General features: G+C 36.3%; 4 protein-coding genes across 15 annotated transcripts; 1 reads left to right on the top strand and 3 right to left on the bottom strand.

Moving 5' to 3' along the window:
- Positions 1 to 693: 693 nt before the first annotated feature.
- Positions 694 to 39,269, top strand: KLRK1 (killer cell lectin like receptor K1). Of its 8 annotated transcripts, XM_069585693.1 has the most exons (15): positions 694 to 909; positions 2,560 to 2,670; positions 3,178 to 3,276; positions 22,466 to 22,568; positions 22,816 to 23,014; positions 27,017 to 27,174; positions 28,353 to 28,396; positions 29,361 to 29,467; positions 31,517 to 31,665; positions 31,801 to 31,908; positions 35,351 to 35,443; positions 35,638 to 35,673; positions 36,270 to 36,421; positions 36,720 to 36,823; positions 38,351 to 39,269. In XM_069585693.1, exons 10-15 carry the CDS (start codon positions 31,803 to 31,805, stop codon positions 38,466 to 38,468), a joined length of 609 nt encoding a protein of 202 aa, XP_069441794.1. In that variant the 5' UTR covers positions 694 to 909; positions 2,560 to 2,670; positions 3,178 to 3,276; positions 22,466 to 22,568; positions 22,816 to 23,014; positions 27,017 to 27,174; positions 28,353 to 28,396; positions 29,361 to 29,467; positions 31,517 to 31,665; positions 31,801 to 31,802; the 3' UTR covers positions 38,469 to 39,269. The 8 variants fall into 8 exon arrangements, with proteins under 8 accessions (XP_069441794.1, XP_069441796.1, XP_069441792.1 ...); XM_069585695.1 differs by lacking the exons at positions 694 to 909; positions 2,560 to 2,670; positions 3,178 to 3,276; ... (1 more) ...; positions 22,816 to 23,014; positions 27,017 to 27,174 and having other exon boundaries at positions 28,166 to 28,396; positions 35,351 to 35,412; XM_069585691.1 differs by lacking the exons at positions 694 to 909; positions 2,560 to 2,670; positions 3,178 to 3,276; ... (2 more) ...; positions 27,017 to 27,174; positions 29,361 to 29,467 and having other exon boundaries at positions 28,178 to 28,396.
- Positions 37,329 to 65,035, bottom strand: LOC138437801 (natural killer cells antigen CD94-like). 2 transcript variants are annotated; one of them, XM_069585687.1, is made up of 7 exons: positions 64,761 to 64,945; positions 62,910 to 63,005; positions 60,250 to 60,348; positions 59,691 to 59,762; positions 58,943 to 59,094; positions 57,917 to 58,044; positions 37,329 to 37,559 (listed from the first exon to the last, which is right to left on the bottom strand). In XM_069585687.1, the coding sequence occupies exons 2-7, from the start codon at positions 63,001 to 63,003 to the stop codon at positions 37,535 to 37,537; spliced, it is 570 nt and encodes a 189-aa protein (XP_069441788.1). In that variant the 5' UTR covers positions 63,004 to 63,005; positions 64,761 to 64,945; the 3' UTR covers positions 37,329 to 37,534. The 2 variants fall into 2 exon arrangements, with proteins under 2 accessions (XP_069441788.1, XP_069441787.1); XM_069585686.1 differs by lacking the exon at positions 37,329 to 37,559 and adding an exon at positions 49,047 to 49,358 and having other exon boundaries at positions 64,761 to 65,035.
- Positions 65,036 to 81,216: 16,181 nt separating this feature from the next.
- LOC138437805 (natural killer cells antigen CD94-like) lies at positions 81,217 to 91,622 on the bottom strand. The gene is made up of 6 exons (XM_069585700.1): positions 91,329 to 91,622; positions 90,355 to 90,447; positions 90,159 to 90,209; positions 87,095 to 87,246; positions 86,241 to 86,344; positions 81,217 to 85,456 (listed from the first exon to the last, which is right to left on the bottom strand). Exons 1-6 carry the CDS (start codon positions 91,333 to 91,335, stop codon positions 85,339 to 85,341), a joined length of 525 nt encoding a protein of 174 aa, XP_069441801.1. The 5' UTR covers positions 91,336 to 91,622; the 3' UTR covers positions 81,217 to 85,338.
- Positions 91,623 to 102,071: 10,449 nt separating this feature from the next.
- On the bottom strand, positions 102,072 to 109,991 carry LOC138437806 (natural killer cells antigen CD94-like). Of its 4 annotated transcripts, XM_069585702.1 has the most exons (7): positions 109,892 to 109,938; positions 109,743 to 109,790; positions 108,272 to 108,364; positions 107,881 to 107,931; positions 104,915 to 105,066; positions 102,775 to 102,878; positions 102,074 to 102,673 (listed from the first exon to the last, which is right to left on the bottom strand). In XM_069585702.1, exons 2-7 carry the CDS (start codon positions 109,747 to 109,749, stop codon positions 102,526 to 102,528), a joined length of 555 nt encoding a protein of 184 aa, XP_069441803.1. In that variant the 5' UTR covers positions 109,750 to 109,790; positions 109,892 to 109,938; the 3' UTR covers positions 102,074 to 102,525. The 4 variants fall into 4 exon arrangements, with proteins under 4 accessions (XP_069441802.1, XP_069441803.1, XP_069441804.1 ...); XM_069585701.1 differs by having other exon boundaries at positions 102,072 to 102,673; positions 109,743 to 109,991; XM_069585703.1 differs by having other exon boundaries at positions 104,936 to 105,066; positions 109,743 to 109,967.
- Between the last annotated feature and the right edge of the window lie 30,556 nt (positions 109,992 to 140,547).

The raw sequence follows: 140,547 nt of genomic DNA on the forward strand, positions 1-140,547 counted from the left end.
GATGGCATCACTGATTCAATGGGCATGAGTGTTGAATTATTGAACACAACTTGGCTACTGAAAAACTATAATCCTTAAATAATTATTGTTAATGGATTATGATTTTTTCATTATAGCATAAAAGACATAATATAAGGAAAAGAAATATGTAATGCCAAGTAGTAAATCTTCTGAATTAGTGACTTGTATGTACTATGTCGCTTCAATCATGTTTAACTCTTTGCAACATCATGGACTGTAGCCCACCAGGTTCCTCTCTCCATAGGGATTCTAGTGGAGTGAATTGCCATGCTCTCCTCCAGGGGATCTTCTCAACCCAGGGACTGAATCCACATCTTTTGTCTCCTGCCTTGACAGGAGGTTTCTTTACCACTAGCTTCACCTGGGAAGCCCTAGTGACAAACATTGCTAACAGAATTATGATTTTTTTCCACAACAGGAATGAAATCATGAGTATAAGGAAATGAAAAATGTAATGTCAAGATTTTGCAACTTTATGTAAAAGTAAAACTTAAACATTGAAGGTACCCTTAACTAGGCCTTAGTTTGTAGTCTGTGTGACTGAGACAAAAGCAAGTTAACAGTATTGTTGTCATCTTTTCTTCCCCAATATCTTTTAGAAAGTAAAAAAAACTTCTCAGAGGCACTTGCCAAAGGGCAAACTAAATGACACACTACATACCCAAAGTCTCCTATATTCTGGAGGTATGCCATGAGATAAACCATCTTCAAAATACTCAGGTGTAAGAATTTCCTGTTTAAACTTTGTGACATGTTGATGAGAAATCTACCTTTTCTACACTTGCTTCACCATGGGCCTTCACAGGGTAGTCTGTGAAGACCACAGATACTGTTTATTACAGAAACTTGGTCACCCACAAGAGGAGGCAGGATTCTGGCCTGCAGAAGGTATGTGTCTCCCTCTTCGTCCTAACTCCTCATCTCATTTGGTAGGAGATTACACATGCCCAGATGTGATTCAATTTATGGACAATTGATATATAGCCAAATTAAGGGTATATTGGTAGCTTTATTTGAATAATTCTGAGAATTATGTAAGCATAAACTATGAAATATTATGGAGGATTTCTAAAAAATTCAAATTCTTGCCTATTATTCAAGTTCATATACACATTTGTAAATGAGCTTGTAAATCAATGTGATTTTAAGTGAAATCTCACAAGTATCATGACAAGGAACTGCTGTATTTTGTCATCAATAGAGATATATTTATATATGTCATTAAACATTTCACTCAGCTTTTAAAAATAGATTCTCAAAGGAGATTCATGGAACTGTGAAGGGCCAGTGTAATTTTTCATAGATTTATATTCAATAAAAGCAGTTTAGTTTTAATAAAAATAAGACTAATGTAGTTCAGTAAAGTGCTAATTTAAATGTAATTCTAAACAATCATATGCTTTTTAAAAATGTGAACAAAACATTGAATAAAAAAGATAAATGGTGTAGATACAGAGATCCTGTCTAATAAATTGTTACATTTTTAACTGTATGTATGTAATTATAGCTATTATATTAAAATAATTTAATGTCAAGTGTTTTATATGATTTATATAATGCATATTTCATTCTCAGATTAATAAGCTAGTTTGCCAGATACTAAATAATTTTTAAAGGTCACAAATTGTAAACTTCAAAGCCAGAATTATTCTTAGATCTCACTAACTACAGGCTCCAGTGACAGAATTAATATGCGTTATCTGACATTTAATTGTTGATTCAACTAAAGCTACCCTCATTGATTTGACACCAATAGGATCTTTCTGGAAGTTTGTATCAGAATTGCTCTTCCACAATTGATTGACACTTTTATTTATCATTTTATGGTTTCATATCTCAGCCATTATCAATTGCTAATTACTTTTGTAAAGTATTTTTTAAAATCTTTTTAATATTGTTTTCTTTTATTGTTTGTTAAGTTTTGGATAGTTTAATGTGTTTCATGTAACATTTTTAACATGCAAAATATTTCTGTAAATTTCTAATGATTTCAAATAACTTGCAGTCAGAATAAAATTTAAAAAGTATTTGATAGTGCTTCATTTTCTTTTAATAAATGATATCACTAATTAAAGTAGTTTAGTGCAGGAAATATTACATATGCCTATACTATTATTCTCTCTTCTTTAGAAGCCTCAATCCTTAAACATTAATGGGCTTTAAAATTATCATAAAGTTGTTACATTGGTGCATCTGTTTTTTCCAGTATGGCATTTTAATTTCAACACAGTTGCTGTAACAGCTTTTGAATGTTTCTATGCAAATAGACTGTAAATTGATAAGGATGTTATTCTTTATGAACTTTATTTTTCACCAATTTATTAATTTCATTGCTCCAATGATAAATAACTATTTCAAACTCAGAATATTATTTTTAAAACTTAGTCTATCTTGAACCACTTACTAAAACTTTACAGAAAAAAGAACCAAACATGCACCTTGCTTAGCTGCAAGATGAGTGCTGTCACTCATCTCACACACCACCCACTCCAGGCTTCTTGTGATTTTATACACCATTTATTAACTAGCTAGGTACAGTTTTCATAGAGCGCCATCCTGGACATTACACAGCTGCGGAGATGAACAATCAAAGGGAAAACTACCCAGAACCAAGTCTGGCTAAGGACGCCAGGAAACAGCAAATGAGAGGTAAGAGCACGCAAAGTTCCCTCTTAGTCACTGAGCAGGAGAAAACCTACAGGGAATTAAAATTTCAAAATGCTTCTCACTATCCTCAATGGAATGACAGGAGCTACCAGTGCAAGCGTGAGAATTTAATAGCTCACATCCTTTTTATTTATGAGGATCAGAGCTTGAATTTGAAATATAGTACTCTAGTATGAGCTTCCTGGTGACTTCATGATAAAGAATCCACCTGGAAATGCAGGAGACATGGGTTGGATCCCTGGCAAATCCCATGGACAGAGGAGCCTATCTATTTCAGCATTGTTGTAATTTGTAGTCTTTGATACACAACTTGTAAAGTGTTACATTTGCTGAAGATGTATATATTCTGAGAGGAGGATTATAATGTTTCATATGGATTTGGGGTCCAAGTTGATGTCTATGAATTCTCACGGATGTGGGATCTTTTGTTCTTCTAAAACAACTGTCTCCATTGCTCCTTTCTTAGTGTTTCCTTTTCTCTCCCTGCAGATTTACCGTCACCTTGAGAGAAGTTCGTTGCCATGATCCTGAGAATCATCTGTTTTGTCTTGATGTATACTCTAGTGATAGTGATAACTTTTATTCCACGTAAGTATATTTTTAAAAATGTGATTGAACTTTTCACTTTAATGATCATCAGTGCCTTCTCAAAAATCATATGATGAAATAAAACTCTTATTTTAATATGTGCATTCAGCCTAAATGTGGAATAGCTATTCTCAAATTGTCCAAAGTATAAATAAGAGGATGATTCTAGGGAATATTTTATATACATATATGTGTATGTATATAATTGTACATAGGTGTGCATGTATATATATATATGTATTTTCTGATTTCATAATTCAAACACAGGCTTTAGGAAGCTGAAAGACCTTATTGAGAAATACAAATTAGTTCTTGAGATTGCTTAAACCAAATACTGTAATAGGTGGAGAAGTCTATTCCTTTAGGCTTTTGTTAATATTCCCCCCTCCCAATTTTCATTACTTTATTAATTTTTCTTGGTAAAAGCAATTTTACTCCAGGTAATTCTAATTCTAAAAAATGCCACATTTAAACTAAGAAACTAAAATTATTATGGTTTATTTAGATCAATGTTAATTTTTTTAAAGATCATTTCATTTTTTCTAGGTACTAAAATACCAGAGCAGAACAATTCCTGTATGATAACAAAGCTCTGAAAAGTTACATAATAATTTTCAAAGTTCTGATATTAAATACACTTAGTTTTGTCTCTGTCTTAGGTTAGACAGAGATAATAATTGTCTTTGACAAGAAAGCGTAAATTATAAAATCAAATGAACATTCATAAATGATCATAGAAGAGTGTTCCTTCTTAGACAACAATACATAGAAATATTCAGTTACAATCACCATACCTACTGCTGCCAATTGGCTTAAACTTCCTCCTGTGATAATGCAATACAAATAATTTTACATTCTACAAAAGGAGTGTCATTGATTATCAGGTTGTGTAGAGAGTACATATTTTGTTTGTCTGTTTGCTTCCTGTGGGGACATTGAAGAATGAGAGGTTGACCTTTCTCTGTGAGTGTGTATATGAGTATGTCCCAGCCTGTGAGAATGCATAACTATGTTATGTACATATATTTTATACTTAGCAAATATGTAAATGAATCTTAATTTCTTTAAGATTAATTTTTTTGGATAATAATTCATAATCTTTCTTCAGAATGTCATTCTGGTCATTGTCCAAAAGACTGGTTACATATTCCAACAGCTGCTATTATATTACTTTTGGGAAAAAGAAAGATGGAATAGGAGTTTGATAGCCTGTACTTCTAGGAACTCTATTCTGCTTTATATAGATAACGAAGAGGAAATGGTGAGATATTAAATGTTTCCAACACTTTGCTAAAGGCTTGATTCAGTATTATATTTGTTAGAATTCACTTTATGTTTTTGTACATATTTGTAGTATGTTTAAGGCTTGTTATTTCATTAAACAATGGAATACAACTTAATGATATTTTATTTATATTTTTATCTTATTAATGCTTGCTTTACAATTTCCAGTTCCTGCTTTTTTTTGAAAACCATGGCTCTACAAATGCTAAATTCTAAAATAAATTGTGCTATTTAATTTTACCATATATGAAGGAAAGTATACATTTCATAATTTTGCATATTGATAAAAAATAGAACCGTGTAATTGCACATCAGACCATGGATTAGAAATTTTCAACTCCCAGCTACCCTGAAAAGTGAAAGTGCTAGTCAATCAGTCATGTGGGACTCTTTGCGATCCAATGGACCGTAGACCACCAGGTTCCCCTGTCGATGGAATTTCCCAGGCAAGGATACTGGAATGAGTAGCCACTGCCTTCTCCAGGGGATCTCCCTGACCTGAGGGTAGCACCCTGTCACCTGCACTGTAGGCAGATTCTTTACCAGCTGAGTCTCCAGAGAAGCCCAGCGGCCCCATTCTCTGTAATTTCTCATCACATCTATGTCCTCCTTATTTACCCACCGTCATGACTTTTGATATTACAGAATCTCTTTGCATGTTTTTGCACTTCATATACATGGAATCATACAGTATGCATTTTTCTTTCTGTCTCCGCTCACTCCCATATGCTATTTTAAAAATCATCCCAATTCTTGCATTTACCTGGAGTTTGTTAATTTCTACTGCTCATTATGTAAAATCCATTCCATGCAATGTCTCTGACTGGAGATGGAGTCTTATGCCTTCAGCGATAAAGAGGCTTCCTGGGTTCAGTACTTTAAGTCATGGAATCACCTTTCCTGATCCCATCCTTAACCCTACGACCTAATTCTAGTGACTCGGCGGAGAAAGGACAAGCACTTCCTTTGACTGCTCCTTGTTAGCAGATGTTCTGATGGATCACCTTGTAAGGCTCACTGGGTGCTGCTCACAGGATTCCCCTCAACACACAGGAGGAATGGCTTATCCGTGCCACCTCCTACAGGTGTTAGGTGTTGGGAAGCAGCAGACCCCCATCACTTTCTTCTGTTGGGGAAGGGATACAAAATGCCCCTAATTTTCCCATCACCTCAGGGTCTCAAACTGTTTCACTTTTCTCTTCCTACCCTTCAGCATTCTCCTTTCTTGTGTCTTTCATTAGTTCCCTTGTTTACAGTTGAACTTAGCAGGGAGGAACAGAGAGAAATGAGTCTCTGATCCCTTGTCTGGTTCACTGGATTTCACCAATACAGAAACAGATTGCCTTGGAGTTTATCTAGTCAAAGAATGGAGTGGGACCTGAAAAACAAACCTTTGTCTTTCATGTCATTTATTTTCTCAATTTCACTCCCTTAATTTCTTTCTAAAACGGAAATTCTGAGAAACATAGTAGTGAAATCCAGTGATATAATCACAGTATCTGGAAAAAAGAATGTCACAGAATCTAAAAATATTTAAAACCTTGCTATATTCAATTTGACAATATGGGTAACAATTAAACTACATGAATCACTTTTCCTTATTAACATAAGAAAAGCAATGAAACTGCTAAACATAAATGTTTGAGTCTATTTTAAATCAAAAGTACAGACAATGGTTAATGCTTTGTCAAATATTAACTTTCAACTTTGTACTTTTAGTGTTAGATTACACTAAACTCTCATCTTGTTTAGAAAACTAAGGATCCTTGATTTCTTTCATCAGTGTTTTATAGTATTCTATATATAGATCTTTTGTTTCTTTAGGTAGACTTAATCTAAGTATTTTATTTTTTTCATGACAATGGTGAATGAAATTGCTTCCTTAATTTCTCTTTCTGTTTTCTCATTGTTGGTGTATAAGGATGCAAGGGATTTCTGTGTATTAACTCTATATCCTCCAACTTTACTATATTCATTGATTAGCTCTAGTAATTTTCTGGTGGTGTCTTTATGGTTTTCTTTGGAGAGGATCATGTCATCTGCAAACAGTGAGAGTTTTACTTCTTTTCCAAGCTGGAATCCTTTTATTTCATTTTCTTCTCTGATTGCTGTGGCTAAAACTTTCAAAACTATGTTGAATAGTAGTGGACACCCTTGTCTTGTTCCTGACTTTAGGGGAAATGTTTTCAAGTTTTCACCATTGAGGATAATGTTTGCTGTGGGTTTATCATATATGGCTTTTACTATATTGAGGTATGTTCCGTCTATGCCTGCTTTCTGGAGGGGTTTTTTTTTTAATCATAAATTGATGTTGAATTTTGTCAAAGGCTTTCTCTGCATCTATTGACATAATCATATGGTTTTTATCTTTCAATTTGTTAATGTGGTATATCACATTGATTGAATTGTGAGTATTGAGAATCCTTGCATTCCTGGGATAAAGCCCACTTGGTCATGACGTATGATCTTTTTAATATATTGTTGGATTTTGTTTGTTCGAATTTTGTTGAGGATTTTTGCATCTATGTTCATCAGTGGTATTGACCTGTAGTTTTCTTTTCTGTGGCATCTTTGTCTGGTTTTGGTATTAGTGTGATGGTGGCCTCATCGAATGAGTTTAGAAGTTTACCTTCTGCAATTTTCTGGAAGACTCTGAGTAGGATAGGTGTTAGCTCGTCTCTAAATTTTTTGTAGAATTCACCTGTGAAGCCATCTGGTCCTGGGCTTTTGTTTGTTTGAAGATTTTTTATCACAGTTTCAATTTCTGTGCATGTGATAACTCTGTTAAGATTTTCTATTTGTTCCTGGTTCAGTTTTGGAAGCTTATACTTTTCTAAGAATTCGTCCATTTCTTCCAAGTTGTCCATTTTATGTGAAATGAGACAAAGATGACACAAATAGATGGAAAAATATACTAAGTTCATGGATTGGAAGAATATAGCTAATATACTACCAAAAGCAATCTATAGATTCAATGCAATCCCTATCAAGCTACCAACAGTATTTTTCACAGAACTAGAACAAATAATTTCACAATATGTATAGAAATACAAAAAAAATCTCGAATAGTCAAAGCAATTTTGGGAAAGAATTGAACTGGAGGAATCAACTTGCCTGACTTCAGACTATACTACAAAGCTAGAGTCATCAAGACAGTATGGTACTGGCATAAATACAGAAATATAGATCAATGGAACAAAATAGAGAGCCCAGAGATAAATCCACACACCTATGAAAAACTTATCTTTGACAAAGGAGGCAAGAATATACAATGGAGAGAAGACAAACTCTTTAACAAGTGGTTCTGGGGAAAACTAGTCAACCACCTGTAAAAGAGTGAAACTGGAACACTTTCTAACACCATACACAAAAATAAACTCAAAATGAAATTAAAGATCTAAGTGTAAAACCAGAAGCTATAAAACTCCTAGAGGAAAACATAGGTAAAACACTCTGACATAAATCATAGCAGGATCCTCTATGACCCACCTCCCAGAGTAATGCAAATAAAAGCAAAAATAAACAAATGGGACCTAATTAAACTTAAAATCTTTTGCACAATGAAGAAAACTATAAGTAAGGTGAAAAGACAGACTTCAGAATGGGAGAAAATGATAACAAATGAAGCAACTGACAAACAACTAATCTCAAAAATATACAAGCAGCTCATGCAGCTCAATTCCAGAAAAATAAATGACCCAATCAAAAAATGGGCCAAAGAACTATACAGACATTTCTCCAAAGAAGACATACAGATGGTTAACAAACACATGAAAAGATGCTCCACATCACTCGTTATCAGAGAAACGCAAATCAAAACCACAATGAGGTACCATTTCACACCAGTCAGAATGGCTGCTATCAAAAAGTCCTCAAACAATAAATGCTGGAGAGGATGCAGAGAAAAGGGAACCCTCTTACACTGTTGGTGGGAATGCAAACTAGTACAGCCACTGTGGAGAAGAGTGTGGAGATTCCTTTAAAAAATGGAAATAGGGGGCGGTCCTAAGATGGCAGAGGAATAGGATGGGGAGACCGCTTTCTCTCCCATAACTTCATTGAAATATCATTTGAACACTGAGCAAATTCCACAAAACAACTTCTGAAAGCTGGAAGAGGACACCAGGCACCCAGAAAGGCAGCCCATTTTCTTTGAAAGGAGGTAGGACAAAATATAAAAGATAAAAAGAGAGACAAAATACTTAGGGACAGAGACCCATCCTGGGAAGGGAGTCGTGAAAGAGGAGAAGTTTCCAAACAACAGGAAACCTCTCACTGGCGGGTCTATGGGGAATTTTGGAATATCAGAGGGTAACATAATCAGTAGGAAAAAATAAATAAATAAAACCCACAGATTATGGACCTAACCACAACTCCCAGCAGAGAATTAGCCCAGACACTCACATCTGCCACCAGCGAATGGGGACTGAACAGGGAGGCGCAGGCTGCATTGCTTAGGATAAGGACTGGGCCTGAATGCCCTGAGGACAATCTGAGGGAGCTAACATGAGATAGCAACCCAAACTGTGGGATAGCCAGAGACAAAAAAAGAAAAAGAAAGACACACAGAGAAAAAACTTTCCTGCAAAAAGCTCTAACCTAAGGCACTTCCAGGCATGCACACACAGCAAAGGACTGAGTGAATACCAGAGTAGAGCTAGCCAGCTGCTGACCAGCTCATCCCCCATTGGAGGCAGAGAGACAGGCAGGCAACAGCCAGAGCTGAAGGGAGAGGGGCAATCTTGGCCCCAGAGATGGTATCCTCCACCAAACTGTGAGCAGGCCCCCAGTTGCTAACCAAGTCTACCTGGGATCCTGGATGGTTGACATCCACCAGGAGGGTTGCTGCCAGAGATCAGCTCCCAGAAGAGACACATGGCACACCTGAGATGGTGCTCCTGCTGCACACCCAGGAAACCAAGCGGCTGGGACCAGGGAGGTGATAAGATGCACCACCCCACCTGGGGAGAGTGTGCTCACCAAGCACCTGTTTACCTGAGCTGCTCAGACCTGGGAAGGGCAAAAAACGCAGGCCCAACTGAGTCTGTGCCTTTGTGGAGTACCTGAGAACCTGAACCTGAGTGGCTTAGACCTGGGAAGTGCACTCAACCCAGGGTCTGCTTTAGACAGATCCCCTGAAGAGCAACCTGGAGCCTGAGACAGTGTAGACTGGGACATGCTCTGAGTAGGGGCAAACCCAGTGTGGCCTAGACACTGCGAGCACTCCCCACACATGTCAGTGATATTTGTTTGCAGTGTTCCTCCCTCCCCACAGCACAACTGAACAAATGAGCCTAAATAAGTGACCACCTCCTTCCCCTTGTGTCAGGGTGGAAATTAGACACTGAAGAGACTTGCAAACAGAAGAAGCCAAAATAAACAGAGGGAACTTCTTTGGAAGTGATCGGTGCAACAGATTAAAATACTGTTGTTAGCACCAGCTACATTGGAAGGGGCCTGTAGACCTTGAGAAGTATAAGCTGGAACAGGAACTATCTGTAACTGAAGTGACCCCATGCACCCACACTGTCTGCAACAGCTCCAGAGAAATTTCTAGATATAATTTACTATTATTACATTTTTTAAATTTAATTTATTTTTGTTTTAAGTCCTTTATTACACCCTTAATTTTCATTGTTATAACCTACTATTACCTTTAAAAAAAACACACCTATTTTTAAAGCAAATTTCAAATATTTTTTTTAATAATTTTTGTGATTTTCTTTAATGTTGTATTTTGGGAGTATAACCTCTACTATAGATTTTTAATCTTTGCTTTTTGGTATTTGTTATTAATTTTGTACCTTTAAGAATCCAATCTTCAGTACCCATGTTTACTTAGGAGTGTGATTACTGGCTTGATTGCCCTCTCCCCCTTTTGACTCTCCTTTTTCTTCCCCAGATCGTCTCTATCTCCTCCCTCCCCCTTCTCTTCTCTACCAAACTCTGTGAATCTCTTTGAGTACTCCAGGCTGTGGAGAACACTTAGGGAACTGATTACTGGCTAGACCTGTCTCTCTCCTTTTGACTCCCTCTCTTCTCTTCCTGGTCTCCTCTATCTCCTTCCTCCCTCTTCTCTTCTCTACATAACTCTGTGAACCTCTATGAGTGTTCCAAGCTGTGGAAAACACACAGAGAACTGATTATTGGCTATATTGCTCTCTCCCCTTTTGATGCCCTCTTTTTTCCTCCTGGTCACTTCTATCTCCCTACTCCCTCTTCTCTTCTTAATGTAATTCTGAGAACCTCTCTGGATGTCCCTTTCTGTGGAGAATCTTTTCTCCATTAACCTAGATGTTTTATCATTGGTCCAGTATGGATGGAGAAGTCTTGAGGCTACTGTAAACCAGAGGCAGGAGGCTTAAAGCCAAAACTTGAGAACACCAGAAAAGTCCCAACTCCAGGGAACATTAATTAGCAAGAGCTCATCCAAAAGCCTCATTACCTACATTGAAACCAAGCCCTACCCAAGAGCCAACAAGTTCCAGAGCAAGGCACACCATGCTAATTCTCCAGCAATGCAGGAACATAGCCCTGAGCATTAATATACAGGCTTCCCAAAGTCACACAAAACCCATAGGCACCTCAAAACTCACTACTGGACACTTCACTGCACCCCACATAGAAGAGATCCAGCTTCACCCACCAGAACACCAATACAAGCTTCCCTAATCATGAAACCTTGACAAGTCACTTGTCCAACCCCAACCACAGGGAGGAACCCCCACAATAAAGAGGAGCCACAAACTCCCAGCATACAGAAAGGCCACTGCAAACACAGCAATCTAAACAAGATGAAAAGGCAGAGAAATATTCAGCAGGTAAAAGAACACGATAAATGCCCACCAAACCAAAGAGGATGATAGAGGGAGTCTACCTGAAAAAGAATTCAGAATAATGATATGATAGTAAAAATTATCCAAAATCTTGAAAACAAAGTGGAGTTACAGATAAATAGTCTGGAGACAAAGACTGAGAAGATGCAAGAAAGGTTTAACAAGGACCTAGAAGAAATAAAAAAGAGTCAATCAATAATGAATAATGCAATAACTGAGATCAAAAACACTCTGGAGGCAACCAACAGTAGAATAACTGAGGCAAAAGATAAGATGAGTGAGGTGGAAGATAGAATGGTGGAAATAAATGAAGCAGAGAGGACAAAAGAAAAAAGAATTAAAAGAAATGAGGATAACCTCAGAGACCTCCGGGACAATGTCAAACACCCCAATATTTGAATCATAGGAGTCCCAGAAGAAGAAGAAGACAAAAAGAAAGACCATGAGAAAATACTTGAGGAGATAATAGTTGAAAATTCCCTAAAATGAGGAAGGAAATAGCCACCCAAGTCCAAGAAACCCAGAGAGTCCCAAACAGGATAAACACAAGGTGAAACACCCCAAGATACATATTAGTTAAATTAACAAAGATCAAGCACAAAGAACAAATATTAAAAGCAGTAAGGGAAAAACAACAAATAACACACAAGGGGATTCCCATAAAGATAACAGCTGATCTTTCAATAGAAACTCTTCAGGCCAGAAGGGAATGGCAGGACATACTTAAAGTGATTAAAGAGAAAAACCTATAGCCCAGATTACTGTACCTGGCAAGAGTCCCATTCAAATATGGAGAAATGAAAAGCTTTACAGACAAGCAAAAGCTGAGAGGTTTCAGCACTACCAAACCAACTCTTCAACAAATGCTATAGGATCTTCTCTAGACAGGAAACACAGAAAAGGTTTATAAACTCAAATCCAAAACAACAAAGTAAATGGCAATGGGATCATACTTATCAATTATTACCTTAAATTCAAATCAGCTGAATGCCCCAACCAAAAGACAAAGACTGGCTGAATGGATACAAAAACAAGACCTCTATATATGCTGTCTACAAGAGACCCACCTCAAAACAAAGAACACATACAGACTGGGAATGAAGGGCTGGAAAAAGATATTTCACACAGAGACCAAAGGAATGCAGGAGTAGCAATACTCAAATCAGATAAAATAGACTTTAAAATAAAGGTTGTGAAGAGACAAAGAAGGACACTACATAATGATCAAAGGGTAAATCCAAGAAGAAGATATAACAATTGTAAATATATATGCACCCAACAGAGGAGCACCACAATATGTAAGGCAAATGTTAACAAGTATGAAAGGGGAAATTAACAGTAGTACTATAATAGTGGGAAACTTTACCTCACTCACACTTATGGATATTTCAACTAAACAGAAAATTAGCAAGGAAACACAAACTTTAAATGATACAATGGACCAGTTAGACCTAATTGATATCTATAGGACATTTCACCCCCAAACAATGAATTTCACCGCTTTCTCAAGTGCACATGGAACATTCTCCAGGATAGATCACATCCTGGGCCATAAGTCTAGCCTTGGTAAATTCAAAAAAATTAAAATCATTCCAAGCATCTTTTCTGATCACAATGTGGTAAAAAACTATTAAAAATACAAACATCTGGAGGCTAAACAACATGCTTCTAAATAACCAACAAATCACAGAAGAAATAAAAAATGAAATTAAAATATGCATACTAACGAATGAACATGAAAACATAACAACCCAAAACCTATGGGATTCAGTAAAAGCAGTGCTAAGGGGAAGGTTCATAGCAATACAAGCTTACCTCAAGAAACAAGGGAAAAGTCAAATAAATAACCTAACTGTACACCCAAAGAAATTAGAAAAGGAAGAAATGAAGAACCCTACGGTTAGTAGAAGGAAAGATGTCATAAAAATTAGGGCAGAAATAAATGAAAAAGACAAAAGAGATCATACCAAAAATCAACAAAGCTAAAAGCTGGTTCCTTCAGAAGATAAATAAAATAGACAAACCATTAGCTAGACTCATCAAGAAACGAAGGGAGAAGAATCAAATCAACAAAATTAGAAATGAAAACGGAGAAATCACAACAGACAACACAGAAATACAAAGGATCATAAGAGATGACTATCAGCAACTATATGCCAATAAAATGGCTAACTTGGAAGAACTGGGAAAATTCTTAGAAAAGTACAACTTTCCAAAACTGAACCAGGAACAAATAGAAAATCTTAACAGACGCATCACAAGCACAGAAATCAAAATTGTAATCAGAAATCTTCCAGCAAACAAAAGCCCAGGACCAGATGGCTTCACAGCTGAATTCTACAAATATTTAAAGAAGAGTTAACGCCTATCCTACTCAAACTCTTCCAGAAAACTGCAGAGGAAGGTAAGCTTCCAAACTCATTCTATGAGGCCAACATCACCCTAATACCAAACCAGACAAAGATGCCACAAAAAAAGAGAACTACAGGCCAATATCACTGATGAACATAGATGCAAAAATCCTGAACAGAATTCGAGCAAACAAAATCCAACAATATATTAAAAAGATCATACATCATGACCAAGTGGGCTTTATCCCAGGGAATGCAAGGATTCTTTAATATCCACAAATCAATCAATGTGATACACCACATTAATAAATTGAAAGATAAAAACCATACGATTATCTCAATAGATGCAGAGAAAACCTTTGACGAAATTCAACATCAATTTATGATAAAAAAAAAAACCTCCAGAAAGCAGGCATAGAAGGAACATACCTCAACATAATAAAAGCCATATATGATAAACCCACAGCAAACATTATCCTCAATGGTAAAAAAAAAAAAAAAATGAATACATTTCCCCTAAAGTCAGGAACAAGACAAGGGTGTTCATTCTCACCACTACTATTCAATATAGTCTTGGAAGTTTTAGCCACAGCAATCAGAGAAGAAATAAAACAAAAGGATTCCAGATAGGAAAAAAAGAAGTAAAACTCTCACTGTTTGCAGATGACATGATCCTCTACATAGAAAATCCTAAAGATTCCACAGGAAAGTTATTAGACCTAATCAATGAATATAGTAAAGTTGCAGGATATAAAGTTAAAACACAGAAATCCCTTGTATTCCTATACACCAACAATGAAAAAACAGAAAGAGAAATTAAGGAAACAATTCCATTCATCATTGCAATGAAAATAATAAAATATTTAGGAATAAATCTACCTAAAGAAACAAAAGATCTATATATATAGAAAACTATGAAACACTGATGAAATAAGTCAAAGATGACACAAATAGATGGAAAAAATATACTAAGTTCATGGATTGGAAGAATCAATATAGTGAAAATAAGTATACTACCAAAAGCAATCTATAGATTCAATGCAATCCCTATCAAGCTGTCAAAGGTATTTTTCAGAGAACAAAAACAAATAATTTCACAATTTGTATGGAAATACAAAAAACCTTGAATAGCCAAAGCAGTCTTGAGAAAGAAAAGTGGAACTGGAGGAATCAACCTACCTGACTTCAGACTATACTACAAAGCTACAGTCATCAAGACAGTATGGTACTGACACAAAGACAGAAATATAGATTAATGAAACAAAATAGAAAGCCCAGAGATAAATCCACACACATATGGACATCTTATCTTTGACAAAGGAGGCAAGAATATACAATGGAGAAAAGACAATCTCTTTAACAAGTGGTGCTGGGAATACTGATCAGCTACCTGTAAAAGAATAAAAATAGAACACTTTCTAGCACCGTACACAAAAATAAACACAAAATGGATTAAAGATCTAAACGTAAGACCAGCAACTATAAACCTCCTAGAGGAAAACATAGGCAAAACACTCTCTGACATAAATTATAGCAGGATTCTCTATGAACCACCTCCCAGAGTAATGCAATAACAGCAAAAATAAACAAATGGGACCTAATTAAACTTAAAAGCTTTGCACAACAAAGAAAACTATAAGCAAGATGAACAGGCAGCCTTCAGAATGGGAGAAAATAATAGCAAATGAAGCAACTGACAAAGAATTAATCTCAAAAATATACAAGCAACTCCTGCAGCTCAATTCCAGAAAAAATAAACGACTCGATCAAAAAATGGGCCAAAGAACTAAACAGACATTTCTCCAAAGAAGACATACAGATGGCTAACAAACACATGAAAAGATGCTCCACATCACTCATTATCAGAGAAATACAAATCAAAACCACAATGAGGTACTATCTCATGCCAGTCAGAATGGCTGCTATCTAAAAGTCTACAAACAATAAATGCTGGAGATGCTGTGGAGAAAAAGGAACCCTCTTACACTGTTGGTGGGAAGGCAAACTGGTACAGCCACTATGGAGAACAGTGTGGAGATTCCTTAAAAACTGGAAATAGAAGTACCATATGACCCAGCGATCTCACCGCTGGGCACACACACTGAAGAAACCAGAATTGAAAGAGACATGTGTAACCCAATTTCACTGCAACACTGTTTACAATAGCCAGGACGTGGAAACAACCTAGATGTCCATCGGTAGACAAATGGATAAGAAAGCTGTGGCACATATCCACAAATGAATATTACTCAGACTTTAAAAAGAATGCACTTGAATCAATTCTAATGAGATGGATGAAACTGGAGCCTATCATACAGAATGAACTAAGTCAGAAATATAAATACCAATACAGTATACTAACGCATGTATATGGAATTTATAAAGATAGTGATAATGGCCCTATATGTGAGACAGCTAAAGAGACACAGATGTAAAGAACAGTCTTTTGGACTCCATGGGAGAAGGTGAGGGTGGGATGGTTTGAGAGGGTAGCACTAAAACTTGTATATTACCATATGTGAAGCGGATCGCCAGTCCAGGTTCGATGCATGAGACAGGGTGCTCACAGCTGGTGCACTGGGATGACCCTGGGGGATGGGATGGGGAGGGATGTGGGAGAGGGGTTCTGCATGAGTAACACATGTTACCCATTTTTCATTCATGTAGATGTTTGGCACCACTAAAAATTGTAAGTCAGAAAGAAAAACACCAATACAGTCCATTAAAGCATACATATGGACTCCCTGACCTGCCTGTTGAGAAACCTATATGCAGGTCAGGAAGCAACAGTTAGAACCAGACATGGAACAACAGATTGGTTCCAAATAGGAAAAGGAGTATGTCAAGGCTGTATATTGTCACCCTACTTATTTAGTTTATATGCAGAATACATCATGAGAAACACTGGGCTGGAAGAAACACAAGCTGGAATCAAGACTGCCGAGAGAAATATCAATCACCTCAGATATGCAGATGACACCACCGTTATGGCAGAAAGTGGAGAGGAACTAAAAAGCCTCTTGATGAAAGTGAAAGAGGAGAGTGAAAAAGTTGGCTTAAAGCTCAACATTCAGAAAATGAAGATCATGGCATCCGGTCCCATCACTTCATGGGAAACAGATGGGGAAACAGTGAAAACAGTGTCAGACTTTATTTTTGGGGGGCTCCAAAATCATTGCAGATGGTGACTGCAGCCATGAAATTAAAAGATGCTTACTCCTTGGAAGGAAAGTTATGACCAACCTAGATAGCATATTCAAAAGCAGAGACATTAAGAGACCATGCCAACAAAGGTCCGTCTAGTCAAGGCTATGGTTTTTCCAGTGGTCATGTATGGATGTGAGAGTTGGACTGTGAAGAAAGCTGAGCACCAAAGAATTGATGCTTTTGAACTGTGGTGTTGGAGAAGACTCTTGAGAGTCCCTTGGACTGCAAGGAGATCCAACCAGTCCATTCTGAAGGAGATCAGCCCTGGGATTTCTTTGGAAGGAATGATGCTAAAGCTGAAACTCCAGTACTTTGGCCACCTCATGCGAAGAGTTGACTCACTGGAAAAGACTCTGATGCTGGGAGGGATTAGGGGCAGGAGGAGAAGGGGACGACAGAGGATGAGATGGCTGGATGGTATCATGACTCAATGAATGTGAGTCTGAGTGAACTTCGGGAGTTGGTGATGGACAGGGAGGCCTGGCGTGCTGTGATTCATGGGGTCACAAAGAGTCAGACACGACTGAGCGACTGAACTGAACTGAACTGAACTGATGGAATTTAGAAACATGGTAACGATGAAACTATATGTGAGACAGCAAAAGAAACAGATATAAAGAACGGACTTTTGGACTCTGTGGGAGAGGACAGGGTTGGGATGATTTGAGAGAATAACATTGAAACATGTATGTTACCATATGTGAAATAGATCACCAGTTCAAGTTCAATGCATGAAACAGGACACACAAAGCCAGTGCACTAGGACAACCCTGAGTGATGGGATCGGGAGGGAGGAGGAGGGGGGATCAGGATGAGGGACACATGTACACCCACAGCTGATTCATGTCAATGTATGACAAAACCACTACAATATTGTAAAGTAATTCAGTTCAGTTCAGTCACTCATTGATGCCTGACTCTTTGCAACCCCATAAACTACAGCATGCCAGGCCTCCCTGTCCATCACCAATTCCCGGAGTTCACCCAACTCACATCCATCGAGTCAGTGATGCCATCCAGCCATCTCATCCTCTGTTGTCCCCTTCTCCTCCTGCCCCCAATCCCTCCCAGCATCAGAGTCTTTTTCAGTGAGTCAACTATTCGCATGAGGTGGCCAAAGTACTGGAGTTTCAGCTTTAGCATCTTTCCTTCCAAAGAAATCCCAGGGCTGATCTCCTTCAGAATGGACTGGTTGGATCTCCTTGCAGTCCAAGGGACTCTCAAGAGTCTTCTACAACACCACAGTTCAAAAGCATCAATTCTTCAGGGCTCAGCCTTCTTCACAGTCCAACTCTCACATCCATACATGACTAGTGGAAAAACCATAGCCTTGACTAGACGGACCTTTGTTGGCAAAGTAATGTCTCTGCTTTTGAATATGCTATCTAGGTTGGTCATAACTTTTCTTCCAAGGAGTAAGCGTCTTTTAATTTCATGGCTGCAGTCACCATCTGCAGTGATTTTGGAGCCCAAAAAAATAAAGTCTGACATTGTTTCCACTGTTTCCCCGTCTATTTCCCATGAAGTGATGGGACCAGATGCCATGATCTTCGTTTTCTGAATGTTGAGCTTTAAGCCAACTTTTTCACTCTCCTCTTTCACTTTCATCAAGAGGCTTTTTAGTTCCTCTTCACTTTCTGCCATAAGGGTGATGTCATCTGCATATCTGAGGTGATTGATATTTCTCCGGGCAGTCTTGATTCCAGCTTGTGTTTCTTCCAGCCCAGCGTTTCTCATGATGTATTCTGCATATAAGTTAAATAAGCAGGGTGACAATATACAGCCTTGACGTACTCCTTTTCCTATTTGGAACCTGTCTGTTGTTCCATGTCCAGTCCTAACTGTTGCTTCCTGACCTGCATACAGATTTCTCAAGAGGCAGGACAGGTGGTCTGGTATTCCCATCTCTTTCAGAATTTTCCCCAGTTTGTTGTGATCCACACAGTCAAAGGCTTTGGCATAGTCAATAAAGCAGAAATAGATGTTCTTCTGGAACTCTCTTGCTTTTTCAATGATCCAGCAGATGTTGGCGATTTGATCTCTGGTTCCTCTGCCTTTTCTAAAACCATCTTGAACATCAGGAAGTTCACGGTTCACGTATTGCTGAAGCCTAGCTTGGAGAATTTTGAACATAACTTTACTAGCATGTGAGATGAGTGCAATTGTGCAGTAGTTTGAGCATTCTTTGGCATTCCCTTTCATTGGGATTGGAATGAAAACTGACCTTTTCCAGTCCTGTGGCCACTGCTGAATTTTCCAAATTTTCTGGCATATAGAGTGCAGCACATAAGCATATATAATTATTTTTTAAGTGTAATATATTGTTTCTTTGCATTATGCTTTATCTTTTTCTCATCTTCCACAAGAGATATTTTTTACTTTCCTCTACAGGAACTTAATCATTTAATATGCCTTAGAGGTCATAAGAATACACAGAAGAACTGTACAAAAAAGATCTTCTTGACCCAGATAATCACAATGATGTGATCGCTTACCTAGAGCCAGACATCCTGGAATGTGAAGTCAAGTGGGCCTTAGGAAGCATCACTACAAACAAAGCTAGTGGAGGTGATGGAATTCTAGTTGAGCTATTTCAAATCCTAAAATATGATGCTGTGAAAGTGCTGCACTTGGTATGCCAGCAAATTTGGAAAACTCAGCAGTGACCAACAGAACTGGAAAATGTCAGTTTTCATTCCATTCTCAAAAAGGAACAATGCCAAAGAATGTTCATACTACTGCACAATTGCACTCTTTTCACATGCTAGCAAGGTAATGCTTAAAATCCTTCAAGCTAGACTTCAACAGTATGTAAACCGAAAACTTCCAGATGTTCAAACTGGATTTAGAAAAGGCAGAGGAACCAAAGAACAAATTGCCAAAGTCCGCTGGATCATAGTAAAAGCAAAGGAATTCCCCCCAAAAATCTAATTCTGCTTCATTGCCTACACTAAAGCATTTGACTGTGTTGATCACAACAAACTTGGAAAATTCTTCAAGAGATGGAAATACCAGAGCACCTGTCCTTCCTCCTGAGAAACCTGTATGCAGGTCAAGAAGCAACAGTTAGAACTGGACATGGAATGACAAACTGTTTCCTAATTGGAAAAGGAGTATGTCAAAGCTGTATATTGTCACCCTGCTTATTTAACTTGTATGCAGAGTATATCATGTGAAATGCCAGGCTGGATGAAACTCAGGCTGGAATCAATATTGCTGGGAGAAATTTCAGTAACTTGAGATATGAAGATACACCACCCTTATGGCAGAAAGTGAGGAGGAACTAAAGAGATTCTTAATGAAAGTCAAAGAGGAGAGTGGAAAATGCTGGCTTAAAATTCAAGAGTCAAAAAACTAAGATCGTGGCACACACTCCTATCAATTCATGGCAAATAGATGGGAAAAAATGGAAACAATGACAGATTTTATTTTCCTGGGCTCCAAAATCACTGCGATGGTAAGTGCAGTCCTGAAACTAAGACTCTTAGCCCTTGGAAGAAAAGCTATGATGAACCTAGATAGCATATTAAAAAGCAAAGACATCACTTTGCCAAAAAACATCTGTATAGTCAGACTACAGTTTTTCCAATAGTAGTGTACAGATGTGAGAGCTGGACCATAAAGTGGGCTGAGCACTGAGGATTGATGCTTTTGAATTGTGGAGTTGGAGAAGGCTTTTGAGAGTCCCTTGGACAGCAAGGAAATCAAACCTGTCAATCATTAAGGAAACCACCCTGAATATTTATTGGAATGATTGATGCTGAAGCTGAATCAGGATTGATGCTGAATACCCTTTGGAAGCCACCTGATGTGAAAAGCCAACTCACTGGAAAAGACCCTGATGCTGGGAAAGACTGAGGGCAAGATAAGTTTCTCTTATAGGTCATTCCTGAGTATTAAGTAGAGCCACCTGTACTAAACAGTAGTTTTATTATTTATTTTTTATGTTGTAGTGTTATATGTCTATCTCAATCTCCCAATTTAATTCAAAGCGATACGTACACCCCAATGCTCATTGCAACACTATTTATAATACAACAACAACTAGGACATGGAAACAACCTAAATGTCAATTAACAGATGAGTGGACAGGGAAGATGTGGTACATTTATGCAATGGAGTATTACTCTGCCAGAAAAAGAATGAAATAATACCATTTGTTGCAACATGGATGGACCTGGAGATTGTCACACTCAGTAAAGTAAGTGAGAGAAAGACTCACACTCAATTCTTGTCATTCTAGACTGTCCCATGTTCCATCCATCTCCAGATATTCATAACCTCACTTAAACCAACAATACTGGACTACACATAGCTCTCTTTATTCATTTTAATGCCTCTTTCTTCTAAGTCTTCATCATTTCTATCATCAATTCTTGGTGCATCTTAGCCCCATTCAACTTGATATCTAACGTGTGTATGAAAATTGCTCAGCCGTGTCTGACTCTTTGAGACCCCATGGACTATGTAGTCCATGGAATTCTCCAGACCAGAATCCTGGATGGGGTAGCCTTTCCCTTCTCCAGGATATCTTCCCAACCCAGGGATTGAACTCAGGTCTCCTGCATTGCAGGCAGATTCTTTACCAGCTGAGCCAAAAGGGAAGCCAATATGAGACATATTGTTTTAAATACACTCCTTCCAAATCACCTAATCCAGGACATCTCCCTAACACCATTTCCTCACAATTGATACTGGTAATCCATTATGAAATTGTCAGATATAATTCTCTCTTCTATAATACCTAGTAATTGTGTTTACCATTGTAAATTACATGTTAATTTAAAACATATGCTAATGTCTATAAACAGACTGTGAACAGTTAGATAATAGGGACTGTGCTTTATATATTTTTAAACTATATATATATAGTTTATAAACATATATATATATATATATATATATATATTGCCAAACAATATACTTGGCACACAGAAATCCTTAACAAAGACTAGCTCAGACAAAAAATAGGATAGAGTCTTCATTAAAGTACAAGTAGTTTCCTATTTGTGTGTGTGCCTATATATATTCTATTGTGCTTTGATGTTATCAATTCTGTATATAATAATGGAGAAAAAATAAGCCAGTATAAAGAGGCTCCAGGAGGTTGGTTACTACCATAGAAGGAACATTGCAAGGTTTCAGTAGATATTTTCAAACTCTCCAAGAGGATAATGTAAGAATTGTAGAGTTTAAACAATACATTTTTATTCTACTAACAATAAATGAAGAGGCAATAAATAAATTAGAACTTACCGACTGCTATTATTTGCATTTAAAAAGTGATTTGAGAGACTTTGAGTCTACCTACATCTGTAACTAATGACCCATTTTCCTTGGAAAAAGTGCTGCCTTATTCCTAGATCTATTTGTTTGTGTACCTGGGGTAGGTAATATCTACATTTCATGATATTGACAAAATCATAGTATTCTTTGATGTTGAAAGTGCATTTGGATTCAAAATGCAGAAGTTGTAAATGGCTTATTTCTTTTTTTTCCATGACTGTGTAGATTACCACTGTGGCAGAAAACTTAAGATTAAATGCCAAACAAACAAGCAAACAAACAAGGAAAATAACTAGAATGCTAATAGTAATTTGAAGACGTCTAACTTGTAAGTCATGCATATTTTTCCCCTGAGAGTGATTTTGAAAAGAGTTACTATTTACATGGCCATTTATTCACAAATTATAAGTTAATACCACAGCAGGGAAAAGCTCTATGTTTCACTACATCAAATAGATTGATATTAAACAAAGCAAATATGAAGTCTTCTAGCATGGGCTAAGTTAACTCAATGAAAACATTTCTTTGTTGAAGAAATGATCCTTCAGTAGAATTGTTTATTTTTGTAATTACAGAAGGCTTCAGCTAAGACGGGGCTAAGGAATTATTCATCTGTTACTAACTCTGGAAACCGTGCCAACCAATATTATTTGCCAAGATGGTGATCTAGTCTCCTCCTCTTCCTGCTGAAGTATACATTCAAGATTTATGAAATCCCTGCCTTGTGTTGATTCTACTACAATATACTGGTTGACTTTATATGTGCCTCGCCAAGTATGTAACACCTAGCTGTGTTCTGAACTTGTATTAAGTTCTGAATAATTATTTCTTCAAGTATGTTTGCCTATCTTTCACTTTGTCACTGGGCATTTCACTTCTGCTCCAACATGCCCGTGAGTATCCAGACTCAACTCTGTTTCTTCCAGTCAGATTTATTTACTTCATTGCTCTTGTTATGAATTTTAGAATCTTCTTGTCCTGTCTCATCGATTCAAACACATTTATGGAAAAGTCAAGACTACAAAAATTGCTGTTGGTCATGGTCATACAGCTTATGCTTGTATTTCCAGGCAACTGTCCAGCAAACACCCCTGACCACATCCACTTTTAGTATCACAGCTTGAGATGAGTATCCTGCCCCGAGGACAGCTTCCCACCACAAAGTTGCACTGTGGCCTCACCACCTCCGCCCCTTATTGTACACAGGAAGAGCTTAACACAGGCTCAGTCATGTAAGCCAGACTGCACCTTACTGGCCAAGAAGGCCTGTTGATTAACTGCAGTGATTATTCTCACTTAACAAATTTAATTTTGAAGAGCTTCTTGAGGTGGCAGTGGTTATTCTCAGATGACTTGAACCCAGGTTTTTTGCAAAGCATTGTAAATTTCTATCTCCAGTAGTTTTAAAATGTCAGATAGATATGTCCCTATGAAACCTATACATGTATTTTTGTAGTCAAATTACTCCATCTGCATAAGTTCATTTTGTTAGTCCAATAAAATACCATTTATTAGAAAGTATGTCTTCTGAAAGCAATGTCATGTACTTCTGCAATTTCACATGTCACTGAAATATCACTACTGTTCAGCACATCCTCAGTAAATGATCCATGGTGACTGGTACAGGGTTAATATATGCTAAGCATTGAGAGAGATGTTGGAATTTCATTATACATACTATCTCTTTACACAAGTAAGTTTTTAAATGTCTCCCCTGCCTTTTCATTTTTTTAGCTCACATTCCTGACTCAGAACATATCTCTTTAAGAATCCTTAAAGACAGTTGTTGATTGGACTTTCGAGGTGGTCATTTTGCAATATATATGAATATTGAATCATGCATTTGAAACTAATATAATATTATATGCTAACCAAACCTTAATTAATAAATTAATGAAAAATTGTTTGCCCTCTACCTTAAAAAAAAAAAAAAAAGACTCCCTTTCTCACTCTCAGTTTACAGAGGGAGCTTTACTTATGACACTCCTCATGCTTACATTGTCTCCTTCCAGAAACTGTTCTTGTAAGTATGTTTTTGTGAGTTTTCCGCAGGACTCTAAGTTCTTATTTAAAATAAATGAAATGAGTAGACTACTCAGATGTTCTGTTTCTACTTTATTTTTATCTTTTTCTTGGCCTTTTATTTAAAAGACACATCGGTTAAACCTAAAGCTGCTAACATAAAAAATAACCCTTCAAGTAAGTGTGATTTAGATTTCCCCATAAAAAAACCCACATTCATTTCCTTTTATAAACCAAATTTTTTTTAATGCAGTTTTAAGAAAATGTCTGCCTGTATTTCTTATGTCGAAGTCTAGCTTTATTCTGTAGCATTGGCAATGGAAAATGTGGATTAGCTGAAAAGCATATTGGGCAAAGACTATCACAAGATAACTATTTGTTTCCCTCAACTTGTTTTACAGTCACTTGTTTTGTTTATTCTTAAAATTATTTCACACTTTATTTTCCATTTTTCTATCAACTACACTAAAATGTAATATCTATGACAAGGCAGGAAATTTTGCCCTGATTATTTAACATTCTCAAGGTTTAGAAAAGCATCTAGCAAATAGTTGTCACTAAATATATATATATATAGAGAATAAAATTGTTTGTTGTTCAAGTCGAAACATACTACCAACTTTGCTTTCCTTCTTTTCTCAGTATATTATTAAAAATTTTGAGTTTGATAACCTTTCATTTCCTTATAATTTTACAGTGTTTTATTATCTTATTTTATATTTTATCTCAGTGCTTCAAATAAATGAAATAAATGAAATGAAAATAAATAAAATGTATAATGAATCAATCTTATGAATTGATATCAATTTTCATGTATTTACTTATTTTTAGGTTATGATTTAAGTTTCTAATTCTGCATATGATGTATATACAGTAGAGTGTATATACCCGTATTTGGGTTTTTATACTGGTTTAAAAATTCACAGCAGTAATTATTTAATAGTACCTCATTTTCTACTTTATCTACAATGCTACCTAATCTATTTTTTCACTGATACACATGACTTCTTGTTTGTATCTTTTCCCTTTCAGTTGGCCTGATTTATGTTCTCATGTCATTTTGTTGTAAAAAAAACTTTGTTGAACATAGCTTTAGCAAAAGTCATGATATCTAGTAGAAAAAGGCCACTATTTTTTTTTCTTCTTCAATAGTGACAGATTTACTCTTGGATTTTTCTTTAATGAACATAGGATAACAGGGGATATTAATTGGAAGTGAATTTAACCCCTAAAATATTTTAGGATTAATTGGCATATTTATTAGATCCACTGGTCCTATTAAAATTTAACTGTGTTTGAAAATATTTATATACAATTATAGAATAAGTTCTATATAGATCTCGTCCATTTCTGTTAGATTTGCTCATAAGTATATAACAATGTTTCTATTGTGGCTGTTAATTAATTGTTTCTGTTTATTATTGACCTTTAGTATGAGAGAATTTACAAATTAATGTTACATTCAGTTATACTAATATTATTTTTATTAACTAGTCATTAAATTATTTTTATATTCTGTGTTGATAATTATATCATAGGCAAAAAAATTTTTAAGTCCTTATCATTTTAATTTTCTGTGGTGGTCTTAAGTGTGCTGGAGAATCTCTTCAATGATATTGAAAAGAAGTGGTATTATCATCATTTTGTCGTAATGATTTTCTAAAAATCTACTAATACATTGAGGTTAAGAATGATGTTTATCAAATTCAGGGCTGCCGGGGGAAGGGACAGTTAGGGAGTTTGGGGAGATCATTATACACACTACTATATTCAAAATGGATAACCAATAATGACCTATTGTATATTACATGAAACTCTACTCAATGTTTTGTGCCAGCCTGAATAGGAGGGGTGGTGTGGGAGAAAATGGGTGCATGTATATGTATGATTGAGTCTCTGCTGTTCACTTACCACACCATTGTTAATTGGTCGTACTCCAAAACAAAATAAAAGCTTAAACTTTGAGGAAAAAAAAGAATGTTTATATAGATTCTGGTAAAGATTGTTTATCATGAAAAGTTGTTTAATTGTAATAAGCATGCATTCTATCTTGATGCAATCATGTTCTTTTATTTCTGCAATTTATTGTTTGTAGCATTTTATTTAACATTCTTCTGAAAGAGAATTATTACAATCCCGAAATGAATTGAATATGATCATCTATATGCTAAGCAGTTTTATACAGTGTTTGATATGACTTGGGACTGTTTTACAATCTTGTAACAATGTTCATAAATAAGATTAACTTTTCCTTTTTCTAGTAACACATTTTCATCTGATTTGGAAATCAAGGTAATTCTAGTTGTAGTGAAAAAAATAGCAACAACTTCTTTCCCCCCTATAGTTTAGAAAACTTTGTATAATTTATAATGAAAGTCCTTGAAAGTTAATTTCTCTCTCCTATAAAACTATTTAACATTTGTGCTATCCATACAGAAAATTTAAAATCACATATTGATTTCATAAAAATAGCTATAGCTTTATCAAATTTTGCAGAGCTTACTTTTTCCTATGTTAATTTTATCTCACACATTTTGTACGTAGCAAATAGTTACAGTGTCTATGTAACTGCTCTATTAACTAAAAATTATCTCCTGATAATTATTTCTTATTTATTGAATAGACTGTGGATTTATTGGTTGAAGTTCTGTTTTTACAAGCACATGTTCAGTGAGACAGCAGACTGGTTCCAAATTGGGAAATAAGTATGTCAATACTGTACATTGTCACCGTGCTTATTTAATTTATATGCAGAATACATCATGAGAAATACTAGACTGGATGAAGCACAAGCTGGAATCAAGATTGCCAGGAGAAATATCAATAACCTCAGATATGCATAAGACACCATATTTATGGCAGAAAGTGAAGAAGAACCGAAAAAGTTGGCTTAAAACTCAACATTTAGAAAAGTAAGATCATGGCATCCAGTCCTATCACTTCATGGCAGATAGATGGGGAAACAATGAAAACAGTGACAGACTTTACATGTTTGGGCTCCAAAATCACTGCAGATGGTGACTGCAGCAATGAAATTAAAAGACGGGTTGCTCCAGAAGAAAAGCTATGACCAAGCTAGACAGCATATTAAAAAGCAGAGACATTACTTCACCAACAAAGGTCTGTATAGTCGAGGCTATGGTTTTTCCAATAGTCATGTATGGATGTGAGAGTTGGACTATGAAGAAAGCTGAGCACTGAAGAATTAATGCTTTCGAATAAGTCCCTTGGACTGCAAGGAGATCCAATCAGTCCATTCAAAAGGAAATAAGTCCTGAATATCCATTGAAAGGACTGATACTGAAGCTAAAACTCCAACACTTTGGCCACCTGATGTGAAGAACTGACTCATTGGAAAAGAATCTGATGCTGTGAAAGATGGAAGGCCAAAGAATTGGGTGGCAGACAATGAGATGGTCAATAGCGTCATCAACTCAATTGACATGAATTTAAGCAAACTTGGGGGATAGTGGAGGACAGAAGAGAGTGGTGTGCTGCAGTTCATGGGGTTGCAAAGAGTCAGACACAAGTTAGGGACTGAACACCACTAACAACATGTACACACATATGTATATATACACATACGTGTTTAGGTATATATACTTATATATGTATGTATGCATTAATAGTATATATATGAAAGTTATCTCTCTGTGGTTTCAGTTTATACGATACAGCACAATTAAGTCCACTCAAATGAAATGATTAAGAAGTTTTATTTTTTCTCCTTTTTTCTTCCACCCACTATTTGCAACCATATTTTATAACAAATTATTTACTTTTGGAAAAAATTCAGAAAGTGATTCTGTTATCCCATCATTTGTTTCTTAAAACTCTGGCTATTTGTTATCACTGAATTTACAATTTTTAAGTCATAAAATAATGTTAGAACCTAACATTTATTCCATCAAAAAGGGAAATATTCTGTGCAATGAGAGGCGGAAGTACTGTGGTTTGTGCGGTGCTTTTTCAACAGAAAGATGAGATTAGAAAAACACCTATCATATCTTTCTTCAGGGAACAAAATTGACTGGAAATCACTAGTGTCATTTCTAAATGGGGAACTCAGGATATGTCCTTTTTTTTTCAGGAGGCTCTTATCCACAAGAATTAGGATCTTCTTTCTCTGATCAGGTGTGTATCTGTGTGTGTGTCTCTGTGTGTTTCCAACAGCTAGTGCTCAAGATATAAGAACTCTTGAGGTTTTAACCTCAAGAAAGTTTCTAAAAATATTTATGCTGTAAGGTAATTCTAGTTGATCCTTAAGTGTTTGAATTGACTTACTGAAGGCAAGGATACTTATTACTTCTGGGGTATATTCTTTTTCACTTTATTTAACGGTGGACAAGTAGGATATACTTATTGAAGAATCAGAAGTTATGATGTTGTTATAAGATTAAGTCTTCAAATAAAGCTAAAAAAATAAATCTTTACTTTTGGGACTAGAGAACTGAATTTCAATTTAAAATTTCACACACAAGTTTTCTACTCTTGTGCAAGTCACTTACTCTATGTGACTTATAACATTACTTGCAAAAAGGAAACAAATTATTTTCACTGTTTCCAACAATCATGATAAAATATAAAACAACTTTAAAAAAATCTAAGCATTATGCATATTTATTCAACACATTTTGTTTGAGAGCTATGCTAGACAATGTTAAGATATTAATATATAAACAAATGTGAGATTCGTTTTGTTAATAATGATGATGGTGATAACTTGTAAGTGATGGCAATGATATGGACAGAAGCTCAAAAAAAGCATACTAGGAAAAATCATTCAATAAAAGTTTATATATCCTACCCAGATTTACCTTGCAAAGAATGCAGTTATTGCTGTAGCCTAATGTAGGTGAATTAAAAGCAACTATTACAGTTTTTAACAGTTTGAAATGATTTTTTTTATTTTCTATTAAGGGAAAATTTAAAGGCTAATGTTACTTGATTTTATATGAATTCTCACTTCCATTCTTCCCTTTTTTTAAATATCTGCATGCATGAACCTTTTCTATATTCTCACTTTTCTTATGTAAATATATCAACTTACCACAAGGAGAGAAAACTAGAAAAAAAATCCCATTTTTATTTTATTCAGGAACCTTTTCTAAAAAATGAAGACTCTGAATTCATCTTTGATGTAGATAAGCAGTCATAATTATACAGTGAGATTGGTCTGAGATAGGTGGGCTCATCATGGTATAGGTACATACTTTCTGTATAAATGGAGTTTACTCTTTCTGTATAATTTTAAAATAACCAGAATTTGATACAAACATACAAGTCACAGAAAAGCAATTTACTTTGAATCACTTATGTTCATATGATATTTTAAATCAAGGCTTCAAAAACTTGAAAGATTTTTTCCCACTTCATTAAGTAACAAAGTAATGTATCTCAGAATCTGAGGCAGCCTAAAATAATAACAGCTTTAGGATTTGGAGTTAGAATAGAATTTTAATCAAGCTTTTACCAGTCTCTAGTTTTGAGATCTGGGACACTCCACAGCCTCTATGGACTTAAGTTTCCTTTTCTAGTAAATAGAGATTAAAAAAAAAAATGTCATATTTACCTTAGTGGATCTCTATGATAGTCAACTCAAGTGACATAAATTTGAAAATGCTTTTTAAACTAAAAGTATTATAAATTACTTATAAGTGGTAGTATAATATTAAGTAAGCAGTATGACTTTGGCCGCCTCTAAGATTTAATTTCTTCAACCATAAAATACTCTTACTTCATTCACACATTTAATAACAAAGTTTGCTACGTTGTATATTATGTGAAAGTCTTTGTCGTTCATTCGTGTCTGACTCTTTGTGATCCTATGGACTGTAGCCCACCAGAATCCTCTGTCCATGGAGTTCTCCAGGCAGGTTGCCATTTTCTTCTCCAGGGGGTCTTTCTGACCCAGGGATCAAACCCAGGTCTCCCTCATTGCAGGCAGATTCTTTACCATTTGAGAAAATAACGTTTTAGTTTAATTTTAGGTATAAAAGGTAACTCATATTAACATCTCATTTATAAAGAGGCTTTTATATATTCAGTAATGATTACGATTCAAAAAGAAAGAAAAAATGATTTTTCACTTGCTTTGTTCAGAGGCAAGAGTCTTTGCTTATCTTTATCCCCAAATTTTAGAGCCTATTTTATTCTTTGTAAGTCCTTCACTATAAAGAATATTAGATACACTAGTATATACTCTTTACTACCTGATTTACATTATTGACACTAGATGTATATTATTTACTTTCACCTTTTAAATGATCCACACCAGACTGTGTTAATATTTTTTGTCTCCCTTCATCCAAACCCCTCCCCTTTTCTTTCTCTTTCTTTCTTCTTGCAATTTGTGAAGTTATTAACTTAGTAAATGTGGCTCTGTGAATCAAACAAATGTCTGACTCCAGTCTTTTTCATGATACACTGTCTTTATTTTAATGTTATATTTCATTACAACACATTAGTACTTTAATAGTATATAGGATCTTGTTAGAGATATTTTGCCATAGTATAAATATATTTTTGTTTATATCAGTTCAGTTCAGTTCAGCTGCTCAGTTGGGTCCAACTCTTTGCAACCCCATGGACTGCAGCACGCCAGGCCTCCCTGTCTATCACCAACTCCCAGAGTTTACTCAAACTCATGCCCATTGAGTTGGTGATGCCATCCAACCATCTCATCCTCTGTTGTCCCCTTCTCCTCCCAACTTCAATCTTTCCCAGCATCAGGGTCTTTGCAAATGAGTCAGCTATTCGCATCAGGTGGCCAAAGTATTGGAATTTCAGTTTCAGCATCAGTCCTTCCAGTGAATATGCAGGACTGATTTCCTCTAGGATGGACTGGTTGGATCTCCTTGCAGTCCAAGGGACTCTCAAGAGTCCTCTCCAACACCATAGTTCAAACTCCTCTCCAACACCATAGTTCAAAAGCATCAATTCTTTGGCCCTCAGCTTTCCTTATAGTCCAACTCTCACATCCATACATGACTACTGGAAAAACCATAGCTTTGACTAGACAGACCTTTGTAGGTTGGTCATAACTTTTCCTCCAAAGAGTAGACGTCTTTTAATTTCATGGCTGCAGTCACCATCTGCAGTGATTTTGAAGCCCCTAAAATTAAAGTCTGCCACTGTTTTCACTGCTTCTCCATCTATTTGCCATAAAGTGATGGGACCAGATGCCATGTCTTTTGTTTTCTGAATGTTGAGCTTTAAGTCAACTTTTTCACTCTCCTCTTTCACTTTCATCAGGAAGCTCTTTAGATCTTCTTCACTTTCTGCTATGAGTGGTGTTATCTGCATATCTGAAGTTATTGATATTTCTCCAAGCAATCTTGATGCCAGCTTGTGCTTCATTCAGCCCAGCATTTGTTTATATCACAAAGTATAAAAGCCATAAGGTAATACAAAATAAAAGTAATTTGATGTTATGTTTTAAAAAGGATATGAATGGAACTGACAACTTAAATTTTAAACATTTATGAGTTGAGTGGCAGAAAGGCCATGACATACTGGCTTGGACTGTTTTTCTCCAGAGATGAGTGAATCTCATACTTATGCCAGTGAACAAGTAAAGTCTCGTGCTTCTAGACAATGGCAAAAGAGAAAATGTGCATTAACCACAAGCCAACGTGGAGAAAACCGTAAGTCCTATGTTCCATTTGTCTCTCAGTGTACTGAGGTGAACCTTAGAAATTGTGACTAAATTGATGATAAGCATTCAGTTTACTTTACCTTCATGAAGAAAGCAGAAATGAGATTCTCTTTCATATGCTATATGATCTTCCCTGGTAGCTCATATCCTATTGGAATATATAATAAAATTTAGCAGAAACTGTTGTGTTTAGAATCTTTTCATGCCCTAAAAATGATGAAATCATCATGATAATGAAGACAGTAATTTATAAGGGATTGCTGAACAGCTAGACTTGTGTGTGTGTGTTCAGGTACTCTTTGCAACCCCATGGACTGTAGTCTGCCAGGAACCTCTGTCCATGGAATTTTCTAGGGAAGAATACCGGAGTGGGTTGCTCCAGGGATCCAGGGGATCTTCCTAAGCCAGGGATCAAATCTGAGTCTCCTGCATTGGCAGACAGATTCTTTATCACTGAGTCACCTAGGAAGCCATGAAAAACTAGCCTTAAGGAGAAGTAAATAGAAATGGAAAACAGAAGGGAAATATCAAATTTCCTTCAGTTCAGTCCTTAAACACTATGGAGGAGATGGCTTGACCGCTATTCACAGAAATGTTTCTGGGTGGTGAAGAAGGTATGCTCTCTTAACCAATCCGGAATATGGTGAAAAATAAAGCCTGAGATAGCTTACACAAAAGGAAAAACAGCAGGTTACTTTTACCTTTAAATTTTGATTAAATGTTAAAAATAGGTTATCAAATAACATCATTTTACAGTGATTAATTATAGGAATGAAACTGTGCACTATGTAATAATCAAAGTGGAAAGATTGTATGATAGTATACATAATGCTGAAAAGGTTTCAGATAAAAATAGATATGAATTCTTAATTTAAAAACTTAATTTTAGAAACCTCTAAAATATAAGTTCTGTCTTTAATATATTTTTTTTTGAAAGCTACCATTATGCTTATGGCTAAATGGCAGCAGCATTTTCATTGTAGTTAGAAAAAGAGAAGAATTTTCATTATTATTACTGTTGAGTAATATTGATTGTTTTGCCAGTGTTAACATGAATTAACAAGAAAAGGAAGAGGTAAATGATATAAAATTGGAGTTAAAAGGCAAAATTAATATTATTTGAAAAAATATGTGATTTAAAATATTTTTTAAGCCTTCACCTAAAATATTACAAACAATAAGGGTATCTAGTAAGTGGACTTGATTGAAAATAAGACAAAAATCAATTGCCTTACTAACTACAAAAACAAGGAAAATGTGGTGAAAAGCAAATGCCATATACATAAAGCAAAATATCAGAAAAGAATAGCAGCACACTTTTAAATTCAAAACCCTAGAAATAAACTTACTCCTTTAAAATTGTACTGATGAACATAAAATAAGACATGTAATAGAAATAGGAACTATTCAAGGATAAAATATAGTTTAAAATGTAAATTATATCTCCATATTAAAGGAGAAAGGGATGACAGCGGATGAGATGGTTGGATGGCATCACCAACCGGATGTACTTGAGTTTGAGCAAGCTCCGGGTGTTGGTGATGGACAGGGAAGCCTGGCAAGCTGCATGTAGTCCATGAGATCACAGGCACGACTGAGTGAATGAACTGAACGGAATTTATACATTTAGTGTAATGCTATGGAAAAACCATTGTATCATATTTTTAAACTGACAGGTTCTTGGAAAGCTGCTATTAAAATTCTTAAGGCACATACGGGGCTTCCCTAGTGGCTCAGACGATAAAGAATCAGCCTGCTAACGCGGAAGACCTGGGTTCACTCCCTGGGTTGGGAAGATTTCCTGGAGGAGAGCATGTCAACTCGATCTAGTATTCTTGCCTGGAGAGTCCCCATGGTCAGAGGAGCCTGCTGGGCTACAGTCCATGGGGTCGCAGAGTCTGACAGGACTGAGTGACTAAGCACAAGGCACATATGAAATGTAATGATAGGGAAAATCATCCAGAAAATGAAATATAATATTATATTGTGTGCACTAACAAATACTCAAGTATTTTACATATTAGAAAAGTTTACATATGTTTAAATGGAAACATAGACTTAGAAGTATAGGAATAAATGCAGGTACAAATTAGAATATATTATATGCTAAAGGTAGGGTTTCATATCAATGAGAACACATTGATTTATTGAGCAAATAAGTTAGAAACAGTCAGTGTCCACTTGGAAAATAAATTTTTTATAAGTTTAACTCCTACATAACTTTAACACACACACACACACACACACACACACACACACACATACCCCTACCAGATAAACCAAATACAAAAGGAAACCACAAGATATCACAAAGGAACATGGGCATAACATATTTTATAAACTCAGAATAATGAAGGCACTTTTATTCATATCAGAAAAAGCATAAGCCATAAAGAAATGTTTAATTAAGTCAACCATTACCCATTTTGACATCCCAAAAGTATCATATGTAAAGTTAAAACAAATGGTATCTGGGACATGTATTTGCAAAGCATGTGGCATGAAGTGAACTAATAATTTTAACCTGAAAAGAAAGAGACCAGACATAGACATCTCAGAGAATTCTTTAACCTCATGAAAAAATGTTTAATCTTATTCAAAACAGGAAAAGGAAAGTTAGATTTTAAAAATAATATTTTGTATCAGATATATATATATATATATACTTAAAATGTAGAGAAATAGAAATATTTGGTGTGAAGGAAAGTGTGAGGAAACAGGCTTTTGAATTTATTTTTGGTGCTGCATAAATTGGTGTGACTTCTTTGGACTGAAACTTTCAATCATTATTAAAATTGAAAAAGCATGTGCCCTTTGATTAATTTCTCCTAGGCAAGTACTCAAAAAACATGCACAGATATGTGTGAAATGTTACTCATATCGTTATATCTAAAAGCAAAAACTAATAAATCATTTAAGTGTGTACTGGAAAAAAATAAACATCTGCCAATAATTAGATTTTGCCTGTATACTGATGAAACACAATGCAAGAAGCTAATTTTTTAAAAAAAGACAAATTTTTAAGACATAATATGGAGTAATCACCAGGATATTTTTTTAATGTTCCCAGCATATTTTGTGTACTTCCTTGAACATGTGTTTTTAAAAGAAAGTTGAAGGAAACTGTCTGCATTTCTTATTACATCTGTGTGAAAATTTTTAAATTTTTAAAATGATAACTGAGATTTATTCTGATGGAAGAAGGGGATTAGGGAACTTGAAGAAAGGAGTAAGAATGGATATTACATTTTTATACCCTTATTTTTGAATAATTTACAAAATACTTGTTTTACCTTTCCTGAGAAAAATAATCACAGAGAACTGATATCAACCCTCCCCCCTCAATTAAAAACACTTCTAATATTTAAGTTAAACGGAAAGATAACAGAACCTTTTCTCATATTTCTCACTCTTGTTTTTGTCTTTGACAGCATCTCCATTTGTCCTTGCCAGATCCATTGCTATAGCCATGGGGATTCGTTTCATTGGAATGGTAATAATATGCAGTGCCATGATCATAACTTGTAAGTGATAATAGGAAAAATAATTAGCAGCAATATTTATCTAACCATTGTAATGCATTAATTTGACTAGTATTCAGAGGCACAGAAATATAAACTAGTAATATTGAGTATATTTTTTATTGAGCTTATACTTTTGCTTAGACTATCATTACTAACAATATAAACTCTTTCAATAACTATGATTATTTTAATAGCATTATTCAACCAAGAAGCTCCAATTTCTTTGAAAGGTAAGTGAAAATTTTCTGATATTTTGGTGCACAAACTGAATGCATCTATACATGGGTATAGGAACACATCTAATGGCATGAACAAGAAAGTGAATACAAAAATGATTAATTCTTCTCCATAATTCACTGTAGATATATTTATTTATAATGAGGAGGTACTTGTGAAAAGTAAAAGACATCTTTTCAGCATCCCTCCCTGTATAAATCTGTAGAGATATGTCCTTGGACAGGATCATAATGAGTTAATTAACTTGAATTTTAGAGTTGAAATAAAAAAGGTATTTAACCTGTCCAGATAAAATCTGCTCTTATGTTCAGACCGGCTTCTTTACCCAGGTGGCACTAGTGGTAAAGAACCCAACTGCCAATGCAGGAGACATAAGAGAGATGCAGGTTAGATCCCTGGGGTGGGAAGATCCCTGGAGGAGGGCATGGCAACTCACTCCAGTATTCTTGCCTATAGAATCCCATGGAAAGAGAAGCCTGGCAGGCTACAGTCCATGGAGTCACAAAGAGTCAGACACAACTAAAGAAACAGCATGCGCACACACATAATGTTCAGACATGCAGAATTAACAATGTATTCTACTTTCTAGAAAATTACTGTGGTCCATGTCCTAAAAACTGGATATGTTATAGAAATAACTGCTACCAATTTTTTAACGAGAGCAAAAACTGGTACCAGAGCCAAGCTTCTTGTATGTCTCAAAATTCCAGTCTCCTGAAGATATACAACAAAGATGACCAGGTTGAGTATTTGTTTTAATTTCCCTTTCTATATTTAGTCTTAACATATGAACTGACTCACTGGAATATGAACCTGAAACACAAGAGAGGCACTAAGACTCAGATATAACAAACCCAAATCTTTCTGCATTAGAAATAAGAAAGCACAGAAATTTCAGGTATTTTGTATGTGATGTTTAAGTCAGAATTATGCTAGTGGAGAGAATGCATTCCCCCAAGTGTTGGGGGAAATGGTTAAATGACTATGACCTTGCGTTTATGAAATTCTGAACTCTGATTTTATTTGGGGTTTCAAACAGGATTTCTTTAAATTGGTGAAGTCGTATCATTGGATGGGACTAGTACAAGTTTCCACAAATGGTTCCTGGCAGTGGGAAGATGGCTCCATTCTCTTGCCCAACCTGTAAGTTTCCTTACCAATTGGAAGGAAATGTAATATTGTATTTCATGTAATATTGCAACAAGGACTACCTATCTTCTGACTTCATTATATACTTGGAATTTGAAGCCCCCTGTACATCTTAGAATTGATCTGGGATGGCCTCATTTCTGTGTTGCCCAAGGTTTTACTTTTAACAAAAAAAGATTTTACTCTCTGGAAATCATCTCATTTCAATTTTTTTCAGGCTGCAAGTGCAAAATTTCATTTTTGCTAAAAGCAAAACAACTAGCACACCCAAGTTCTGTTTCTGAATATTATTATTTGTTGAGTGTGACTCGGTTTCCAGGAACTATGCAGAAATAACTATAGAGATTAATAAGGCTTAGAGTCTTCAAAAGCTTCACACTTCAGAGATATAGATATAAATGAATGAAGTGTAATCCAGTGTAATCAGTACCCTCGTGAAATGTGATGAGAGTAGGTTGGGAAAGCAAACACAGAAACTGAAGAAGCATATGAAAAAAAGTGAGAAAAATTGAGGCTTTAATGTACATAGATTGAGACCAACTAAGATCAGTTACTAAAAAAAATCTTGATCTTTTTCCCCTACAATGGCTAGTTTTTGCTATATTAACAAAGTTTGTTCTTTTGTCTTTTTAAATACATATACTATCAAACCTTGTACTTTACATTTTCTCAATTTCACACTGATGTAGAATCATTACTCTTTCTTCAACTTTCAATTTCCTGCTGGTTCCTAGTAGAAAACAAACCACCATTTGTTACATTAATTATATAACTACAAAATATTCAAGATCCTAGGACAAAATAGATATATACATATAGCAATCTCTACACGGACTACCAGGCTTCCCAGGTAGCACTACTGGTAAAAAAAATCTGCCTGCCAATACAGGAGACTTAAGAGACTTGGGTTCAGTCCCTGAGTTGGGACGATCCCCAGGAGGAGAACACGGCAACCCACTCCAGTATTCTTGCCTAGAGAATCTCATAGACAGAGGAGCCTGGTGGGCTATAATTCATGGGTTTGTAAAGAGTCAGAGAGGAATGATATGACTTAGCATGCATGCACACACACTTGGATATGTATATTAGAGGATTTCACACTTTATTTTTATATTTTTACTGAGAAAAATTGCATATATCTGAAGATGATTGTTTATTTTTGCACAAAACGAGACATCTGCCAACTTCTAAATTGAATTCTGAATTCATTTCTAAGTATTTGTTTTAATTTTGTTTCTTTCATTTTGACTCACATACGTAGATGAAAAGATTTCAGACTTTTCAAATTGACAAATTTTTAATGTACAAAAAATAGTGACAAAATTTATAATAGAATGCAATTTTTACTGTTATTATCTTAGTTGGCCATATTTTGCATATCTATGAATTAAGAAAGAGCACACATGGCCTAAAATCTTCTAAAATGATATTATTTCAGTGTCTATATTTAAATATTATTTCTTGTTTGTATTTCTACATTAATAAAGCTGTGAATATAATTTGTCCTTGTCTCTAATCTAGACTAACAGTGGTTGAAATGCAGAATGGAACCTGTGCAGTCTATGGCTCAAGTTTTAAAGCTTATACAGAAAATTGCTTAACTCCAAACACATACATCTGCATGCAGAGAACTGTGTAAAAGCTTATAGTTAATAAAATATGAAGTATTCAAAGACTCAAAAGCCATTCGCCATACACTTCTTGAAGAAAACTTCAGAAGAAACTTCTATATAGTTACTGAATTTTTTCATGTATAGCACATAAAAAATTTTTGCAGGGAATAAAAACTAATAGATAAAAACAAAAAGGTACACATATACAATGGAGTAATACTCAGCTATAAAAAAGAACAAAACAATACCATTTGTTGGGCCTAGATGGGCCTAGAGATTGTTATACTGAATGAAGACAGAGAAAGAAAATTATTGTATGAAATAGCTTATTTTGGAATGTAAATAATAAATGACATAAATGAACTTATCTACAAACTAGAAACAGAATTACAGACCTAGAAAATGAATTTATGGTTACCTGGGAGTGGAAGGATACTTAACGGAGCTTGGGATTAACATGTACACACTGCTATATTTAGAATAAATAACCAACAAGAATCTACTGGTTGAAAAAATGGAAAGGGGACAAGAGAATGATATAGATGAGATGTGATTGGCCATGTGTTGATAATTTTTCAAGCTAATTGGTGACTCCATGGGGATTTATTACACTATTTATTCCAGTTTTGTGTATGTTTGAAATTTTCCATAATAAAAAGGGTTTTTGAATTTGTTTTTAAAATTAAAGCTTGATGGAGGGTATATGAGATTTCATTTAATTTTCTATATTTGAAATTTTCAAAGTGAAAGTTGAAAAATCAATAAATACACCCTCAAATCTTCAAAATTCCTCTATGAAGTTAATAAAGCATATGACATGTTTGGCAGAAGTTGAATTATTCCTTGCAATAAGAATATGGCACTAATTGCTACAAAACTTAGAATATAAACAGTTGAATTTGAAGGAGACTTACAAAGCTTCTAGGGAAAAATAACTCTACGCCTGAGTTGAAACCTGTAGAATGGCTATAAGCTGTCTGGGAAAATCATTTAGGGTACCAGAATTCTTGGCAAATGAAATGCTACATGCAAACATGTAGCTGTTAGAAGAGTCTGTGACTAGGGAAAGCTGGTTTGGTGGAAGCAGAATGATAGAGAACACGAGGAACATAAGATGTGGTGGAGAGAGAAGCAGAGTAATAACTAGTAATAACTTTTTATTTTATTCTCTATTCTCAGGGCAATTACTCTTTGTGTGTTTTATGAAGGGCATTAAGAAGTGGGCTGAACAGCATTTTAGGTGGAAATTAATATAAAATACCATGGGGAAAACTATTTATTTTCTACATAGCCAATCAAGGGCTGAGGAATGTCTTAGATCAACTTAAGTTTTCAAATCATTGCCTGAATTTGTATAATAGGCACCACCCAGAATTAAGGAAATGGCAACCCACTCCAGTATTCTTGCCTGGAGAATCCCGTGGGCAAAGGAGCCTGGCTAGCTACAGTCCATGGGGTCGCAAGAGTCAGACACGACTTAGTGACTAAGCCACCACCAACATTCAGGCATGTTTGCATTAAGATTTTATTAAAATTTTAAGTCATAAAAAGCATACAAAAAAGCACATATGTTAGCTTTGGAGAAATTAAGAAATTTAAATTGGGCTACTGAAACTAACAACAAAGAAGTTTTATGATATAGTGTATACAGTTTAGAGAAAGCACTGCTAAACGAACAATGGTAAAAACACTGTGGAAACTTAGAATTTAGTGAAAATGAAAACCCTAAGAGTAAAGCAACCACAGAAACTAGCTTTCATTCTGAGGGTTTTTAATAATCTTGGGGAACCTTAGTTTCTGTTTTAATGGTTGTGAAACAAGCCATAAAGTTCAGGGGCCACCTAACTAAAGGATTAAATACAAGTTTTCTTTCTAAACCTGGGACCTTCAAAGGCTGCAATCTCATATTGTTGCTGTTGTTTAGTCAATAAATCATTTCCAACTCTTTTGCAACCCATGGACTATAGCCTGCCATGCTCCTCTGTCCATGGGATTTCCCAAGTAAGAACACTGGAATGGATTGCCATTTTCTTCTCAGGGAGTCTTTCAGACCCAGGACCAAACCCGCGTTTCTTACGTCTCCTGCACTGGCAGACAGGTTCTTCACCACGAGCCACCAGGGAAGCCCAATCTCATATACTGAATAAGAAATAAAACTTGTATTTCAGGAAATAGTAACAATGACCTTTGCTAGTGAAGCAAATCAGAATATGTCACCCCAAATATGCCTCTTTGATATGAAAACCATTTTGAGCTAAAAATAATTAAGAAGTAACTTGAAATCACTACCTCAAATATATCTGCACCCTATTTTCCTAGCATGGTAATTCAAAAAACCAAGACATGGATACGACCCAAGTGTCTGTCAACCATCAAACAAATGAGGGCATAAAGAAAGTGTGATACATAAACAAGGGAATACTATTCAGGTATAGAGTGGAAGGAAATCTTATCATTTGCAGCATCAGTGGACCTGGAATAAGCCAGACACAGACAAACACTATATGATCTCAGTTCTACGTGGAATCTAAAAAAGCCAAATTCACAGAAACAAAGAGTTGAATCATGGTTGCCAAGGCTTAGGGGGAGGGAAAATGGGAAGATGTTGGTCACAGGTACAAATTTCCAATTATAAGGTGAATATGAATAAAACAGATAACTAATGAGAAGATATTGTATAGCACAGGGAATTCTACTTAATACACTGTGGTGACCTGAAGGGAAGGAAGTCTAAAAGGAAGGGGATTTATGTATATGTGTGGCTGATTCATTTTACTCTCCAGTAGAGACTAACAACATTGTAAAGCAACTATACTCTAATAAAATTAATTTTAAAAAGTAAAATAGAAAATATATAAGATGAATAAGTTCTGGGGATTTGCTATATAAGTTGGTTGCTAAAAGAGTAAATCTGAAATATTTTCACACCATAACAAAAAAAATTGGTGATTATATGGAGTGATACATGTGTTAACTAAGCTTATTGTAGTACCATTTCATAATATATGTGTGTAAAGCATCACATTTTACACCTTTAATGTATACAACATTATGTGTCAATTATATCTCAATAAAACCTGTGAGAGAAAAAAAAAAACTGTTGGTGGTTTCCTTTTATCATCTAAACAAAACAAAAAAACAAATGGAAACAGCAAATACAGAAAACAAAGTCTCTTTACTCTTCTTTTTTCCATGTAAAGTCAGGCTATAAACTCTCATTTGACTGAAAACAGACCCTTTTTGCCCACTGACAGCACCAGACAAATCTTAAATCTTATTTTATTACTTTCCTCCCAGATATTTACCTTCCAACAGTTTGCTGCCCTGGGGAGCTTAAAATTGTTTATCTAATATCTCTCTACAGATTTATTGTCCTTTGTGATGCTACATAACCTGCACTTCTAAATCCTCACTTTGAACAACTCTTCCATTTAGGTTTCCCCCAAGTGATGTGCATTGCACGTGTTAGCAAACTTTGCAAATGATGTGCATTGCATGTGTTAGCAAACTTTTTCTCTTGTTAGTCAGTGTTTGATTCAAGAGACCCACGTGAAAACCTAAGGTGGACAGTGGTCAAGTTTTGTCTTCCCTGCACTAGTCTTGACCTCTGATGAAAAGAGAAAGTAAAAATCTCCATTAAGCATTTGTAATCACAAATCAGCCCTCTTTTTTAGTTTATATCCCAAAGCCTGCCTGACAGCGAAGCCCAAGGGTATTGTATTCAAAAATTTATTTAAAGTGTTCACGGAGAACAATGGTCTGCCTACTAACAATACTAATATCTTCCAAAAGAAAGCAGCTTCAATCCACTTATCAAAAAATTTTGAAAAATTATCCTCCAGATTTCTTGGACAAAGACAAATATTTAAGAGGGGAAGTGGGGAATGATCTAAGAGGGGAAGAGAGAGAACAAATATGATAATATTTTAACATAGAAGTAGTCTGGATAAAGGATATATATGTAAGTGTGTGCATATACTTTTTCAGGTTTTTTTGTGTGTGTCAAAATGCAAAGCTAAAAGAAACAAACAAAAAAACCCTGCAGTCATCCTTGAAGTCCCTCTTTCTCTTTCATACCACATCTAATATATCAGTAAATCTGAACACTGCTCATATATACATCAGCCTTCATTTCTTATCACCTTTATTACTATCAGACCTGCTGCTATTGATGAATTGCCAAAAATTGATTTTCCTTAAAGATTTTTATTTTACCTTAATCTTTGAAAGATATTTTTACTGGATATGAAATATTATTTTGGTAGGGTTTTTTTTTTGTCATTTTCAAAGTGAAATAGCATTAAATTCTGCCTTCCCTTATTTCTGTTAACTGCTTGGATTACTGATGTTCTCTTTCTTTGGCTATTATTGGAATTTTTCTCTTCAACTTTGTTGTCAGCATTTTGACTATAATATGCCTTGTTATGGGCTTCCCTGGTGGCTCAGGGGTAAACAATCAGCCTGCAATGCAGGAGTCCCAAGAAACACAGGTTCCATCCCTGGGCCCAGAAAATCCCCTGGTGGAGGGCGTTGCAACCACTCCCGTATTCTTGCCTGGAGAATCCCATGGACAGGTTGGTGGGCAGCAGTCCATGGTCACAAAGAGTCAGACATGGCTGAAGAACTTGGCACATGTGCCTTGGTACGGTTTTGCTTTTGTTTATACTGACGTTTTGTTTTGTTGGGACGATGAGGGGCGAGGGGGGTGTTACTGGTTCTGTTCTTTTTCTACTCCTCAAGACTCTGGTTCTATATAAATTTGTCTTGTTGAGTGTGTGACCTATTTTGTTCTTCTATAGACCTGTTTTTCTTTTTCTACTTCATGTTGTCTCTGTGCTTGAGTTTGTGTATTTTTATATTGACCAGTCTTTGAGTTCACCAGTACTTTATTTTCCACTTCAAATTGATATTTAATTTATCCCCTGAGTTTGTTTTTTTTAATTTAATTTATTTATTTTGATTGGAGGCTAATTACTTTACAATATTGTGTTGGTTTTGCCATACATCAACATGAATCTGCTAGTGCTGTACATGTGTTCCCAATCCTGAAACCCCTTCCCACCTCTCCCCATACCATCCCTCTGGTTCATCCCAGTGCACCAGCCCCAAGCATCCTGTATCCTGCATCGAACCTGGACTGGTGATTCATTTCTTATATGATATTATAAATGTTTCAATGCCATTCTCCAAAATCATCCCACCCTCTCCCTCTCCCACAGAGTGCAAAAGACTGTTCTAGTCATCTGTGTCTCTTTTGTTCTCTCGCATACAGGGTTATCGTTAATGGCTTTCTAAATTCCATATATATGTGTTAGTATACTGTATTGGTGTTTTTCTTTCTCGCTTACTTCACTCTGTATAATAGGCTCCAGTTTCATCCACCTCATTAGAACTGATTTAAATGTATTCTTTTTAATGGCTGAGTAATACTCCATTGTGTATATCCCCTGAGTTTTTAATTTCAGATATTACAGCTTTAGAATCTCCATTAGGTTGTTTTTGGAGACAAAAAAAAAAATTCTGGTGATGTTCTTAACACATCTTAATTACATCTATTCCTGTCTATTTTTTAAAATAATTTTTAAACACATTTATCATAGTATGGGCTTCCCTTGTGGCTCAGCTGGTAAAGAATCCACTTGCAATGTGGGACCTGGGTTCAATCCCTGGGTTGGGAAGATCCCCTGGAGAAGGGAATGGCTACCCACTCCAGTATTCTGGCCTGGAGAATTCCATGGACTGTACATGACTAAGTGATATGGCTACTGGCTACTATCACAGTATAGAATTATTTAAAGTTCTAGTCTGGTAACACCACTTATGAACTGTTTGTGTATCTGACTTGTGTGTGTGTGTGTGTGTGTGTGTATAGACTGTTCTTGATTATTGCTAATATTTTCCTGCCTTTTTGGAAGTCTTGTGATTTTTTGATTGTATGTCAAATACCATGTATAAAACAACCACATTGGTCCAGATGATGTTAACTTTCACCATAAAGTGATTCATCTTTTAATTTTCTTTAAAGTGGATAGGCTGGGAATGTGTCACTTTAATTAGGGAATTAGAGGGATTAAGTTTGAGTAACACTTTAGTTGTGGGCTTCCCTGGTGGCTCAGGTGGTAAAGAATCTGCCAGCAAAACCTGGTTCAATCCCTGTGTTGGGAAGATGCCTTAATGAAGAGAATGGCAACCCACTCCAGAATTCTTGCCTGGAGAATCCCATGGACAGGGGAACCTGGTGGGCTACAGTCCATTGGGTCCCAAAGAGTCAGATATAACTAAGTGACTAACACTTTCATTTTCACAGTTATTTTATCTCTGTAATCTATGAGAAAGTCAGTTCTCTTATTTTCATTTCAATTACTTACCATCTTACTACACACAGCATCAAATTTTGGTAGATATCTTGAGGGTCTTACCAGTCATGTATGTGAGATCCTACTATTCTTGGACTTCCCTGGTGGTGCAGTGGATAGGAATCCACCTGCCAATTCAGGGGACACGGGTTTGATCCCTGATCCAGGAAGATTCCACATGCCCTGGAGCAGCTGAGCCTGTGCACCACAACTATTGAGCCCACAGTCTAGAGCCTGCAAGCTACAACTACTGAAGCTTATGTGCCTGAAGTCTGTGCTCCACCTCAAGAGAAGCCACCACAGTGAGAAGTTGGTGCACTGCAACTACACAATAGCCCCCACTCTCTGCAACTAGGGAAAGCCCATGTGCATCAGTGAAGACTCAGTACAACCAAAAATAAATAAAATAAATGTTTAAAACTCTGCTATTCTTCAGCTTTGTCATCCCACCTCCACTTTTAAACAGTAAAATCTCCAATTCTTTTTATGTGTGTGTGTTCTGAAGCTATGCCTTCCTTCTACTAAAGGACAAACTTGCTTTTTAACTTGTTTTTTAGCTATTCCCAGACCCATTGTCACAGGTGTGACCTTGGTGCAGGTCTCCAATCTTGGTTCACTACTCCATCCATGGTTTCTATATACTGTTTTTTGTTTGTTTATTGCCGGGGTTCAGCCCCGGTGGATCCAGGGAATTCGAAGGGTGGATGGAGTCGGGGAGGAGAGATTTATTTAATTAGAAATATAAGATTAGATTAGGAAAGAATAGTGTAGTAGGAAAATTAGTGGAGAAAAGAGGCTGAATAACTTGGGTTACGTGGAGAACTAATAAAACCTCAAGACAAGAGGTTTGCACCATCTACGTTAGGCTACTGGCACCCGTTTGAATAGTGGAGGGTGCCCCGCCTTGGGCTCCCTCTCACGTGGGTCTTAGAAGCCAGGGCAAGTAAGTAGACACGCAAGCCTCCATGCCCCAGATGGGAATTCAGCCAGAAAATAGAGTAAAGAAGACACGGGGTAACCAAGCTGCTTTGGTGAGAGAGGCCCAATAACTTTATTTTTTAAAAGGACTTTTATACCTTTCCCACAAACGATGTTGTGTACACTATCTTCTGGCCTTGGAGGCCTGTGAAACATTTTAAGACCCTCTTTTGATAAAGGCTGTTCAACCAGAAAACTTATTTTCCCTTGAAGTGTTTTTTCTTTATATTTCTAATCTATGTCAGCCTCAGAAAGTATCAAACAAAGTTACATTTTCAGGAAGCAAAGGTGCAGTAAGTTACAACAAGAAAGAACCAATTAGCTCAAAAGTCTGATGTGGTTAGTTTCAAGGCTACACTTGTTTTTTCTTACATTCTAACTATGTTAACAAATGTGCTCTCAGGTGCACAGTGGATAAGAGATATGGGAACTTAGCAACAAGCATTGGCTCAACAGTGAAATCTTACACCAGCACTACTCTAATAACTTTTAGAGTAATAACTTTTAAAGGCTTTATGTTTTAGGCTTCCCGTGCCTCTCACAGTTGAGGGGCTGTAAACAATCACATGCGTAGTTGTAAAAGTCCGGGTAAGGCAAGTTAGAGAGCCATCAGAGGGGTTTTTGGATTGAAACACTCTTATTATGCCCAGGAGACTTATTATCTAAAAGCTCTAAATTAACTTTTTCCTAAAAAAAGGTGGTGGGGGGACAGCGCCCTGTTAATGTCAGAAGAGTAGGTGAAAAGCATAATATAGTAAAGCAGGCAGACTCTGATTTTGGGGTTAGATGCTCAGGAAATTCCAGGGGGGGACCCCTGAAGCCTGATCCCCGCCTTTGTGTTTTGTCAGGCTTCCTTCCTCATGACCTTTGCCACGGGTGGGATTCCTCACGCTGACTCCTGGCAGTTTATAACTCTTTCTACTGGTTAGTCTTTGCTTCCTAAACAGTAGGAAAACTTTGGGGGGTTTCTCTTTTTTTTCCCCCTCAGAATCTTTTGACTTTGTTTCAAAGTCTTGTCTCAGTTTTATCTCAGACTTTAACAAATGGCTTGTGGGAAAGATGACAATTTGAGGATCTTCAAATCTCTAATATTGTCATTTTAGTCTATGTAACCACTGAAAGCTTTTCAGGTTCTCTTTCTTTGGTCGTAGGCTGTCTGCTTTGGCCAAGATCTGATCCACACACACAAAAACAGTAGCAACAGTGACAAATTGATAACTAATCCTCCCTATTCTGGAATTTAAACTAATTTAATGTGGGAGATCTGGGTTCCATTCCTCTGTTGAGAAGATGCCCTGGAGGAGGGCATGGCAACCCACTCTAGTATTCTTGCCTGGAGAATCCACATGGACAGAAGAACGTGGGCTACAGTTCATGGTGTTACAAAGAGTGCGACAAACTGAACAACTAAGCACAGTAATCCTTCTGTAGACCTTTAATGCCTTAAAAATGTATTTAAAAAAATTTTTTAAAGTCTTTCTTTTTCTGTTTTGACATTTTTTGTCTACATTATATCTGGAAGCAGAAATGTACATTTTGAGTCTCTGTTATATTACCATATCCTCCTTCATTTCACTGAGGCTTTCCTAGAATAACCATTTTAAAATTATTATTAAAATTGTGCCACTATATTTGTATGAACTAGAATTTTTATTTTGGTATATTTTTTAGAGAAATTGTGCTCCTTAGGTATCTAATAATTTTTGTCTGTGGCCCATGTCATCTGGCAGTTTTAGCAACCTTGTTTGTGATTGTGTATGGATTTGGATTCTCTGCTCTATCTTTTTTAAAAAATCAATTTTTATTGGAGTATAGTTGCTTTACAATGTTGTGTTGGTTTCCTCTGTACAGCAAAGTAATTCAGCTAAACATAAATATATATCCCCTCTTTTTTGGACTTCCTTCCCATTTAGGTAGGCTCTCAAATCTTGGGTGAATTTCAAGATTGAAAATACCCTAAAGAAGTCAAGAATTTCTCGCAGTTTTCAAAGATTTGTGTTTTCTGTTTTTTTTTTTTTCTTCCTCTAGGATTATATCAAACTGTTTTCCCCTTCCATCTCTGGGATTCAGTCACACTGATCTTCATTCCACCTGCAGTTTGGTTGTTTCTTTTTTGTCTCTGAAATACTCTTAACTCCCAGATCCTTTTCCTTTTTTTTTAAATAAAATTATTTATTTCTCAACTCTCCATATCAGGAAGTTCTTCACTAAATTCTCAGTCTAGATCAAATTCTTTGTTATAATCTGATAACTACTTTTTCACTTTTTCACTATTTTTCCCCCTTTCTAAGAACTTATTTTATTTACATTATGCATCTACCAATGTATCTGCCCTCTCATTTAGTTTGAAAGCTCTATGAAAGTAGACATAGTTCTTTGATTTGTACAAATGTGGATCTCCAGTCCTTAAAACTCTGTCCTGACCAGTGACAGGAAAAAAATTCTTGTTTTTGAATAAAATAAATACTATTTATTCCACTCTAGCTGAGACTATCCATTTTCATTCATTGTATTGATAATTTTTGTGGCTAACAAACTTTTAACATCTCCTGGCTCTCTATAACCACTTTTAAACCATTATTTTCTAGCTTATCAAAAATGCAATTTTTCTTTGAGATTCATTTTATGAGACAATTTTATCTTCTTCAGTTCAGTTCAGTCACTCAGTCATGTCCGACTCTTTGAGAACCCATGAACCGCAGCATGCCAGGCCTCCCTGTCCATCACCAACTCCCGGAGTCCACCCAAATCCATGTCCATTGAGTTGGTGATGCCATCCAACCATCTCATCCTCTGTTGTCTCTTTCTCTTCCTACCTTCAATTTTTCCAAGCATCGGGGTCTTCTTACTTAACTATTTCTCTGATAGATGACCATAATAAGGCAAAGAAAGAATTGTGTTTTATATAAAATTAAAAGCATAAGGCTAAAGTGATAAAATTTATTTTGAAAGTACTGGAAGACCTGAATAAAACTTGATTTATTTAGTATCTCTTTCCCAGTAATAGAGGAATTTCCTTCATACTTCTATCTCAATAATGTTCCCTCATATTTTTTATTTTCTCTATACTATCCAATGTTGAGCTTTCCCTGTGGGTCAGTGGTAAAGAATGTGCTTGGAATGCAGGAGACGTGAGTCTGATTTGTGGGTCAGGAGGATCTCTGGAGAAGGAAATGGCAGCCCACTCCAGTATTCTTGCCTGGGAAATCCCATGGACAAAGGAGCCTGGCAGACCACAGTCCATGGGGTCACAAAAGAGTCAAACACAACTTAGAAATTAAAAAGCAATTATCCAATGTTACTAAAATACTGTTTATTGTATCAATCCTGTTGCAAATTATGGATTAAAGTTAAAGAATAACATATAGACGTCAATGGTTAATGACATCTATTTTTAGATAAACACGTTTTTACATAGTTGAGGTCATCTCACTGGAAAATCTCAGGCACTTTATCTAATCTGAATATATTGTCTTCTTACAGATACAATAACCACTACTACGGCAATCTTCAGCAATTATCTGGCCGTATTTTATGTGTGCACATTTATTATTAGCATTCTCATGTCCTGGAAGTTGAAGCCTAGAAAACAAAATACTTTCCATTAAGTTCTGAAATTGCTTTATGTATCAATTGTACTTTTTAAATTCATAATACTTTGACATACTTATAAAAAAGTAGAAATATCATTTTCCCAGTTCTCTAATAATAAAATAATGAATATTTTGTCATCTGAAATTTAATATTAAATCTAGAATTGGGATGTTAATAATGCCTTCAATTCTGACTTTCATCTCTTGACCTCAGATAATTTCAAAGTATCTTCCATCTTCACAGGGGTCTACTATATTTTGTTTATACATTAGTGTTTTGGTAAACATTTTATTATATATAGAGTAAAAAAAAATTGTCATGAATCATTAATGACAATTCATTCTCTCCTGGGAAAATTTACCCCAGAGCAAACATCAGATTCCTCTTTACTAATAAGTCTAGAAAATAGTTTTAAAAGATTAAATATGTGGATATGTCAGTGAGAATCAGAGAAATTTATAAACATTTAAAGAAATAGATCACATAATTCCTGAAAAGGGGTATGCATTTACAGCAATTAGAAATGAATATATAATCACTCAGAATTTTAAGTAAATCCAAAATTTTAATTTAACACAAATTATGTTAGAAAATCATGTCTGTTAAAAATGGATATATTAGAAGAAATCTTGCATATTTTAGTCATAATATTTTATGGTAGAAATAATATTTTAATTTAGATTTTATTTTATTTACTTTTATATTATTAATTTTAGGCAAGCTACATGGCACACAGCTTAGTTCCCCAACCAGGGATCAAACCCATATGCCTTGCAGTGGAAGCACAGAGTCTTAACCACTGAACTACCAGGGAAGTCCTGAAATCACATTTTTAAATTAGATTCACCTATTTAAAATTTTATTTGACATTAATTTACTGTTAAGATCTGGGGTAGGAGAGGAAAGAGGAGGAGGAAGGAGAGATAACTTTATTTTCTTAAAGAACCATACATTTTTCACATGCTTAATTTATCAATTACTGTATTTTCACAACTACGCTATGATGTGGGTTCTATTATTCATCACATCTTATAGAAAATGGAATAGAAACCAAAGCAGAAAGTTTAGATAAAAGACTATGATCCTAATGGCAGAGCCAAGACATCAATCCAAGACACTTAAGAGCTTGCACTATCAATTACTTACTATATTTTAAACTGTGGAGCTTAAAACTGGGGAACAAGAGTATTGGCAGTTCAGTATTTCCCATGGTCTTGCTAAACTGGTTTTTACACAATTGTGTATGTGCACTAGTATATATTTTATATCTCCACTTCCAGATACCCTAATGAATCATGGGAATTGAGGCCCATAAATCCTTTTTTTGAGTGTAGGAAGTAGCTTGAATAAATATTAGTCATTCAGTCATGTCTGACTCTTTGTGACCCCATGGACTGTAGCCTTCCAGGCTACTCTGGCCATGGGATTCTCCAGGCAAGAATACTGGAGTAATTTGCCATTTCCTTCTCCAGGGGATCTTCCAGACCCAGGAATTGAATCCAGGTCTCCTGCATTGCAGGAAGATTCTTTACCATCTGAGCCATGATCCAAGCCAAAGGTTGAATAGAATTCATCAATAAAATTTAAGCCCATCCAGAACTCAAAATGTGTTCTTAATTGGAAATAGCTTTTTTGTAGATGCAATTAAGATTAGTGCCATGAGGTCACAAACATAGAGAACAGACTTATGGACATGGGGAGACAGGGAGAAAGGAGAGAGTAGGATGTATGAAGAGAGTAACATGGAAACTTACATTACCATATTTAAAATAGATAGCCAATGGGAATTTGCTGTATGACTCAGGGAATTTAAACTGGGGTTCTGCAAATATATAGAGGTATGGATGGGGAGGTAGATGGAAAGGAGGTTCAAGAGGGAAGGGACATTTGTATAGCTATGACTGATTCATGTTGATGTTTGGCAGAAACCAAGACAATTCTGTAAAGCAAATCCCCTTCAATTAAAAAATACATGCATTTACATTTATGTCTTTAATCCATTTTGAGTTCATCTTTGTGTATGATGTTAGGAAGTGTTCTAATTTCATTCTTTTACATGTAGCTATTCATGACATTGTACAGGAAACACGAATCAAGAATATCCCAAAGAAAAAGAAATGCAAAAAAGCAAAAAGGCTGTCTGAGGAGACCTTAAAAATAGCTGTGAAAAGAAGGTAAGTGAAAAGCAAAGGGGAAAAGGAAGATATACCCATTTGAATGCCGAGTTCCAAAGAATGGGAAGGAGAGATAAGAAATCCTTCCTCAGCGATCAATGCAAAGAAATAGAAGAAAACAACAGAATGGAAAAGACTAGATATCTCTTCAAGAAAATGAGAGATACCAAGGGAACATTTCATGCAAAGATGGGCTCAATAAAGGATAGAAATGGTAGGGACCTAACAGAAGCAGAAGATATTAAGAAAATGTGGCAAGAATAAACAGAAGAACTATAAAAAAAAAAAAAGACCTTCATGACCCAGATAATCATGATGCTGAGATCACTCACCTAGAGCCCGACATTCTGGAATGTGAAGACAAGTGGGCCTTAGGAAGCATCACTATGGACAAAGCTAGTGGAGGTGATGGAATTCTAGTTGAGCTATTTCAAATCTTGAAAGATGATGCTGTGAAAGTGCTGCACTCACTATGCCAGCAAATATGGAAAACTCAGCAGTAGCCACAGGACTGGAAAAGGTCAGCTTTCATTCCAATCCCAAAGAAAGGCAATGCCAAACAATGCTCAAACTACTGCACAATTGCACTCATTTCACGTGCTACTAAAGTAATGCTCAAAATTTTCCAAGCCAGGCTTCAGCAATACGTTAGCCATGAACTTCCAGATGTTCAAGCTGGTTTTAGAAAAGACAGAAGAACCAGAGATCAAATTGCCAACATCCACTGGATCATGGAAAAAGCAAGGGAGTTCCAGAAAAACAACTATTTCTGCTTTATTGACTATGCCAAAGCCTTTGACTCTGTGGATCACAATAAACTGTGGAAAATTCTGAACGAGATGGGAATGCCAGACCACCTGACCTGCCTCCTGAGAAATTTGTATGCAGGTCAAGAAACAACAGTTAGGACTGGACATGGAATAACAGACTGGTTTCAAATAAGAAAAGGAGTATGTTAAGGCTGTATACTGTCACCCTACTTATTTAACTTATATGCAGAGTACATCATGAGAAACGCTGAGTTGGAGAAAGCACAAGCTGGGATCAAGATTGCCAGGAGAAATATCAATAATATCAGATATGCAGATGACACCACCCTTATGGGAGAAAGTGATGAACTAAAGAGCCTCCTGATGAAAGTGAAAGAGGAGAGGGAAAAAGTTGGCTTAAAGCTCAACAGTCAGAAAACTAACATAATGGCATCCGGTCCCATTGCTTTGTGGCAAATAGATGGGGAAACAGTGGAAACAGTGGCTGACTTTGTATTTCTGGGCTCCAAAATCACTGCAGATAGTGATTGCAGCCATGAAATTAAAAGACACTACTCCTTGGAAGGAAAGCTATGACCATCCTAGACAGCATATTAAAAAGTAGAGACATTACTTTGCCAACCAAGGTCTGTCTAGTCAAGGCTATGGTTTTTCCAGTGGTCATGTTTGCATGTGAGAGTTGGACTATAAAGAAAGCTGAGTGCAGAAGAATTGATGCTTTTGAACTGTGGTGTTAAAGAAGACTCTTGAGAGTCCCTTGAACTGCAAGGAGATCCAACCAGTCCATCCTAAAGGAGATCAGTCCTGGGTGATCATTGGAAGGACTGATGTTGTAGCTGAAACTCCGATACTTTGGCCACCTGATGCGAAGAGCTGATTCATTTGAAAAGACCCTGATGCTGGGAAAGAATGAGGGCAAGAGGAGAAGGGGATGACAGAGGATAAGATTGTTGGATGGCATCACTGACTCAATGGACATGGGTTTGGGTGGACTCCGGGAGTTGATGATGGACAGGAACATTGGCGTGCTGCAGTTCATGGGGATGCAAAAAGCCGGACACAACTGAGTGACTGAACTGAACTGAACATTTAGGTCTTTAATCCATTTTGAGTTTATCTTTATGTATGGTGTTCAGTTCAGTTCAGTTTCTCAGTCGTGTCCGACTCTTTGCGACCCCATGAATTGCAGCATGCCAGGCCTCACTGTCCATCACCAACTCGTGGAGTTCACTCAAACTCACGTCCATCGAGGCGGTGATTCCATCCAGCCATCTCCTCCTCTGTCGTCCCCTTCTCCTCCTGCCCTCAATCCCTCCCAGCATCGGAGTCTTTTCCAATGAGTCAACTCTTCACATGAGGTGGCCAAAGTGTCGGAGTTTCAGCTTTAGCATCATTTCTTCCAAAGAACACTCAGGGCTAATCTCCTTCAGAATGGACTGGTTGGATCTCCTTGCAGTCCAAGGGACTCTCAAGAGTCTTCTCCAACACCGCAGTTCAAAAGCATCAATTCTTCAGCGCTCAGCTTTCTTCACAATCCAATTCTCACATCGCATCCATGACTACTGGAAAAACCATAGCCTTGACTAGACGGACCCTTGTTGGCAAAGTAATGTCTCTGCTTTTCAATATGCTATCTAGGTTGGTCATAGCTTTCCTTACAAGGAGTAAGTGTCTTTTAATTTCATGGGCTGAAGTCACCATCTGCAGTGATTTTGGAGCCCAGAAATAAAAAGTCTGACACTGTTTCCACTGCTTCTCCATCTATTTCCCATGAAGTGATGGGACCAGATGCCATGATCTTCGTTTTCTAAACGTTGAGCTTTAAGCCAACTTTTTCCCTCTCCTCTTTCACTTTCATCAAGAGACTGTTTAGTTCCTCTTCACTTTCTGCCATAAGGGTGGTGTCATCTGCATATCTGAGGTTACTGTGTATGGTGTTAGGAAGTGTTATAATTTCATTCTTTTACATGTAGCTATCCAGTTTTCCCAGCATCACTTATTGAAAAGGTCATCTTTACCCTATTGTATATTCTTGCCTCCGTTGTCAAAAATAAGATACCCATAGGTGCATGGATTTATTCCTGGGCTTTCTGTCTTGTTCTGTTGGCCTATGTTTCTGTTTTTGTGCCAGTATTATACTGTCTTGATGACTGTCACTTTGTAGTATAATCTCAAGTCTGGAAGGTTGATTCCTCCAGCTTCATTCTTCTTTCTCAAGACTACTTTGGCTATTTGGGTTTTTTTGTGTTTCCATATGAATTGTGAAATTTTTTGTTCTAGTTCTCTGAAAAATACCATTGGTAATTTTATAGGGATCACACTGAATCTGTATATTGCATTTGGCAATATAGTCATTTTCACAATATTGATTCTTTCTACCCAGGAACATGGAATATCCCTCCATCTATTTATGTCATCTTTGATTTATTTCATCAGTGCCTTATAATTTTCTGTATACAGTTCTTTTGTCTCCTTCAGTTCAGTTCAGTTCAGTTGCTCAGTCGTGTCTGACTCTTTGTGACCCCATGAACCACAGCATGCCAGGCCTCCCTGTCCATCCTTGGGTAGGTTTATTTCTAGATATTTAATTCTTTTTGTTGCAATTGTGAATGGGATTGATTCCTTAATTTCTGTTTCCGACTTTTATTGTTAGTATATAGGAATGTAAGTGATTTCTGTGTATTGATTTTGTATCCTGTGACTTTTCTAAATTCACTGATTAGCTCTAGTAATTTACTGATAGTATCTTTAGGACTTTCTATGTATAATATCATGTCATCTGCAAACAGTGAGAGCTTTGCTTCTTTTCTGATCTGGATTCTTTTATTTCTTTTTCTTCTCTGATTGCTATAGTTAGGACTTCCAAAACTAAGTTGAATAATAGTGGTGAGAGTGGACACCCTTGTCTTATTCCTGATCTTAGGAGGAATGCTTACAGTTATTCACCATTGAGAGTTATGTTTTCTATGAGCTTATCATATATGGTCTTTACTACATTGAGGTAGGTTCCTTCTACACCCATCTTTTGAAGAGTTTTAATCATAAATGGGTATTAAATTTTGTCAAAGGCTTTTTCTACATCTATTGAGATTATTATATGGTTTTTATTTTTCAATTTGTCAACATGGTGTATCATATTGATTGATTTGTGTATATTGAAGAATCCTTGCATCCCTGAAATAAACCAAACTTGCTCAAGGTGTATGATCTTTTTAATGTGTTGTTGGATTCTGTTTGCTAGAATTTTGTTGATGGTTTTTGCATCTTAAAAATGGGTTAAAGGACTAAATGTAAGACCAGAAACTATAAAACTGTTAGAGGAAAACATAGGCAGAATACTCGATGACATAAATCAAAGTAAAATCCTCTATGACTCACCTTCTAGAATAATGGAAACTAAAACAAAAGTAAGCAAGTGGAACCTGATTAAACTTAAAAGATTTGCACAGCAAAAGGAAATTATAAACAAGGTGAAAAGATAACCCTCAAAATGGGAGAAAATAATAGCACATGGAACAATTGACAAATGATTAATTTCCAAAGTATACAAGCAACACATACAACTCAATACCAGAAAAACAAACAACCCAATCAAAAAGTGGGAAAAAGACCTAAATAGACATTTCTCCAAAGAAGACATAGAGATGGCTAACAAACACATGAAAAGATGCTCAACATCACTTATTATTAGAGAAATGCAAATCAAAACTACAATGAGATATCACCTTACACTGGTCAGAATGGCCATCATCAAAAAGTCTACAAATAATAACTGCTGGAGAGGATGTGAAGAAAAGGAAAGTTCTTGCCCTGTTGGTGGGAGTGTAAATTGATACAGCCATTATGAAAGGAGGTATGGAGTTTCCTTTAAAAACTAGATATAAAACCACCATATGACCCTGCCTTCCCACTCCTAGGCATATACCCTGAAGAAACCAAAATTGAAAAAGACACATGTACCCCAATATTCACTACAGCACTATTTATAATGGCTAGAACATGGAAGCAACCTAGATGTCCATCAACAGATAAATGGATAAAGTAGTGGTACATATACACAATGGAATATTACTCAGCCATAAAGAAATGCATTTGAGTCCATTCTAATGAGGTGGACAAACCTAAAGCCTATTATACAGAGTGTAGTGAGCCAGAAACAGAAAGATAAATATTTCATACTAACACATATATACAGAATCTAGAAAGATAGTACTGAAGAATTTATTTGCAGGGCAGCAATGGAGAAACAGACATAAAGAACAGACTTACAGACATGGGGAGAGTGGAGGAGAGGGTGAGATGTATGGAAAGAGTAACATGGAAACTTACATTACCATATGGAAAATAGATAGCCCATGGGAATTTGCTGAATGTCTTAGGGAACTCAAACAGGGTCTCTGTATCAACCTAGAGGGGTGTGATGGGCAGGGTGATGGGAGGGAGCTTCAAGAGGGAGGGGATATATGTATACCTATGGCTGATTCATGTAGAGGTTTGACAGAAAAATTCTGTAAAGCAATTATCCTTAATTAAAAATAAATAGATTTGTTTTTAAATTTTAATAGATAAATTAAAAATAGAAAAAAATGACTTCTATCATGATGAAACCATATTGGATTTTACCCTAAATCCAATAAGAATATCCTTATGGGAGAGCAACATACACAGAGAGATGCAGAGAAGGAGCAAAGGAAGTTGGAGGTATAGACAGTTTTCTCTTTGTACCCAGGATGTGGAGAGTGGGGAGATTCATCTAGAATACCCAACATATCATAGTCCACAGATACTCAAATCCCAGGCAGTCCTCTGTGTCTACATGGTTGATTGAACTTGAGAATTCAGAACCCACAGATACAGAGGGCTGACTTGTCTTTAAATGATGCCAAGGATTGGCAGAATATCTTGTATTTTCATGAAAATTTACTGTATTTCTTTTATACAGTAACATTTTTATAAACAAGTTCCACAGTATTTACAGAACAAAAAATTGTTTTAATCATCAACAACAGTTAGCTTTCTCTCTGGAAAAGTTTAGCAAGCTCCTTCAGACAAAGGATCTTTCCAGTAAAGAACCAATTCTACCAAGATCTTGATTTCAAACCTCTGTTCCCTCTGCTTGAGAGAATAAATTTCTGTTGTGTTAAGCCACCCAGTTTGTAGTGATTTTTTTATGACAGCAAACTATACAAAGTACACTAGGTGAGTCCTAGAGAATTAGACAGCACATTTTAAGAAAATTTCAATACATGCACATCTTTCAGTCAGACAAACTACACTGAAATTAAAATGACAAATCTGAAGCATACTCACTTTGTCATCTTATGCAAATTTATTTATTCAATTGCCTTTTATTAAACTGCAAAATAATTATACTTCAATAAGCAATTTCAATGAGCTTTGAAAGGAACATATTTAACTTAGTATAGTATTTAGTATGTTACTAAGTATTTTACGCCTTGCTTTCCATCTTTCCTATCTTTTACTTATTGATTTCTTACAGGTGCGTCTGTTATAAATGCTACCCAGATCCACATTAAATATTTCTATATGGAAGAAAATAATATTGTTTGGTACTGAAATTTTAAAACAGCAAGAGACTTACTTGTTCAGGGTAAGTTTTGTATCATCTAGCCAAACCCAGTTCAGTCGTTTATTGTTGTAGTATAAACTAATTGAAAACTTTTCTTTTTGCAAACCACATTGCATTTTTGACAATTTTCTTATAAAATTCTGCAGAGAGAAAGAGGAAAGTAAATAAAAAAGTGGAACTTTTCTTGCAAAAGAGGAATATAATAGTTTAAATATGCATATTTTACTTCTCTTTGGATTCTCTCTTCTTTATATTGAAAGAATCTGGAGGGATTAACCCTAAACTCTTCAGCCATAACCTGGATGCTCAGAGCTAATAACTTAGTCACTGAGTATTTTTTTGGTACATATTTTATTCTAGTCATTTTCTTAAGTCATGAGTTGTAAAAGTAAGCATAAAATCTTAAAACTGTAGTTGCTCAAATTAGGCACTGAAAAAATGAATAATATTCATTGACTTATGTAATAAGCAGTAGTGACACATGGTAGAAGAACAGAAATACAGGATTGAAGGAGAGAAATAATTAACAGGAAATTTAAACAGATTTTAGTGAACTAAGGATGTTTTCCAAGTGGATCGTTTAGTAAGCTAAAATCTTAAAACAAGATGTATTAACTGAGAGATGATAGTTTGGGATAGGAGGTAGAGGAAATAAAATTTGTCACAGGTAAACAGAACAAGGACATAAAAGAGCATAAGGGGACCATGATCAATCTCAATAACTTCAATACAGTTGGAGACCATGGCACACTTTCCTTAGAACAGCGTGATGGAGTGTCCCTAACAACAGAAGAAGATAGAGAAACAGGCAGAAATCAGAGTACAAGTGATCTTGTCTACATTTTACTTAGACTTTACCCCAAGTGCTAGAGGAAAACCACTCAGGTTTTACTGAAGTACACATTCAAAATTACAAATTGCAGAGAGTCTGGTGACTACAGTATGGAAAGTAATTCAGAAGAATACAAAACCTTAGTGATTGTTGTCATCCTAAAATTTTCTGATACCAAAATTTATAAAACAAAATCTTGTCCTTACCATCTCTTCTTCAGAATTCAACTTAAGAAATTCAGAATGTAAATTAGTGCAATAATGGTGACATTCTTTCCAAGGAAAACTGTTTCTTGAAAAATAGTAGCAGTTTTCTCCATACTGATGCCAGTTGCTTGAACAAGTATGGTATTTCCAAACTATTAAAAATTTAAAATATAACTGAATTATTTCCATCAGTGCAAATCACGTCTGTAGGTTGACATAGCAAATCTACCATCTACAAGCAAAAACACTTTTTTATTTTTACATTATAGGTTGTGTGCACTTAAATTTAGTGTTAAATTTATCTTAAGTTAATAACTCAGTTCATTGAAAACATTTAGAGTCATAAGCTGTATATTAGGAAATAATTTTTAATGACAAAATTAGAAATGTGTCAGGAAACCTATCCAGTGTATATGACTATTAAAATTATCAACATAATATTCTTTCTTTGTTTTCACATGAAAATAAAATATGTATATAATTATCTTTAAAAAGCTGTAAGTTTCAAAAATAAGACAATAAGAAATACATAAATGAAATCATATAGATGAGCCCCAAAATGATGATACCTTATGGAAATATTTTATTTAACTTCAGGTTGTCATTTAATAGTGCCATCATCATTTGAGTCTTAATAGATTTGACATATATATATTTACACATATCCAGTTACATGCATTAAACAAAAGTTAATTGTCTCTTATCACTTGCAAATAAAATTATAACTCAGGGACTCAACCAAAATTACCTGTTTTATTTGTTTCCTTGTTGGAGGAGCTATTTCCTGGACATCCTTCTGGTTGAAATGGCTTTTTATTCACTGAAGAGAACTCAGAAAGGTCAGTTTTAAACTCAAAAAGAAAAATGTGACACATTTTTATAGGTAAAACATTGTGCTAAATTCAGAGCTACAAAAAATGATGAATGAAGCATTATTTACTTCAAAGAACTTAAATGTAATAAAGTCATAATCATAAAATCGAATTATAGTACACATACAACAAGTTTACACAGCCATAAATCAAAGAAGAAAGAAATATTGTTCTGATAACAGTGTAAGAAAGCTTTTTCACAGAGAAAAAAAAAATTTAAAGGTATTTCTGGTAAAGGAAACATGAGAACAAATAGTAAGGCAGTATGTAATGTTCTCGATACGCTTAAAAATGGACATTTTTATATGTCTCTAAGAAATTAACTTTTGTGCAGAGAATATTTACTTTGTTAAGAAATAGAGCTGATCAAAATGATGTATTATCTTCAACATATTTCACTATGTGAATAATGAAATATTTCATATTTTGACTCACACTCAGTGACCAAGTATCCAACAGACAGAAGAAGCCCCAGGCAAATGATCCACAGAGACACAGCAACATATTTCCATAAAGAATGTGGAATAGGGTGACCTATATAGAGAGAGATGAATACATCTTGTAACATCAACGTTAAATGTTTATTCAGAGTTCTGCTTCTGTTTTAGGTGCAGTAAACTCTACAGCAATGTAGCTCACATCCTAAAAATAGAGAAAAGGAAGGCAATCTACAAAATCATAACTCATATTGAGGGAATGAGGCAGCTGAACTGATAAAGTGATCAGGTGATCTGAATTCTAAAGAGATAAAGCCCCGATTTTACGGAAAGACAGCACGCAAACTCTACTTCACCTTTGGCAAAGCATAGGAGGAAAAGTGGCAGCCATATGAGAGTGAAGAATTTCAACAAATCTTCAAGGCTAAAAGCAGACTTTAAGGCAGAGGAATCAGAGATCAAACTGTCAATATCTGTTGTATCATAGAAAAAGCAAAGTGTTCCAGAAAAACATCTACTTCTGCTTCATTGACTAAACTAAAGCCTTTGACTGTATGAATCACAACAAACTGTAGAAAATTCTTAAAGAGATAGGAATACCAGATCACCTTACCAGCCTCCTGAGAAACCTATAAAGCTATGACAAACCTAGATAGTGTATTAAAAAGCAGAGGCATTACTTTGCCGACAAAGGTCCATCTAGTCAAAGCTATGGTTTTTCCAGTAGTCGTATGGATATGTGAGTTGGACCACAAAGGCTGAAGGACTATGAACTGATGCTTTCAAATTGTGGTGATGGAGAAAACTTTTGAGAGTCCCTCAGACAGCAAGGCGATCAAACCAATCAGTTCTAAAGGAAATCAATATGCATTGGAAGGACTGATGATGAAGCTGAAGTTTCAATACTTTGGCCACTTGATGCAAAGAGTAGACACATTGGAAAAGACCCTGATGCTGGGAAAGACTAAAGGCAAGAGGAGAGGGGTACAACAGAGGATGAGATGGTTGGATGGCATCACTAACTCAATAGACATGAGTTTGAGCAAGCTCCAGAAGGTAGTGAAGCACAGGGAAGCCTGGCGAGCTGCAGCCCATGAGGTCGTGAAGAATCAGACACAACTTAGCTACTAAAAAACAAGCCCACCCTATACCCTGCATTGGCAGTAGGCAAAAGCCATCTGCTTCTAGAGAAGAGACAGAAAACCAGCTTCTTCCCAAAATCCTGAAATTGTACAAAGCAGAAGACCTTAGCTGGGGCAGAGAGAAGAAACTTCCTCACACATAAAATCCACCAATACAGGATACATGCCACAGAGGAAGGGACAGAAAATCCACCTGTTGTCATCAGAAAAAGAAAAGGTCTGGGTCTTTTCGGCTAAAAATTGATTTCCATCAATTACATACTCTAATCTCCAGAACATTTAACCATCATGTCTCTGTTTATATTTTTATATTGGGTATAAGCATGAAACTTACCTTGTGGAGTTTTTTGGTAATTGATTTCCATCTGTGAAAGAACTATAAAGTTCTTTCACAGTGAAAATCTAAGAAGCTTTGTTAGGTAAAAATAAACTTAAAAAGACATGATAATGACTCTAAGTCATTCTATTTGATCCATGGCAAAATATGAACTGTGGTGAAGTATGTCATTTTATACATACTTATGCACATACATACAATTAATAATATCATTAATAAAGTTTTCCCAAACCAGTAGATTTCCCCATACAAATCTATTAGTAACTGCATTGATAAGAAGTATAGACACTGGTAAGATGAATTGTTCATCAGAATTTTAAAAAGAAAACAATTTCTGAATCTATAAAAGCAGAGTGTATTAGATATTAAGGGGTCTTTAAAAATTTGTTAAGAATATATTAAGCAAAATTTAAAAATACTTCTTTATTAACCTCATGGTGAGTCTGTATATCATAAACCGTATTGTAGTAATTAACAATCTAAAAAAACTGGAAATAATCAATTGAGGTCCTTGTTAAAATAATACATCTTAGCCAAAGTACTGAATATCCATTTTATGTAAGACAAAATAGAACTAGCACACTGATACACAGCTCACTTCTAATCATTCCACATATTGATTTAAAACATATGAAGACTGCAAATTAGCAACAGGAAAAGTACAAATGAAAGCAAATTTTAAATGATAAGAAGATATATCATTGAACTCCATATAATCATATGCACCAGTAAAGTAATAACATTGGCGTTTATGTATCAAGAAGCATGGCACTTGAGAAAGTATACTTTGAACACTCTATGCCAGCAAATACACAAACCAGGAAAACAAGAAAAATAGTCCCTGAATCACAGCAACTGTGTTTGAATAATGAAATTATCTCTTCATTTGCTCACTTCTCTATTTCTCAAATATCCTACTATATAGTGTTGATATCTTAAATGATAGGAAGTGATAAACAACATGTTTCGATCCTCAAACATTTCACTCATTCTAAAAATGCTGATATTATGTTTACAACATAGTTACAGTGATGACTCTCATGGGGAAAAATATAGTCTTCCCTCAAAAGCACTTATTTTCCTTGTTTAGTAAGAGAAAAAAATTTAGCTCATGTGTGTGTGCATGTGAGCCTGATAATGAATAATTCTGTATATTTTTAAGTAGAAAACATGAAAGACCTTTTCTCTTGGTAGTTTCAAGTCTTTGCCTCTTCTGTGGCTGAGATGATGGTTGAAATGGCCAATTGGAGTAAGTTACAACTTCTTCACTCATTACTGAAAGGCAGAGATACAAGAAAATGAACCAAAAATTGCATTTTAAATTCATGTAAATTGTGAAATCCATAAGTAAAATTGGTATTGAATAAAATGATATTGGGAATGAATTTGAATAACTATTGATTGATTAGAATATAATTACAAATATGAAAATATTTTAAGAATGAAGAAATATTAATTTTTAACTGTTACTTAATGAGTTGGTAGGACTTCTCAAGTGGCTCAGTGGTAAAGAATCCACCTGCCAATGCAGGAGAAGCAGGTCTAATCCCTGGGTCAGGAAGATCCTTTGGAGGCTGAAATGGCAACCCACTACAGTATTCTTGCTGGGAAAATCCCCTGGACAGAGGATCCTGGGGAGCTGTAGTCCATGGGGTCACAAAGAGTTGGACACAGCTGAGCGACTTAGCACATATGCAAAGTAGTTGCTATGGTATATTATTTTTGGCCTTTTAAATATTGCCTATTCACAATTGCAAATCTGTTACTATCATTTATTTATAAGTAAAAATGCAAAAGATGATCTGATGCCTTTACTGAATTCTTTCGACTAAAATTTATCCTTATAGCTTGGCACTTCCATTCTTTCACAGTTTCACCTGCTCCTGCTTTCTTTCTAGTCTCATCTTTCAACGCAATATATTTTCATTTTCCCCATAATTCCGCTGACACGTTTGTTCTTTCTCAACATACCACAAGCACGTCTCCAGTTTCAATGTTTTGCTCAAATTCTTCCTTCTCAAGTACATTTTCCTCCTCTATTTGCTCATAATGAATCTGTAGACCAAATTCTACCACCTTTAATAAAATTTCCAGATCCTCCAATAACAATTCATCTTTTTCCATTTTTTCTCATTATTTTTCACTTGTCACCATCCAATTAGTTATCTCCTTTTACCTTATCTTTCATTAATGTCTCCCCAACATATTTTTAATATAAATTTATTTATTTTAATTGGAGGTTTATTACTCTACAATATTGTGTTTGTTTTGCCATACATCAAATTTCTTGACACATCTTATTAACCTTTGTTACTGCTGTAATTGTTTATTAGATTTATATATGAAGTATAAAAAGTAAGTGTGTATTAAACTTTAATTTGAAAAAATTTGAAAAATATTTTTCATGATTAAACATTTTAGAAAATTTCATAGGAATCTTTATGAAAAATTTTTATGCCCTTACTAAAGGATAATATATCCAATTTATGCATAGTTTAATTATGTCTAATTATGCTTTACCCTGGTAGAATTTTATATTTCCTCATTTATTTTCTCTAAACCTCAAATTTATACCAATTAATAATGTCAAGGTATCATAAACTGTGAAATTAAATAGTATCAGTGATAATAATAATGTCATATTAAATAGTATCAGTTAAATTACTAAAATTAGATAATAATTAGAATCACTTCCTTATTCCAATTCATCTGATTTCTCTTATAGCATCACTCTTTTCTTCAATTCTTTCTCCCTTCCTTTCTTCTCTGTTCTGTTTCCCCACTCTGTCACTCACACTTTTATTTCCTTTACTTCCAAATGATATTTATAGAGATATATAAATGTGCATATATATATGATTGAAAATTATATATAATCATATAAAATTATATTATTTTAAAAACATATCTATATATTGATATACAAGTTTGTTTTTGCATCTATAACTTTAGTTTCTTTGATCCAAATTCCCTCAAAATTCCAAAAATACATGTTGAGAAACAATAGAAATCTGGGAAATTAACAAATACCTGATTTTTAGAAGACAGCGTCTGAACTTTTGCAGAGTCTGTGTATATATCCTCGGAAGAAGAAATCTTATCTTTTATCACAGCAGTTTGAATTTAAGAATTTTGATTATCAAGAGCCCAGAAAATAAGCCAAGAAAAGAAATACACAGGCTAATAATGCCTTTGCCTGTTGTATGAGAGACTCTGACAGGTGAGAGCAGAATTCAAGAATAAGAGTGCTCTGGATGTAGCCACACAGGAAACTGTTTTACTGCTGCTCAATTTAGCTCTGTATCATCTCTAGATTGGGCATGTCACAGATCTTACCTTGAATTACACAAGATACCTAACATATTTTCACTAGAGACCAGTTTTACTGAACCCTTGCTTTGTCACAGACATACTTGAATACATCATTTATTGTTTCATTTAAAAGAAAGTAGCTTCAAGTGCTTTTAATTATTTCCAGTGGGCTTTATTACATTTTACATTCATTTTATATTTACATTTTACATGCCATTTTGGAACTATTATTTATAGACACTTGTGATGTCTCTTTATGAACTCTTTCCATTCTAGTTCAGTTCAGTTCAGTCGCTCAGTCCAGTTCAGTCGCTCAGTCGTGTCCGACTCTTTGCGACCCCATGAATCGCAGCACGCCAGGCCTCCCTGTCCATCACCAACTCCCGGAGTTCACTTAGACTCACGTTCATCGAGTCTGTCATGCCATCCAGCCATCTCATCCTCAGTCGTCCCCTTCTTCTCCTGCCCCCAATCCCTCCCAGCGTCAGAGTCTTTTCCAATGAGTCAACTCTTTGCATGAGGTGGCCAAAGTACTGGAGTTTCAGCTTTAGCATCATTCCTTCCAAAGAAATCCCAGGGCTGATCTCCTTCAGAATGGACTGGTTGGATCTCCTTGCAGTCCAAGGGACTCTCAAGCGTCTTCTCCCAACACCACAGTTCAAAAGCATCAGTTCTTCAGCGCTCAGCCTTCTTCACAGTCCAACTCTCATATCCATACATGACCACAGGAAAAACCATAGCCTTGACTAGACGGAGAGTAAGTAATATTTTTCATCACTAGATGGTGCATGCACAATTTTCACAGTTCTCTTCATTTATTTATGGCAGAAGGCAATGGCAACCCACTCCAGTACTCTTGCCTGGAAAATCCCATGGAAGGAAGAACCTGGTAGGCTGCAGTCCATGGGGTTAATTCCCAAATAATTTTAATCAGCTATAGTCACTAAAAAAAAAAAAAAAACTACAAATACTCCATGGGAAATAGATGGAGAAACAGTGGAAACAGTGTCTGACTTTATTTTGGGGGGCTCCAAAATCACTGCTGATGGCGACTTGCAGCCATGAAACTAAAAATCGCTTACTCCTTGGAAGAAAAGTTATGAGCAACCTAGATAGCATATTCAAAAGCGGAGACATTACTTTGCCGACTAAGGTCTGTCTAGTCAAGGCTATGGTTTTTCCAGTAGTCATGTATGGATGTGAGAGTTGGACTGTGAAGAAGGCTGAGCGCTGAAGAACTGATGCTTTTGAACTGTGGTGTTGGGAGAAGACTCTTGAGAGTCCCTTGGACTGCAAGGAGATCCAACCAGTCCATTCTGAAGGAGATCAGCCCTGGGATTTCTTTGGAAGGAATGATGCTAAAGCTGAAACTCCAGTACTTTGGCCACCTCATGCAAAGAGTTGACTCATTGGAAAAGACTCTGATGCTGGGAGGGATTGGGGGCAGGAGGAGAAGGGGACGACCGAGGCTGAGATGGCTGGATGGCATCACTGACTCTATGAACGTGAGTCTGAGTGAACTCCGGGAGTTGGTGATGGACAGGGAGGCCTGACGTGCTGCGATTCATGGGGTCGCAAAGAGTCGGACACGACTGAGCGACTGAACTGAACTGACAAATGCTAATCAATGAATTATTCTCATTTATATAAAATTCATTTTCTCAAAATAATTTTACTCTTGGTGGAATAGAAAACACTTAAAACATTTTGACAATTCTAACATTCAGTTCAGTTCAGTTCAGTCGCATTATTTTAGCTTAAAGTAAAGTAGCTCAGTCATGTCCGACTCTTTGCAACCTCGTGGACCGTAGCCTATCAGGCTCCTCCCTCAGTGGGATTCTCCAGGCAAGAATACTGGACTGGGTTGCCATTTCCTTCTCCAGGGGATCTTCCCAACCTAGGGATCAAACCCAGGTCTCCCGCATTGCAGGCAGACACTTTAACCTCTGAGCCACCAGGTTTTATACTCATTTTTCATTGTTAATATTTTCAAAGATTTTTATGTAGTTAATCTTGGGTCATTCTTCATCACCCTCAGAAAAATGAACATATTTCAAGATACATATATATATATATATTTGGATAAATACATAATATGTGGAAACAGGGGCAATAGCCTCTTTATAACTAAATAATTAATATAGAAAAAAAGAAAAATAAAGTATCAAATAAATCCAAGAAAGCAGGAGAACTTTATCACTAAAAAATGATAAAATAAATTTCAAAGGAAAAAGCATATTTGACCACCTCAACTATTTAAATGTTTATTTAATTTTTAAATTTATTATTGAAAATAAATAGGGAGTGAAATATATACATATATTAAAACCTACAAATAATAAGCATAAATAATTATGTCTTGAGAATCCAATTTTGTAATATGTGAAAAGACAGAGAACATAGAACATTCACAGACTTTTAGTGTCAATCAGAATTACCAATCAATTAAGATAAAAGAAAGAAAGAAAACTCTACTATACTAAGATACAAACCTTCAGTTAATCTCCCTTGAAAACATGGTTTAACTAGAAATAACTTCTGCTATTCAGGCATTAAATGCTATCAGACCAGTATTTGAAAATTGTATTTAAAATTTACTCTCTCTTAGTCAGAATTCCTCCATTGGAAATGAATTCAATGAAAATAAGCCAAAAAAGGGAAACATTTTCTATTGCTCAGAGAATGGGAATTTATAATTCAATGGGGAAATTTAAAATGTCTTTAAGTAGTATAATGGGATAAATTATATTATAAGAAAGTTACCATGCATTTATTAAGAATACAAAAACATACTTCTGTGGCATATTTATTAGTATATAGGTAATAAATAATGTTTGTTCCATTCACGTGTTAAGGGAGGAAAATGGCAGGAAGAGAAACTTTAAAACACTGACACCTCACAATCAATGACAAAGCTGGCAAAATTTTTCCAACTCAATTTCTTTCAGAATTCTGGACTCTAATAAAATACAAGAAGTAGGGAACCATTTCATGAAGAAATAAGTTGCTAAATTTTGGTAAGAAGCATGTGTTTCATTCAAAGTGAGTAGAAACAGGGTGGGTTTTTTTTTTTTTTAATTGAAGCACAGTTGATTTACAATGTGTTAGTTTCAGGCATACAGCATAGTGAGTTGTTTGGGGATTTTTTTGCAGCGTATATTCCCTTATAGATTATTACAAGATATTGGATATAATTCCCTATGCTATACAGTGAATTCTTGTAGTTTACCACTTTTATATAGTTAGCATCTGTTAACTTCATACTCCTAAATTGTCCTTCCTCACTTCCCTTTCCCCTTGGATAACCAAAATTTGTTTTCTACATCTATGAATCTGTTTCTGTTTTGTATATAGATTCATTTGTACTATTTTTTTAGAATACACATGTAAGTAATATCATACAGCATTTGTCTTTCTCTAACTTATTTCACTAAACATAATATTATCTAGATCCACCCACATTGAAACAAATGGTGTTATTTCCTTCTTTTTATGGCTGAGTAATATTCATATATATGCCACATCTTCCTAATCCAGTTGTCTACTGACAGACGCTCAGGTTGGTTCTATGTCTTGGCTACTATAAATAATGGTGCTATGAACATTGGGATGCATGTATTATTTTAAGTTACAGTTTTCATATATATATACCCAGTAGTGGATTTACTAGATTATATGGTAACCTGGAGAAACAACCAGAGCTTGTACATTGCTGTTGTTCAGTAGCTAAGTCATGTCCAACTCTGTGACCCCATGAACTGCAGCACACCAGGCTTCCCTGTCCTTCACTATCTCCCTGAGTTTGCTCAAACTCATGCTCATTGAGTTGATGATGCCATCCAACCAATTCATCCTCTATCATCCTCTTCTCCTCTTGGCCTAAATCTTTCCCAGCATCAGGGTCTTTTCCAGTGAGTCAGCTCTTTGCATCAGGTGGCCAAAGTATTGGAGCTTCAGCTTGAGCATCAGTCCTTCCAATGAATATTCAGGGTTGATTTCTATGAGAATTAACTGTTTTGATCTCCTTGCTGTCCAAGGGACTCTCTCAAGAGTCTTCTCCAACACCACAGTTAGAAAGCAACAAGTTCGTATGTTGATGATAAGAGTCTACCTGCCAAAACAGGGGACACGTGTTCAGTCCCTGGTCCAGAAGATTCCACATACTGCAGTATTACTAAGCTCATGCAACACAACTACAGAGCCTAGGCACTAGAGCCAGCAAGCTGCAACTTCTGAGCCCACATGATGCAGCTACTGAAGCCTGCATGCCCTAGAGTCTGTGCTCCACAACAAGAAAGCCACTGCAATGAGAAGCCCATGTATTGCAACAAAGAGAAAACCTTCATAATTTCCTGCCTGCAGCAACTAGAGAAAGCCCACACAAAGCAGCAAAGATCCAGTGCACAAAAATGAAGAAATAAATATTTTAAAAGAAGCAACTATAGTATAGGAATGATATTATCGACAACAGCAATTTTAATCACTTGACTTTGGTTGATTAGCGTTCAGTTAGCATAGAATTGACCCACTCCAGTGTTCTTGCCTGGAGAATCCCAGGGACGGGGGAGCTCAGTAGGCTGCAGTCCATTGAGTTGCAGAGTCAGACACGACTGAAGCGACTTAGCAGCAGCAGCAGCATAGAATTGAGGTCAGGGATGACAAGAGAGAGAATAAAATTTTGGACAGGAAGATTAATCATTAATTCGGGAAGGGAAGTTGGTTTTAGGAAGACTCAGTTTCACTCAATGACAGCTGAGTGGAGGAAATGTACAGGACAGGGTATGTGTGAAGGCCAGAGAGCTTCTATGCCCTCTCTGGGCAGGTGCACCACCCTCCCAGCATATGGATGTGTTTACCAATCCAGAACTTCTCTAAATCCTTTTGCTTCGGGTTTTTGTGGAGGCATCATCATGTAGGCATGGTTGATTAAATCACTGGCTATTGGCAACTTAGTTCATCATCAGCCCTTCTCCCTTCTCTGTCCTTCTGAGTTGGGACTGAAAGTTCCAACTTTCTAATCCTATGGTTGGCTCCTTGGGCAACCAATCCTGGTTCTTCAAGAGTTAAAGAAGGGTATAACTTTAAAAATGGTTGCAACGGGCTTATTATAAACCACAAAAGATGCTCCTTTCACTCTTCACACAGGAAATTATGAAGGTTTTAAAAAGTCTCAGGTACCAGGGAGAGAGACCAAACATGCATTTCCTATAATGTCACAATATTACAGATAATATATACGAGCAAATTGTTGTATGCTTTTTCAGCTCTACACTTTTTAAAAAATCCTTATCTTCATTCCAAAAGAGTGAGACAGAAAAATTATTGAAAGTATTCTTTTCAGAAAAATGAGGATGGAACTTCCCAAGTTAGCAGACCACATGTTGTGCTGTGCTTAGTCACTCAGTTGTGTCTGACTCTTCGTTACCCCATGGACTGTAGCCCACCTGGCTCCTCTGTCCATAGGATTCTCCAGGCAAGAACACTAGAGTGGATTGTCATGCCCTCCTCCAGGGGTTTTTCCCAACCCAGGGACTGAACCCAGGTCTCCTGCATTGCAAGCAGATTCTTTGCCATCTGAGCCACTAGGGAAGCCCATAACTGCTGGAACTGAACAGAATGTGTGAGTTCTAACTCTTGCTTGGGCATGCTCAGTCTCTTCAGTTGTATCCAACTCTTTGTGACCCTGTGGACTACTGCCCGCAGGCTCCTCTGTCTGTGGGATTCTCCAGGCAAGAATACTGGAGTGGGTAGCCATTCTCTTCTTCAGGGGAATCTTCCCCACTCAGGAACTGAACCCATCTCCTGAGTCTCCTGCATGGCAGGCGAATTCTTTACCCACTGAGCCAACTGAGAAGCCCCATGGAGCACTGAAATAAAGTCAATGTGTGTAATTTAGTGTTAGGGTTTTTTTGTTTTTCTTTTTTTTGTCCATGACACATGACACATGGGATCTTGATCAAACCAGTCAGGGAACTAAGACCCCAAGTTTTCATATTTTTATCTGAAAAAAAAAATAGTGTTTGGGACATAAAATACTCATGTTTTAATGATAATAAGATTAGGAAGCCAGGTCAAAGCATTCAACTTATTTGGTTAGTTTCCTTCCCTAGATAAGCTGCCTGCCAAAGGAAAATGTGTAAAATCAGAATTAAGTACACCTAATTCATCCTTGCTTTCCAGTTTAAGTCTAATGAAATTCTGAGTAGCACAGAGAACACAGCTTTCTGTTAAATGTTATTCTTCATTAGTAAAGAACTAACTTAACTTGCTGAGAGGAGCAACCGCACGTCCAAGGAGCAGTGGCTGTGTGGGCGCAGGAGGGCCGAGAGGAGCTGCTACACATTCAAGGTCAGGAGGGGTGGCAGTGAGGAGATACCCCTCGTCCAAAGTAAGGAGCTGTGGCTGTGCTTTGCTGGAAGGGCCGTGAAGAGATACCCCACATCCACGGTAAGAGAAACCCATGTAAGATGGTAGGTGTTGCGAGAAGGCATCAGAGGGCAGACACATTGAAACCATAATCACAGAAAACTAGTAAATGTAATCACACGGACCACAGTGTTGTCTAAATCAATAAAATTAAGCCATGCCGTGTGGGGCCACCCAAGACGGGCGGGTCATGGTGAAGAGGTCTGACAGAATGTGGTCCACTAAAGAATGGAATGGCAAGCCACTTCAATATTCTTGCCTTGAGAACCCCATGAACAGTATGAAAAGGCAAAATGATAGGATACTGAAAGAGGAACTCCCCAGGTCGGTAGGTGCCCAATATGCTACTGAAGATCAGTGGAGAAATAACTCCAGAAAGAATGAAGGGATGGAGCCAAAGCAAAAACAATACCCAGTTGTGGATGTGACTGGTGATAGAAGCAAGGTCTGATGCTGTAAAGAGCACTATTGCATAGGAACCTGGAATGTTAGGTCCATGAATCAAGGCAAACTGGAAGTGGTCAAACAGGAGATGACAAGAGTGAACGTCGACATTCTAGGAATCAGTGAACTTAAAATGGACTGGAATAGGTGAATTTAACTCAGATGACCATTATATCTACTACTGTGGGCAAGAATTCCTTAGAAGAAATGGAGTAGCCATCGTGGTCAACAAAAGAGTCCAAACTGCAGTACTTGGATGCAATCTCAAAAATGACAGAATGATTTCTGTTCGTTTCCGAGGCAAACCACTCAATATCACAGTTATCCAAGTCTACGCCCCAACCAGTAATGCTGAAGAAGCTGAAGTTGAATGGTTCTATGAAGACCTACAACACCTTTAGAAGTAAAACCCCCAAAAGTTGTCCTTTTCATTAAAGGGGACTGGAATGAAAAAGTAGGAAGTCAAGAAACACCTGGAGTAACCAGCAAATTTGGCCTTGGAATACGGAATAAAGCAGGGCAAAGGCTAATAGAGTTTGCCAAGAAAATGCACTGGTCATAGCAAACACCTTCTTCCAACAACATAAGAGAAGACTCTACACATGGACATCACCAGATGGTCAACACCGAAATCAGATTATATTCTTTGCAGCCAAAGATGGAGAAGCTGCATACAGTCAACAAAAACAAGACTGGGAGCTGACTGTGGCTCAGATCATGAACTCCTTATTGCCAAATTCATACCTAAATTGAAGAAAGTGGGGAAAACCACTAGAGCATTCAGGTATGACCTAAATCAAATCCTTTACTATTATACAGTGGAAGTGAGAAATAGATTTAAAGGACTAGATCTGATAGAGTGCCTGATGAACTATGGATGGAGATTCACAACATTGTACAGGAGACAAGGATCAAGACCATCCCCATGGAAAAGAAATGCAAAAAAGCAAAATGACTGTCTGGGGAGGCCTTACAAATAGCTGTGAAAAGAAGAGAAGCCAAAAGCAAAGGAGAAAAGGAAAGATGCAAGCATTTGAATGCAGAGTTCCAAAGAATAGCAAGAAGAGATAAGAAAGCCTTCCGTAGCAATCAATGCAAAGAAATAGAGGAAAACAACAGAATGGGAAAGACTAGAGATCTCTTCAAGAAAATTAGAGATATCAAGGGAACATTTCATGCAAAGATGGACTCGATAAAGGACAGAAATGTAATGGGCCTAACAGAGGCAGAAGATATTAAGAAGAGGTGGCAAGAATACACAGAAGAACTATACAAAAAAGATCATCATGACCAAGATAATCACGATGGTGTGATTACTCACCTAGAGCCAGACATCTTGGAATGTGAAGTCAAGTGGACCTTAGAAAATATCACTATGAACAAAGCTAGTGGAGGTGATGGAATTCCAGTTGAGCTATTTCAAATCCTGAAAGACGATGCTGTGGAAGTGCTGCACCAATGTACCAGCAAACTTGGACAACTCAGCAGTGGCCACAGGACTGGAAAAGGTCAGTTTTCATTCCAATACCAAAGAAAGGGAATGCCAAAGAATGCTCAAACTACCGCACAATTGCACTCATCTCACATGCTAGTAAAGTAATGTTCAAAATTCTCCAAACCAGGTTTCAGCAGTACATGAATCTTGAAATTCCAGATGTTCAAGCTGGTTTTAGAAAAGGCAGAGGAACCAGAGATCAAATTGCCAACATCTGCTGGATCATGGAAAAAGCAAGAGAGTTCCAGAAAAGCAACTATTTCTGCTTTATTGACTATGCCAAAGCCTTTGACTGTGTGGATCACAATAAACTGTGGAAAATTCTGAAAGAGATGGGAATACCAGACCACCTGACCTGCCTCTTGAGAAACCTATATGCAGGTCAGGAAGCAACAGTTAGAACTGGACATGGAACAATAGACTGGTTCCAAATAGGAAAAGGAGTATGTCAAGGCTATATATTGTCACCCTGCTTATTCAACTTATATGCAGAGTACATCATGAGAAACACTGGGCTGGAAGAAGCACAAGCTGGAATCAAGATTGCTGGGAGAAATATCAATAACCTCAGATATGCAGACGACACCACCCTTATGGCAGAAAGTGAAGAGGAACTAAAAAGCCTCTTGATGAAAGTGAAAGAGGAGAGTGAAAAAGTTGGCGTAAAGCTCAACATTCAGAAAACTAAGATCATGGCATCTGGTCCCATCACTTCATGGCAAATAGATGGGGAAACAGTGGAAACAGTGTCATACTTTATTTTTTGGTGCTCCAAAATCACTGCAGATGGTGATTGCAGCCATGAAATTAAAAGACGCTTACTCCTTGGAAGAAATGTTATGACCAACCTAGATAGCATGTTCAAAAGCAGAAACATTACTTTACCAACAAAGGTCCGTCTAGTCAAGGCTATGGTTTTTCTAGTAGTCATGTGTGGATGTGACAATTGGACTATGAAGAAAGCTGAATGTGAACGTGAAGTCGCTCAGTCGTGTCCAACTCTTTGCGACCCCATGGACTGTAGCCTACCAGGCTCCTCTGTTCATGGGATTTTCCAGGCAATAGTACTGGAGTGGATTGCCATTTCCTTCTCCAAGGGATCTTCCCAACCCAAGGATCGAGCTGAGCGCCAAAGAATTGATGTTTTTGAACTGTGGTGTTGGAGAAGACTCTTGAAAGTCCCTTGGACAGCAACGAGATCTAACCAGTTCATCCAAAAAGCAATCAGTCCTGAATATCCATTGGAAGGACTGATGCTGAAGCTGAAACTCCAATACTTTGGTGACCTGTTGTGAAGAACTGACTCACTGGAAAAGACCCTGATGCTGGGAAGTATTGGGGGCAGGAGAAGAAGGGGATGACAGAGGATGAGATGGCTGGATGGCAACACCGACTTGATGGACATGGGTATGGGTGGACTCTGGGAGTTGGTGATGGACAGGGAGGCCTGGTGTTCTGTGATTCATGGGGTCGCAAAGAGTCGGACATGACTGAGCTACTGAATTGAACTGAACTGATGAGTCAGAATTAATTAAGAAACTACTGTATTCACTGAAGTGTGAAGTGCACAGGGATATGACTAAAAAGTCAGAAATAATCCTTTACACCATATTATAAAGGGTTATTTATTAATTATGATTAATTACCAATAATTTATTAATTACAAGTTTTTCAATAAGTTGAACAATAAGTTATTAATTATATTATAATTAATATTACCAATACCTTATTAATAGCATTTTCACCTTTACTAGGCCAGAAAAGGACCTTGTATATTGACTAAATTTTTTGGCCAAAAGTAAATTGGAAAAAAAATGTATTTGCACCTTAATTAGGTAGTTTAGTTTTGGAATTTCAATAGATGTTCGGGAAGTGTTTTTATTTTCCTCCAAAGGTTGCTAAACTTAAAAAATATTAGCTGAAAATCTGGTTACATGCTATCCTAGCGATAATGTCTTATTTACTTTTCTCTCCTTAATACTCACAAATCACAGTTTATGATAATAATTCAAATTTTGCTGCAAGCACAGCACTGAAATTGTGGAAGTGAGTCATGAAAGAAAGGCTACATGACCACAGAAAAGTGAGGAAAAGTTTCAGGAAGCACTCAAAAAAGAAGGAATTCACATTGGCAATTGGATTTTGAGATGGATCTCACAGGATAAGAAGGAGTTAGAAATACTTCCATTTTGAATTATTTCCTGAGTCATGTAGTTAACAGCAGGAACAAAGGAGCAAAGGAGCAAAGGAAAAGAGGAAACCAGCAAGGGCTCTGCGCAATCCCAGGCAGGTAATCAGAGTTCACTGTGATTTGTTTTTAATCTGTTATGTAATCATATGTACTCAGAGAGGAAACAAGCTTGCGTATCAAGCTCATATTTCCTTTATTCATTAACACAGAGATGTTAAACATTTACTATCATCCTTACATCAGTGAACATTGGAATTGGACCCTCCTACAATGGAGAAAGGAAAAGACTCTTACTGTTGCATTCTCTCATACTCCTGAATGGGGAAATACTGAAATCCTCTATTTTCAGATTAAACCAGCCACTGGGGTTGGTTCACAAATATTTACAAATATTAGAACCTGCAAGATTATGGTGGTTTCTGGAGAGAATTTACCTGAAAACTGTGTTTAGAAAAATGTTGTAAGAAGGCATTAGATATTTATGAGATTAGGTTCAGGTTTCAGGAAGTACATGAAGTGTTTTTTTTTTTGTTGTTGGGTTTTTTTCTGTTGTTTTTTTTTTTTTATTCTTATTTTTACTTTATTTTACTTTACAATACTGTATTGGTTTCGTCATACATTGACATGAATCCACCACAGGTGTACATGCATTCCCAAACATGAACCCCCCTCCCACTTCCCTCCCCATAAAATCTCTCTGGGTCATCCCCGTGCACCAGCCCCCATGCACCATGCTCTATCCTGCATCGGACATAGACTGGTGATTCATTTCTTACATGACAGAAATCCATCTTACATGATAGAAATACATTCTCCCAAATCATCCCACCCTCACCCTCTCCCTCTGAGTCCAAAATCCGCTCTACACATCTGTGTCTCTTTTGCTGTCTTGCATACAGGGTCATCATTTCCATCTTTCTAAATTCCATAAATATGTGTTAGTATATTGTATTGATGTTTTTCTTTCTGGCTTACTTCACTCTATATAATCGGCTCCAGTTTCATCCATCTCATTAGAACTGATTCAAATGTATTCTTTTTAATGGCTGAGTAATACTCCATTGTGTATATGTACCACAGCTTTCTTGAAATGTTTAAAATGTTATGTATGGGTGAAATAAAACATTTATAGTGAAAATACTTCTGAAAAGCTTAGAGTCTCATAAAAACTTCATTAGAAATACTTAATCATTTTAAAACAAGGTTCACACCATAATTCAATACAAGGTGCAACACTTCTAAAGTCTTAGGAATAAGCCTTAATGGAGAAGGTTGAAAAGATGCAGAGGAAGCAATGGAGAGAAGAGTCAAGAAAGCTCATTTCAGTTCAGTTCAGTTGCTCAGTCATGTCTGACCCTTTGTGAACCCATGGGCACGAGCACACTAGGCCTCCCTGTCCATCACCAACTCCTGGAGTTCACTCAAACTCACGTCCATCACGTCGGTGATGCCATCCAACCATCTCATCCTCTGTTGTCCCCTTCTTCTTCTCCTGCCTTCAATCTTTCCCAGCATCAGGGTCTTTTCCAATATGTCAGTTCTTTGCAACAAGTGGCCAAAGTATTGGAGTTTCAGCTTCAGCATCAGTCCTTCCAATGAATATTCAGGACTGATTTTCTTTAGGATGGGCTGGTTTGATCTCCTTGTGATCCAAGGGGTTCTCAAGAGTCTTCTCCACCACCACAATTCAAAAGCATCAATTATTTGGCCATCAGCTTTCTTGATAGTCCAACTCTCACATTCCTACATGACTACTGGAAAAACCATAGCCTTGACTAGACAGACTTTTATTGGCAAAGTAATGTCTCTGTTTTTTAATATGCTATCTAGGTTGGTCATAGCTTTTCTTCCAAGGAGTAAGCATCTTTTAATTTCATGGCTGCAGTCACCATCTGCAGTGATTTTGGAGCCCAAAAAAATGTCTCCCACTGTTTCCATTGTTTCCCCATCTATTTGCCATGAAGTGATAGGTCAACCAGCTGCCATGATCTTAGTTTTCTGAATGCTGAATTTTAAGCCAGCTTTTTCACTCTCCTCTTTGACTTTCATCAAGAGGCTCTTTAGTTCTTCACTTTCTGCCATAAGTGTGGTGTCTTCTGCATATCTGAGGTTATTAATATTTCTCCTGGCAACCTTGATTGTAGCTTGTGCTTCATCCATTCCAGCATTTCTCATGATGTACTCTGCATATAAGTTAAGTAATCAGGGTGACAATATACAGCCATGACATACTTCTTGCCCAATTTTGAACCAGTCTGTTGTTCCATGTCTGGTTCTAACTGTTGCTTCTTGACTCACATACAGATTTCTCAGGAGGCAAGTCAGTGGTCTGGTATTCCCATCTGTTTAACAGTTTTCCATTGTTTATTGTGATCCACAAAGTCAAGGGAGTGAGATCTTAAAAGTGGGAACTAGTGAGGGAGGATTCGAAAGGATCCTTGTAGTAAATATCTGAATGTATCTTCTTAGCCTTTAGGTCATTTATTTGATATGCAGTCATTTGTGCAACAAAACATTGGAAAAGTAAGATGTTCTTTTCAAGCCCCTAACTCCATGATTTTTAAGTGGAGTACTTTATTCTTCAGTGAGATTATTCTTACATTTTCTTCTCTATCTCTGTTAGCACCTCTCTCCCACTTCTGGAAGACAGCAACATGGCAAAGGAGCCTAGAAAATCCAGAGCAAGAAAACAGCTATGTGCATAGTTGCTCATCGCTCAGTCGTGTTCAACTCTTTGCGACCCCACGGACTGTAGCCCACCAGGCGCCTCTGTCCATGGAATGTTTCAGGCAAGAATACTGGAGGGGGTTGCCATTTCCTCCACCAGCGGATCTTAACTGAACATCAGCTTTACTCTCACTTCTGTTTTGTATGCTTACTTTTCAGGTGGCTTTTTTTTTTTTTTTTTAAATTTCTCAGCAAATCTACAGGTAGATAGTCCCACTGTGTACATTAAAAATTGAGGCTCTGATAATAAAATTATCTGCTTGAAACTTCAAATATAGTCAGAATTTGACTAAGAATTCAAATTAAACTTTGTCTAAGCCTCTAGAGACTTTAAACCTCCATTACTTTACCACTGTTACTAACAAAATCCTTTTTGCAAAGTTATCTTTCTCTTAATGTAACTGAAGGTTGTACTCTGAGTAATTTCTAGCTGCACATATATCTAACTTTAACCTTTTACAAATGCCTACCTAGTTTTTCAAACAATAGTATCTATTTAAAAGTCTATGATTTGACAATACCACCTTTATTGTAATCTAAATTTCTATACGTATTGATAAATTGAGACTATTTCTGGCTGTTCTGTTCTATTCCTTTGGTCTGCCTATTTGTGTGCCATTACCAAGTACACTGTTTTACCTGGAGGATTTTGACGTATGTTTTAATAATTAGTAGGTACTTCCTCATAACTATACTTTTACAGTCATATTGACTGTATATACATTTTATGTGCTAAGTTTCCCGTATGAACTTCAGTGTCAACTTATCTTGACCCATCTGTCATTGGATTTTTATTAGTATCACTTCAAATTTATAAATTAACTTAATAAAAGGTCCTAACCGAAACCAGAAGATAGCTTTATATTTTTGAAGCCTATTTTTTTTGTGTTTCAGGAAGTTTTTACACTTTTTTAAAATTAGATTTCCACAAGTAAAATTCTAGCTTTAGAATACACAGACACACATACACACATTGTACCTACATGCACATAAGTGTTTATATGTACCTTATGGAGTTAAGGAAATATCTATGCCTTTTTACTTTTTTCAAGAGTTCTATATATTCAATTTTTGTAAATGTTTCAGGTACATTTGGGAGGAAGGTATATTTTATATTATCAGTGTATAGTGGTCAATATGTGTCCAGAATATCTACCACATTGACTATATCCTTTAGATAATCTGTAATATAGTTTATTTTTTGTCCAAACTTCCTGTTTTATATTCAGAGTGACCTGTTAAGTCACTTTTTGTGAACACATTACTTTGTATTTCTTCTTTCATTTCCTAGAATTTTTATATTATATAGTCATTGTTATTTCCTAGATGAATTCAGAATTATTTAATCTTCATGGTAGCATTTGGCTTTTATCATTATAAAATGTCTTTCTTTGTCATTTAATTCTCATAGGTACATAGTATCAGGATTTCAACCATTGCTTTCTTTTTGCTTCCTTTTACCTTATAAATCTTAATTCATCTCTTTGTTTTTAGCTTTCTGTTGCTTTCCTGAGCATCATCAACTTCTGCTTTATTTGCATCTTTTTTGGTGTGCATTTCTTTTCATGACTATATGAAAATATCTAATTTAATTTGTGGGATATATATAGTCCTCTTTAGCCTTATGGTTGTTTCCTTTTTTAGGTGGATGACTTTTTGTAGGTAAAAATATTATATTCACATTCTTGAATTTTTAAAGTGGTTTATATAGATGAAATCTGTTTTTTCTACTCATATTTATCTAATAGGACTTCCCAAGTGGCAACAGTTGTAAAGAACCTGCCTGCCAATGCAGGAGACTCAAGAGATGCAGGCTGGATCCCTGAATGGGGAAGATCCCTTGGAATAGGGAATTGGCTACCTGCCTCAGTATTCTTGCCTAGAAAATTTCATGGACTGAGGAGTCTGGCGGGCTACTGTTCTTGGGCTTGCAAAGAGTAGGGCAATGCTGAGAGCCTGAGCACAAGTGCATTTATTTAATGGTTAAGGTTCCTAGTTAGAGAGCTCCCTCTTCTGTCGGTTCTGCCCTACTCTTGACAGTTTCCTTCATGGATGGTATATTGCGACAGAAGTAGGGAGGGCAAAGGGATGTCTTTTTTTGTCTTTCATTTCCTCAGTATTCTTAAATCCTCCAAATTAAATCTTTGCTTTTGTACTCACAGCTCTAAGAGATATTACCCTATGTGTATTACCTGTTTCTCAGATAATAGGAAAAAAAATACTTAGGAAAAAAAATGCTTTCCTAAATTTCTCACTTCTTGTCTTCCATTTCAAACCTCTTTCCAGTTTTATAAACTACCAAATCTCAACCTTTGTTAAGTATTTTGGAGCTTATTGTTGCAGGTTTATCTTTATAGGTTCATTGTGTTTATACTTCAGCTATGTTCTCTATTTTCACTTTTTCATAGACAATTTTAAGGACTAATTTCCCTAACCAGCACCATAAGCATCTGGTGGTAGACTGGAGCAAGAACTCTGTCAATATTGTTGTATTTCTACTTACAGATAATTTGTTGGTTGTGGTGCTCTGTCTCTGAAGATGATGAAAGAACATGGATCTTTTATCATTTTCTTTGTTTCCTTTATTGCTTTTACAAATTACGGGGAAGTTTGAGGGATATTTGGAATCAAACAACCATCTTTGCTATATAAAACTGAGGATTTGGTAGTATTTATTAAAGTACCCTTTCTTTCAGATCTTTACTTCAAATCTATTCCACACTCGTAACCTCTAAAAGCCTGTATGGAAGACTCATAAGCTCTCAGTGAATGAGCATTCTAACATGATAACCTGAGGCAGCTATGTTCTCCGTGTATGCATTTGCTTTCTTATAGACTCACTGTGTTATTTTTTAGTGTTTTAACAAACAAAAGGAGCTTATAATGGCTGGAAAAAATGCAAGTCTAACCATTTTATTGTGCTCAATAAAGTAAAAACATACAGAGGAAGATTGTCACATTGGGTTTTACAATGCAGGTTTTAAAATAGGTGGTACAAACTGATATTAATAATATACAACTGACTTTTTTTAAAATTTACTTTATTTTACTTTACAATACTGTATTGGTTTTGCCATACAACTGATTTTATACAGCAAAATTTGTAAGTACATTTACAACTGGTAAGATGCAACCAGGAAAAGTATAAAGTGAAGTGCAGAGTAGCACTTATGTCCACGTAGTCTCCTTTTACACTTTTTTTTAAAATTTAAATTTATTTACTTTAATTGGAGGCTAATTACTTTACAATATTGTATTGGTTTTGCCAAACATCAAAGCCAGAAAGAAAAACACCAATACAGTATACTAACGCATATATATGGAATTTAGAAAGACGGTAACGATAACCCTTTTAAACGTTTTGACGGGGGTTGGTGAACATTTGTCCGACCATTTGTCTTGAAAATAAAGCGCATTTGTAATGCAGACAAACTATTAATTTATGTATTATAAGTGTCTTCTTTTGCACTACAAATCACAGAGTTGAGAAGTTTCAACAGAGACTAACTTACAATGTTGAAAATATTTACATCCATTTCTTTAGGGAAAGTTTCCCAACCCCTTCACTAGGATAAAAATGTTTCAAAAGTTCCAAAAGTATTGAAATTAAAAAGTTGGTTTAAATGTTCCAAAGATTTCCAGGTTTAGATAATTGAAGCAAATTGAAGGCTCCAATGAGAATACTCTTGTAAAGCTTTAAATAAAGGCAGTGAATATAAAACAACAGGAGAAAGATAATTCAAAGAAACATCCAGAAACAAGCTACCCAATGTTCTTATTTGTCTGAAGGTATGATTCATCATCTCTCTGGATGAAACTGCTACTATTTGTGCTGATGGATGTGTGTGGAAACTTGGTTACAGGACAGCACAGGCAGTTTTCTGCTGAGACTGTCCACATGGTGAAGATTAAATATCTAACTCATTAATTCAAGCTTACGTTATCAATTAACAAATTGGTCATACATTCCACTCAGGAATTCTGAGCTTTAAAATTTCATCATTAGTCATGAGTTAATTAGTTACTTGGTTGGATAACTAATTGCTCTTATCATGGCCAACAGCCAAAAAACAATTCTCAAGTCTCTCTGGAGGTAAACAAAGAGTCCAGCTGTAAAATAACTCTATTTTCATTAAGCAGATTTAGATGTCACTTCCACGGCAGCTCAGTGGTAAAGAATCGATCTGCCGATATCTTCTGCTTCTGTTAGGTCCATTCTATTTCTGTCCTTTATTGAGCCCATCTAAACACAAAATGTTCCCTTAGTATCTCTAATTTTCTTGAAGCAATCTCTAATCTTTCCCATTCTATTGTTTTGCTCTATTTCTTTGCACTGATCACTGAAGAAGGTTTTCTTATCTCTCCATTCTTTGAAACTCTCCATTCTTTGAAAACTCTACATTCAAATGGGTATATCTTCCATTTTCTCCTTTGCCTTTAGCTTTTCTTTTTTCCACAGCTCTTTGTAAGGCCTCCTCAGACAGCCATTTTGCTTTTTTGCATTTCTTTTTCTTGTGGATGGTCTTGATCACTGCCTCCTGTACAATATCACGAACCTCCATCCATAGTTCTTCAGGTACTCTGTCTATCAGATCTATTCCCTTAAATCTATTTCTAATTTCTACTGTATAATTGTAAGGGATTTGATTTAGGTCATGCCTGAATGGTCTAGTGGTTTTCCCTACTTTTTTCAGTTTAAGTCTGAATTTTGCAATAAGGAGTTCATTATCTGAATCTCAATTAGCTCCCAGTCTGAAATGATATGGGAGCTGAAAGGATATGGGATATAGGAGCTGATGATATGGATATGATATGGAAGCTGAAGAAAACTTCTGAGCTATCTTTAGAAGGCAACAGGAATTTTCCTTCCTCAGTGAAGACAACTTTGAAATAGATTATTCTCTGAAATTAGATATAATCTGTAACACTTAATACCTTCTGTTTCCTCATTGCTCTTGTGATATTGTAATAAATATTCATGAGTTCTCAGTAAAAAAAAAAAGATTCAACTATGTAAAATTCATAGAGTGATAATGTTAGAGTAGCAAATTCAACCTATGCTTGAATGTGGATACAAGAACACAGTTGATATTCATCCTTGACAAAAATTATGAAAATAGAATTTTCATAATTTTGCTTATTTCCTGCATAGAAAATAAACATAGATCTATGCATAGCCTATGTAGAAATATATTTCCTACATTTTTTTCCTCCTTAGGAAAAACAAACAAACAAAATACTCAGAGGAAATTTTTTTGTGTGTGGGAAGAGGACAGATTGATTGGACAGTTAGAACAGAAAACTGTTTTCTTAATAAGCTTGTCTATACTGCTCTTTATAAATGCAATTTTAAAATTATATTGTTACAAAGATGACACAGACAACAAAGGCAAAACATTTTAAATATGTAGAAGGTGCAATGCATGTCCAAGTTAAATATGTGAAAGATGTTACAGCTATCCTGTATTTTTCATAGTATAACCTAAGTGTATTTTTCCTGTCAATCTTCATACAAGAACAAAGATATCAAGTTATATTACTATTATATTTGTATTTTTGAGAAATAAAACATGAGAGGTTCTTATCTCTTCTTGACTCTTTATATTTTGAAAATCAACCTTGAGCTCTTAATTATAATTAATTAATTGAAATACAAAAGAAGAGAACAAATAGAGATGTCAGTACAAATTTCTTTAGATATATATTCAACAGTTATTTTTTAAAAGAGGGAATGGGTTTTGATATTTCTGAGGTTGGAAAAAATCTATTCAGGTCACAAACATCACAATTCATCATGTGCCCTTCCTTTCACTGACCCACTCAGAAACCCCTCAATAAAAAAAAGCCTGCTCCCTATCCTCCTAAATACTAAATGTCCAGTATTTTATCACATGCCATTTAGGAAAAGATTTTGGGGATTGATTAAAAATTGAAATCCTAAATGCACATGTAAGAGTGGCTTTTTTTTTTTTTTACTGTCAGAGAAGCATAAGGCAAGAAAGATACTTGAAAAAACTAAAAAATAAGACTGTATATTCATGTGATCAGAGCTTGGGTTCCCCTTCCCCTTGGAAAATGTGAAGACAATCTTGTAAGATCACATACTTGGATATAACTTTCCAATTGTTCTGCAGAACTTGGTAGCATCAAGGTAAGACACACAAATGTATTACTTAACCCTTGTGATACATATGAAGAAATTATTATAAGGCACTTTCAGGTCTAAATTAAAACATATAGATGAATAGATATCCACCAAAAACTTAAAACAAACACTAAAATTATTTTTTACTTTCAGAGGAAAAAAGATGAGGATGGGACTTTTCAACTTAGCACACCATACAAAGAACTAATATGATGTTAATATATATTGTTTGGCCTGAATTAAGTTTTATTTAAATTTCAGCAGATAGAATTTCCAAAAAATAGATACATAAATTGTTAAATCCATACCATATACATTGAACATTCATCAAATTATTTATCTTGACTATAACTTCAGGTGTAGGTACGCAAATTTCATCAAATTTAAAACACATGGCAAAATTTTAAATTGTAACTATATATGTTGATGAATTAGACATACTGTCTCAGTTATTCTTATGTTGTATACCTAAAACTAACATAATGTTATATACCAATTGCATAAGTAAGTAAAGTCACTCAGTCATGTCCGACTCTTTGTGAACCCATGGACTGCAGCTCACCAGGCTCCTCAGTCCATGGGATTCTCCAGGCAAGAATACTAGAGTGGGTTGCCGTTTCCTTCTCCAGGGGATCTTCCTGACCCAGGGATGGAATCCGGGGTCTCCCGCATTGGAGGCAGACGCTTTAACCTCTGAGCCACCAGTGATACAAAATTTACATATATATTTTCAAATACATGAAAATTATATGATTGATAAAACATAATTTGGAACATTTTAAAGATCCCAGAGGTAGGTAATACAATTTGTAACCATTCTAAGTAATATTGAATCTCCATTGCACAACACTTCTGCCCCAAGAAACATCTAAAGCTGTTGTTTACAGATATAACGATACTTCTTTTCACAGTGTTCATCCAAAATGGTTCCTATTGGGATATACATCATGCAGTTCTTTGGATTTACAGATTTAGGGAAAGGAAATCTGCAATGAAGAAGAAAATTTTAATAGACAAGAACAAGAAATGAAAACGTTCAAGGATGCTGTTCTTGCTAAATGACAGAATTAGGGAACGTTTAAAAGCATTTGCATGAGATGTTACATCTTGAGTCATTATCTTCTCCATTCAAGTCATTTTTCACAATTTCAGAGTACAATGTTACCAAAACACAGTATGCTCAATAATCAATAGCATTGAGGTTTGGGATTTTTTTGTTTTGTTGTTGTTTTTAATGATTTTGATATGTGTTATTCTTTGTTTCTGTGTTATTTAAAGATGTATTAACTAAGTCTAGTCCAGGAAAAAATCAGATTATAAAATTTCTCAATGCATGATGCTGTTAAATCTCATATTTAAGAATGAAAATGAGATTTGAAGCTTATAAATATAAAGGAAATAAACCCAGAATATTTGAAACATGGGCCAATGCTGAGAATATCAGTCTCCACCAGAATAAGAAAAATAATGGACATACTGTTTTCTCTGGACTGCTTTCATACATGTGACAATCTATACATATGCATACATATCTAAGTGCTTGTACCAAGGCAGGAAACAAAACCATATGTCGAAAGCTCTTGAGCAAACATTTGGATATTGTAGATGCAGTTAAAAATTTTATTATGTTGTATCTATTCTCTTTTTTATAGTTTCATGCCCAAAATAGGATATCTTAGTTATAATGGTCCTGGATATTCAAGTCTCTGATCAGATCCAAGGATAAACTCAAAAAGAACAGGAAAAAAGGTTTTGGTACCAGAAACTTACAGATCTTGGGAGAGAGTAGAATTGTCCTCCCACAACCAGGCATGATGTTCTTCATCGTAAGAAAGCCCAATCCAGTAAGAATTGGTATTGAACTTCATAAAATCCTGCATGGAAACAGAGACCAACATATTAATCTATTTGAATCCACTCTAGGAATCATATATGTTTAAGGGGGCCAGTGTCCAAGCGTCAGTTTTTCAATTATACACACTAAAATCATTTTTAACTTCTAATTTGAGAAAAAGAGTCAGTCACATGCTTATTATTTCTCATTCATTAAGCCCATTCATTTATGGAGGAAAAATAAAAACGACAAAAATCTCACTTCTTGAAAGATGTCATAAAGGGTGTGAGAGTTTTCATGGAACACTTCCTTCAGATGGGATCAATAATCAAATCTGATCCCAAATCAACTGCATCTGGAAGGATAAATCTTTACCACAGTTTCTCCAGGAAGCTACAGAACTTTTTATTAAGAGTTGGATTATTATTTTATAATATTCTACATATTCATTTCACATTATACCCGAGTGATAGCAAATGTTGTATAATTACAAAATCAGTTATAAATTCACTTAAAGAACTAAAAGTTTAAAGTTGTTGGAATAAAAATAATGACTTACTATTTCTTCTTTGACTACTCTCCAAACAGTTTCTTATACTTTATCTGTCAGCACTCCTATAATGTAAACCTTAGAGAAAGTTTGGCTCTATTTTTGAATGGTTTCAAAGCATAGGAAATTAGTTCAAATATAATCATCCATTTACTATCTGATTAAAGACTTGAATCAAACTATAGATAATTTATTTTTCTGGGTCAAATAAAATGTAGAAAATATGAATTAAATACTTACCAGTTCATTTCTGGTTTGTATCTGAAGTAGACTGGAATTATGAGAAACACAAAAATCCCTACTGTCTTTCCATGTTTTTAATTCATTAGAAACAAAATAACAGTTGTGTTGGTAGCCAATCCACTTTTCTTGGCAAGAAAAGCACCCAGATTCTAAGAGAAAAAATAAAATATGACTTGATGACATTGGAGATCCAGTTTCTTTTCAGTGCTACTTTCTCATTCAAAAAGCATTTGTTATTTATTAACTGTGTCTACAAATATTCTTTGAGAATTTACTGCATACACCACACATCAGCAGATATTTATCTGAACAACCCAGACATGACTCTTCTTCTTCATGGAGATTATATTCTAGAGATAGAGAATTGCTTACTTTTTAGTCTTTATGAACTATTTTTCATGCTCATCTGGGTAAGTATACACAAGAAATTCACTGTGTTCAAATACAGTATAGCAGATGTGAGGTGATTAGAAGAACCGTCTTCAAGGCAGTGATCCAAAGTTGATTTCTTCTATGTAATTAATGTCAATGTATGCCAAAACCCATACAATATTGTAAAGTAAAATAAAGTAAAAATAAAAATTAAAAAAATTAAACTAGATGAAAGAAGTATTAAAAGGAAGAAAGAATTATAGCATATTTTCTGAGAGAAAAATTCTGCATATTTTCAAAATGATGATAAATAAAATGATTAGGTAGAAGTCTGACCACCCAATATATTAGTGATTGTGTCTTCAGTATCCTCAGTAATAAAAGTTCTATGACATAGCAAGCACTCAAATCTTTGTCAAATGAATAATTTTGAGGGTGTAGAGTAGAGTGGTGGTTAACAAGGACTGAGATATGGGGAAAATAGGGAGATGTTGGTCAAAATGTACACGGGAATTTCCTTGTCCAGTGGTTAAAACTCAATGCTTTCACTGCTGAGTACCTGGGTCCAATCTGTGATCAGTTCAGTTCAGTTCAGTCTCTCAGTCATGTCCGACTCTTTGCGACCCCATGAACTGCAGCACTCCAGGCCTCCCTGTTCATCACCAGCTCTGGGAGTTCACTCAAACTCACGTCCATCGAGTCAGTGATGCCATCCAGCCATCTCATCCTCTGTCGTCCCCTTTTCCTCCTGCCCCCAATCCCTCCCAGCATCAAAGTCTTTTCCAATGAGTCAACTCTTCGCATGAGGTGGCCAAAGTACTGGAGTTTCAACTTTAGCATCATTCCTTCCAAAGAAATCCCAGGGCTGATCTCCTTCAGAATGGACTGGTTGGATCTCCTTCCAGCCCAAGGGACTCTCAAGAGTCTTCTCCAACACCACAGTTCAAAAACATCAATTCTTCAGTGCTCAGCTTTCTTCACAATCCAACTCTCACATGCATACATGACCACTGGAAAAACCATAGCCTTGACTAGACGGACCTTTGTTGGCAAAGTAATGTCTCTGCTTTTGAATATGCTATCTAGGTTGGTCATAACTTTCCTTCCAAGGAGTAAGCATCTTTTAATTTCATGGCTGCAATCACCATCTGCAGTGATTTTGGAGCCCAAAAAAATAAAGTCTGGCACTCTTTCCACTGTTTCCCCATCTATTTACCAGGAAGTGATGGGACCAAATGCCATAATCTTCGTTTTCTGAATGTTGAGCTTTAAGCCAACTTTTCACTCTCCTCTTTCACTTTCATCAAGAGGCTCTTTAGTTCTTCTTCACTTCTGCCATAAGGGTAGTGTCATTTGCATATCTGAGGTTATTGATATTTTTCCAAGCAATCTTGATTCCAGCTTGTGCTTCTTCCAGCCCAATGTTTCTCATGATGTACTCTCCATATAAGTTAAATAAGCAGGGTGACAATATACAGCCTTGACGTACTGCTTTTCCTATTTGGAACCCGTCTATTGTTCCATGTCCCATTCTAACTGTTGCTTCCTGACCTACATACAAATTTCTCAGGAGGCAGGTCAGGTGGTCTGGTATTCCCATCTCGTTCAGAATTTTCCACAGTTTATTATGATCCACACAGTCAAAGGCTTTGGCATAGTTAATAAACCAGAAATAGATGTTTTTCTGGAACTCTCTTGCTTTTTCCATGATCCAGCAGATGTTGGCAATTTGATCTCTGGTTCCTCTGCTTTTTCTAACACCAGCTTGAACATCAGGAAGTTCATGGTTCATGATAGTGGAACTAAAATCCCAAAAGCTGTGAGGCAAGGCCAAAAACAATTTTTTAAAAAATATAGAAGTTTTCAGTTAGAAGATGAATTCATTCTGGGAATCTACTGTTCACCATTATAACTAGAGCTAACAGTATTTTGGTATAAATACTCGTGAATTGTTACAGGAGTAATTCTTAAATGTTTTTACCACAAACAGGAATGATAGTTTTGTGACATGATGGAGGTACTAGTTAGTGCTACAGTGGTAATAATATTATAATAATAAGTATATCAAATCAACACATTGCAGACATTAAGCTTACACGGTATCATTTGTCAATTGTATCTCAATAAAGCCAGGAAAATGCTCAGGAAAAAGAAAGATATGAATGAAGTGCTATATGAACAAAAAAGATAGTAAAACAACTTGGAGAGTGTTTGAAGGAAAAAACAACAACAACAGCTAGGTCTTTGAGCTGACTTTCATAGGTTAAGTGTTAAGTAGGGTTTAGAACTGCAAAAACCTCCATGCTGCTTTCTGAGCTATAGAAGAAGCAGAGGTAAAGGTAAAGAGACATAAATGTATGGGTTATAAAAAAACACAATGAGGTAATTAGGATTGGCTATAATATTTAATGTTAATATAATGTATTTTTTATTTGCTACTTAAACATGAACACTTACATTGGAAAAATTTTTTCAGGGTAATATTGTCCTTATTATTTAAATATACAAATAATGTTTATTTGATGAAATCTAATAAATTCTTATATGAACAATGAAAGAAGACTATCCTACAGCTAGCAGGCAAGGTTTTTTTACTATAATATTCCATCAAGCTTCTCTGTGAGAAAAACAGGAAACTGCTTATTTTACTCTTTATCAACAAGAAAGATTTCCAAAGTAGGAACCCTACCTTCCTGAAGATCTGTGGAGGGTTCAGGCTGAACACTTTGTTTAGTAAGTGCTGTAAGAAATGATTAGAAATTTACTTTATCAGACAGTTTTATGAAATAAAAAAATACTCCACATTAGAAAAATCACACTTTTATTGTAAGATAGTTTCATCACAATTTTGATCTTTTTATATAGGCTTGACTAGAAAAACTTACAATTTTTTAACAGAACTCCCAAAGCAGCCATCAACGAAAGGCATATTACTCCTAAGACCCCAGAGATCAATCTCCATGCAGTGGTGTGAAAAGCTATAAAGAAAGATGGGATAATGATTTAAAGATCAAATACAGGAGTTCTTAAAGGCAGAAACCAGTGAGAGAATCCAAAAAGTTCTTTGGTTTAATAACCCAATCATTTTGCCAGTAAACTGTTTGAAAATGGAGACAGTCCATTGAAAACTCTACCCAATACCAACATTTCAATATGATGTACTTTGTTCTTCACTGAGATTATCAGTACTTTTTCTTCTTTATCAGTTCTGTCTCAGTACAATGTATTTACCATTTACTTTTTAACTTGAAAAGAAGCTTAGAGATCTGTAGTAAAAAGAGACAAACAGGCACCAGGTTCCATTTTATGGACTCAATTCTTCGCAACCCCACAGACTTTGGCTCACTAGTTTCCTCAGTCCATGGAATTATCCAGGTAAGAATACTGGAGTGGGTGCCATTCCCTTCTCCAGGAGATCTTCCCAACCCAGGGATTGAACATGGGTCTCCCTCATTGTAGGCAGACTCTTTACTGTCTGAGCCACCAGGAAAACCCTGATATATTGATAACAAACTTATTTTGGTAATAACAACATAAGCATCACAAGGTGGAGCACATGACTCCCATTAGGTAGGTAAGAAAACCTAGGATAATTTTCCTGGTAAATTTATACCTCAATCAGAATTTAGAGCTATCCTTTAATCCACTCTTTAAATCTGTTGAGAATACTTCACAAAATCATCTCTAAGTGACAGAGTGAAGAATCAGAAAAATGAAATTTAAAAAGTGCTATTATATGAGAAACCTGAAACTGTACACATTTTTTCTTAAATTTTTTCTTGCCCAAAATTAGCCATATTCATGAGATATATTTTTGGTTATTTTTATTTTTTCACGTTATGACTTGGGCTGCACATACCTGCCATGTGAGATGTTGTCTAATGTCGACGCAGATAAGGCACGGTGGATGCTTGTTCCAGGATAGTGAGGTTAGTCCATGGAGCTAAGCTGGAGGCTACCAAAAACCCAAAAGTTGTGAAGAAATTTTAAAAAAGAAAAGCTGTGAATCAAAATGTGCTTGTATCTTCTGCTGATGAGACAAGGATGTGTAGTATGAACAAGAAGCAGTAAAATCGCTATCTTCTAAAACGCTTCTAGAACCGCAATACAGGAAATTCTCACTGAACCTCATAATGCAGACCATTTGACTCTCACAAAATAAGGTGAGAGGAAAGTTTTATTGTTGTTTTTTTTTTAACGTTCAAACATCAAAGTCATCTAAAAAGTTACTTGGAAAATGGAATATATGGGCAAACCAAAGGAAAATTTACTTAGTACAAAAAAAAATTTTGCACACTATTTTCCATTGTTAATAATGAAAAATGTTTATCATTTACCTTGTGTCAAACATGAAGTACATGGCATATATTAGTTTATTTTTTCCGTGAATGTGACTTAACAACAAAGATAGATAAATATGCTTATTTTACCAATGAGAAAAGTAAGGTAGAGTAAAGCTAGGTCACATGTGTGAAACCCTGGTAGTCTTTCTCTAAAGCACACATGAGATACATTTCAAATTAAGCCTCTCTTTTTCTCTGTCTATATGTTTTGTTAATTTTATTTCTTTTCTTTAGTGCAGAGTGGTTGGAACTTTCCAGCTCTCATGCTGTACTTCTCATTCTTACCTTATTAACCCAAATATGGAAGGCAAAATAAAAATGGTAGAATCAGAGGGACTTCTCCCCTTGTCTCCTTCTTATTCTCTCACCTGCATTTAATTCTCTAACTCGGTGGTAAAAATCCATCAAAGAGTGGTTCAGGCCAACAATGTAAATGTTAAGTCACAAATAACTGAATGCACTCATGCATGTACACACAAAAGATACAGATAGATAGACAGATAGATGGATAGAGTAGAAGATAGATACAGATAGGTAGACACATGTACATGTGTACACATATATGTGTATACTTTATATACATATGTGTGCTCAGGTGCTCATTCATATCTAACCCTGTGTGACTCCATGGACTGTAGCCCGCCAGACTCCTCTGCCCTGAAATTCTCTAGACAAGAATACTAGAGTGGATTGCCACTTCCTCCTCTGGGGGATCTTCCTGACCCAGGGATTGAACTCATGTCTCAAGCATCTGCTACACTGTAGATGGATTCTTTACTGCTGAGCCACCAGGGAAGTCAGGTGATTAAAGAGGACTTTATATGCATATATGTGTAGATTTTATATACATAGAAAATCCTCTAATTTTCTCTGTGCTGTCAGCACTGGTTGATTGATCCCTTTTTGCACAAGGGCAGTTGAATTGTTTTTGTACCAGTTTCCCTACCGTTCATCTCCACCTGAAGCAAATGTTATCATTTCCCCCCTCCCACATCCCTCGGAATATTTGTAAATTATGGTAAATCAGCGAGTGCAAATTTTCCCTCCTAGAACTGCTGAAAGTTTTGTTTCTCTCACTTGATAGTCCAGAAGTGCTGAGGAATTCTCACCGGGATGGCCCTAACCAACGAGGTTCAGTATTTGCTCTAATCCAGAACCTGTGACCTGAATGTGAGGCAGTTTTGAACACTATATTTTTCCCCCCAGTCTCCTCCTCTAGTATCTGGATTAAGAGGGTGAGCTTTATTGTGTTCTACATTCTTTTTCCTGTATTAACACTCCCTCCTTTCTCCACACACATTCCAAATATGCTTTTCACTCAAACCCCTATTGGGAGGGGTCTGATGCAGAAAGAACCCAAACTGAAGCTCCTCTGAAATGTTAGCTTCACTTATGTGTTTGTTTCTCCTTCCAGAAAACGCAGGTCTCTCAGCAAAATCTCCTCTCCCCAAGTAGGAGAGGAGATTCTTCACTGTAGGAACTACAACTTGTCTTCCCTGTAGTTTACTCATGCCCTTGATCAGTGCCCATGTTGACTTCAGTAACTAAAAGACCATTCAAACCTGAACCAAGAGTTGGAGAAAATTAATGAATGTCCACTTAATTATGAAGTCTCTTCCCTGCCTATCAATGTTCCAGAATATAGTAATGTTATATATTTCAAAGGTCCCAAATGAGAAATTTGTTTTCACCTCACCTCTTGGAAAATGGGTGCATTCTCTGAGTGGAAAGAAATTTGCTAGCATCAAGTTGCAAATTATTTTCTTTTCAAGAGAGAGGAAGAATTCCCTGGAAAAAGAAAAAAAGAAAGATTCTGAGCTAATGAAATCTTTGCATTGGCACATTGTATGGTGAAATGGTGAAATCAAATCATATACTCCCCAATTGTGTTATCAGCTTGAAATATACACTTAGAGCAAAATAAGAATATTGATCCAGGTTTCTAAAGATATATATGTAACATTATTATAAAAGTGAGTTTTACAGTGTATGACATGATACTTTGGGAAAGTTTTTACTGGCTTGATCAGGGAAGAAAAGGAGCAGTGAAGATCTTTACTGAAGAAGGATAAACATTAAAACAGCAAAGAAATTTCAAAGGTGTTGAATTAAAGTGACCAGAAGATCAATTAATTTTATTTTGAGAAAAATTGAGAGGCAATCGCTGTGTGAACCATGTCTTCAAAACAGGAGGCTCATATTAGCAAAACACAATAAGATTGGGACATTTAAAAAATAATTTTTCTTAATCTTTATTAAGTAGAGACACAAATTTTTATCAACAACAGTATAAGTTGTTTATATAGTCTTTATTACAAGAAGATAAAATAGAGATGAATACATTTCACTGTCTTCTAGAGGCAGAGAAATGTCCATGATTTATTAAAATATGAGGTTCCACCTGTAATCACATGAGATATGAACTCTTGCTATGAAAACAGTTAAATAAGCTGTTTCTTACAATACAATAGTTTCATTTTTAAAATTTTTCCTTTTCCTTACACTCTAGAGGATGATTAAAAAGAGATGGTATGTGTGTGTTTGTATGCATGCACATACTAGCATATAAACAATGAATATGAATCTAAAATATGTATGGGCACAGAAACACTGCTTGAACTTTCTGGGTAAACTAGGTAGAAATGGATTATTATCCTGTTTTTCTTCTTTTCTTATCTCAAATTTCACACCTTGAGACGTTGCCTTCAGTGCAGTTCTATGAAATATGAATTATCTTGGTCAGATCTTAAGGCAGACTTAACAAAAGAAGCAGAATAGCACCAGAACTACCAGACACTTAACAAACTGTAGGGAAGAGAAGAGCCACCTTCCCACAAGAAGGAGCTAGTTGAGCATCTGAGCCAGGAAAAAGGTATGGAGTTCAGAAAAACTGCAGTTGGAAACAGTCAAACAGTCCCTGTGCCTCCAATTACCAAAAAAAATTGTATATTTACTTTTGCAATTCTGGGCACCTTACATTTCAATAAAGTGATGTCACAATCAGTCATTCAATCTCATGGTCCAAATTTACTTTTTCTTATAATAAGAAAATAATCCCATGACTCCACTTTCTCCTGACCAGAGGAAAAGGAGAATAAGCTAATGATGAAGTGGGGATTGGAGGAAGATAAAAAGAGATTGGAGGGGCAAGACTGAGTACCACTTGTGGGAAAGAGTGTGCTGGGAGTAGAGAGGATGCACTGGTTGTGATACTCATTTGCCACCTGAGTCAGCACTTTTCATCGATTTCTTGAATCATTATAGAAAATGGGGAAACTCCTGACGATGACTCACTCTCTGTATGGGAGGGTATTGTGCATTTCCTCCTCCTAAGCCATATTCTAACTATTCATCTTATTATTATCTGGAGATAATTTGCCTTTGAAACAGATAGGATCCGTCTTATTTAACACCCTTATTTCTTGTAACATCCAATAAGCCTCATAAGCCCTCAACAAAACAACAACAATAATAAAACAGAATGGACTCTCCTAATGGTCAATTAAAAAATATTTCAAACCTTGATTTTGCTAGATTCCAAGGTTCATCCTGGGCTAGAAATGTAAAAAAATATGTCTCCCTACTTTTATACAGAAAGATAATAAAAGTGGAAAAAACAGAATAATAATTAGCTTGCCCCTGGGGCAGGACCTGGGTAATGACAAAGAGGGAAAAGAAGTACTGACTTTCTTAATAAGTTCTTCTGTACTATGCAATTTTAAAGCATGTCCATGCTTTGCTTCTGCAAAATAATACATAAAAGCAAAAAATTTAAGTCTCCAAGAAACGATTCCTAACTTTAGGTTTCAAATGTTTTGAAAGACGGCACTTATTAATATATATCTATCATGTATGCTTAGTTACTCAGTCATGTCTGACTCTTTGCGACCCCATGGACTGAAGCCAGCCAGTCTCCTCCTTCCATGGGGATTCTCCAGGCAAGAATTCTGGAGTGCGATGTCATGCTCTCCTCTAGCGGATCTTCCCAACCCAGGGATCGAACTAAGGTCTCCCTCATTGTAGGCAGATTCTTTACTTTATGAGCCACCTGGGAAGCCTACATCTATTATAGTATGATTTAAGTTTATTTCGTCTAATTCTCACTTTATTCAAGAGTAAAAATGGCTTTGGTGTGACAGTCACATTGTTTAACAAGAAATAAATGAAAAGGTTTCTTTACATTAGCATACTGTATGATGAAATGGTGAAATGAAATCATATACTCTCAACTGTGTTATTAGTGCTTGAAATATACAATTAGATACAACCTAAAAATATCAATAGAAAGGGAAAGACTAGAGATCTCTTCAAGAAAATGAGAGATACCAATGGAACATTTATTGCAAAGATGGGCTCAGTAAAGGACAGAAATGGTATGGACCTAACAGAAGTAGAAGATATTTAAAAGAGGTGGCAGGAATAGGTGGAAGAACTGTGCAAAAAAGATCTTGACGACCCAGATAATAATGGTGGTGTGATCACTCACCTAGAGCCAGATATCCTGGAATGTGAAGACAAGTGGCCCTTGGGAAGCATCACTATGAACAAAGCTAATGGAGGTGATGAAATTCCAGTGGAGCTGTTTCAAATCCTAAAAGATGATGCTCTGAAAGTGATGCACTCAATATGCCAGCAAATTTGGAAAATTCAGCAGTGGCCTCAGGATTGGAAAACGTCAGTTTTCATTCCAATCCCAAAGAAAGGCAATGCCAAAGAATGCTCAAACTACTGCACAACTGCACTTATCTCACACACTAGTAAAGTAATGCTCAAAATTCTCCAAGCCAGGCTTCAGCAGTACATGAACTGTGAACTTCCAGATGTCCAAGCTGGTTTTAGAAAAGGCAGAGGAACCAGAGATCAAATTGCCAACATCTGCTGGATCATTGAAAGAGCAAGAGAGTGTCAGCAAAACATCTATTTCTGCTTTATTGACTATGCCAAAGCCTTTGACTGTGTGGATCACAATAAACTGTGGAAAATTCTGAAAGAGATGGGAATACCAGATTACCTGACCTGCCTCTTGAGAAATCTGTATGCAGGCCAGGAAGCAACATTTAGAATGGGACATGGAACAACACACTGGTTCCAGATAGGAAAAGGAGTACATCAGGGCTGTATATTGTCACCCTGCTTATTTAACATATATGCAGAGTACATCATGAGAAACGCTCGGCTGGAAGAAGCACAAGCTGGAATCAAGATTGCCGGGAGAAATATCAATAACCTCAGATATGCAGGTGACACCACCCTTATGGCAGAAAGTAAAGAATAACTAAAAAGCCTCTTGATGAATGTGAAAGAGGAGAGTGAAAAAGTTGGCTTCAAGGTCAACATTCAGAAAACTAAGATCATGGCATCCAGTCCCATCACATCCTGGCAAATAGATGGGGAAACAGTGGAAAATGGCTGACTTTATTTTCTGGGCTCCAAAATCACTGCAGATGGTGATTGCAGCCATGAAATTAAAAGACACTTTGAGTTCCCAACCCTGAACCCCCCTCCTACCACCCTCCCCATATCATCTCTCTGGGTCATCCCAGTGCACCAGCCCCAAGCATCCTGTATCCTGTATCGAACCTAGCCTAGCAATTCATTTCTTACATGCTAGTATACATGTTTCAGTGCCATTCTCCCAAATCATCCTTCCCTCTCCCTCTCCCTCTCCCACAGAGTCCAAATGTCTGTTCTTTACATCTGTATCTCTTTTGCTGTCTCGCATATAGGGTCATCGTTACCATCTTTCTAAATTCCATATATATGTGTTAGTATACTGTATTGGTGTTTTTCTTTCTGGCTTACTTCACTCTGTATAATCGGCTCCAGTTTCATCCACCTCATTGGGAGGGGGTTCAGAGTTGGGAATTCATGTACACCTGTGGTGGATTCATGTCAATGTATGGCAAAACCAATACAGTATTGTAAAGTAAAAAAATAAAATTTAAATTAAAAAAAAGTTATTACAGACTGAGGAAACTAATCAAGCATAATATCTAAATGCTATGTATTTAATCTGAAAAAAAGGACACATTGGGTAAACTGGTGAAATTAAATCTGTGTTTTCCTTAATTGAATACTACTAACGTTAATTTCTTATTTTGATCAATGTAGCATGATTGCATAAAATATTAACATGCAGGAAAATCAGGGAGAACAGATCAAAGCTCTGTGCTTTCTTTGTGATGCTTGTGCATCTAAAATTCTTTTAAAATAAAAAGTTTTGTAATAAAAAAAAGACACTTACTCCAAACAGCATATTAGAAAACAGAAACATTACTTTGTCAACAACAGTCCATCTAGTCAAGGCTTTGGTTTTTCCAGTAGTCATGTATGGATGTGAGAGTTGGACTACAAAGAAAGCTGAGGGCCAGAGAATTGATGCTTTTGAACTGTGGTGTTGGAGAAGACTCTTGAGAGTCCCTTGGACTACAAGGAGATCCAAGCAGTCCATCCTAAAGGAAATCAGTCCTGGGTGTTCATTGGAAGGACTAATGTTGCAAATGAAACTCCAATACTTTGGCCACCTGATGCAAAGAGCTGACTCATTTGAGAAGACCCTGATGCTGGGAAAGATTGAGGGCAAGAGGAGAAGGGGATGACTGAGGATGAGGCAGCTGGATGGCCTCACCAACTCGATGGACGTGAGTTTGAGTGAACTCCGGGAGTTGGTGACGGACAGGGAGAAAGCAAAGAGTCAGACACAACTGAGTGACTGAACTGAACTGAAGAATATCAATGCAGGTTTCGAAAGATATATGTGTAACATTATCACAAAAGTGAGTTTTACAGTATATGATATTTGATACTTAGGGAAATAGTTTAGTGGAATGATCACGGGAAGAAAGAGATGTGAATGACTCCTCTATTGAGAAGGATGAACAAAAACACCCAAGAAAAACAAAAAGTGCTGAATTTTAAGAGACCAGAACTTAAATTATTTTTATTTTGAGAAAAATTGGAGGCAATCGCATGAACCAGGGCTTCAAAGCAAAAGACTCAAATTAAGTTTAACAAAACACAATAAAATTAAGTAATTTAAAAATAATTTTCTTAATCTTTATATTTTGAATAGAAACACATACATTTTATCAACAAGAATATAAGTGGTTTCAAATGTTTTTGTGTCGTATATATTAACCTTCCCTGATGGCTCAGATGCACACTCAGAACTGCCTGCAATGCAAGAGACCCAGGTTTGACCCCTGGGCCAGGAAGATCCCCTGCAGAAAGAAATGGCTACCACTCCAGTATTCTTGCATAGGAAATCCCATAAACAGATTAGCTTGGTCTGGTGGGCTACAGTCATGGGATCACAAAGAGTTTGACACAATTAATGAATATTTATTAAAAGAGATAAAATAGACATGGATACATTTAGTAGTCTAGAGATAGAGAAATGAACATGATTTATTAAAATAAAAGAGGTTCCATATTTAGTCAGATGATATTTGAATTTTTGCTAAGAAAACAGCTAAATAAGCTGTTTGTTACAAATACAATAGTTTTGAGTTTTTAAAATTTCCTTTTCCCTGCATTCTGGAAGTGATAAAAGAGATGGTATGTATGTGTGTGTGTGTGTGTGTATAACTTTATAATTTTCATTTTATATTCAATTAAAACTATATTATTGTTATGAAAATCACATGGGCAGCAAAGGCAAAACATTTCAAGTATCTATAAAGTATCATGCATGTTTGCTTAGTCCTTGTTAAGAATTTGAAACATGTTATAGTCTATGTTGTATTTTTCATAATATAACAAGTACAGTTTTCCTAAGTCAACCTTCATACAAAAATGTGAAGAGTTCAACTTGTAGTACCATCATATTTTGAGAAGTAAAACATAAGAGGTTCTTTCCTCATCTTGACTCAGTATTTTTAAAATCAACTTTGGGTTCTCAATTATTATCACTTCATTAAAGTATAAAATCACAAAGCAAATAGAGATGTCAAACAAATTTCTTAAGATGTATAAAAGTGAAAAGTGTTAGTTGCTCAGTCCTGTCTGACTCTTTGTGACCGCCCCCCCCCCCCCACCATGGACTGTAGTCCATCAGGCAAAAGCCTGATGTCCATGGAATTCTCCAGGCAAGAGTACTGGAACAGGTAGCCATTCCCTTTTCCAAGGGGTCTTCCCAACCCAGGGTTTGAAACTGGGTCAATTATATGCAACAGTTATAAAAAAGGAGGGGACTTGGGTTTTGATATCTCTGCGGTTAGGAAAATTCCATTCAGGTCACAGGCATCAGAACTCATTACGTTTTCAATCCTTCTTTGACCTATTCGAAAACCCCTCAATAAAATGAACTGCTCCCTGTACCCCTCAAAAGTGTAATTGTCCAGTATTTATTACATAACTTTTAGGAAAAGATTTTTGGGATTGATGAGAGATTAAAATCTTCAAAGCACATGTAAGAATGGCTTTTTGGGGTTTTTTTAACTGATAGACAAGCATGAAGTGAGAAAGATCTATGGAGTAAAATAAAATAAGACTGTATATTTATGCGATCAGGGCTTAGATTACCTTTCCTTTTCCAAAATATGAAAGTAATCTGTGAGACTACATACTTGGGCAAAGACTTGCAATTCTTATGTGGAATTTTGTAGCATCAAGAGAAGACACACAAATGTGAAACCCTGTGAACTCTGTGATGCACATGAAGAAAGTATTATATGGCACCTGCAGGTCTAAATTAGAAGATATAGATGCATAGATATCAAGAAAGAATTTTAAAAAAGCATTAAGGCTATTTTTGCTTCCACAAAAAAAGAGATCAGGATGGGAATTTTCAACGTAGTCCAGTTGAGCTATTTCAAATCCTAAAAGATGATGCTGTGGAAGTGCTACACTCAATATGCCAGCAAATTTGGAAAACTCAGCAGTGGCCTCAGGACTGGAAAAGGTCAGTTTTCATTCCAGTCCAAAAGAAAGGCAATGCCAGAGAATGATCAAACTACGGCACAATTGCACTCATCTCACATGCTAGTAAAGTAATGCTCAAAATTCTCCAAATCAGGCTTCAGCAATATGTGAACCATGAACTTCCAGATGTTCAAGTTGGTTTTAGAAAAGCCAGAGGAAACAGAGATCAAATTGCCAACATCCGTTGGATCACCGAAAAACAGAGAGTTCCAGAAAAACATCTATTTCTGCTTTATTGACTATGCCAAAGCCTTTGACTGTGTGGATCACAATAAACTGTGGAAAATTCTGAAAGAGATGGGAATACCAGACCAGCTGACTTGCGTCTTGGGAAACCTATATGCAGGTCAGGAAGCAACAGTTAGAACTGGACTTGGAACAACAGACTGGTTCCAAATAGGAAAAGGAGTACGTCAAGGCTATATATTGTCACCTTGCTTATTTAACTTATATGCAGAGTACATCGTGAGAAACCCTGGGCTGGAAGAAGCACAAGCCAGAATCAGGATTGCCGGGAGAAATATCAATAACCTCAGATATGCAGATGACACCACCCTTATGGCAGAAAGTGAAGAGGCCTAAAAAGCCTCTTGATGAAAGTGAAAGAGGAGAGTGAAAAAGTTGGCTTAAAGCTCAACATTCAGAAAACGAAGATCATGGCATCCGGTCCCATCACTTCATGGGAAATAGATGGGGAAGCAGTGGAAACAGTGTCAGATTTTATTTGTGGGGGCTCCAAAATCACTGCAGATGGTGACTGCAGCCATGAAATTAAAAGACGCTTACTCTTTGGAAGGAAAGTTATGACCAACCTAGATAGTATACTGAAAAGCAGAGATATTACTTTGCCAACAAAGGTCCATCTAGTCAAGGCTACGGTTTTTCCTGTGGTCATGTATGGATGTGAGAGTTGGACTGTGAAGAAAGCTGGGCACTGAAGAATTGATGCTTTTGAACTGTGGTTTTGGAGAAGACTCTTGAGAGTCCCTTGGACTGCAAGGAGATCCAACTAGTCCATCCTAAAGTAGATCAGTCCTGGGTGTTCATTGGAAGGACTAATGCTTAAGCTGAAACTCCAGTACTTTGGCCACCTCATGGGAAGAGTTGACTCATTGGAAAAGACTCTGATGCTGGGAGGGATTGGGGGCAGGAGGAGAAGGGGACGACAGAGGATGAGATGGCTGGATGGTATCACTGACTTGATGGACATGAGTTTGAGTGAACTCCGGGAGTTGGTGATGGACAGGGAGGCCTGGTGTGCTACAATTCATGGGGTCACAAAGAGTTGAACATGACTGAGTGACAGAACTGAACCTAACTGATTCCATACAAAGGACTGTTATGATTTTGATATATTTTATTCAGTAGGAATTAGGTTTTATTTAAATTTCAGCAGAGGGAATTTCTAAGAATAGATGTATAAATTATGAAATTCACTATTGACTGTATACATTAAATATTCATGAAATTATTTCTATTGACTCTATAATTTCAGTGTAGGTACACAAGTTTCATCAATTTTAAAACACATTGCAAAATTTAAAAATTGTAACTACAAAAATTGTAACTATAATAATGATGAATGTTAATTAAACTTACTGTCTAGTTATTGCTTTGTTGTATATCTAAAACCACTATAATTTATATATCAATTATGTATTGATAAAAAAATTAAGCATATGTTTTCAAATATATGAAAATTATATGATTGACAAGGCACAATTTGAAACATTTTACAGATCCCAGAAATAGATATAATAATATGTTGTCATTCTAAGTAAGTCTAAATCTTCATTGCAGAATACTTCTTCCCCAAGAAACAACAAACTGTTGCCTACAGATGTAATTATTTGTATTTTCACAGTCTTCATCCAATGTACCTCTGCTTGGGTTATATATTATGCAGTTCTTTGGATTTACGGTGTGAGATAAAGGAACTCTGTAATGAAGATGAAATTATTAGTATATGGGGAAAGGAATGATCAAATCCAAGGATAAACTCAAAAAAGAACAGAAAAAGTTTTGATGCCAGAAACTTACAGATCTTGGGAGAGAGTAGAATTGTCCTCCCACAACCAGGCATGATGTTCTTCACTGTAAGAAAGTCCAATCCAGTAAAACTTGGAACTGAACTTCATAAAACCCTGCTTAGAAACAGACCAACATATGAACCTATTTCAAATCTACTCCAGGAAACATGTACTTTTAAGAAGGTCCGTTTCCAGTATTAGTATCAGTTTTTCAATTCTATCAGGTTGGTACAAAAAAGTAATTGTGGTTTCAGACCATAAATGTTAAATCATTATAACTAAGCTCAAACACATCTTTCTTAATCAAAATAGGAACCATGACAATCAACACATTTTTGCCATCAATAAATAAGTTCTTTTATTCCTGTAGTGTAAAAAATCCATACTTTGGGATTTGACAAACTCTTGGAAAGCATTTTCTGCCTCCTGTTGATTGTGGAAGCATTTTCACTGCAAAAACTCATGGAGATGCTTGAAGAAGTGGTAGTTGATTGGCAAGAAATCAGGTGAATATGGCGGATGAGGCAAAACTTTCTAGCCCAATTTGTTTAACTTTTGAAGTGTTTGTTTTGCAACCTGCAGCCAGGCATTTTCATGGAGAAGAATTAGGTCCTATCTGTTGACCTATGCCAGCTGCAGGCATTGCAGGTTTTGGTGCATCTTATTGATTTGCTGAGCAGACTTCTCAGATGTAATGGTTTCACCGGGATTCAGAAAGCTGTAGTGGATCAGACTGGCAGCAAACCACCTAACAGTTATCATGACATTCTTTTGGTCCAAGTTTGGCTTTTGGAAATGCTTTGGAGCTTCTTCTTGGTCCAGCCACTGAGCTGGTCATTGCCAGTTGTATAAAATCCACTTTTCATCCACATCACAATCCACTTGAGAAATGGTTTGCTGTTAAAATAAGAGAAGAAGACATTTCAAAATAATGATTTTTTTTAATTTGCTGTCAGTTCATGAGGCACCCACTTTCAGAGCTTTTGCACATTTCTAATTTGATTCAAATGCCAAATGATCACAGAATGGTTAATGCTGAGTTCTTGGGAAACTTCTTGTGTAGTTGTAAGAGGATCAGCTTTGATGATCCACTCAGTTGGTCAGATCAACTTCTGATAGTCAGCCACTGCACTCCTCATCTTCAAGGTGCTTGTCTCCTTTGCAAAACTTCTTGAACCACCACCGCACTGTACTTTTGTTAGCAATTCCTCCACTGCTTTATAACCCATTTTGAACTTGAATTTAAAAATTGCTTAAATTTGCTTTTTGTCTAACATAGTTTCTATAGCCTAAAATAAATATAAAATTAACAGCAAGCGATGTCATTAGCAAAAAAACATAAAATGAGAAATGCATATTAAACAGTATGTAACATAATCACATTTATTTAAGAATGTTTTCCAATATCCAACAGCAATTTTCAACAAGGCAAAACCACAATTACTTTTGCACCAAACTAATACAAACTAAAATCATTTTTAACTTCTAATTTAGTAGGTGTAGTCAGTCACTTGCCTCTTGTTTCTCATTCATCAAGTCCATTTCTGGAGGAAAAAATACCACAAAGCCTCACTTCTTAAAGGAATGAAAAATGTCATAATGGGTGTTAGAGTTTTTATGAAACATTTCCTTCATAGCAGACCATCAGTCAAATCTGATCCCAATAGCACACTGAGGGATAGATCTTAGCACAGGTTCTACAGGGAGCTAGAGAACTTTTACTAAAGAACTAATTGTTTTATAATATTTTACATATACATTTCACATTACACCCAAGAGTGATAACAAAAGCTATGTAATTATAAAATAAATTAGAAATTCAATTAAAGAGCTAAAAATAGGTTATTTTAAGCTAAATTAGGTTATTTTAAGCTAAATTAGGTTATTTTAAGCTAAATTAGGTTATTTTTATTTCTACTTTGAATTATCTTTAAAACTTTGTTTGTACTTTATCTGTCAACACTCCTATAATGTAAACCTTTGAGAAATTTTGAGTTGATTTTGTGACGATTTCAAAGTATAGGATATTAGTTCAAATATAATCATCCACTTGTTATCTGATTAAAGACTTGAATCAAAGTATTCAGCCTACTTAGATAATATATTTCCTAAGTCAAAGAAAATGTAGAAAATCAAAATTAAATACTTGCCAGTTCATTTCTGTTTTGTACCTGAAGTAGACTGGAATTATGAAAAATACAAAAATCCCTACTGTCTTTCCATGTTTTTAATTCATTAGAAATGAAATAACAGTTGCATTGGTAGCCAATCCATTTTTCTTGGCAAGAACAGCAGCCAGATTCTAAAAGAAATAATAAAACATGACTGGATGACATTAGAGGTTCAATTTTTTTTTCAGTGTTATTTCCTTTTTCAAAAATCATTTGTTATTCATGTATATTACCCTATGTAAAATAGATTGCCAGTCCAGGTTCAATGCACGAGACAGGGCCCTCAGGGCCAGTGCACTGGGATGACCCTGAAGGATGGGATGGGGAGGGAGTTGGGAGGGGGCTTCAGGGTGGGGAACACATGTACACCCATGACTGATTCAAGTGAATGTATGGCAAAAAAAACCACTACAATATTGTAAAGTAATTAGCCTCCAATTAAAAGAAATAAACAAATTTTTAAAAATGGTTCCTACATGCCGCTCATGGTGTGGCCAAAAAATATAAATAAATAAAAATTTTAAAATAAATCAGCAACCAAAAAAAATCATTTGTTATTTATTAATCTTTTCTATAAATATTCTTTGAGAATTTACTGCATATACCACAGTTCAGGGAATATTAATTTGAACAACTCAGACATAATCCTTTTTCCTCATGGAAATTATATTCTAGAGCTAGGGATAGAATTATATGTTTCCTTCATTTATGAACTATATTTAGTGATAATTTGGGTAAGTATACAAGTAAATTCAGTATGTTCAAATACAGTGTAGCAGATGGTAGGATGGGGGGCAGTGGTAAGAACCTTTTTTGAGAAAGCGACCCAAAGTTGATCTCTGCTGTGTAATTAAAAATAGTATATGCTGGCATTCTGCTTTGTCATTTTCTTTGTCCATTTGTCTTTTGCATCTATGCTAAAATTGTGACTGCTCTTATGCCTCGGGGTGAGAATTGCTTTTGATCAAAGACAACATTTACATAAATCACAGCAAAATGAAAGCAAATTTTTGGTAAAAATAAAAAAGAGAGAGAGAGAGAAATTAAATTAGATGGAAAAGATATGTAAAGAAGGAAATCATTTTAGCACATTTCCTGAGTCACAAAAGAATTCTGAGGACTTCCTTGGTGGTATAGTGTTTAAGACTTTGTGCTTTCAATGCAAAGTTTCTGATCGCTGGTTGGGAAACTATGATGCCATATGCCACATGATGCAGTCAGAAGATTTTTAAAAAAAATAATTCTGGATACTTTATTTTCAAAATGAAAATAAAAGAATAATTAGCTTGAAATTGGACCATTAAGTTTACTAGGGATAATGTCTTCAACAACACTCAAACCTTTGTCAAATGAATGGTGCTGAAATTTTAGAGTAGAATGGTGATTACCAGGGGATGGGATGTGGGATAAATGGGTTTGTTGAAAGGTTCATGGGAATTCCTTGGTGATCTAGTGGTTAAGATTCTAACCTTTCACTGCCTGGACTCTGGTTCAATTCCTGATCAAGAAACTATGATCCCACAAGCCACCTTTTGTAGCCAATACCAAAAAAAAAAAAAAAAGGTATACACTTCTCCAGAATGAATCCAGAATGAATAAGTTCTGGGAATCTACTGTACACCATTGTAACTAAGGTGAACAATATCGTATTACTTACTTGCGAGTTGCCACAGGAGTAATTCTTGAATGTTCTCACCACGAATAGCAATAATAGTTGCATGACATAATGGTTCTGTTAGTGAATGCTTTGGGATAATAATATTGTAATAATAAGTGTACCAAATCAGCACATTGTACACAAAACTTGTTGCTAAGTTGTGTCTGACTCTTTAGTAACCCCATGGAGTATAGCTGGCCAGGCTCCTCTGACCACTGCATTTCCCAGGCAAGAATACTGGAGTGGGTTGCCATTTCCTTCTCCAGGACATCTTCCCCACCCAGGGACTGAATATGAAAGTGAAGTCGGTCAGTCGTGTCCGACTCTTGGCGACCACATGGACTGTAGCCCACCAGACTCCTCCATCCATGGGGTTCTCCAGGCAAGAACACTGGAGTGGGTTGCCATTTCCTTCTCCAGGGGATCTTCCCAACCTAGAGATCAAACCCGGGTCTCCTGCCTTGTAGGCAAACGCTTTACCGTCTGAGCCACCAGGGAAGCCCCTGTCACTCAGGTTGTAGCGGGAATTCTTTACTGCTGAGCCATCGGGGAAGCCCCCCACATTAAATTTATGCAATGTCCTTATCAATTGTATCTCAATAAAGTTGGGAAAATGCTCAGGGGAAAAAATGATACAAGTGAAGAGATAATATGAACACAGAAGACAACTTGGAGAGCATTTGAGTATAAAATTACATTTAGAAACTAGGACTTTTGTTGGGTGATAGGGTGAGAAACCAGAGTACAATGGGTTGAAGAATAACTAAAAGATCTTCTAGTTCCAAAACAAAACTAGGACTTTGAGCTGACTTTCACTGGTTAAGTAGGGTTTAGAATTACATTAATCTCCATGTTACTTTCTAAATTATGGAAGAAGCAGAGGTGAAGGTAAAAGAGATATAGAAGTGTAGGTTATCAACAAACACAAGCAGGTGATTAGAATTAGCTAGTATATTTACTGCAACTTATTTTTTGCAATTTTTTATTTGCAATTTATTTTTGTTAATTATAGTATTTACTGTAATTTTTGTGTTTATATTTACATGATCACTCACATTGGAAAATATGTCATTTCAATATAATTTTATTATTATTTAATTACATAAATAGTATATCATGTATTTATTTAATACATTCTTAGATGAACAATGAAATGGGACTATCCTACAATTACCACATCAATCGGTATGACTGCGTAATATTCCATCAAGCTTCTGTGTGAGAAAACCAAGAAACTGTTTATTTCCTTCTCTACCAACACAAAAATTTTCCAAAGTGTGAAACCAACCTTCACTGAGATCTGTGGAGGGTCCAAGCTGAACACTTTGTTTAATAAGTGCTGTAAGAAATGATAAGAAATTTACTTTGTCAGATAAACATTTATGAAATAACAAAATATTGTTGTTCAGTCACTAAGTCCGTGTCTGACTATTTGCAACCCCATGGACTACAGCACGCCGGGCTCTGCTGTCCGCCACTGTCTCTGGGAGTCTGCTCAAATTCATGTCCATTGAGTCAGTGATGCTATCTAACCATCTCATCCTCTGCCACCCGCTTCTCCTCTTGCCTTCAGTCTTTTCCAGCATCAGAATCTTTTACATGTTAGCAAAATGAAACTTTTTAAGATAGCTTCATCACAATTTTGATTTTTTTATATAGCCTTGACTATAAAAACTTACAATTTTTCAACAAAACTCCCAAAGTTATCATCATCAAAAGGCATATTACTCCTAAAATCCCAGAAATCAACCTCCACGGAGTGGTCTGAAAACCTATAAAGAAAGAAAGATTGGGTAATGATTTAAAGAACAAACATGAGAATTCTTAAAAGCAGAAACCAGTGAGAGGATCCAAAAAGTTCTTTGGCTTGATATCCCAATCATTTTGCCAGAAAAGAAAAAATGCTGGAAAATGAAGATATTCCGTTTGGAACTCCACTTGTTACCAACATTTTTATATAATGTACTTTATTCTTCAGTGAGATTATCCATACATTTTCCTCTTTATCCTCTCTATCTCAGTATTTACCTTTAATTTTTAAATTTGGCAAAGAAGCTTAGAGATCTGTAGTAACAAGAGATCAACAGGCACCAAGTTCTGGTTAATGGGCTGATATAATGAATTTATTTTCACAGAAACGAGAGCAACAAAATCACAAGATAGAATATATGACTCTAATTAAGTAGATCAGAAAACGTACTGTCCATTAACAAGGTTATTTTTCTCAAGGTTCAAAGCTATTAAGTACCCAAGTCAGAATTCAAATGAAAGCTTTTCTAGACCCAGAGTCTTTCATTTAATATATTCTATCATTGTCACGAAACTATTACAATACTTGGGAGTATTCAGTTCAGTTCAGTTCAGTCGGTCAGTTGTGTCTGAGTCTTTGAGACCCCATGGATTGCAGCATGCCAGGCTTCCCTTGGGAGCATGCCCTTCTGCTAATCTCAACATGATAGCTTTGTAGAGGCTGTACCAGGAAGAGAAGACATGGGAATACTCTGGACCTGGTGTGTTGGGAGGCTCCTCAATCAACGTACGGATAATACCTTGAGAGCTTGACTTTATTTCCACAATACGTTAACTTATGACACATTGCATTCATTTTTACGGGAACCATTTTTCACATATACTACATTTTCTCATGCCAAAAATTGCTTGCTTACAAGACCTTTCCCCTAAAATAATCTAGCATCAGGAGATTCTGCACTAACATGAGTGGACCCAAAGTGCGGTGTCTTGAATAACAGTGCAATGTGTCAAAATGTTAATCTGGATGATTCTGGGGTGTCATAACACAAATGGTAAATTTAAAAAAGCACTTTCAAGCATTGAGTTGTTAACATTTAGCATTTTCTATTTACGTCTAAGCTATGATTATATTGTTTACATTTTTTCCTTGTAAAATCAGATTGCAATCAGAATTTAGAGCTATCCTTATCAGAATCGACTCTTTAAATCTGTTGACAGAACTTCACAAAGTCATTGCTAAGTTACAGAATGAAGAATCAGATTAGTGAAATTGAAGTAAAAAGTGCTGAAATGTGGGAAGCCTAAAACTGCATCCTTGTTATTAAAGCATTCCCTGAAATCAGCCATGCTCATGAGATATCTTTCCTTTTTTCATGTTATGACTTGGGATGCACATACCTGCCATGTGAGATGTCCAGTGTCAATGAAGGTAAGACACGATGGATGCTGATTCAGAGAAATGAGATTAGATCCAGAAGCTAAGCTGGAGGCTAAGGAACCCGAAAGTTATGAAGAAATCCTTTAAAATAAAATAAAAACCTGTGTACCAAAGTGTGTTCAAATCTTCTGCCGATGAGACATGGATGTGTAGTATGAAAAGAGGCAGCAAAATCATTGTCTTCTAAAATGCTTCAGGAACCACAATACAGGAAATTCTCACTGAACTTGCCTAATGCAGACCCTTTGACTATCACAAAATAAAGTGAGAGGCAAAAAATGTTTCTAATGTTTGAACATCAAAGTCATCTTAAAAATTACTTGGGAAATGGAATATGTGGGCAAACCAAAGGTAAATTTACTTAGTGTAAAAAAATTGACACTGAATTTTCCTTTTTGAATAGGAGAAATATTTATTATTTGCTTTGTGTCAAATATAGATTAAATCACGAGGGATATATTAGCTTATTTTTATCCCTGGATATGACAATAATAAAGATAAATAAATATGCTTGTTTTACCAATGAGAAAAGTAAGGTACAGTAAAGCTAAAGTACTAAACCAAGTTTACTTATGTTTGAAACCCTGGTAGTCTTTCTCTAGAGCATGCACGACCTGTATTTTAAATCAAGCCTATCTCTCTGGGTCTATAAGTTGTGTCGATTTTCATTTATTATTTTTAGTACAGAATGATAGGAACTTTTCATCTCTCATTCTGTGCTTTTGATCTCTGCCACTTTAACCCAGGTATGGAAGGCAAAGATCTAAAAGGTAGAATCAGTAGGCTTCCCATGATTGTCCTATAAAACACACACACACATCTATACCCTACAACTGCTTCAACTGGTCTAAGCCTACACACTTAGTGCTTCATTGATACTAGCACTGAAAGTTTCTTTTAATACTGGACTCTTTATTTTTACTAATATGTTAATTATTATAATCATTTATTGTGTATCTAATTCAGATAAAAGAGTGATAATTCAAGTTGCATATTTTTGCCCTCAGAAGCATAACCTTAATAGTAGGAATTTCAGATGGGGGCAGATAGGCAGATTAAGAGCCAATAACAGAGACCTTGACCTACGGTTAAGTGTCTGGAAATATTATCGACCATTCATCCACACACAAAATAAATCCTCAAATTTTTTTGTTATTTATGTTGTTTATTTTTAAGCATTATACTATCACTATAGTACATAAAATGATCCCAGTCCCTGCAGCCCCATGACACAAAAATTCATATATTTACTTCTGTTTACGCAACTTTGGGCACCTTGCATTTTGAATATGTGATGTCAGAGTCAGCATTCAACCTCATGCTCCAAAACAATTTTCTTTTATGGTAAGAGAATAATCACATGACTCCTCTTTCTGTTTTTTTGCCTATTCATTTATAGAGTATGAATTACCATCAAACTGCATTCATCATAGAGCTCGAGCTGTCAGAACATAAGTGCTTAAGGCAACGCTTTCTTCTCAAATTACTAGCAGTTTCATCTCAAGATGTCTGAATTCAATGAAACTTTGTGGATAAAGCACTAAGTCCAACAGTATAGAGTCAGTACAGGTTTTGAATGTACCCATAGAATGATCTTTTCTCTTAGAATTATTGACTCTAAGATAATTCTATATGTTATTTCAGAGATGTGAAAATAACTATATCATTTTTAAATGGACAATAGAAAAGAGTTAAAATTATTACAATTCAGCTTAAGTTGTTGAATCAGCAATGGACAAGATTGAAATTTTACCCCATATTAAAGCTAGATATGGGCTTCCCTTGTGGCTCAACTGGTAAAGAATCTGCCTGCAATGTGGGAGACCTGGGTTCTATCCCTGGGTTGGGAAGATCCCCTGGGGAAGGGAAAGGCTACCCACTCCAGTATTCTGGTCTAGAGAATTCCATGGACTGTATAGACATTAGAATTATGATTGCCTTTTTTATCTGTATGATTGCCTCTTTTGTCTTTAATCACCTAAAGTGCAAAACATGAACCTAATCTGTTTTTGATGTATCACCAGGTAAAAATATTAAATGCATACATTTTAGTCATGATTATGATCATTTCATTTTCACAGATGTCTTTATTTTAATGTTTCATAGTGATCTAGTTTTATTCATTGTTAATTTTACTAAGAGCTTTTTTCTTTAATTTTTATTTGCAGAACAATTGCTTTACAATGTTGTCCTAAGAGTTTTATACACTTTTTCTGAAAACTTAGCTTTTATGTTATTTGTATAGTTTTTTAAGTCACCTTATTTCAGTTTTATGACGAGCATTGTATTTATTTAAATATTTACCTATTAATTTGGCTGCAACTGATCTTAGTTATAGTTTGTGGGATCGTAGTATGTGGAGTCTTCCATCTTCATTGATGCATATGTGATCTAGTTCGCTTGTCAAGTATCGAACCCAGGCACTCTGCATTGGAACATGGAGTTTTACTCACTGGACCACCAGGGAAGTTCCTATAATGAATATTTTAGAGTATAAGCAATAACCAGATAATTTGCTTAAAATTCCATTCAATGTCTAACAATCAGATTAAGTGTTCAACTTAATTGTGTAGAATATCTCAGTGTCTATCAAAGAAAGTGATGCGATGCCTGTCTTGAGAAAATATTAATTCATATCTACTTTCTAGCTGAAATACATGGGAATTCTGACGATGTGTGGATGAGATAACGCCTGAATCTTCCCAATTCCCTCTGGAACAGAACTATTTCACAGAGGAGGAATAGACAATGTCAGAAGGAAATGAAGAAAGAAATCATAATAAGATTAAAATTTGAGTGTAGTCTTGTAGGATAAATAGACTTGGAAATGTGGAAGTGTGGTTACTATAAAGTGAGAAATAGTTAACAGAACTGCCTCATATCAAAACCTAAATATGACAGAAAATATTTCAACATATTTTCTCTTCTTACCTTTTGAAAATAAAAGATATTCATACTGAAAAGTAATAAAATCATAACATTTATTACCTATTAGAGGTAACACCCTTGTAACTACCACATCAATCAAGAAATAGAACATTTCCAGGATGTTCAAGGTTTTTGCTCATTTAGCTTTCTAATTCCTACCCCCTTTCTCCTTCCAAATATCTCCACCACCTTGACCTCTAACACTGTAGTTTAGTTTAGTTTTTAAAATGTGTATAACCAAAATAATATAAAATTTTTGGTGTCTAGTTTATTTTGGTCACATCCTTGTGAGAGTGATCCAAGAATTCCTCTCCATCTTATTGACACTGACTAAACTAGATGCTTGGGCTTCTCCGGTAGCTATGCTGGTAAAGAATCTGCCTGCAATATGGGAGACCCTTGTTTGATTCCTGAGTGGGGAAGATCCTCTGGAGGAGGGCATGGCAACCCACTCCAGTATGCTTGCCTAGGGAATCCCCATGGACAGAGGATCCTGGCGGGCTATAGCCCATAGGGTCACAAAGAGTTAGATACGACTGAGTGATTAAACATAGCACAGCACAAGCTAGATGTTTCAGTTCAGTTCAGTTCAGTTCAGTCACTCAGTCATGTCTGACTCTTTGCAATCCCATGGACTATAGCATGCCAGGCCTTCCTGTTCATCACCAACTCCTGAAGTTTACTCAAACTCATGTCCATTGAGTCAGTCATACCATCCGACTATCTCATCCTCTGTAATCCCCTTCTCATCCCACCTTCAACTGTCAATGAGGGCTTTCCAAGTAGTGTTTGTGGTAAAGAACCTGTGTGCCATTGCAGGAGACTTAAGAGACACAGATTTGCTCCCTAGGTAGGGAAGATCCCCTGGAGAAGGGAATGGTAACCCACTCCAGTATTCTTGCCTGGATAATCCCATGGACAGAGGAGCCTGGCCGGCTACAGTCCACAGGGTTGCAAAGAGTCAGACACAACTGAAATTACTAAGCATTCATGCTCGCAAGCTAGATGCAAATTACTACTGTGGCCCACAGATAAGACACATGGATAGACTGAAATCCATGGGGGCCCACTTGTGATACTGTATCCACTTGGATGCTGAAGTGGAGTCAACTCTACCCAAAACAAAATGGCCAGCAATTATGATCTATAGGAAATTTTAAAATGCTGAACTTCTAGAATGAACTTTAGGAAAGTAGTGATGCCTATCAATAATGTTTCATGGTTGTCTTTGCTTTGTTTTGCTATTTTCTCAAGTTTACTCTTTCTGAATGTATCTTCCACTGATCTACATATACAAGCTTACTTTGAAGCACAATGAAAAGGTGAGAATGATCTTTTTGTGTACCTATTGTGTACCTATTGTAATCAACTAAAGGACATATTCAGGGGGATTGTGTTTAGAAACCTTCAAGTCTAAATTCAGCAAGAAAGAATGTTTATAATAGAAGCACAATGAGTTCCCTGAACTTTGATCTGTAAACACTGAGCACATCCACTGTCTCTGAATTTACTGTTTCTGATGTGGAATGACCCTCTTGTTAAGAATATAGCAGAATTTGCTTTAGTGAAAGAGTTATTAATAGTAGTGTAGCTGAGACATAAGGAGGACAGGAAAGTGAGGATACTTAGTGCTAACACAAAGAGAATACGCATACTGACTTCTGTTAACTCTCTTTTTTTTCACTTTTTATTTTGAAATTAACATAAATTGACAGGAAAAATACACAGTACCGGGATCTCCCTTGTAATAACTTACATAAGTAGAGCACAACATCAGAACCAAGATACTAACATTAGTTCAATTGATAGCTCTTATTCAGGTTTCACATGCATATGTGTGTGAATATGTATATATATCCATATATATATACACAAATATATGTGTGTGCTCAGTCACTAAGTCATGTCCAACTCTTTGTAACCCTATGGATTGTAGCCCACCAGGCTCCTCTGTACACGGGATTTTTCTGGCAAGAATACTGGAGTGGGTTGCCATTTCCTTCTCCAGGGGATCTTCCCATGCAGGGATCAAACATACATCTCCTGCATCTCCAGTAGGCAGATTCTTTACCACCGAGCCATCTGGGAAGCCCCATATGTGTATATAGTTTTATATGATTTTATCACATATGTAAATTCATGTAAGCACCATCATATAATCTGTTTTTCATCCTGACATCATTTAAAGTTGAGTAGCTAGCCTCTTATTGGTCATTCAGTTCTACTGAAAAAAGTTTTGTAAGAATTAATTGGGGTTATTCATTAACAGGTCTTACTCTGGCTTTCTCTAAGTAGAGATGATCACCTCGGGGCTTCAACCAAGTGAGAAATATTTGCTATTGGTAAGAACATGATTTTCAGATTTTATTCAACATATTATTTTAATTTGATCTCTGACATGTTACCCACTATCTTTATATTACTGGTTTTGGATACTGCATAGTTGTTTTTACAAGTCTAGTATCATTTTACATTTGTAATTTTACCTGACAGCTACAAATACAGTCATAGATATTGATCAGACACATTACACAAGCAAATGTCCCTTTTTGCATGAAGTTAAAAGTACCAGGGGTGCTGGTGGTGCTCAGCCATGTTCAGTTCTTTGAGACTTCACAGACTGTATCCCACCACACTCCTCTGTCCATGGAATTTTCCGTGAAGAATACTGGAGTGAGTTGCTGTTTCCTCCTCCAGGTGATCTTTTCAACCCAGGGATTGAACTTACGTCCCTTGCATCTTCTGCATTGACAGGTGGCTTCTTTACCACTGCACCACCAGGGAAGCCCTACCAAGAGTACTGCTTCCCATCAAAAGAAATAAAAGGATAAATGAGCAAGAAAACCACAGCAGCAACCAGTTCTCCATCTGGTTCAGGTATAACTTAGACTCAAAAAAATAAAATAAAACAATGTGAAAATTTTGGACATATCTAGATCTTTCTCAGCACTTGACTCTGCCTGATAGCTATTTTATAATGTGAGATGTCGACAGAGAAAAAAAGCATTCAAATAAGAATGATCTAACAGCTAACATATATTTTGGATAAAACATTGGCACTCTCTGATTGTGTGGAGTTAGGAGAGGTTTATAAAACCAGAGTGATGAGAACATACAATTTGTTTCAAAATTTCTTAGCATCAGCCCTTAAAGCAGGGATCCCCAGCCTCTGGGATCTAATGCCTGGTAGAGCTGATTTCATAATAATAGAGATAGAGTGCACAACAAATGTAATGTGCTTGAATCATCCCCAAACCATCTCCCCCAACTCAGTCCATGGAAAAATTGTCTTCCATGAAACCAGTAACTGGTGCCAAAAAGATTGGGGACCTCTGTCTTGATGTTCATCTCTTCTAATTGATAAATTCCATCACCTGAGACTTAAGCAAAGTGTAAAAGCTTCACAAAAGAGCTTCAGAGAGCTCGCTTTTTGGCTGCATCTGTGGCTTGTTGCCCCCCACGCATCTGGAAACAGTGCCTCTGTGGTGAGCTGTTGGAGAGCCTTTGGGTTCTCACTAAACAAACTGGTCACTTTTTGAGATGGAAAGCTCGAGTATTTTTTACTAAGTGTCATTCAAATGACACTGAGCCTCTTTCTTGGCCTTTAGGCCAAGCTTTTCTACACTGAAAAGCTCTACAGTCAGAATCTGTTGATGAAATGGGCATAAAAAAGAAAGGGGAAATAAAAGGATTCTCTAAGAATAATAAGATGTATCAGTACCCAAACATGAGATGATTCATCAATAAAAATCTGTCAGTTTCAAGATCTCAACTTTTAACTTTTATGCAAAGCACTCAACCAGCAGTGATTATCAATTTATACATTACCAAGCTCCACTAGCCTGAAATGAATCTTGGAAAAAAAGGATTCACATAAAGGATTATTGCTAAAATTTTATAATTTATTCTTTAATTCTTTAGTTGACAGGTGGTCTATAATTTATTATAGTTAACATACTTAATAATTATCTGTAAAATATTAAGCTATTTTGGTGTTTATGCCAGCTTCATGTGAGATATTTTGCATAATTTACCTTTGTAATCTTCATTTACCCTGTTATTATTAGCATTATTTCTTAAATTTCATAGCTGAAGACATAGTATTATCAAAGAAATAAGCTCCAAGTCAACTAACTAGCAATGGCTGAACTGAGTCTCATTATGTTCTGTCGATCTGTAATAATAAAAACGTGGAGAGTCACTTTGCATACTAGTAGGAGAATATATGCTATTTTGCTTCAGTTACCCTGGTAATTTTGAGTCTTTATTTGATTTTAGATACATAAATAACTACAGATATTTTGGATACTACTACATATGCAAGTATGGGCTTCCCTGGTGGCTCAGACGGTAAAGCATCTGCCTGCAATGCGGGAGACTTGGGTTCAATTTCTGGATCAGAAAGATCCCCTGGAGAAGGAAATGGCAATCCACTCCAGCACTCTTGCCTGGAAAATCCCATAGACAGAGGAGCCTGATTGGCTACAGTCCATGGGGTCGCAAAGAGTTGGACACGGCTGAGCAACATATGCAAGTATGTAAATACTTACATAGTAATTAATATTACATAGTAACTACATTGTAATTCTATATTTGCATACTTATACAGTATACACACTACATGCATCCTTGACTATGAAATATCTGATTGTTCTCATGGAGGTAAAACCCAGATTTGGACAAATAATTAAACCAAGCTATTACCATAATTTTTGTACAACCTAAGAGTAGTTTTTAAAGTCTCAGGAACCTTTTAGTTATATGCTTTGTCTCCTGTTTTCTCTATTTTCATGCCTTCTGCCTTCTAGGAAACACAATTCAATTTTTAGAAATATCTGTCTATATATGTGAATTTCATGATAATTGCATACATAAAATAAATTCACTTGAAGAGGATATTGGCACCAAGATGGATGGTCCTTTTTAGAATTTATTTGTATTTCTTTGAAGTTAGATTTCATGGAGGGGGAAAGGGATTTTACCTTGTTCCCTCCATCTACTATTTGTTTGTATGTGTGTTTATATGTGAGCATGGGTGTGGGTATATATGTGGTAAAAGAGGTAAAAAATCTTTGACCAAAATGGTGTAAATGCAAAGATAGAAGTAAGCTTTATAATTTGACTGTAGCAGTTACAGAATATTTCCTGTTCACTACATGCAGATATCATGTTTACAGCATTTCAACAGGCACTAGGGGTAGAATGATGTGAATATATATTTTAAGATCTTTGTTTACTAGAAAGGTTAGAGAATTATAGCACATTTTATCAACAACATCAGAGAGGTAAAAATAAGAATTAGGTACTATAAGTCTGCTTCATGACATAAAGTAGAAAATAGGACTTATGACTTCGTTGAGAAAAACTTTGTTTGTTATATTAAGGAATTTTTATCCTGTTCCCTTAGTATAGTCAAAAAATTTATATCAAAATTCTATAATGTACTTATTTGATATGACTTTTTCTTGGTTATAGACTCCTTCAGAGAGTTGAAAACTAAAAAAAAAAATAAAAAACAGAAATGGCCTGTGTTCTATTTACACAAATACCTCCTATAGTTTCATTTTGCTTCATTGCACTTCACAGATATTGTGGGATTTTTAGTTTTTTGCTTTGTTTTGTTATAGACCAACCACAATATTCCCTTAAGTCAAAGCCTAGTCCAGAGCAAGGCTCTAAATCTCTTCAATTCCAAGAAAGCTGAGAGGAATGAGGAAGTTGCAGAAAAAATTTTAAACTAGTAGAGATTAATTTAGGTTGAGATTTGAGCAGTAGTCTCAAAAGTGGGCTTAAAATAAACCCTGTTGTAAACAGATATGCTGTCATCCAGGCTTTGTTGTTCCACTTAGAGAGGATCAATTGAGGTTTAAGGAAAGAAGCTCTCTATATGCATGAGTGCCAAGTGAAGCAGGGCTTCCCTAGTGGCTCAGACAGTAAAGAATCCACCTGCAAGGAGGGAGACCTGGTTCGGTCCCTAGGTTGGGAAGATCCCCTGGAGAAGAGAATGGCAACCCACTCCAGGACTCTTGCCTGGAGATCTCCATGGACAGAAGAGTCTGGCAGGCTACAGACCGTGGGGTTGCAAAGAATCGGACACTGACTGAGCAACTTTCACTTTCCCTTTCTTCACAGCCAAGTGAAGCAACAAGTACTGATGTAGAAGCGAGGCAAGTTTTTCAGAAGATCTAGCTAAGATGATTAATAAGGTGACTACATTAAAAAATGGATTTTCAAAGTAGATGAAGCAAACTTATATTGGAAAAGGTGCCATTTATAGCTGGAGAGAAGTCAATGCCTGGCTTCAAAGTTTCAAAGGATAGGCTAACTCTCTTGTTAGGGGTTAATGTAGCTGATGACTTGAAGTTGAAGCCAGTGCTAATCTATCATTCTAAAAATTCTAGGGCCCTTTAGAATTATGCTGATTCTACTCTGCCTGTGCTCTATAAGTGGGACAACAAAGTCTGGATGAGAGCATATCTATTCATAACATGGTTTATTTTAAGCCCACTTTTGAGACTACTGCTCAAAAAACAAGAATCTTCTCAAAATATTACTGCTCATTGTCAAGTCACCTGAGTCATGCAAGAGTCTGATGAAGATATACAATGAGATTAATATTTTTATGCCTGAAAACATACACAACATCCATTCTGCAGCCCAGAGTTCAAGAAATAATTTCGACTTTCAAGTCAGTATTTAAGAAATATATTTCATGAGGCTATGGCTGCCATAAATAGTGACTCCTCTTGATAGAGCTGAGCAAGGTAAATTAAAAACCTTCTGGAAAAGATTCACTATTTTAGATGGCATTAAGAACCTTCATGATTAGCCAAAAGAGATAAAAATATCAACATTAATAGGAACTTAAAAGAAACTGGTTCCAATATTCATGGATGACTTTGGTTCAAGACTTCAGTGGAGGAAGTATAGCAGATGTGGTGAAAATATCAAGAGACCTAGAATTAGAAGTAGAACATGGAGATGTAATGAATGGCTACAATCTCAGAATAAAACTTGAGTGGGTGATGACTTGCTTCTTACGGATGAGCAAAGAAAGTGTTTTCTTGATATGACAGCTACTCCTGGTTAAGGTGCAGTGAAGATTGCTGAGATGACAACAAAGGATTTAGAACACTATATAAGCTTCGTTTATAAAGCAGCTAAAGGTTTAGGGGAGGTTGACTCCGATTTTGAAAGGAGTTCCACTCTGGGTAAGATGCTATCAAATAGCATTGCGTGCTACAGAGAAATTGTTTGTGAAAGGAAGAGTCAATTGATGTGCCAGATTTCACTGCTGTCTTATTTTAAGGAATAGCCACAGTCACTCCAACCTTCAGCAACCAAGACTGTTCTAACACTCAAAATTTATGACTTTCAATATTTACAATTTAGTAGATATATTTGAACTATCTTCTCATTCCAAGATTTTGCTTTTTTTCCTAAATCAAACCAATCTAGTGAAAAAAATCATTTTCAGTTGAATTAAATCTTACAGAGAATCAGAATTCACAACATTATGGACATCAGGGTTGGACTATGTTTTATTAGCTCTGCACCTCCCTCATTGAATAGAAACATCAGATGTTCACCCTCAGTTTTTACATTTATATGTTGTCTGAATATATACACAGAATCAGGCAATAATTAGATTTATAAAAAATTGAACGCCTCTTAACTAACAAGTCAGAATCGACACACCTGTCTTAGTAGCATGGAAACTGGATTAGTGAGAATATCTAATGAGAACAAGACACACAAAGAATATAGAAAAATAGCAGCACAGAGTTAAATGAGAGGATAATACAAATGTTTTGCCTTCAAAACTAATTTCTAACTGATACTCATCAGATGATTCTTCTCTGCCCTTCTTCAATGTACTGAACATGAGGTGTCAAAAGTCAGAAGCTTTGGACTTCTCTGGTGGTCCAATGGTGAAGATTCCACCTGCTAATGCAGGGGACTAGGGTTTGATCCCTGGGTTGACAACTAAGCCTGTGAGCCACGACTACTAAGCCTGCCCATCCCAGAGCCCATACCCTGAGACATCAGAAGCCACCACAGTGAGAAGTCTGTGAACCGAACTGCAACTGGAGAGAAGCCCATACTCGCTGCAACTAGAGAAAGCCTGCGCACAGCAACGAAAGCCCAAGATGGCCATAAAGAAACCAACGAACCCAAGTAGTCTCATGAAAATGTGATTTTTTTAGAAGAATTGAAGTGTGTGTTTTTTTTTAAGTCAGTAGCCTCAACTGTCTGATTCTGTTTCTTGTTAGATTTGTAAATTTGAGTAGGTTACAAAACTCCTTTAATATTCATTTTCATCTGAAAAGGTGAAACATAATTATAAGTAGTTTTTTAGAAATGCTGTCTGGATTCTGACATGACCCTGCCCTCTTGGTCAGACCTCAGTCATCAGCTCAGTGTGCTTCATGTGTATAGAGGTGTCCTGGACAGTACAGAATATTTCCAAGCTCAGGCTTGCTGATGCTCGACATAACACTTAACACCTACAGTAGGCACGATATGATCATACAGTCCTAGGGCTGAGATGAGTGGATGTGGAGCTTGTCTGTTAAGAAAAAAAAAAGAAGCTACTATAAAAAACAGTGAGAATTGAAACAGTTCATCTGGTCAAGGAACAGACTATAAAGCATAAGGAGGAGAAGAGAACAAAAGTGAGGTTTACAAGCCTGAATGTGGTGATCGTTATCACTTGAACTGCGTCATTATCATTCGGACAAACATGACCACAGGAAATAGCACTGAGTTCAGAATCATAACAGCATTTACCCACTAAGAGAGGAGGAGGTAAGAGCCAAACACACACACACACACAAACATGAGAATCATAAAGCATCAATTGATTCGAGTGTAAATACTAGACTTGTGTTTTACATAAAAATTTTTAACCTGAATTTTCTTCTGATAGAGTGTATAAAAGTAAGTATTTTGTAGATGGAAATAATGAACAAGTGAAGACACAAAAGAATAACTCTGAAGCTGCTTATGGGCAAAGGTGTCAATACCATACAGACATACTTGGGGGTCCTGTTTATACACAACTTTGTAAAAGGAATTGTTTCTCCCTAACTTCCTCCAAGTGATGAAGAACTAAAGAGCCTCCTGATGAATGTGAAAGAGTAGAGTGAAAAAGTTGGCTTAAAGCTCAACATTCAGAAAATGAAGATCATGGCATCCAGTCCCGTCACTTCATGGCAAATAGGTGGGGAAACAGTGGAAACAGTGGCTGACTTTATTTGGGGGGGCTTCAAAATCACTGCAGATGGTGATTGCAGCCATGAAATTGAAAGACACTCCTTGGAAGGAAAGTTATGACCAACCTAGACAGCATATTAAAAAGCAGAGACATTACTTTGTCAACAAAGGTCCATCTAGTCAAGGCTATAGTTTCTCCAGTAGTTATGTATGGATGTGAGAGTTGAACTATAAAGAAAGCTGAGCACCAAAGAATGGATGCTTTTGAACTGTAGTGTTGGAAAAGACTCCTGAGAGTCCCTTGGACTGCAAGGAGATCCAACCAGTCCATCCTAAAGGAAATCAGTCCTGAATATTCATTGGAAGGACTGGATGCTGAAGCTGAAACTCCAATACTTTGGCCTCCTGATGCGAAGAACTGACTCACTGGAAAAGACCCTGATTCTGGGAAAGACTGAAGGCAGGAGGAAAAGGGGTGACAGAGGATGAGATGGTTGGATGCCATCACCAACTCGATGGTCATGAGTTTGAGTAAGCTCCAGGACTTGATGATGGACAAAGAGGCCTGGTGTGCTGCACTCCATGGGGTTGCAAAGAGTCAGACCTGACTAAGTGACTGAACTGAACTGAACTTCCTCCTGAGCTAGTATTAAGACAGAACAGTGAGGAGAACAGAAAGTCTTCAAGACAGCCAATTCACATGAGAGGAAAAGAAAGCAGGAATGTGGCAAAAATAATTCCAGAAGAAAATGTGAATCAAACAGTCATGATTTAAAAGCCACCTATTCTTAGCAAGACTATAATGTACTTAAATGTCAGTTTTAGCAGGAACACAATCTGAAGTGAAAACTTATTTTACAAATAATAGTAAGGTGCTTTTAAAAATAAAGAAATGTTATTCTAATCCAGGTGAACATTAAATATCACCAGTATGGTTAAGCAGGTGACATCAATAGAAACCAAAGAGAGAAAGAGATAGACAGAGACAGGAAAATCAAGCAGAATACATCAGAGATTGTTCTTTTATATGGTGTTTTCTTGCCATTTCTTTAAAGAGTTAGAATGGAAAATTAAATGCTGTTTAAGATATAAATATAGTCTCTAATTTTGTATCCAAAATCCTTGGGGAGAAGTGTAATTTAAGATTCACAGTTTTGCACTTTAAAATATAGTACATACATATGCATATATAAATTAACAGTGCCAATAGAATTTGGTGGTTCACTTTCTAACCAAGCACATCAATATTTCCTCAGAAAAATGCATCAAACAAAAAACATACTTAGTTCATATTTTGGCACCAAACTTATAAAAATATTTTGCTTTATAAATATTTTGGTTTTTAGCATTGCAGAGGGCTTCCCTGGTGGCTCAGTGGTAAACAATCTGCCTGCAAAGCAGGAGACGCAGGTTTGATCCCTGAGTCAGGAAGATCCTCTGGAGGAGGGCATGGCAGCCCACTCCAGTATTCTTGCCTGGAGAATCCCATGGACAGAGGAGCCTAGAGGGTTACAGTCCATAGGGTCACACAGAGTCAGACATGACTGAAGCAACTTATCCTGCACATATTGTAGATAAGTGATTAGAGACTTGTATCTCTCATGTCAGTATACTGAATAAATTATTCCCAATTATTTCTTTATAAGGCATGTTTGCAAACCCACCTCCCAATTACTGAACCCTTCTATACGTGGTTCCGTACTAATAATTTATCCAAGTGATCTTACCCACATTTACAGTAAAGAAGCTGACATATAGATTAGACAAGACAGGTTCAATAAATCTCTGTGTTAAGTCATACTTCCATTTGGGTATGAGAAGCATCTCTTGCAAAACACTCTGGTCCTATGTCCTTGGGAGACCTGGTTTCTTTTATCCTGCGTCAGTCACTATCCCTTTCATCCTCCTTAGCCTTCCCCATGCTTTGCTCCTAACTCAGATGCCGATTCTTGCAACCTACATTTCACGGTTTCCATGTGAACCAGCTTCCAGTTCAGTCAATGGGAGGAATTGGTTTGATATTTGAAAGGTGAGAAGTGGGGGAGAAGCCTGGTGTTTTTGCTTTTCTCTCTTTGTTTCAGGCTACATCTCCTGCAGTGGCTACACCTGTCATGTGGCTTTAACTCCTGCAAACAGCAACAGCTTCCCACCAGATAGTGTCTGCTGTGGTCCTAGGTTTCATCAAGTGGCTCTGGGGGCCCACCTGCTCCCTTGGCACCTTCAGCCCTGGGAATGGTCCCATCTTTCTGTTTTACTTATCTCTGGACTGTCTTTCTCCTGTTTGTCTTTCAAACCCTGCAACTGCTTTGTAACTATTTCTCTGTATTAAGTTCACTCCTTTGAATGATCTGGCCTGGGCTTTGTTTATCTGCCTAGACCCTCACCAGTATTGCAAGGCACACAAAGTCTTCCCCATGAAACTTCTAGTACTCTGCCACCAGAAGCTATGGTTCTAACATCTTTTTTCAGAACACTCCTTCCACATCCGTTTCCAAGCATCTTTGCTGTACTTTGTGCCCTTGGAAGCTAAAGTCTAAATATTACATCATTCAGGCTTGCTTGCCTTCTGGTTTCTGGCTGGTTTAAGCCCTTGAAACATATTGCCAGGAGATCAGAAAGTGAGAGGGAAAAAATAGACAAATTACTTAATATTTTCCTTCTTGATGGATCAAGTCCCAGCAATGCCTAGAATCTGTCCCTGTAAACGCTTGGTGTTTTCTGACCATTCAAAATGGAACACAATGTGGATCATATCCTGCTGCCCTACACAGTGTTATCTAGGATATAGATAGCTTAAAAAATTTATTTACTTTATTTATTAAGACATAAAGGGACTTCCCTGGTGGCTCAGTAGGAAAGAATCTGCCCGCCAATGCAGGAGACAACAGGTAAATCCCTAATCCAGGAAGATCCTACATGCCTAGAAACAACAAGCCCATGTGCCACAACTGCTGAGGCTGTGTTCTAGAACCCAGAGCCACAACTTCTGAAGCCTGCGCGCCCTAGAGCCTGTGCTCCGCAACAAGAGAAGCCGCAACGATGAGAAGCCTGCTCGCTGCAACAAAGAGTAGTCCCTGCTCGCCGCCGTTAGAGAAAAGCCCGCAGAGCAACAAACACCCAGCACAGCCAGAAAGAAATAAATAAACATTTTAAACATCTATTTTAAGACATAAAAACAGTTCTGATAAAGTGCTCTCTGGTGTTTTTTTTTTTTTTCTATTGACTGCTTAAAAAACTGCTATGTAATTATTAAATAAATAAACCACCTGCATTCTGCTATGACACATGTACTATTTTTTTTTTTCTGAAAGATTACTGGATTTTCTTCTGTGGTTATTTTTAGTTTAAGTGTCACACGTCTGGTCAACACACTCTAAATATGTAAAGGTGTTGCTAACATATTCACTCACTGTACACTCCTCTGAACAGAATTTTCCAACCACAGCGTGACCAGCACTTGCCAGGGCATTTAACACCTCGACCGCTCGATGTTATTGTATTGCTTCTTGAGTAGTCTAAAAGGGCTTTAGGGAAAGGAGAATGAAATTTCTGGGAAAAAGTAAGATTCTGCTGCAGAAGATATTGAAATGAAAAGCTGTAAGGACCTATGAAATTGGCCAACAAGCAGTGGATTTAGCTTAAAGGTAGAGAAGCAAATCAGAATGGAAATTTACAAACTTGGACATGGGGATAACTGTCGCTTTGTCTCATTAGTACTGTTATTCATTGGACATGAATCATCACAGTTAGCAACATTAGCTTTAGAATTAAGACTAAATTTTCTTTTGGAAGAGGAAGCAGAGAGAAATGAAGTAACACAAATGCTAGTATGACTATGTAAATGTTACAGTCATGCTCTAAATGTGTACTTCCTGGAGATTTCTTCTCAATCGGGTATATTAAGGTAGCATATTTTGTAAAGAGAAACAATGGGCAACTAAATGCATATATAAAAACCTTTCATACTGTCTATGCAAAACAAAATATTTTACAATTTTGAACTTCTGAAAAAAATAAAATGGGGTGAGGTGAAAGAACATTTTCAGAAAACATATTCAGGCATTCATATTATAGAAACAGAAAGCTAAACCATGTTAAAATAATTCTTGAAATTATAAGTAAATTAAACAGCCATGGCGTGTAGAATGTATTGAAAAAAGTAATTTACTTTTGGCAATCAGTGGCAGAAACTGTATACTTAAGTGGCAGTTTCAGGAAGAATATAGTTTAAAGCTAAGGAATTATTTGCAAATATTACTAGGTGGGTTTTAAATTCATGGAGTAGCATATATGGGATACACAAGAGAGTAACTACAAGAAAATAAAAAGGAATCAAGACAGCACCAGTTCAGGAATTATTCTTAAATACATGTTGAATGGAACAAGAGAAAGTGAGAAAGGTAGGGTCAAACATTTCTTTTGTGTATTTTTGAGGAGGTGATACCAAAGCCCAGGAATACCAGGCACCTAGGTGTGGTTGGACTCCTGGAGATCCATTATATACTTTAAATATTAAGCATTTTGAATGGTTTTTCATTCAATATAATGTGCACCAGCATCAGATTGCAAATGGTCTGGAAAGCTGAAAATTTGACAGGTTATTCTTGTGGAGACAAATTGGTATACTTAGAGATACTTGCTATTGTATCTACCAAACTAAAGCAAATGATTTTAAAGGGACTACAAATATTTGAATATTAAGATTTTTAATACATGCAGGAATCCACAGTGAGTAGGTATTTTGCTACAGTATTTGCTATACATAGACATGTGAGTTTTATAATATTTCATCTACCTATTTTTTTCTAATTTTTATTTTTATTTGATTTTGGTTTTAGCATGAATACAAAGTTACTTAATTAGCATTACAAATTGGGCAGAAAATATTTAGATTTGCATTAATTATATAAAAAAAAAAGTTATGTAAGAGTAGGCCTGCCCTTCCCAGGTGACTCAGTAATAAAGAATCTTCCTGCCAGTGTAGGAGATAACGGTTTGATTCCTGGGTCAGGAAGATCTCCTGAAAAAGTATGGCAACCCACTCCACTATGCTTGCTTGGAGAATCCCAAGGAGCCGGGCAGGCTATGGTACATGGTGTTGCAAAAGAGCAAGCACAACTTAGAGGCTAAACAACAACAAGCAACAATAGGCATAGAAATGGGAGCCTAAAGGCATAGAATTGAATAGTTTTGTAAAGCATATTTTGATAGTCAAATTACATTTCTATTAAAACTAAAAGACCTGTGTGGTGGCTAAGAAGTGCTTGGCAAGATTTCTTGTGATCTGGATTCAAATTACCATTGACAGAGCAAAGGAGGTGGTTAGAGAAATACGGTCTTGAGTACAAAAATATCCAATTAGTGTGAACCATGTAATCAGACTAAGATTATACAACATTTTCTCAATATATGTAAACCAAAGAACTGTTTATCACAGAATCACCAAAAGAGCAAGTTAACAATTTTGTATTAAACTTTGGACAACCGCTTTATCTTCATTCCAGTCTTTCTTAAAGAGTAATCAGTAAAACGTCCACCTCAATATCACCTACTATACTTGCTTCTACTCCAGATTCCTTAGTTTCAGCCCACACAGTGATTCACAGTTTCTCTAGTAGAACATGGAAATCTGAATTATGGAAATTCTTAAGAATAATTAATACTGAAAAGCACTCTCTGCCTCCATAAACTTCTACCTGAGCTCATTTACTTTAAATTTAAATTTTCTAACATAAGCCCATTCAGGTTTACCAGAGAAGTACAAAGTCAGTTGCAAAAGAATCAACAAAATAGCTATGAGAACACCTTGCCTTTGCCACTGTGTTTTTATTCTCTAGTTCTGTTTCTGTGGAATCCCTTATTGACTGAGGACCATTCACATACTCCTTCACATATTCAGTTCATTGCTTTAATTCTCTTACCTTCCTCCACCTTTCTGCTCTATTTCCAGAGTCTCACTGTCAAATTCTGCTCATAAGATCTGGTTTTCTATGACTGTTTAACTTGTAAAGATATCCAGAATGTTAAGATTTCATCCTGTACCAAACCAGGGCAAAGGCCATGGCAGTGAAAAAATCAATTGAAATCCATAAAGATGGCAGAGATGAAGTCATCGCACGTAGAAATATGGCGCTGGAAACAGAGCTGCCAGAGGAGGTCCTAAGCAACCAGAGGCAAAACACTGACCAAAATCAATACCTTTTATAAGAATGACAGTGAGGTTCTGGACAAAATTTTCCATTACTGCCTTAAATAGATTCCAAGCAACAGAGCCAGCAGGGAAGCCCAATTCTAGAAAGAGAAATACATTTTTAGAATCATTTTGGTAACATTGCATTTAAAAAGGCAAGTTATGATTACATTATGAATTAAAAATTAAAACATTTCTTTATATTTTCCCCTTAAATCACAGATTTCTGCAGGGATAATTCATTGCAGTCTCTTAAAAACTGTGGAATTATACATACATCTTTAATAGGAATCTACTTCTATGTCATTAATTTATAGTTAGTTATACTAAAATATCTATTAAATTAGAACATAAGATACTTCATGGAAAAACCATGTCTTATTCATATTTATATCTTCTAAAACATAAATTCTTTTGCCTTTTCATACTGTTCATGGGGCTTTCAGGCAAGAATACTGGAGTGGGTTGCCATTTACTTCTCCCATGAACCACGTTTTGCCAAAATTCTTCACTATAACCCATCCATCTTGGATGGCCCTGAATGGTATGAATCAGAGCTTCATTGAGTGATGCAAGCCCCTTAACAACAATAAGTCTGTGATCCATGAAGGGGAAATGAAGATTTTATAGGGTAGTTGCTGTTTTTGTTGTTGTTTAGTCACTAAGTCTTGTCCACCTCTTTTGAGACCCCATAGACTGTAGCCTTCTGGCTCCTCTGTCCATATAATTTCCTAGGCAAGAATACTGGAATAGGTTGCCATTTCCTTCTCCAGGGGATCTTCCTGACCCAGGGATCAAACCCATGTCTCCTGCATCTCCTGCATTGGCAGGCAGATTCTTTACCACTGAGCAACCTAATGGCAGAAAGTAAAGAGGACCTAAAGAGCCACTCATGCGAAGGCATGAGGCCACCTCATGCGAAGAGTTGACTCATTGGAAAAGACTCTGATGCTGGAAGGGATTGGGGGCAGGAGGAGAAGGGGACAGCAGAGGATGAGATGGCTGGATGGCATCACGGACTCGATGGACGCAAGTCTGAGTGAACTCCGGGAGTTGGTGATGGACAGGGAGGGCTGGCGTGCTGCGATTCATGGGGTCACAAAGAGTCGGACATGACTGAGCGACTGAACTGAACTGAACTGAAAGAGCCACCTGATGAGAGTGAAAAAGCTAGCTTAAAAGTCAACTAAGAAAAAACTTAGATGAACTTAAAAAAACTAAGATCATGGAATCCAGTCCCATCATTTCATGGCAAATAGAGGGCAAAAAGTGAAAGCAGTAACAGATTTTATATTCTTGGGCTCCAAACTTGCTCCTTAGAGAGAAAGCTATGACAAACCTAGACAGCATATTAAAAAGCAGAGACATCACTTTGCTGACAAAGGTCTATATAGTCAAAGCTATGGCTTTTCTAAGTAATCATGTACAGGTGTGAGAGTTGGACCACAAAGAAGGCCAAGTGCTGAAGAATAGACGCTTTTGAATTGTGGTGCTGGAGAAGACTCTTGAGAGTTCCTCGGACTGCATGAAGATCAAACCAATCGATCCAAGGAAGTCATTCCTTAATATTCATTGGAAGCTCTATTGAAGAAGCTGAAGCTCTAATACTTTGGCCACCTAATGCAAAGAACTGACTCATTAGAAAAGACCATGATGCTGGGAAAGATTGAAGGAAGGAAGAGAAGGGGACAACAGAGGATGAGATGGTTGGATGGCATCACTGATTCAATTGACATGAAGTTGAGAAAACTCAAAAGATAGTGGAAGACAGAGAAGTCTGATATCTACAGTCCATAGAGTCACAGAGTTGGACTCAACTTAGCAACTAAACAACAGCATATACTGGAGTACCTTTCCCATGGAAGACTTTATATGTGTAGAGTTGATATAAATATTGAAGGTCTTTGTATTTTAGGTATCAAGGTATAAAACCATTGCTTGCTTTTTGTAGAATTGTGAGAGAAGTTTATTTAGACTATGCTACAAAAACAGATATAGTATAGATATCATGTGAAAGTGTGAAAGTGTTAGTTGCTCAATCCTATCTGACTCTATGTGACCCCATGGATCCACCAGGCTCCTCTGTCCATGGAATTCTCCAGGCAAGAACTCTGGAATGGTTTGCCATTCCCTTCTCCAGGGGTTCTTCCTGACCAAGGGTGCATGCTTGCCTGCTAAGTTGCTTCAGTCTCCTCCAACTCTGTGTGGCCCTGTGGACTGTAGCTCCCCAGGCTCCTCTGTCCATAGGATTCTCCAGGCAAGAATACTGGAGTGGGTTCCCATGCCCTCCTCCAGGGGATCTTCCTGATCCGTGGATTAAGCCCATATCTGTTATGTCTCCTGCGTTGGCAGGTGGGTTCTTTACTACTAGTGTCACCTGGGAAGCCCTGACTCAGAGTGAAAGTGAAGTCGCTCAGTTGTGTCCAACTCTCTGCAACCCCATGGACTATAGCCTACCAGGTCCCTCCATCCATGGGATTTTCCAGGCAAGAATACTGGAGTGGGTTGCCATTTCCTTCTCCAGGAGATCTTCCCAACCCAGGGATTGAACCCAGGTCTCCCACATTGTGGGTAGACACTTTACCATCTGAGCCACCAGGGAAGTCTATTGACCTGACTCAGGGTACTTTAAGCTAAGTAGCAGAATAAAATACTATGTTGTATGGGAGTGAATAATCAAAAAAGTAAAGAAGGGAAATTTTTAAAATTGGAGTATAATTTATTTATAATGTTGTTAGTTTCTGCTGTACAACATGAATCGGCTATATGTATAAGCACATCCCTTCCCTCTTGAGCCCCTGTCCCACCCCTCCCCATACCACTCCTCTCGGTCATCTCAGCACTGACATAGAGCTCCCTCCTCCCCCCACCTCCATGTCCACAAGGTTATTCTCTACTTTTTGCCTCTATTCCTGCCTTGTCAATAGATTCATCAGCACCATTTTTCTAGACTCCATGCACACACACTTAGTCACTCACTCCTGTCCAACTCTTTGAGACCCCATGGACTTTAACCCACTAGACTCCTCTGTCCATGAGTTTCTCAGTGAAGATTACTGGAGAGGGTTTCCATTTCCTTTTCCAAGGAATCTTCCCCACCCAGGGATTGATCTTGCATTGACTGTGTCTCCTGCATTGCAGGCAAATTCTTTCCATATTTTTGCATTAAAATGCAATGTTTGTTTTTCTCTTTTTGACTTACTTCACTCTGTATAACAGATTCTAGGTTCATCCACATCACTATAAATGACCCAATTTCTTTCCTTTTTTGATTGAGTAATATTCCATTGTATATATGTACTACATCTTCTTTATCCAAAAGACAGCATTTTTGATAAGATATCTAGTTACCACATTCTGCGAATTAAATAATAGTCTGAAGGGGAAGACTGTTTGTGTCACTCCAAATGGCTATGGACATCAGGAAAAGGCACAGGATGCTCAGCTCCCCAGAAATAAGCCTCCACAGAAGAGGTGAGAACTCTCCTGAGAGGGAACTAAAAGCACAGGTAGAATCGTAAGAGAGGCACCCCTACAAACAGAGACAGCTGTCCTTTGACCAAACAAGAAAGGCCATTCAAAGGGGAAAGAGGCTTTTCAACAAATGGAGCTGAAACAACTGGACATCCAAAAAAAAAAAACATGCATCTAAACACAGACTTTAAACCTTTTCAAAAAATTGCCTCAAAATGAATCCTAGACCTAAACGTATAACAGATTTGGCAATAATTTTTAGGTACAACACCAAAAGCAGCACAATACACACACACACACACACACACACAGAGCAATAAGCTGTACTTTATTAAAAAACTAGACTGTGAAAGACATGAGAGAATGAAAAAGATAAAGTACAGACTGGAAGAAAACTTTTTCAAAGCACATATTTAGTAAAGGAGCTGTGTTCAAAATATACAGTTCAGTTCAGTTCAGTCACTCAGTTGTGTCTGGCTCTTTGCGACCCCATGAATCACAGCATGCCAGGCCTCCCTGTCCATCACCAAATCCCAGAGTTCACTCAGACTCACATCTATCAAGTCGATGATGCCATCCAGCCATCTTATCCTCTGTCATCCCCGTGTCCTCCTGCCCCCAGTCTCTCCCAGATTTAGAGTCTTTTGCAATGAGTCAACTCTTCTCATGAGGTGGCCAAAGTGCTGGAGTTTCAGTTTTAGCTTCATTCCTTCCAAAGAACACCCAGGGCTGATCTCCTTCAGAATGGACTGGTTGGATCTCCTTGCAGTCCAAGGGACTCTCAAGAGTCTTCTCCAACACCAAGTTCAAAAGCATCCATTCTTCGGCACTCAGCTTTCTTCACAGTTCAACTCTCACATCCATACATGACCACAGGAAAAACCATAGCCTTGACTAGACAGACCTTTGTTGGCAAAGTAATGTCTCTGCCTTTCAATATGCTATCTAGGTTGGTCATAATTTTTTTTCCAAGGAGTAAGCGTCTTTTAATTTCATGGCTGCAGTCACCATCTGCAGTGATTTTGGAGCCCCAAAAAATAAAGTCTGACACTGTTTCCACTGTTTCCCCATCTATTTCCCATGAAAATATACAAAGAACTCTTAAAACCCAAGATAAGAAAATACATAATCCAGTTTTTAAATGAACAAAATATCTGAACTGACCTCTCTAGTAAATATATACAGATGGCTGCTGCTGCTGCTAAGTCGCTTCAGTCGTGTCCGACTCTGTGCGACCCCATAGACAGCAGCCCACCAGGCTCCCCCGTCTCTGGGATTCTCCAGGCAAGAACACTGGAGCGGGTTGCCATTTCCTTCTCCAGTGCATAAAAATGAAAAGTGAAAGTGAAGTCACTCAGTTGTGTCTGACTCTTAGCGACCCCATGGACTGCAGCCTCCCAGGCTCCTCCGTCCATGGGATTTTCCAGGCAAGAGTACTGGAGTGGGCTGCCATTGCCTTCTCCGATACAGATGGCAAATATACATATAAAAAGTGTTCAATATCAGATGTCTTTGTTGCTGTTTAGTCCCTCAGTCACATCCAACACTTTTGACTCCATGGACTACAGCACGCCAGACTTCCCTGTCCTGCACTATCTCCTGGAGCTTGCTCAAATTCATGTCCATTGAGTCGGTGATGCCATCCAACCATCTCATCCTCTGTCATCCCCTTATCCTCCTGTCCTCAATCTTTTCCAGCATCAAGGTCTTTTCCAATGGGTCAGCTCTTCAAATCAGGTGGCCAAAGTACTGCAGATTCAGCTTTAGCCTCAATCCTTCCAGTGAATATTCAGGGTTGGAAATTCCAAATGACAGCAATAATGAGCAATCATTACATGCTTATTAGAATGACTAAAATCCAAATTACTGACAGCATCCAGTGCTGATGAGGGTGTGGAAATACAGGCACTCTGGTTCATAGATGGTAGGAATGCAAAAAGGTACTTTAGAGGACAGTTAAACAGCTTTTTACAATTGAAGCAACCTCTTAGCATATAATACAATGATTACACCTGTTGATTCACTCATCTAAGTGACTTGATAACTCATGTCCATAAAAAACCCACTAATAAACATTTATAGCAGCTTTATTCATAATTTCTGAAACTCAGAAGTCTAGATGAGATATATAGGCACTGTCTGCACTTTCTGTTCAATTTTTCTATCACTTAAAGCTACTCTAAAAAAAATAAAGTGTATGAATTTTTTTAAAAAAGCAGAAGAAATAGAGCAAGATCATAGGACAAGTAATTAATACAATGTTTATAGAACATTCTACAGTTAAATTATATTCAAGTAATTTTAAAATATTTATTTGGCTGTATTGGGTCTTAGTTTTGGCACAAGAGATCTTCTGCTGCAGCCCACAGGCTCAGTAGTTGTGGCACAGAGGCTTAGTCACCCTGTGGCATGTGGGATCTTAGTTCCCTAACCAGGAATCAAGGTGGATTCTTAATCACTGAACTACCAGGGAAGTCCCTCAAATACTTTTTAATTCTCACAGTCAGCCCATAAAATATTTTAATCTAATTTTAGACAATAATTAAATGTGAAGAAAATATTATTTTTATATAGATTGTTGGTAAATATCAACATAATAAATTAATGGCATAAGTGCACTCCTAATTTACGAAATAAAATTCAGCTTCCAAATCTTCCTGTCTTTCAGTCTTTTCTTACTGTCTTTTCATTTCATAAAGTTGAAAGATAATAATGAGATGAGTTAAAAATTAATTTTTAAACTGCACTAAGTCAAAATAGCAATTGATTCATTTAGGCACTGAACTCTTCCCTGCAATAAAAATATCAGTGATTATATTAATTAGGATATATAATGACTTCTGCTTATTTTCCTTTCCTTCTTCCCTCCCTTCCCTAACCTAACTCAATGAACATATTTTAGAGTTCTCAATGTGCCATATAAGGATGGGAATCAATACTGAAAATACAGAAAAATGTATCTCAGTCTCAGTTCAGTTCAGTTCAGTTCATTTCAGTCACTCAGTCGTGTCTGACTCTTTGCATCCCCATGTACTGCAGCATGCCAGGCCTCCCTGTCCCTCACCAACTCCTGGAGCTTACTCAAACTCATGTCCATTGAGTTGGTGATACCATCCAACCTTCTCATCCTCTGTCGTCCCCTTCTCCTCCCGCCTTCAATCTTTCTCAACATCAGGGTCTTTTCAAATGAATCAGTTCTCGCATGAGGTAGCCAAAGTATTGGAGTTTCAGCTTCAGCATCAGTCCTTCCAATGAATATTCAGGACTGATTTCCTTTAGGATGAACTGGCTGGATCTCCTTGAAGTCCAAGGGACTCTCAAGAGCCTTCTCCAACACCACAGTTCAAAAGCATCAATTCTTCAGCGCTCAGCTTTCTTCACAGTCCAACTCTCACATCCATAGATGACTACTGGAAAAACCATAGCTTTGACTAGATGGACCTTTTTTGGCAAAGTAATGTTTCTGCTTTTTAACATGCTAAGTTGGTCATAACTTTTTTTCCAGGGAGCAAGCGTTTTTTAATTTCATGGTTGCAGTCACCATCTGCAGTGATTTTGGAGTCCAAGAAAACAAAGTCTGCCACTGTTTCCACCATTTCCCCATCTATTTGCCATGAAGTGACGGGACCAGATACCATGATCTTAGTTTTCTGAATGTTGAGCTTTAAGCCAACTTTTTCACTCTCCTCTTTCACTTTCATCAAGAGGCTGTTTAGTTCTTCGCTTTCTGCCATAAGGGGGGTGTCATCTGCATATATGAGATTATTGATATTTCTCCCAGCAATCTTGATTCCAGCTTGTGCTTCATCCAGTCCAGCAATTTCATGATCTCAATCTCAGGGGGCCTATAAATTTGAGACGGGGAGGGAGGAGGGTGGGGTTTCAGGATGGGGAACACGTGTATACCTGTGTTGAATTCATGTTGATGTATGGCAAAACCAATACAATATTGTAAAGTAATTAAACTCCAATTAAAATAAATAAATTTATATTTTAAAAGAATCTTGAGACAAAATCAGAAGCAACTCCATTTTTGGAACATTAAATATAAAAAAAAATCTATGAGGATAACATTATCTGTTCTATTAACTTTATTCATCCCACTGAATTTCTTCTTGAGTATCATTAAGGCACTTATCTCTGGACTTCTTTTTTCTTTAGTCATCACTTCTGCCATGACTTAATCACACCTTATGGTGAATGATTTCATTGCCACTAACTGCTTATTTTTCCAGAGCATATACCTAATTAACTGTTCCATTCAACTGATTAAATTTCATCTTCTTTCTTTCTGCACTGAGTTGCATATATCTCATGTAGGGAGTCAAACTCTCTGGTGCTAATTTGCATCAGGATCTCTAATCTCACTTCAGTTCTTCAGTTCAGTTCAGTTGCTCAGTCATGTCTGATTCTTTGCGACCCCATGAATCGCAGCTTCTTTGTATTTTTAAATTATAGTTGATTTACAATGTAATATTAATTTCAGGTGTATAATATAGTGATTCAGTATTTTTGCAGATTATATTCCATTGAAAGTTATTACAAGATAATGGCTACAATTCACTATTTTATACAATATATCCTTACTGCTTATCTATTTTATACAGAGTAGCTTGTGTCTCTTAATCCCATACACTGAATTTGACCCTCCCCTTTCCCTCTCCCCTTTGGTAACCACAGTTTGTTTTTTATATCTGTGAGTGTTTCTGTATTGCATATACTTTCAGTTGTATTATTTTTTAGATTCTACATATAATTAATATAATACAGTACAGTGCTCTGATTTACTTTAGTGCATAATATTCTCTACATTCATCCATGTTGCTGCAAATGGCAGAATTTCATTATTTTATACAACTCAATATCCTCAAAAATCCAATCAATAAATAAGCAGAAGACCTGAATGGACACTTTTCCAAAGAAGACATACAGATGTCTAACAGGTACGTGAAAAGATACTTAATATCAGTAATTATTAGAGAAATGCAAGTTAAAACAACAAAGATATCACCTCACATCTGTCAGAATGGCCATCGAGAGCAAGTCTACAAGTAAATGTTGGAGAAGATGTGGAGAAAAGGGAACACTTGTACGTTGGTGCTGGGAAAATAAATAGATGCAACCACTGTGGAAAACAATAGGGAGATTCCTCAAAATAAAAATAGGACTATTATATGCTACTGATTTTTATATGCTAATTTTGTACTCTGCAGCTTTACTAAATTCATTAATTAGGCCTAATAGGTTTTTGGTTGAGTCTTAAGGATTTTCTTTTTGCAAAATTATGTCATTTTACTTTTGTTTTCCAATTCTAATGTCTTTTTTAAAATTAATTAATTTATTTTAATTGGAGGCTAATTATTTGTGGTGGGTTTTGCCATACATCAACATGAAGCAGCCATGGATGTACATGTGTCCCACCATCCTGAACCTCCTCCCACCTCCCTCCCCACCCCATCCCTCTGGGTTGTCCCAGAGCAGTAGCTTTGAGTGGCCTGCTTCATGCATTGAACTTGCACTAGTCATCTATTTTACATACGGTAATATACATGTTTCAACGCTATTCTCTCATATCGTCCCACCCTCGCCTTCTCCCCTATAGTCCAAAAGTCTGTTCTTTAAATTTGTGTCTCTTTTGCTGTCTTGCATATAGGGCCGTTGTTACCATCTTTCTAAATTCTATAGATATGTATTCATATACTGTGTTGGTGTTTCTCTTTCTGGCTTGCTTCGCTCTGATTAATAGGCTCCAGTTTCATCCATCTCACTAGAACTGACTCAAATATGTTCTTTTTTGTGGCTGAGTATATATGTACCATTCCATTGTGTATATGTACCACTATTTCTTTATCCATTCATCTGCCGATGGACATCTTGGTTGCTTCTATGTCCTAGCTATTGTAAATAGTGCTGCAATTAAGATTGGGATACATGTGTCTCTTTCAATTCTGGTTTTCTCACTGTGTATGCCCAAGAGTGGGATTGCTGGGTCATATGACAGTTCTATTTCCAGTTTTTAAAGGAATCCCCACATTGTTCTCCATAATGGCTGTACTAGTTTGCATTCCCACTAACAGCGTTAAGAGGGTTCCCTTTTCTCCACACCCTCTCCAACATTTACTGTTTGTAGACTTTTTGATGGCAGCCATTCTGACTGGTGTGAGATGGTACTTCATTGTGGATTTGATTTGCATTTCGCTGATAATGAGAGATGTTGAGCATCTTTTCATGTGTTTGTTAGCCATCAGTATGTCTTCCTTGGAGAAATGTCTGTTTAGTTCTTTGGCCCATTTTTTTATTGTGTCACTTATTTTTCTAGTATTGAGCTGCATGATCTGCTCAATGCCTTTTATATACTTTTCTGGCCTTATCACCCTATCTAGGACTTTCAGTACCATGTTGAATAGAAGTAGTAAGAGTGAGCATCGTTGTTTTGTTACTCGGGTTAGAAGAAAAATTTTCAGCCTTTCACCACTGAGTATGATGTGAGCTTGTCATATAAAGCCTTTATTATACTGAGGTAGAGCTTCCCTGGTGACTCAGATGGTAAATAATTCACCTGCAATGCAGGAGACCCATGTTTGACCCCTGGGTCTGGAAGATATACTGCAGAAGGGAATGGCTACCTACCTGCTCCAGTATTCTAGCCTGCAAAATCCCATGAACAGAGGAGCCTGATGGGCTACAGTCCATGGGGTCCCCAAAAGTCAGACACAACTATGACTAAGCACACATACACATGTTCTTTCTATACATTAATTGTTTAGAGTTTCATCACAAATTGATAAAAAATTTTGTCAAATCTTTTCTTGTGTTTTTTATATTATCATACTGTGGTCAGAATGTAGCCATTCCTTTTACCCTTCAAATATAGTCCTTCTTGGTCTCTGTAGTCCAAGGGAGAATTTCACCCTCACCCTCATATTCTGGGATTTTCACAGCATGTCTTATCTGTGGATAGTTGCTAGTTGTCTTCTTTGAGGGTGACTGGAATCAGAAAAGATCTATGTTTCCATTTTGGTGGTATCACTCCTCCAAGATTTTTCTTTTAAAGGTGTTCAAAATTAATGATGTTTCTATTAATATGTCACCTAGCAAAAGAAAATGCAAAGATTCTCTAGCATAACTCTTTCATATCAAGTTTAATAAGCTCTCATAAATAAATTAGTGAAAAAAATGAAACTCTCAGAGTCATAAGCAAAGAAACTAAAAACTATGCACACAAGGGACCTTAGAAGGAAGCAGCAGGAATAAAAATGACAGTAGAGGATATTTACAGAATTATTACTATAATGATCAGGGACATGTAAATTAATTGTATTTACTGTGTTCAAAGAAATATAAGACAAAGTGGGCAATGTGTTTAGAGAACAAGAAACTTAAAATGATCAAGGAGATTTGAAAAAAAACTAAATAGAATTACTAATAAAACAGAATATTGGATAAGTTTACCTCTAATTTGACACAGATGAGGAGAAAATTAGTGAACTGGAAAATGTTTCTGAAGCCACTGTTTAAAATACAGCACATATGACAAAAAGATAGAAATTATGAAAAATAAATTAAACATGTAGCAAAGCAAGAGTGAAGAAAGAGGCAGATGTGCCTTCTGTAAAATTAATAGCAAAGACTTTTTCAACCCAGTAATAATGAGACCAACCCATAGATTTATGAAGTCTAATTAACTTTAATCAAACAAAAGAGAGAAAAATAGTTCACAAAAATCACGTTATAATAAAAACTGAAGAAAATAAAGAACAATGATATATTTCCAAAAGCAGCACTAGGAAAAAGTCTTTGAATGTGTTGTTTATTCCCCTTCTGAATATGCATGTCATTTATCCTTGCTACATTTTGAGGTTATATTAAAAATTATATTAAAATTATGATTACTGTTGAATTGAAACTTTTAATTGTTATTAAAAACCCACCTTAAATACTATATTTTGCATTAGAGTGTATTTGGTCAGGTATCAAGAGCTTTTACTTGATTGGTGTTTGCATTATTTATTTTTATTTTCAACCATCGTGCATCCTTATCTACTAGGTATGACTTCTTTAAATAACACACAACACTTAAATTTTTTAAATTTACACAGTAATTTTTATCTTTTAATCAAGACATTTAGAGCATCCACATTTACTTTTGAGGCATTTTATCTTTTTAATCAATATCATAATTTTGCGCTTTCTGTTTGTCCTATCTATTGTTTTATTTCCCCCCTATCTTTTCTTGTGCATTTGTTTTTCTCAGTTTATGTTCCCCTCTATAATTTTTGAAATTGTTATTAATTTTTTCTTTTTAACTTTTACTCAAATTTAAAGTACGTGGACTTAAATCATTAATGTCTATAAATGATAATTATCTTTACTCACCTCCAAAACAATACAAGACCCAAGAACATTCATAGTCTCCCTGTCAAATTGCATTCTTGTGCTATGAAGTTCATTTCTATTGATCAAAGGTGAGGACAGGGGCCTTTGTGGTCACTGTGGCGTGTATATCTCAGAGCACACATTGGGCTGAGAATGAAATTTCACATGTACATACTTTAGTTTTTTCAATAATAAAAAATATGTTCATTAAAAGTAGCAATACAAAAATGAAAAACTACATATGTAAAATTAAGACTTACCAAGTTAGTCACTTAAATATTATTATTTTTCAATCTTAAATTACCAGGTTAGACACATATTATTAAACTGTGAGCACATGGATAACAACAGATATTTTTTCTACCAAATATAATATAGTTTGCAGCAATTTGAACCTTTTTTCTATTTATCACAGAACATTCATATCAACATTTGTAGAACTGTCTCATTTATACTTAAAGACTGTGAAAGTTTTATGGTAGGAATACATTATAATTTATCTCATTATTTAACTTATTGATAGTTACATTGTTCTTTTTACTTCTTTAAACAAAACATCCATTGGTCACTTGAAAAACAAA

The sequence above is a fragment of the Ovis canadensis genome, chromosome 3 (genome assembly GCF_042477335.2).
Source record: "Ovis canadensis isolate MfBH-ARS-UI-01 breed Bighorn chromosome 3, ARS-UI_OviCan_v2, whole genome shotgun sequence".
NCBI classification, from domain to species: Eukaryota; Metazoa; Chordata; class Mammalia; order Artiodactyla; family Bovidae; genus Ovis; species Ovis canadensis.

Bases quoted from the DNA above. Each gene is read 5' to 3' on its own strand.
- KLRK1 (XM_069585693.1), top strand. From the start codon at position 31,803: ATGAGTGAATCTCATACTTATGCCAGTGAACAAGTAAAGTCTCGTGCT. The intron at 31,909-35,350 runs GTAAGTCCTATG...TGTCTTTGACAG, and splicing joins AAGCCAACGTGGAGAAAACC to CATCTCCATTTGTCCTTGCC. The intron at 36,824-38,350 runs GTAAGTTTCCTT...TCTCTAATCTAG, and splicing joins TCCATTCTCTTGCCCAACCT to ACTAACAGTGGTTGAAATGC.
- LOC138437801 (XM_069585686.1), bottom strand. From the start codon at position 63,003: ATGAGTGAAGAAGTTGTAACTTACTCCAATTGGCCATTTCAACCATCA. The intron at 60,349-62,909 runs GTCTTTCATGTT...CTCTCTATATAG, and splicing joins TGAAACTACCAAGAGAAAAG to GTCACCCTATTCCACATTCT. The intron at 59,095-59,690 runs GTAATTTTGGTT...AATTTTTAATAG, and splicing joins CAAGGAAACAAATAAAACAG to TTTGGAAATACCATACTTGT.
- LOC138437805 (XM_069585700.1), bottom strand. The intron at 87,247-90,158 runs GTAGGGTTCCTA...TTTTTCTCTTAG, and splicing joins CTCCACAGATCTTCAGGAAG to AATCTGGGTGCTTTTCTTGC. The intron at 85,457-86,240 runs GTAAGTTTCTGG...TCTTCATTGCAG, and splicing joins TCTACTCTCTCCCAAGATCT to ATTTCCTTTCCCTAAATCTG.
- LOC138437806 (XM_069585701.1), bottom strand. The intron at 107,932-108,271 runs GTAAGTTTTTAT...CATTTCTTACAG, and splicing joins GGGAGTTTTGTTGAAAAATT to CACTTATTAAACAAAGTGTT. The intron at 102,674-102,774 runs GTAAGTTTCTGG...TCTTCATTACAG, and splicing joins TCTACTCTCTCCCAAGATCT to AGTTCCTTTATCTCACACCG.